The 144,179-nt window shown below is 42.0% G+C and overlaps 1 protein-coding gene across 1 annotated transcript; it reads right to left on the bottom strand.

The window, feature by feature from the left end:
• Positions 1-23,632: 23,632 nt before the first annotated feature.
• sdc2 (syndecan 2) lies at positions 23,633-139,878 on the bottom strand. The gene is made up of 6 exons (XM_078540820.1): positions 139,786-139,878; positions 139,385-139,683; positions 40,363-40,498; positions 34,459-34,610; positions 33,994-34,138; positions 23,633-24,844 (listed from the first exon to the last, which is right to left on the bottom strand). The coding sequence occupies exons 2-6, from the start codon at positions 139,442-139,444 to the stop codon at positions 24,681-24,683; spliced, it is 657 nt and encodes a 218-aa protein (XP_078396946.1). The 5' UTR covers positions 139,445-139,683; positions 139,786-139,878; the 3' UTR covers positions 23,633-24,680.
• Between the last annotated feature and the right edge of the window lie 4,301 nt (positions 139,879-144,179).

Below are 144,179 nucleotides of genomic sequence, written 5' to 3'. Positions count from 1 at the left end.
AATAAAACTTCCAGGAAACCTCATCCCGCCCGTGGATGAGGTTTCCTGAAAAACGCGAAAGCCGCTTGGGCTCTTCGCTTGCCCGCCAACCTTAAGGTTGGACGGGCAGTGTGTTGATAACAACTTTCATTGTATTTTTAACAGCCTTAATAGGCCGTTGACAGTCCAGCAGGCGCACAGCTGCCTCCGGCGCACGCCCGCCGAATGTAATAACTAAATGATGTGTGCTGACGTCGGGATGCATGCCCAACGTCATCATGGGTCATTTTACACATCGGCATGCCAGGCCCACCCCCGCATGCCGATGTCAACATTCAGGCCATAAGATTCTGAGGAGGCTTGACATGCTAAGTAGATGCTAAGGGTGTGTTTTCCCCCTCTCATGGGGGAATCTAGAACTAGGGGGCACAGTTACAAATAATGGGTCTCCCAATTAAGATGGAGATGAGGAACTTCTTCCCTCAGAGGGTTGTTGGTGTTTGGCATTCTCTTTCCCAATGAGCAATTAACACTGGGTCATTGAATATATTCAAGGCTGAGTTAGATTTTTGATTGGCAAGGGAGTCAAATGTTATGGAGGGCAGGGGGCAGGCAGGAAAGTGCAGTTAAGTCCACCTTGGTCACAACCTGAAACATTAACTCTGTTTCTCTCTCCACAGATGCTGCCAGACCTGCTGAGGATTTCCAGTATTTCCTGTTTTTATAATGCTGGTTCTGGGATATGTTTTGGGGATGGAGGGGAAAGGCATTTCCAGAGTTTAGCTCCTAGACAGCTGAAGGTCCTGCCAAAAGTCATCAGTAAAACATTAAGCATTATAATATCTGCAGGAGAACTGAAATTTGTTACTAGACCCTTTTTAAAAAGATGCCTTTTTTTAAGTTTCTTGAAATGTTAACCCAGTCAATTGTACTTTCATTTTGTTTCATACAGTTTTGAAATTATTGCCAGAATGAAAGGCTAGTATTTAAAACAGATACTCTTATTCCATGTACCCTCTTTTAGGTAATCCATTGCTTTTGAAGCATCAAGCGCACAAAGTGTCCTCACACCTTGGTAGACAATGATCTATTTCCCAAAATGCTTTCACGTGTGACCACAATTACAAATGGCATATCAGTCACAGTCACATCCATTAACATGCCACCCAACATCAAAGATGTTTATCTTAATTGGTTCCTGATGAAAAAAATTTCCTTTCCATCATAGGCTTGCTGTCTGTGTCCTACCATTTTGTACATTGCAAGAGAGCAGCCTCCCTTTACATAGTCCCAGGTCAGGTATAACTCAAAAACACAACCTTATTTTCCACCTGTACATTAAGGAAACTCTACCTTATCAATATGTCCACCTCTCTTGACCCCACTACTGTATCTAAATCATCTGATACATTGACAACCTCAATGTCATCTTTGGCCCTGAGATGAGTTTTCATGCACATAGCTAATCACTAATCACCTTCATAACATCACCTGCCTCAGCTCATCTGCTGCTGAAACCCTCATCCAGGCCTTTGTTGCCTCTGGACTTGACCATTCCAATGGAGTGCTGGCGAGCCTCCCACTTCTTACCCTCTGTAAACTTAAGGTCCAAAGACTATACTGCCCATGTCCCAACATATCAAGTCCATTTACCCATCATTCTTGTGCTTGGTAACCTACATTGAGGCATTTCTTAATCAGGAGCCAATGTTAACATTAGCATCTTTATTTTCAAATACCCCCCAATGGACTCACCCCTCCCTACCTCTGTTAATTCCTCTGAGATATATGTGTTCCTCCAATTCTGGCCTCTTGAGCATTCCCAGTTTTACTCGCTCCACCATTTGCAGCCGTGTTTTCAGTTGTCAAGGCCCTAAGCTCTGGAATTCCCTTCCTAAACCTTGTCACACCACTACCTCGCTCCCTTCCTTTAAGATGTCCCTTAAAAACTACCCCTTTGACTAAGCTTTTGACTGTCTGCCATATTATCTCCTTATGTGTCTTGCTGTCAAATTTTGTTGACTGCTCCTGTGACTAGGTCATGTAAGTACAGTAAAAACAAACTTGCGATGTTTTACTATGTTAAAGATACTATATAAATACAAGTTGTTGTTTACTCTGCCACTGTAACATGTCAGCTGCAACCTCAGAAAACACATCCTGTGGCCTATCTGAATAAGATTATTAATTTTATGCTGAGTTAGAGATAGCTTTGTGTTGTGAACTCACAGTGGCCAGAGACTGGATTAAGGTTACACTTGCTCATTATGTATAGGATTCAATCAGACAATGGATACTCTTATCCCATCACTATGGATTCAACCCCAATTCCCAGAGGTGAGATGTTTGCTCCTAACTTTATTGCTGCACCAGCTCCCCTATTCATGTAGAAGAACATATTTTGGAATTACCAGCTAAACATCCAGATATACTGTTCATATAGCGGATGTGTTTTTCTGAATAATATTATTGCAACAGGGATCAACAGAGGTTTACTCTACTCATAACTGTTCTACGCTTGACCTGAAAATGTTCCAGTCTTCAGCACTAATATTCCTCTGCTTGATAAGTACAAAACTCAGAAAAAAATTACTTTTGCAGAGGCATAAATCTCAATGGGTAATTTTAACTTTACCACTGGGTGAAAAACAGGCCATAGCAAACCGATCACCTGTTTCAGACTCAACCCAATTCTCTTTTTAATATATTTGTTGTCAATACAAATCTCTCAAATCTTCTTAAGCTTTTGCAATTGGGTGAAAGCAAAATACTGTGGATGCTGGAAATCTGAAACAAAAACAGAAAATGCTGGAAAATCTCAGCAGGTCTAACAGCATCTGTGGAGAGAAAAACAGAGTTAATGTTTGATATGGACTCGAAATGTTAACTCTGTTTTTTTCTCCACGATGCTGTTAGACCTGCTGAGCTTTTCCAGCATTTTCTGTTTTCGTTTGTAATTAGGTGCTTTGGAGTGAGCAACCAGTTCTTCTCTGTGGACTACAATTGACAGGACAAATTTATAGAAAATCCTTTAACTAATGGATCTCATAGTACTTTATAGAAATATATACTGTATAAGATTGAAACACCTTTAGAACATGGATCATGCTGAAAGATGCATTGTTCGGACAAAGTCTTGTTCCTTAATCATTCTTATGGTGTCACAGGTATTTTGTAACGTAAACTACTTATTGTAGGATTGCAAACATTCAAAAATACTGGAATTTAAATAATTACAAATTCTAAGGTTGCAGTACTGTATTTCATAATCTAACATAAAGTACAATAAAAACACACTTTGCCAATCCTGTTTGTCAGATCTTTTAAATAGAAATGTTTGTTTTGTCACCCTTATTGCAATGCCTTCTTTTCCTCTTTTTCTCTATTTTCAATCTATTTCTGATTTGGATTGAAAATGCTTAGCATTTTGCTTGTTGGTTCTCCTGGTTCATTTATTGCCAGTCTCTGGGACAGTGCCATGTGACACTTCTGTGAGGCCAGCATTACTTACAGTAAGACTTATATTGTTGGCTGTTCAAGATAACTCAAAGTCTCCTGAAGCTGGCTATTTTGATGAGAATTTTCAGCTCGTACCTTGTGAATAGAAACAAATGCTATTAAAACAACAAATCCCTCCATATCAGGATAGCTTTGTCAATGTAAAATGAATCCAATGTAAACAACCATAACTATTTTTAAGATGCAAATGCTAAAACACATCTGCTCACTCCCCATCTTCAGTTTTACATTTTACAATATAATGTAATATTTTTCTTAAGGTTTTTTAGAAAAAGGAAAATATTTTTTCTCACTGAGCCACTTAAATAACATCTTGAGGATTAATTTCAAATATGTCTAAAATGGATTATCATGTGACACAAAACAGGTGTTACACACATTCAACTGTGCGAAGTGGGACAAAATGATCAATGTTAAGATATGATGCTCACGCATAAATCAACAGATATGGTGCCCACGCATAAATCAACAGATATGGTGTAATTTTGCATTGTAAATTTGGAGATATTTTAACAGCACTACTGGAGTACATGACTTTAGTATTTGGAGTGCGCAGATTGGTTTCAGTTAATTTAATATGACTTCTAATAACTTGGCTCATTTGAGTTTATTGGCCCATCAATGCAACACATATATCATGTTAAAGCTACATCAAATTTGTGAATTGACAAATATGATTCCGAGTAGCCACAATACTGGACTTCCATATTCTGCATCATGTGAGTGTAAAAATTAAGAGTGTGAACATAGGTTCTTCTATGTTTATGTCCTCAATTCTCTGATTGCTTGAAGGCAAGGAAGAACTTGATTTTCACAACTAAAGGACATCCCAAAAAGCTTCACAAACAATGAAATGCTTCTTGAAGCATAGTCACTGTTGTAATGTGGAGAATGTTACGGCCACATCCAATGTTAATTGCTGCACAAACCAAATCCCAGAAGGAAACTTGGCTTACAGGCCACAACCTTTTTTTTTTGTATTCTGAAACCGAGATGTACTGAACTCAGCAGTAAGAGGTCCAGTAACACTTTTGGGATTTTAAAAATTATAAGTAAAAGTTTTATTTTATTAACAAAAATAAAAGAAAACTTAAGCACACAAGATTACAGTTACACAATTAAGGTTAGTCTTTTAAAACATTCCCCCAAAAACTCTCTAATTGGTCAAACCCACAAGTAAACACCTTCCAGGCAATACTTCCTTATGGATGTTAACAATGAAATCCGGTAATATTACACAGGCAAACTGCTGTAGCTTCAATAAAGGTTGTACCACATGACATTTGCCTTCTTCCACTCTGCAATGGAATGTACTTCAGAATAAACCTGCTTGCTGCAGCCCAAGACTTCTCTGGTTTGGCTGGATGGGTGATTCAAACAGCATCCTCCTCCAGCCCAGTGCTCCAGCTCAAACAGCTCCAGCCATCTCTAGGTCAAGAGTTATCCACAGCAACTCCAACTTTTCCCCCTTTCATCTCAGTCTCATTGCTCTCACACCCCTTTGAAACCCAAATCCCTCCAAATATAAATTTTTTCATGTTTCTATCTTGTCTTTATTTTTAGGTCAATAAAATATAATATCCTCACTACTTGTTTACCTATGGAACCCTAGAAAGATGCAAACATTTTCTTGTCAGTTCTGACTCCCCTTCGATATTCAAACAAACTCTCAGCTTATCTAAAAATGCAAATGTTAGATCTAACCTATTTACTTGCACCTCAACTTAACACCTCTATCCGTTTCATGTTTCTAAACCCCCAGACAACCTGACTCCTATCAAACTCTTGGCCAGTTTAATTAAATCACACACACACAGACCCCCAGCCTTCTTTACAGCATAATGCAATATACCTCAAAATATTTTTTAAAAACATCCATTCTCACAGGAAACGCACAGCAAAATCCCACAAGCAGCACTCAGATAACTTGATTTACCAATGTTGGTTGAAATAAATATTGACCAGGACAACAGAGAGATTACCCTGCTTTAAGAATGGTGCAATGGGATATTTTTCATCCACCTAAGCATAAATGGGGCAGCAGATTAACAGCTCTTACATATGAACAAACAAATTAGGGGCAGTAGGCCATTCAGTGCTCAAGCCTGTTGCGCCATTTGATAAAATCATGGCTGATCAGATTGTGGCCTCTATTTTCCTGTCTATGCCCTATACCTTTTCATTTCCTTGTCAGTCAAGAATCTGTCTTACTCAGCCTTAAAAATACTCAGTGACCCTGCCTCCACTGCTCTCTGGGGAAGAGAATTCTACAGGCGAAAGATCCTCAGAGAAAAAAATTCTCCACATCTCCATCTTAAATGGGAGAGCCTTTATTTTTAAACTGTGTCCCCTAGTTCTAGTCTCTCCCATAAGGGGAAGCATCCTTTCAGTATCCACCCTGTCAAGTCCCCTCAGGATCTTATACGCTTCAGTAAGGTCACCTATCATTCTTCTAAACTCCAATGAACACAGGCCCAACCTGTCCAAACTTTCCTCATAAGACAATCCTTTCATCCCAGAAATCAGTCAAGTGAACCTTCTCTGAACTGCTTCTAATGCAATTATGTTCTTTCTTAAATAAGGAGACCAAAACTATACACAGTACTCCAAATATGGTCTCACCAATGCTCTGTACAACTGTAGCAAAACTTCCCTACTTTTGTATTCCATTCCCCTTGCAATAAATGATAATATTCCATTTGCCTTCCTCATCACTTGCTGTACCTGCGTACTAACTTCTTGGGCAGAATTTTGCCCTTGGCATGTGGGATCAGCGGGGGCAGGCGGGAAGCCAACCATGGCCCGCAATCAGCAGCGCACCGCGATTTTGTGTGGGTGGGCCTTGCGTAAGACGCGGCTGCAGAATGAGCGCAAAGGGGCGGGCGGGGGTGGGTGCACAATGTCCACCGGGTCCAATGGTGACCCAGCGGCCGATTCAAATGCAGCCTCGGTAGCCCTTGGAAGGCTGCCACCGAAGGACGCGGAAGTCGTGCTGGAGAGTGTTACAGGTGGACACGGCAGGCAGGAGGGCAGGTCAGCAGGGCATTTCCGATGAGTTCCTCGCTGCCAGCTCCTTCAGGAGAGAAAACCCAGTTCCCAGGGACAGGCGGAGGAGGCCCCACCCCCCCCGCCCCACACCTCACCGAAAAGGCCTGGGAGGAGGTGGCATCCAGGATCAGCAGCCATGACGTGGTAAGGCGCACATGGGTGCAGTGCGATCAGGAAGGGTGAGTACCGTGTTGGCACTGGTCACTTTGCAGAGCAGTTAAGAGCTGCCCATCCCCCGTGGACCTCAGAGTATTAAGAATGTGAGTGGCAAATGTGAATGAGGCAGCATCTGGGCAAGGGGGTGAGCCCTGGCTGCGGCTCCAGGGTCACAAATCGGCTGAGCCCTGTGAGGTGTTCCTCAGGTGGGGTTGGCCAAGCTGCAATGGCAATGCAGGTACAGGGTGGACTAATCAATGCTCCTCTCTCCTTTCCGGAGAAAACATCTCATTACAATGCAGTGAGGTTGTGTACTGGCGGGAGACTGCCACACCTAATAATCCTCATTCATTATGAGCAGGAGGCCCTGGAGCTGGAGAGGCGCCATGCGCCTAGTTCAAGCAGCAGTGGTGAAGTTGGGGTGCCACACGGAGGTAAGAGTGCAGTGCACTGAGGTCAGAATGTCTGTCATTGCAACCATTCCACTGTTGTCTCTATATTGATGTGAGCCTCGAACCTGAAATCTCCATTGATAATGGAAAGACGAGGGCACCCTGATGAATGTCTCTGTCTCATGAGGCTGCCAGGCATAAACAGTAACAATGTGATGACTTCAACTAATGACATGTCCTTGTTGTTCCTTTTAGACTCACCACCAGCTATTCAGGATGAGGAGCCTGAAGCCCACTCCTGACCCCTGAGTACAACACTGATCAGAATGCACTTGCGTCACACCCGCTCTCTCAAGCAGGCACCAGCGCAGATACCATCACCTCGGTGGCCATTAGATCACTGGCTACTATCTCGGTGCACATTGGTGAAGGCACTTCACACTCGTTTGAGGTGCAGGCGGAGGCAGAGAGCGCCCAGGGCGCCGGCAGTCGGAGGACGGCTGGGGACCAGGACAATGCTCAGTCGATGGCTGATGATGTGCCTCTGGAGTCATCCATGAGGCAACAGATGCTGAAAGTCCAGCTGGGTGTGCGGGAGGATCTGGCAGGGATATATGAGGGAATGCATGCCATAGTCTCTGTTGTGGAGGGGTTCTTGCTGAGCATGAGCAATGCGTTGACCCTCATGGCCGAGCGCAATGCCTCCTCCCTGGAGAGAGTGGGGACTCTCAGGGGTTCCTGGGGATGCACTCGGACATGCAAGCCCTCACAGCGGCAATGACCTCAAGTGGTCAGTGTCAGTGTGGGAGATGGATTGGGCACCCAGTATTCCAACTAGGTGCCCGTCCATCGATGATGAGCAGGGAGGTCCAGAGCGACGTTACGTTGGTGCACGATCTGCCTGTCATCTCTGCGGGCTCCTCTCAGGGCATTCCTCCACCCCTCTGCCAATGACCATGGGATCTGATGAGGCTGCAGCAACTGGGGAGATGCCAACCGTGGCACTGGCCGCTCCCTCCCAGGCGGGGTCAGCCCAGGCTCCACGGGCCAGACGATGCCTGCTAAAGTCACCAAAGCCAACAGGACAGCAGAGTGAGCAGGCTGTCTCCAATGCTAGTACCAGCGAGCAGGGAGCACCTAGACGTAGCACCCGCAAGCGAAAGCTCATTTTTGTTTCCCCCATTTTTACATTCAGTGTTTATTGGTGTAATGGAAAACACCCGTCAATCTTAATTTGTAGAATGTTTGCCAGGCACTAGTTAATTAAACGTGCTTTTGTGCAACTGGCTTCTGGATGCTTCATTTGCTCTGCAGGTGCAGGGTAAGCCATGATGTTATGATGGACGTGCTTATCCTTTATTGAAATGGCACATGGCGTATGTTGTTGACCAAGGAACTGGACCTGTCAGGGATCGAGTATGAAGCCTGCAGCCCTGGCATGTGACGGTGGCCCATATTTGGTAGTCTGGCTGAAGGAGCATTGGATCAAAGCATCCAGGGTGTCCCTGACTCCCTAGAGATTGCCCAGGTCAGTGTCAATGTCCTCAGCATTCTCCTTACTGTGCTCATCCTTGGACCCACTACTGGACTCATCATCTGTTGCCTGTGCAGCTGTGTCAAGTTCTTCCTCCATTGCATCCCCCTTTCCAGTGCCAGATTGTGGAGAGTGCAGGATACAACCACTATCAGTGACAAACGATCTGGGGGGTATTGAAGTGCACCCCTGAACGGCCCAGGCATCAGAAGCGCGTCTTGAGAAGACCCATGGTTCTCTCTACCACAGCCATTGTGGAGGTGTGGCTCCTATTGTACCGCTGCTCTGCCTCTGTTCTTGGGTGGCGGAGAGGCATCTTGTGCCACTTTTTGAGGAGATAGCTCTTGTCACCCAGCAGCCAACCATCCAGTCGGGCTAGAGCACTGAAGAGCCTCGGCACCTGGGACTGTCTCAGGATGTAAGCATCATGGGAGCTTCCAGGGTACCTTGTACAGACTTGCAGAATCTGCATCCTGTGGTCACACACTATCTGTTCATGGAATGGAATCCCTTCCTGTTGACAAAGGCACCCGGCTCACCCGCTGGCACCTTGATGGCCATGTGTGTGCAGTCTATAGCACCCTGGATGTAGGGGAACCCACCAGTGCTGCAAAGCCTCTGACTCGCTCAGCCTGGCTGGCCTCAACCTTACGGTAATGAATGAAAGCCTGAACAGATCTTCTGTCACCAGCTTGATGCAACTGTGGACAGCTGATTGGGAGACTCTACACAGATCCCCCAGTGAACCCTGGAAGGAGCTGGAGGCATAGAAGTTGAGAGCCACCTACAGCGCCACTGGCATGGGGTGTCCACCCACACAGTCGGAGCTGATCTCAAGGTTGATCCTTTGACAGATGGAAGTCACTATCTCTTGAGAGACTGAGCCTCCTTTGGCATTGCGCCTCAGACATATTGAGGTAGCTACATCACCGCCTGTAAACTTTGGCAGCAGGATATTGGCGTCTTCTGTGGCCCCTTCCGCCTTGGACTTCCTGTTGGTCCTGTGCCCTTTGTGCCTGCACCTCTCCTCCCACAGGTTGCTCCCCTGGAGGCTGAACAGGAACTCCTGGCCTCCTCTTCTGGCTCCCTCTTCCTCCTCAGAAGAGGTGCCTCCAGCGGAGATCACAATTCCCATTACCAGGGTAAGAGAAGGCTGTCTGATACCTGGAAGACCCCAAGTGGTATGATTCCTCCAGAGCCCTGAACTGAAGTCTCTTATTTCTGTCAATGCAGCTCTGAAGCGAAATGAAGATGTCCTGTTCACATAAGCAATCAGCAGCAAGTTATATCCTAAACTACAAATTACTCGCATTTACAAGCCAACTGACCCCTCTTATTCCCATCCGTGGATGAAGTTTTTGAAATTGTGGCCTGCCCGTTTTGCCTGTCCGACAGCCTGAAAATTGCACGGGCTACGTAAAGTCTGAGACAACTGGTGCTTCAAGTGCCTTAACTGGCCACTTAATTAACGGCGGGAGCACCTCCATCTTCATCGCACGCCCGGCTACTGAAATATCGCGAGAGTGCGCATTGATGTCGGCACACTCTGCTGATGTCAACGCGCTTCATTTCGTGCTCAGGTGTGTCGGGCACGTGCTGAGCTAAAAATTCTGGCCCTTGTGATTCATGTACTAGGACACCCTGACCCCTCTGTACCTGAAAGTTTCCCCATCTCTCTCTGTTTAGATAATAACCTGCTATTCTATGCTTCCTGTTAAAGTTGACATGTTCACATTTTCCCACATTATATTCCACCTGCTAGTTTTTTTGCCCAGTCACTTAACCTATCTAAATCCCTTTGCAGACTCCTTATACCCACAGTACTGCACTTCAGTCCCAGCCTAGATCTTATGCTTAAGCCTCAAATCGTACTGAAGTGTCAGCCTCTTGATGCAGAGGCAGGAGTTCTACCCATTGAACCATATCTGGCAAGTCATCAGCAGTTGTCCCGTACTCACATATTTCAAGAAGTGAAAAATTGGGGAGCTCTGCAGTATTACCTGGAATGCAAATCAATATTAATGAAGTGGCTTGTCCCAGTGACCTGTTCCAGTTGCAACAAACTTACACAGTAGAGGTCACTTGTAAAGAATTCTTAGACCTCTTTGCATCATCCCCAAGATTAATGAATTAGCAAAGAAATTTGTGTTTTGTTCCCAGATTTTACCACCACAGATCTATCCGGTGAAATTTCACCCTTTATTCTTGGTATCAATGCAATATCAACCCTACAAAGAGTCTGTTACTTTCCTTCTCTAATGGGCTTCAAGCTTAATTAGCATACATATAAATAGAACTGGAAAATTGAAACCTTTTTCCCCCATCTGACTGGTTCCAGAATTCAAACACCGAATGGACTAGTAATCCAGAGACCCAGGGTAATGCTCTGGGGACCCGGGTTTGAATCCTGCCACAGCAGTTGGTGGAATTTAAATTCAATAAAAATCTGGAATTTAAAAATATAAATTAAAACGTCTAATGATGACCGTGAAACAATTGCCGATTGTTGTAAAAACCCATCTGGTTCACTAATGTAATTTAGGGAAGGAAATCTGCCATCCTTACCTGGTCTGGCCTACATGTGACTCCAGACCCACAGCAATGCGGTTGACTCTTAAATGCCCTCTGATCAGGGGAATTAGGGATGGGCAATAAATGCTGGCCCAGCCAGTGACGCCCACATCCCATGAACAAATAAAAAAAAATAGTTCACTGCCTATAACACCTCAGTTCTTTTTCTCAACAAATGTCTGTCCAACCTCCTTTTAAAATTACTAATTCTATCAGCCCTGATTGCTTCACTTAACAGTCTATTCAAAAACATTCAATATCGTATGTGTGAAATTAGGCTGGATTTAAAGCTCCCACACTGATGGGTTTGAAGGCTGCAGGGGGCCTACCCACGTCTACCCCTGTCCCCACCAGAATTATACCAGCGCTGGGGGTGACATCGGGCAGCCACCCGCCAATGGGTCATTAATTCCTTCTTAAATGGCTCATACTGTCACTGTTGGGATTTAACTGGCAATGAGAGAGGCCACGCTAAGTGACCAACCCAACAGGTTCCGTGGGCCCATTGGAGGGCCCCCACGGTTTTACGTCTCCTCAGTTTGCCTTCCCCCCACACGGCCTCTCAAAATCCCAGCCCCAGCCCCCACACCAGGCATCAGGTGAACCTCCATACTTCCTCAAATCCTGGCCAACGCCATACATCTCTGTCCTGAAGTGCTGGATATCTGCCAACCTCTGATTGGCCAGCAGCTCTCGGAGGTGGGTCTTCCTGATCCTGAGGGGTGGGAATCACACTTCCAGCCTATTAATGGCTAATTGAAGTCAATGGGAATCAGGCGATAAACTCTCCACTGCTTTGAGTCATCCCAAGCGCAAAGAAAGACGGTTGTGGGAGGTCAGTCATCTGAGTTCTAGGACATCACTGCAAGAGTTCCTCAGGGTAGTGTCCTAGGCCCAAACATCTTCAGCTGCTTCATCAATGACCTTTCCTCCATTATCAGGTCAGAACTGGGGATGTTTACTGAAGAAGCACAGTTTTCAGTACCATTTGCAACTCCTCAGAGTAGTCAGTGTCCATATGCACCAAGATCTGGACAACATTCAGGCTTAGGTTGATAAGTGCCAAGTAACACTCACCACACAAGTGCTGGGCAATAACACCTCCAACAAGAGAAAATTGAACTATCTCCCCTTGACATTCAGTGGCATTACCATTGCTGAATCCCCCACTATCAACATCCTGGGGAGTCACTATTGACCAAAAACTGAACTAGACCAGCCATATAAATACTGTGGCTACAAAAGCAGGTCAGAGACTAGGAATTCTAAGGAGAGTAAGTCACCTCCCGACTCCCCAAAGCCTGTCCACCATCTACAAGGCACAATTCAGGAGTGTGATGGAATACTCTCCATTTGTGCAGCTCTATCAACACTCAAGATGCTCGATACTATCCAATAAAAATCAGCCTGCTTGATCAGCACTCCACCCCGCACCTTCAACATTCATTCCCTCCACCAGGTGCACAGTAGCAGCAGTGTGCATCATCTACAAGATACACTGCAGCAACTCACCATAGCTCCTCCTCCTCTACTACCTAGAAGAACAAGGGCAGATGATGCATGGGAACATCACCACCTGCAAGTTCCCTCCAAGCCACACACCTTCCTGACTTTGAATGATATTGCTGTTCCTTCACCGTAGTGGGATCAAAATCCTGGAACTCCCTTCCTAACAGCACTGTGGACTGCAGCAGTTCAAGAAGACAGCTCCTGACCACTTTTTCAAGGGCAATTAGGGATGAGCAATAAATGTTGGTCTAGCCTGCAACACCAAAAACCCATGAAATAATTTTTTAAAATGGCTGTGGGGCAGTTGGTGTTCCCCTCGGTGAGATCCCGCCACCCTCCTCCTCCCCCCCCCGCTACCCCCGCCACCCACCAACTTTAGTCCATTGTTATATCTGACCTGATTAAAATCACGCTCCCTTTTCCAAGCCTCATCCCAAGAAGCCTTACTCTCATTTTCTGAGCCATGGTAAAAATGCTGTCCAGGCTAATTTTAAGGATTAGAAATTCCTGAATAGGATCCCTTCAGTTTTCTTCCCTACAATGTAAATGAACACAGCATGTGTACTCTACTGTTAGATCAGCTATCAACCGCCAGGTAAGAGATGAGGATCTCAAAATCAGACAGGCTCATTTTTGGTGATGCTGTGATGTGGAATATAATCCCAGTGCCCACATATTGTGGTACAAGCTACTCCCAATAGTGGGCAGAGGGTCTCTTTTTTATGAAGCAGGCAAGCTACAATGAGTGTAATCGTCAGCCCATGTTATTTGAATGTGGAATCGGGCTATGCAAGTAAATATACTTGAAAAACTTATTCTGGTGAAGGCCTGTAGATATGTATTTAATGACAGCTGCTTAAGCAGCCTGTGGTCTGGTTCTGAGGCAAAATAAATAACAAAAAATTTATTTAAAAAGCATCATTAATATTCTGACCTAAGTTGCTTCACAGGGGCATTATAATGCAAAAAATATGGCTTCAGTCTTCCAAATATTTAATTGGAGGAAATTTCTGCTCATCCAGTACTGAATATCAGATATCTGGTCTGATAATTTAGCAACAGTGAAGGAGTCAATAGTGGTGGTGGTAAGGTAGAGCTGGGTGTCATCAGCACACGTGAAAACAATACTGTGCTCATATGATTTTGCCGAATAACAGTATATGGATGAGAAATAGAAGGGGGCCAGGGGTAGATCCTTATTGGACAGCGGAGATAACAGTACAGGAGTGGCCATTGCCAGTGATACTCTGGGTCCGATTAGATAGATAGCAGTCCCACTGGATGACAATGTAGAGAGATTGGAGGAGGATGGCATGGCCAACCATGTCAAAGGCTGCAGGCAGTTCACGAAGGAAAAGGAGGGATGGTTTACCTTTATCAGAGTCACGTAGGGTGTCATGTGACTTTGATAAGAGCACTTTTAGTTCTATGGCAGGGGCAGAAAATGGATTGGAGGGATTCAGACATGGAGTATTGGGAAAGATTGACATGGATTTTGGAGGCAACAATATGTTTAAGGACTGGAGAGGAAAGGGAGGTTAAAGACGCGGTGCTAATTTGCAAGGCTGGTGGGGGTCAAGGGTTGGTTTTTGAAGGAGAGCGGTGATAATGACAGATTTAAAGGAGAGGGACAATACCTGAAGAGACAGAACCTTTAACAGTATTGGCTAACCTGGGAACCAGGAGAAGTTGGGTGGTCAGCAGTTTAGTGGGAATAACTTGAAGGAGCAGGAGATGGGCTCGTGGACAAAATGAGCTAGGAGAGCATGAGGAGAGATAGCAGAGAAACTAGAAAAAGATGCAAGTTCAGGGCTAGGGCAAGGAGGAGCTTTGGAGAAAGTTTGGCTCAGTGGATGGGAGGGATGGGGCAGAGGCGGCTATTTAGATTGTGTTTCCATCTTAGTGACAAAGAAGTCCTTCACATTTGTTGTTGGAGGTGAGGGTGGAGGAGATAGGGGTTTAAGACGACAATATGCTGTACAGCGAAGAAGCCAGGGATCATTTTTGCATTCCACGATTACCATAGAAGATGAGAGCAGGACCTGCTAGTATTTTATGTGGTTCAGCCAGACCTGGCAGTGGATGGCTATCCTTTCAAGCCTTCGTTCTTTGAGCTTAAGGGAGTAGAGATGAAGGCCACAATAGGTTGTAATGACCAGGGTGAGAAAGTTATGGTTTTATTGGGCATTAAAGGTGAAGATGAGTGTGTGGTTGGGCAAGTCAGTAGCTGCAGAAATATTGTGATGGATGACCAAAGGCTAGACAGCTGGGATTTTGAAAGTGCCATTATAAGTGACTTAGGAGATAGATTTTTCGAGGAGCAGAAAAAGGAGATAGGGTTGGAGCATGTAAGGAAGATTTGGGTGCAGAATGACACAGGGAAGTAATCAGAGATGGACTTATGGAAGGATAAGAGGTCAGTGAACCCAAGAGGAAAGAGAGCATGATGAGTTGAGATAAAGGTTGAAATCGCCAAAGATGAGAAGTTGTTCAGCTCAGAGGCTGAGGCAGGAAGCCGTGAAGATATCTCACTGACAAATTTGTTTTTTTAAAAACATATTTAGGAGGGTTGAGAGCACCTCAACAGGTGTTAGGTCCCTTATCTGCATATGCAAAAGATCTATTGCATGATTTAGACACAGCATTACATGCTGATTTTTTGGTCTTAATGAGAGGCGATGCAATTCCAGCTCACAATGCACGTGCACTCCCTGACCACAACATTAGAAGTCTGTTTAGTCCCCAAATAGTGGGTGTTGCATGATCCAATTTCTAGGGCAGGAGTCCTTTGATGCACCTTTTCCAGAACCATTACTTCTTGTACTATATTTATCAGAAATGCATGTAGTGCTCCAGATGGAAGTGAATCAATGCCCTACATTGGCACAAAATCACACCCTGTTATTTGATCTAGTCTATGCACTTACAACTCAAGGTTGCTGCTACCACACATTGAATTAACATCCTCAAAAATCTTTTCCCCTGCTGTTACTTATACATGAACACAATTTGTAGTTTATATGTTTAGCTGTCATCACTAGCCTGATCATTATTTACTTATTGACATTACATTTCATTTGCTGTTTCTCAGCTCAACACCCTATGCCCTGTGGGGTAATGTATTAGCATGGATTGAGGATCGATTAACACACAGAAGACGGAGTGGGTCTTTTCAGGTTGGAAAGACGTAACTAGTGGAGTGCCACAAGGATCAGTCCTAGGGCCTCACTTATTTACTATCTATATTAATGACTTGGAGGAGGGGGCAGAATGTAATGTATCCAAATTTGCTGACAATACAAAAATAGGTGGGAGGGCATGTTGTGATGAGGACATAAGGAATTTGCAAGGGGATATAGGCAGGTTGAGTAAATGGGCGAAAACTTGGCAGATGGAGTTTAACGTAGGAAAGTGTGAGGTTATGCACTTTGGTAGGAAGAATCAAAAGGCAGACTATTATTTAAATGGAGACACTCCAAAAAAGTGCAGCAGAGAGGGATCTGGGTGTTCTTGTGCATGAAACACAAGAAGTTAGCGAGCAGGTGCAGCAAGTAATTAAGAAAGCAAATGGAATTTTGGCCTGTATTGCTAGGGGGTTGGAGTTTAAAAATAGGGTGTTGGTGAGGCTGCACCTGGAGTACTGTGTACAGTTTTGGTCCCCGTATTTAGGAATGGATATACTGGCATTGGAAGTTCAAAAGAGATTCACTAGGCTGATTCCTGGGATGAATGAACTTATCAAGAATGGCTAAACAGGTTAGGCCTTTATTCAATTAGAGTTTAGAAGGGTGAGGGGTGATATTATTGAAACGTACAAGATTCTGAGGGGGCTTGACAGGGTAGACGTTGAGAAGATGTTTCCACTAGTGGAGGAATCTCAAACTAGGGGACATAGTTACAGAATAATGGGACACTTGTTTATAACTGAGATGCAAAGGAATTTCTTCTCTCAGGATAGTGAATGCCTGGAATTCTCTACCCAAGAGAGTTGTGGAGGCTAGATCACAAAGTATTTAAAGAGATAGATAGATTTTTGAAATATCGGGGAGTTGACGGCTGTGAGGAGCTGGCCCAAAAGAGGAGTTGAGGCCTGGGGCAGATCAGCCATGATCTTAGTGAATGGCGGGGCAGGCTTGAGGGACTGAATGGCCTACCCCTGCTCCTATTTCTTATGTCCTATATTCCACAAGGTCTGCTCAACATGCTCTTCCCATCATGGTAGCAAATTTTGACTAAACCACATATACTCAAGTGCTTTGTTCTCGTTCTGTTTGTTTTTCCCCTAAATCACGGATCTACAACACGATGAGCTGAGATCCGAGCACTGATTCTTCTGATAACACGATTAATCACTTTCCTCATTTGATGCAGTTTCACACACCACCTGCTTGTGTCTTTGATGCAGCTGCTTTTGTATCAGATTTCACACTTTTTGCATTCGTTAAGATATCTTAGGTTTTATAGCAAAACAAAATCATGTAGTAATGCTGAAGTGAGCTAATATAAACATCCCATTGCAGCACATCATACTCAACAGATGGAGATAAGGTACAGTATTTGTTTGATTGCACTTGCTTGTTTATTTAGCTCCAGGCAATCTCTACTAAAGAAAACAAATTCCTTTCGAAGCTCTTTCTCAACATTTGCCTAGGCTTGGTAATAAGCAAACTGACCGGTGTTGAAAACTTGCAAAATATTTCAGATCCTAGCAGTACATTGTAGAACCTGGTCATTTCTCAACAGCAAACAAATGTTCTCAATCTGGAATACTGATTGGAAATGCGAGCAATGAGTAACATCACATCCCCACAGCCTATTTATCTTAGTCAATATTTTTATTTATGCTGGAATAATAGACCAGAATACATTGTGAACTCTGAAAACTTGCATCCTCCAAGTAAACTGCAATTCAGAATTGCTATGTAGCCTATCTCAGCAACTTACACTTATATACCATTAACATAAAATGTCCCAAGTTGCTTCACAGGAGCACTATAAAGAAATATCTTACACTGATTCACATAAGGAGATATTAGGAAAGATGGCAGATTTTTAAGGAGTATCAAAGGGAGGTGGAGAATTTAGGGAGTGAATTCCAGAGTTTAGATTCATGGCAGCTGAAGGTGTGGCCATCAATGGTGGAGCAGATAAGCAGGGATGCATAAAGGGCCAGAGTTAGATGAGTGCAGATATCTGAGGGCTGTGGGGCTGGAGGAGATTATAGAGTTGAGAGGAGGACAAGGCTATGGAGGTATTTGAAAACAAGGATGAGAATTTTGAAATCAAGATATAGCTTGGTTGAGAGCCAATGTCAATCATCGAACACCAGGGTGATGGGTGAACAGGACTTGGTGCAGGAACATTCATGTATACAGAGTGCACTATGTGGGAGGCCAACCAGAAGTGCACTGGTATAGACAAGTCTAGAGATAACAATGTTTGTAGATGACCGTTTCAGCAGATGAACAGAGACAGGGTTAGAGTTAGGCAACGTTAGAGGTTGAAATAGGTGAGTCTTAGTGATGGTGCAGATGTGTGGTTGGAAGCTCATCTTGGGATCAAATATGACACAAAGTAGTAAATAGTCTGATTCAACCTCAGTTGCCAGGAAGAGGGGCTGTGTTGGTAGCTAGGGGACAAAGTTTGCAGCAGGGACTGAAGACAAGGGCATCAGTCCTCCCAATATTTAATTGGCAAAAATTTCTGCTCATCCAATACTGGATGTCAGACAAGCAGTCTGATAATTTAGCAACAGTCAAGGAGTCATGAGAAGTGGTGGAGAGGTACAGCTGGGTGTCATTGGCGTACATGTGAAAACTAACACTCCTTTTAGATGGCATTACCATGGGACAACGTGTGAGAAATAGGAGGGGTCAAGGATAAATCCTTGGGACACACGAGGGGTTACTGTGAAAGAATGGGAAGAGAAGCCATTGCCAGCGTACTCCCTTTCTAACACCACATGGACTGCAACGGTTCAAGGAGGTAGCTCACCATCACCTTCTCAGGGCAATTAGGGATGTGCAATAAATGGTGGCCTAGCCAGTGATGCCCACTTCCCGTGATTAGATAGATAAGAACGAAACAAGGTAATTGCAGTCTCAGCCAGCTGGACGACAATGGAGATGCGTTGGAGGGCGACGGTGTGGTTAACTGTACCAAAGAGCAAAGACAAGCCGAGAAGACAAAGTAGTATATAGTTCACTTTCGTCACAGCACATAGGATACTTCTGATTTTGACCAGATTTGTTTTGGTAATGTAGCAGGGGTAGAAAGCTGACTGGAGGAATTCAAACATGGGGCTACGGGAAAGATGGGCATGAATTTGGGAGGCAAAAACAATCAAGGACTTGAGAGGAGCTGGGAGATGGGTGGTACAGTGGAGTCAGGATTTCTGTTTCAGGAGTGGGTGATGATAGCAGAATTGAGAGGCGGACAACTGTTAACAATTTCAGCTAATAAGGGAACCAGGAGGGGGAGTTGAGTGGGCAGCAGTTTAGTGGGAACAGGTTCAAGGGAGAATAAGGTGGGTCTCATGGACAAGATCAGCTCAGAGAGAGCATAAGGGGTGATGGGACAGGAACTACAGAAAGATGCAAGTTCAGGGCTAGGCCAAGAGGCAGGGACGGAAATGACAAAGAGCAAGAGATGAATAACACAGGGGCAGGGGGGTCTCCATCCCCCTCCCCGGAAACAAAGTCAGTGTGGAGCTGACCTGTTGAAGCCAGCCTGCCATCAGATTGGCTGGCAGCTCCATCAATGCAAAGGGCATGTTAGTGGCCTGCATGACTGCAAGGAGGAGGAGGGTGGCCCATGGATCCCCAGAACCAGGTAAGTCTGGGGTCTTAGACAGGGAGAGTTTGGGCAAGCCTGGGGGGGGGGGGGGGGGGAGGGGGGTGGCGGAGATATGAAGGGGAAGGTTTCCAACTTGGGGGGGTGGAGGGCACCCCACGATCCATCTTCTTATCTTTCCCACCCTTGGAAGAATTGATGAAAAAAAATCAGGCTGCCCGCAACAAATGTTTTATGGCATGGGGAGCATATTATCAGGGTCAGTTGGCTTGGTGACAAGCCTAATTGATCCTTGATTACCTATTTAAATATGGTGGGTGAGCTGCCAATTTCAGTGCCCGCTCAGCCTCCCCCCCCACCCCTGTATTATGGGGGTGGCAGTTTGCGGGTGGGTGGGAAGGTGATAGGGTGGGTGTGCACCCTATTTTATGTGCCCCCCCCCTGCCAAAAACACATCCAGTGGGGGCAGGTAAAATGTAGCCTAGGGAGAGTGTAATGGTTTTATTGGCGACTAGTGCAAAGGTGGAGGTAAGGATGCACTTGAGCAGAAATGCTGTGGCAGAGTGCCAAAGACTACACAGCTGAGATTTTGTATTTGCAACTGAAGGCACCAAGTTACAACATATGTTGCATTGAGAGTTGTCAGAGATTTACATTCTTTGTTCAAGTTTGTGTATCAAACCATATGACAAAGATGCAAGTTGAGGATAATGATGCTCTAATTCTTTTCTTCAGAGCCTATACAATTTTAGTACAAACCTTTATATTTTTACATAAAAGATCCTTGGGGCAGGGTTTTTAACCTCATCAGGCAGGCAGGCCCGGGAGCGGTCGCAAAAGCATCCACCGCCTGCGACCAGGCCCCAACTGCAATTTCACGCTGGCTGGCCGTTAATTGGCCAGTAAGCGTGAATCGTGTGCCAAAATGCTCAGCGTTGCCTGGGTGGCCGGGGAAGAGGAGGAGAGCGAGCGCGTACACGTGGGTGCACGCTCTGAAAGCTCCCTGAAGGCAGAGACACCCCTCAGGTGAAGATTTTTAACATGAAAAATAAATAATGGAAACATAAGGAAAACATCCCCTCATGTGACTCTGTCAGATGAGCAGGGACATATTAAAAATGAGTTAAAGTTTTTATTTTCTAAATCACTGGTCGAAATCTCATCCTGCCCCAGGATGAGGTTTTGCAAAAAACGCAAAGGCCGCTTGGCCTGCCCGCCCACTCGCCAACCGTAAAGTTGGACGGGTAGAGAAAAATTCAATTAAATTAACTAATGGGCTTAATAGCCCTCTTGTCAGCGGGCGCACTGCTGACTCACGCGCATGCCAACCGAAATATCTCGAGTGTGCAATGACGTCAGGATGCTCGCCCGACATCACTGTATACTATTTTTCTCCTGTTCATGAGGGAAAAATTCTGCCCTTGGAGTTTTCTTCACTTCGACATGCAGGAGAAAAAACAGAGATTTTGGACACCAGATATACTACATATTGTGCAAAGGATATTAAGCAGCTAAGATGACAACTTCCTACCCAAGAATCTCTACTGACAAACTACAAAAAGCAAAGCCAAAAGAATAAGTTGGGGATGGGAGTACTTTAATTCACTGACCATCATCTCGTGTTAAATTTGTATGCAGGCTGGAGAATTTTTGATTTTAAAAAGAAAGAAAAATAAACACCAGCTGCCATATTTTATGTCTTTTCTACATAGCAAAAGTTGCAAATTGGAATATTGCATGGATTTGGAATGCACAGATTTCAGAAGATCATAAAAACACGGCTGGTCTTTTCTCCCCCACACAAGCTACAAAACAGTAATGAGAAATTTTAATAGTTCCTTTAAACAGCTAATTTAAACCTAAACATAATACAATTTTAAAGCACAGGCAGCTATTTACATCTAACCCGGTGCCAATTCTCAATTATCCACTGACTTTTATTTATTTACTTATTGCCCTTTTACCCATACACTTTTTAATTTTTCTTTTAGAAATATATCTTTGAAAAGCTATTATGAGCTCTGCTTCGTTATTCCAGTCTCATTCATTTTTTTTAAACAATTTGCTACAAATCAAGGCTTACAACTCAAACCACTTAACATAATTATTTTGGAAAAGTCTTTACTTTAAAAGAGTTGTTGCCTGCCTTATAAACTATTAGCTATCCATTCAATGATGAGAATGTGAAACTCAACCACATGGAGTAGCAGAGCCAAGTCGTATGAATGCCTTTAAGGGGAAGCTAGATAAGCATTTGAGGGAGAAGGGAATTGAGGGTTACGGGGATAGATTCAGATATAGAAGGCTGGAGGAGACTCAAGTGGAGAATAAAAACCAGCATTGGCTGGTTGGACCAAAGAACCTTCTTTTGTGATGAATATTCTATACAATTCTATGTAACTCTACAGGTAGGTCACTCTGTACAAAACAGCTAATGCTGCAAGAATAGTATACGATTTAAAGTTTCAAACTAAGTACCTAATAGCTATTTTATGCATGCCGGCAATTCATGTTTAAGATCAACTAGAAAACCCAGAATTTTTTTTATTCATTCATGGGATGTGGGAGTCGCTGACTAGGCCAGCATTTATTGCCCATCCCTAATTGCCCTCGAGAAAGTGGTGATGAGCTGCCTTCTTGAACTGCTGCAGACCATGTGGTGTAGGTACACCCACAGTGCTGTTAGGGAGGAAGTTCCAGGATCTTGACCCAGTGACAGTGAAGAGATGGCAATATATTTCCAAGTCAGGATGGTAGTGGCTTGGAGGGGAAACTTGTCCTTTTAGATGGTAGTGGTCGTGGGTATGGAAGGTGCTGTCCAAAGAGACTTGGTGAGCTCCTGCAGGGCATCTTGTAGATGATACACACTGCTGCCACTGTGCATCAGTGGTGGAGAGAGTGAATGTTTGTGGATGGGGTGCCAATCAAGCGGGCTGCTTTGTCCTAGATGGTGTCAAGCTTCTTGAGTGTTGTTGGAGTTGCACTCATCCAAAAAAATCGGTGTCATTCTAGCTCTTACAGCCCCCATCCATTTAATGTTATCTGCGTAAGTCACTCCAGGCAAGCAACTTACTCCTAGGCCACTCCCCATGTCAACTAGCTGTTAGGATGAAGAAAGTAGAGTCATGGTCAGCTGTATTTTCTGCTTATGATGAGAAGCTCATCACCTTCTGACATCGCATCCTGAGAAAGGAGAACTTACCATATGGGGATCAGGTTCTTCTTGCAAACAAGTGTGATTAGTCATTGGTGTACTGATTTATTGTACGATCTATTGTTCAGCTCACCCCGATTCCCAGCACAAACATAGAGCTTTTCATTTTGATGAAATGCTCAGTTTGTCCTGTGATGATGCTTCAAATATAAAGTCTATATTCCCCAAAATACTTATGCAGGCAATTAAAGTGTTGTGAAAGAATTAACCCCATGATAAGCATCATCTGTTCTAAATGATTTACTCAGAAGTTAGTAAATCATTGTGATTGAGAAAATGAACCGACCACTAAAAATGTCCTAGATAGAGAATAATCAGTATAAGAAGGATCAACAGTAAATAATAGATGAACTGGGATTTAGGTACTTTTTAAAAAAAAAAGTCACTTTGTTCCTTTGGATAATTTGAGGAAATAAATACACTTGCTATAAGATAGCTGCTAATGAGGCCAAAATTTTCATTACCATTTCTAGAAGGAAGATGAGAGAGAGATGATGCCCATGGACACTCATTTAAAAATCCACATACATTGCCTTACTTGTTATACAGGGAAGAGTTACAATAAAAAAGACAAAATTTAGAACTCTAACTATGCAGTAATTGCAGATAGGTTAATTATTCCCTTATCTACAAAAACTTCATTAACTATAAAATAGTGTATAAAAAAGATTTATGAGAGAATGAGGGGTGCTGGGTGTTTTGACAGGCCTAAAATGTGAAAGTGTCAGCTACAATGCAGGTAAACTACAATTTCTATTTTTAATTAAAGGTAAGAATGCCGTAATATACCTCAGTAACAGCTTTATTTGGTCCCTGACAAGACTAAAGGAGTACCCTGAGGCTTATAAATTGTGCATTCATACCAATAGGTTTGTTAACACAGTTTCCTAAAAGACACATGAATGAAGGCGATGGTAATTCATTAGTGGGCCACATAATTTATTCAGTAGTTTATGTTCCCCATCTTCCAAATTAAAACGTGTCTGTTAAACAGTAAAAACTGCAGCACTTAAATTAACTGAGCTTACAAAAGACCATACATTTGCTGATATCAACCTCAAAAAATCTGCATGACAGCAGTAAAGGAACCAGGGAATTGTAGGCACTTAGTAGGCTTATGAAAACCTGTACCTGTTGATTTCAAGAGGTCTGGTCCAAAATCTTCATTTCCTACCAAATTTAAAAAGAAATTAATACAAAAAAAAAGATAAAATTAACATACATCTGTGGCTGTATAAATCTACTTAAGTCACTAGTCTTTGGGTCTGCTCAGGATTATCATTATTTTATATCAGATCTTATGTACAGGAGATCTGTGAATACACATGGGCACAACTTTACAGAATGTAGCCAAAAATAAATTTTGTACTCCGTTTTCAGGTATTCAATTGCTAGATGCTTAAAGAAATAAAGCACAGTGTAAAATAAACATCGTGACACTACCATTCTATACAAAGTAGAGATCATGTTTACATAGCTCCCAAAGCTGAAATTACATTTACACATATTATCTGAATTATTTGAAGACAAATTGCACCATGAAAACTATAGAAAGGCATTTTAACATATCTGAAAAGATAAATTAATGAACAATTTACTTGCAAGATCAATTTTATATGCATTATGACTAAATTATAGAACTCTGATAGAAAATTTAAGAAAACAGAACAAGTATCTATCATACTTTCATTCTGTCTGCAGGTGGAGTTAATATCTTTTCTTCCTCAAATTTGGTAAACAATGGAAACTAAGCCATGTTCACTGTCACAATCTTAAGCATTAAGACTAGATCAAATGGCATGTTTGAGTTTAAAAAAAAATACATGAAAATGTTTTAAATACAACAGGGTTTGTTATAAGAGAGCCTGGATGTCTTTTTCATTAAGAAAAGGTCTTCATTATCTCTATGCAAAAAGCTTTAATTAGTATAGTTCAGTGATCTCGCAAATAGAGATACTTCGAAGGTTTATGCATAAAACTCCTTGGTTGGTGCCTTTTGATAGGCCGCAGTCGATGGTTTGCGTTCACCAAGGTCGTAGCTGCCTTCATCCTTCTTCCTCATGCGGTACACCAACAGTAAGATAAGGAAAATGGCGAACAAAAAGCCAATGACTCCTCCAGCAATAACAGCTGTGAGACAGATATTAGAATAGTGAGATAAACATCAGCAATTACCACATTATCATTCACTTATGATACAGTTAGGCATCTGAAAGATGATTCTGTTATGGAGTGCAGACAATTGAAAACAACCACCTTACAGAGGATTAAACTTTTATTTTGGCATGTTTTCAGTACTTGAGTTGCAATTAATTATTATGTGCAAACCCTAGAAATTTTGGACAAGACGTTGTACTGGGAGTTACCTAGGTTAGTTCGAGATTAATTTTTGGGGTGCTATTTCTCCGACTCCTCACAGTCCTCCATTGTAAGTGACGAGGACTCATAGAATATAACTGTACCAACATAATTACTGTCATTTGTGCCCCAGTACTGGGCACTAGGAATGTCCAGGGTACCCAGGCTTGTTAGAGCAGTGCAAGGGAAATTGCAGGTGCCCAGATGTGCTCCACCCACCTAAATTGCGCAAAATATCTTGATCCTAGAAAAAAGTTATTTGGGGTCGGGGCAAGCCGAGCTCCTGGCTGACACATTAACCCTCTTTTGGGTCAGAACTGTCAAAGAGACACAGGCTATTTTCAATTAGAATCCTGAATAGTGCAAGTGTTTAATGAATTTTCCCACTTAAAACCTGAATCTACTTTGGAACTCAAAGTGGAAGAGGCACCATACCCTGATGGCTTGTGTCCCAGAATGCCGAGGGGAAATAGCATGCCCTGGGCACATTTTTTGAAATGTTTTGGATATGAAAGCTGGGCTAAAGGACTAGCGATTGGCTAATCATCTCTGCTGAGAGAGAGACAGGAATAAGCTAGGTAACCATAGATGAGCAGGTTCAACATTGATTGTGGGTAAGCTTCTATAATATTAATGTTCACATTTAAAATAGTGCAAACCTGATAGGAAAATATGTATCTGGAACTCGATATTAAAAATAAATAAGATTAGGAAAATAATTAATTAGTAATTAAAATGCAGTAAGGATAGCAGGGCAGGTGATGTTCTGCAGCTGTACGTGGGATCTCACGAAAACCAATGTGATCCATGGCAACCACATCCGCAGTAAGTGTCCACTGCTCAAGGAGCTTCGGCTCACAGTCAATGAGCTGGAGGCTGAGCTACAAACACTATGATATATCGGGAGGGAGAAAATTGCCTAGACACTGTCCAGAAAGCAGTCACATCCCTTAGGCTAGGGTCTTCTGATTTGGGTCAATGGTCAGGGACAGGATAGTGTGACTGCGAGTGAGGCAGGTAAGGGGATTTAGAAGGCAGGAGTGCAGGAGCCTCAGCCCTTGCAATTTTCTAACAGGTTTAAGATTCTTGCAGCTTGTATGAATGAGAGCAGGGGCTGTAGGGCGGAGCAGGAAGCTATTCAAGCAGGGGGAATAAATAGGAATGCAGTGGTAGTAGGAGACAGTATAGTCAGGGGGCTAGACCCAGTTCTGTGCAGCCTAGAGTGAGAGGTCAGGTGGCTGTGTTGCCCACATGATGCCAGAGTTTGCTTGGGGCTGGAGAGGAACTTTCAGCAGGAAGGGGAGGATCCAGTTGTTGTGGTCCACGTAAGTATCATAGACAGGACTAGGAAAAAAGTTTTGCATAGGCAGTATGAGCAGCTAGGCACCAAATTAAAAAACAGAACCCCAAAGATAATAATCTCTGGATTATTACCTGAGCCACAAGCAAAGTGGCATAAAGTAAATAAGATTAGGAAGTTGAATGTTTAGTTTAAAGATTGGTGTGGAAGGAATGGCCTTTGATTCATGGAGCATTAGTACCAATGCTGGGGAAAGTGCGAGCTGTACCATTGGGATAGTCTTCACCTGAACCGTGCTGGGACCAGTGTTCTGCTGATTCGTATCACTAGGGTGGTACAGAGAGGGTTTTAAACTAAATGGGGGGGGGGGGGGGGGGGGGGGAAGAGAGAGAGAGAGAGAGAGAGAGAGAGAGAGAGAGAGAGAGAGAGAGAGAGAGAGAGAGAAAGAGAGGAGGGGGAGGAATCACGTGAGGGCAGATACGGTAGATTAAAAAGGTAAAGCCAAGGCAATAAAGCAAGGTAGCAAAATGGTAATGCCAATCAGTGTGGCAGCAAGGGACAGGACATACAAACTTATGAGTGTGACAGTTGGCAAGGACAGAGTTGGCAAAATTAATAAAGTGACAGAACTAAATTCTCTGTATCTGAAAGCATTCATAACAGAATAGATGAATTGACAGCTCAAATAGGAATAAATATATATGATCTGATAGCCATTATACAGGTGTGACTGCAAAGTGACCAAAGCTGAAACTTCAATATTCAAGGTACCTGACATTTAGGAAGTTCAGGGAGCTAGGAAAATGTGGTGGGGTAGCTCTGTTAATCAAGGATAGGATGACATTAGTATAATAGTGAAAAGATGACCAAAGTTCTAAAGATCAAGATATAGAATCAGTTTGGGTAGGGATAAGAAATGGCAACGGTAAGAAGTCATTTGTGGGAGTAAGTTTATAGGTCCCCTAACATCAACTACGCTGTAGGATGGAGCATACAGGAAGAAATGATGGGTCTTGTAAGAAAGGTACTGCAATAATCATGGGTGATTTTAATCTACATATGGACTGGGTGAATCAGATTGGCAAAGGCAGCCTGGAAGATGAGCTCAGAGGGTGTTTTTGGGACCATTTCTTGGAACAGCAGTTCTGGAGCCAACCCAAGAGCAGCTATTCTAGACCTGGTAATGTGCAATGTGACAGGGTTCATTAATGACCTCATAGTAAAGGAGCCTCTATGAAGCAGTGATCATAACATAAGCTGAATGTGAAATTCAATCGAGGGTGAGAAGAGTGAGTCTGGGACTAGCGCTTTAAACTTAAATAAAGGCAATTACAAGTGTATAAATACAGAGTTGGCTAAAGTGAGGTGGGAAATTAAGTTAAAGGGTAGCACAGTGGAGATGCAGTGGCAGACATGTAAGATATTTCATTACACTTAGCAAAGATATACTCCAGGTGAGAAAGAAAGGCTAGGAAAAGGATGCACCATCTATAGCTAACAAAGGAAGTTAAAGATAATATCAAATTGAAAGAAAAGCCTACAATTCTGCAAAGATTAGTGGTAAGTCAGAAGATTAGACAATTAAAAAATCAGCAAAGGAAGACTAAAAAATTAATGACAGTGAAATTAGAGTATGAGAAAAAGCTAGCTAGAAATCTAAAAACAGATAGTAAGAGTTCCTACACTAAAAAGAGTAATTAAAGGGAGCATTAATCCTGCAGAGACCGAGACTGGGGAATCAATAATGGGAAAAAAGGAAATGGTGGGAGTGTTGAACAGATATTTTATGTCTGCCTTGACTGCAGAAGGCACAGATAATATCCCAGAAATACTTGTAAATCAAGAGGTGAAAGGGATAGAGGAACTCAAAACAATTACAATCACCGGGGAAAGGGCACTGAGAAAATTATTAGAACTAAAGTTTGGCAAGTTCCCATTATCTGGTGGCCTGCTTTCTAGGGTCTTAAAGGGTGTGACTGTGGAGATAGTTGTAATTTTTCAAAATTGCTAAATTTGCTGATGACAAAGACAGGTAAGCGAGTAGGTTGTGAAGAGGACATGTGGGTTTAGATTTTCACAGAGAAATGACAGAAGAGGCCAAAAATCAGAAGTCCGGCCCCCAAACACAGCACCTACCATTTGCACAGGGGCAGAAAGGCCCAGGTCAGGATTGGCACATGCACGTTTTGCAGAAGCAGCTGCCCATAAAAAATAGTTGTCTTTGGGTATGGCCCCAGGACACCTTTGGGGGGAGGTCAGGTGCCCCTTGGGATTGTTAAAATCAGGCATGAAAATGTGTAAAAAGAGTATAAACTCATTAACTCCCAAGCTCATGAACTGTCAAGTGTCAAAATGAACTGTCAAAGGCAACTTTCAAGGCATTTAAAACTCCTGCCCTTTAAATCACTGAGATAATATCCAGAATGTTTTAAAAATCATTGCTTGCTATTTCACTCTGTCTGCTGACATAAGCCTGAGGGCTACCATTACAGGATTAGTGCTACTTGACTTGATTTCAGAACCTTCCATTATCATAGTAGGGTGTCCGACAGTTCAGTTTGACTGACAACTCCACTTGGCTCCAGACTCCGACGTGGGACTATGAATTCCAATGCTTACTTTTATAAGGGATTACGCACTTGAATGAAAATGTTCTTAGAAGAGATTATGTAGTTGAAGGAATGCAAATGTAGCAAATGGTTTTTTTTAAACGAATGAGTGTTTTTAAAAAAATAAAGTTAAAGTAAATATAGACACTTAGACCTTTATATTATTTCATCTCATCATGGCTCTTGAGGTTTGTCCATGCTGGATACTGGGCGAGTTGGCATGGTAGGTGTAAAGGCAAAGGGTAGTAGTTTGGGGGGGGGGGGGGGCCATGGGTTGACATGATTTGGCATTCGCTCTGAAGAGTCATATGGACTTGAGACGTTAACTCTACCTCTCTCTCTCTCCACAGATGCTGCCAGACCTGCTGAGTTTTTCTACCATTTTTTGTTTTTATTTCAGATTTCCAGCATCCGCAGTATTTTGCTTTCATGAATTGGCATTAAGTTGGCATAGGGGCTATAAGAGGCAATGGGGTGGGCAGAGGGGCATAGGTTGGTATGGAGGGAATGAGGGGAATAAGGTGGCATAAATGAGGCATGGGGAGTGTATGGAGGGGTAAGGGGGCGTGAGGGGTAAAGCCTAGAGTGTTGTTTTATTGTTTTTTTGTAAACTACAACACAGTGCCAGATACAGACAGGCCTTCCACCCAGCCCGCCTCCGCACTTGTTCTGGGGTTGCCCGACCTGACTCCCAGGGAACCCTGCCATCCCACAATGAAAATCCCAACTAACTTCCGGGGCATTTTCTCATGGGTCAAGTTTGTGACTCTGCACACCCGATCCAGGAGTGGAAATCCAGGCCAAGGAGTCTCAAAAGGGATATAGATAGGTTAAGTGAGTGGGCAAAAATTTTGCAGATGGAGTATAAATGTGGGAAAATGTGAACTTGCCCACTTTGGCAGAAAGGGTAGAAAAGGAGCAGATTATTTAAATGGAGAGAGATTGCAGAACTCTGGTACAGAGGGATCTGGGTGTCCTGGTACATGAATCACGAAAAGTTTGCATGCAGGTGCAGCAGGTGATTAGGAAGGCAAATAGAATGTTGCTGTTTATTGCAAAGGCAATTGAGTTTAAAAGTAGGGAAGTTTTATTACAGTTGTACAAGATGTCGGTGAGACCACATCTGGTTACTGTGACCAGTTTTAGTCTCCTTAAAGGTATAACTGCATTAGAAGCAGTCCAGAGGGTTCACTCAACTGATTCCTGGGATGAATGGGGTTATCTTATGAGGAAAGGGGACAGGTTGGGTCTACATCCATTGGAGTTCAAAAGAATGAAAGGTGAAACATCCTGAAGGGGCTTGACAGGGTGGATGCAGAGAGGATGACAAGGGGAGGTGGTAGCAGCATCGTGGTAATGTCACCAGACTAGTAATCCAAGGACCAGGCTAATGTTCTGGGGACATGGGGAATTTAAATTCAGTTAATTAAACAGCTAGTGACCACAAAACCATTGTCAATTGTCGTAAAAGCCCATCGGGTTCACTCATGCCCTTTAGGGAAGGAATCTACTGTCCTTACCTGGTCTGGCCTACATGTGATTCCAGACCTACAGCAATGTGGTTAACTCTCAAATGCCCTCTGAAAGCATGCCACACAGTTGTATCAAACCACTTCAAAGTCTACAAAAAGAAACGAAGCTAGACAGGTTACCCTGTCATCAACCTAGGCATGAGAAACGACAATTGCAAACCCAGCCCTGTTGACCCTGCAAAGTACTCCTACTAACATCTGAAGGCTTGTGCCAAAATTGGGAGAACTATCCCAATAGCCTGACAATCATACTCTCAGAATCTTGCCCTGCAGACATATGTTCCAGTCACCAACATCACCATCCCTGCCCCACTAACAGGGCAGGTCCACCAGAGGTGGCAGCACAGTGGTATACAGACAGGAGGGAGTTGCCCTGGGAGTCCTCAACATCCACTCCAGACCCATGTAATCTCATGGCATCAGATCAAACTTTGAGAAGAAAACCTTCTGCTGATTATCACCTTACCACCCCCCCCCCCCACCACCACACTTCCCCTCCTCCTTCTGCTGATGAATTAGTACTCCTCCAGTTGGAGGAAGCATTCTGGCAAAGGCACAGAATGGGTTGGGGGGACTTCAATGCTCATCAAGAGTGGCTTGGTAGCACTACTACTGACCGAGCTGGCCAAGTCCAAAAGGACATAGATGCTAGACTGGGTCTGCAGCAGGTGGTAAGGGAACCAGTAAGAGGGAAAAACATACCTGACCTCATCCTTACCAACTTGCCTGTCACCATGACAGTATTGTTAGGAGCGACCACTGCACAGTCCTTGAGGAGACGAAGTCCCATCTTCGCATTGAGGATAACCTCCAACGTGTTGCGTGACACTACCACCGTGCTAAATGGGATAGATTTCAAATAGACGTAGCAACTCAAAACTGGGCATCCATAAGGTGCAGTGGGCCATCAGGAGCTGCAGCAGCAGAATTGTATTCGAGTAATCCATGACCTCTTGCCACAGCATATTCCCCACTACCATCAAGCCAGGAGATCAAACCTGGTTTAATGAAGAGTGCAGGAGGGCCTGCCAGGAGCAGCACCAGGGATACCTAAAAATGAGGTGTCAACCTGGTGAGGCTACAACGCAGGACTACTTGCATGCCAGAGAAAGGAGCAGGCGACAGACAGAGCTAAGTGATTCCACAGCCAACGGATGAGATCTAAGCTCTGCAGTCCTGCCACATCCAGTCGTGAATGGCAGTGGACAATTAAACAACCAACAGGAGGAGGAGGCTCCACAATTATCTCCATCCTCAATGATGGGGAAGCCCAGCACATCAGTGCAAAAGACAATGCTGAAGCATTGCCACAGTCTTCAGGCAGAAATGCCAAGTGGTTAATCCATCTTGGCCTCCTCTAGAGGTTCCCAGCTTCACAGATGCCAGTCTTCAGCCTATTTGATTCAATCCACATGATGTCAAAAAACAGCTGAAGGCACTGGATACAGCAAAGGCTATGGGCCCTAACAAGATTCTGGTGACAGTACTGAAGACTTGTGCTCCAGAATTACCATGCCCCTAACCAAGCTGTTCCAGTACAGCTACAACACTGGCATCTACCCAGTAATGTGGAAAACTGCCCAGGTATGTCCTGACCACAAAAAGCAGGACAAATCTAACCTGGCCAATTACTACCCCATCAGTAAAATGATGGAAGGGATCGTTGACACTGCTATCAAGTGGCACTTACTCAGCAATAACCTTCTCACTAACGCTCAGTTTGGATTCCATCACAGCCACTCAGCTCCTGACCTCATTATAACCTTAGTCCTAACATGGACAAAAAAAAAGCGTTGAACTCCAAAGCTGAGGTGAAATTGACTACTCTGGACCTCAAGGCAGCATTTGACCGAGTGTGGCATCAAGGAGCCCCAACAAAACTGGAGTCAATGGGAATCAGAGGGAAAGCTCTCCGCAGATTTGTGCTAGGTATGACACCAAGGAAGATGGCTGTGGTTGTTGGAGGTCAATCATCTCATTCCCAGGACATCACTGCACGAGTTCCTCAGTGTAGCGTCCTAGGCTCAATAATCTTCAGCTGCTTCATCAATGACCTTCCTTCCATCATAAGGTCAGAAGCGGAGATGTTCATTGATGATTACACAATGTTCAGCACCATTCGCGACTCCTCAGATACTGAAACAGTCCATGCCCAAATGCAGCAAGACCTGGACAATATCCAGGCTTGGGGTGACAAGTGGAAAGTACCATTCGCACCACACAAGCACCAGGCAATGACTATCTTACAAGATAAAATCTAACCATCACCCCATGACATTCAATGGCATTACCATCACTGAATCCCCCAATCAATATCCTGGGGGTAGTTCCCATTAGCCAGAAACAGAACTGGACCAGCCATATACATACTGTTGACTACAAGAGCAGGTCAGAGGCTAGGAATTCTGTGGCGAGTAACTCACCACCCTGACTCCCCAAAGCCTGTCCACCATCTGCAATGCAGAAGTCAGGGGTGTGATGAAACACTCTCCATTTGCCTGGATGAATGCAGCTCCAACAACACAAGAAACTCGACACCAAGGGCAAAGCAGCCGCTTGATTGGCACCCCATCCACCACCTTCAACATCCACCACTGATGGCAGTAGAGTATACCATCTACAAGATGCACTGCAGCAACTCAAAGGATCCTTCAACAGCACCTTCCAAATCCGTGACCTCTACTACCTAGAAGGACAAGTGCAGCAGATGCATGGTAACACCACCATTTGCAAATTCCCCTGAGCTACACACCACCCTAACTTGGAGCTATCTCGCTGTACCTTCACTGTCACTGGGTCAAAATCCTGGAACTCCCTCCTTAACAGCACTGTGGGTGTACCTACTCCACATGGACTGCAGCAGTTCAAGATGGCACACCTCCCCCTTCTCAAGGGCAATTATGGATGGGCAATAAATGCTGGCCTAGCCTGTGGCGTCCATATCCTGTGAAATAATTTTTAAAAAGGACATTTCCCCTTGTGGGAGATACCAGAACTATGGACATAGGTTAAAAATAAGGGGTGTCTCATTTAAGATGGAGGGGAGAAATTTTTTTTCTGAGAGTCATTAGTATGTGGAATTCTCTTCACCAGACAGCAGTGGAAGCAGGGTCATTGAATATTTTTAAGGTCGAGTTAGATGGATTCTTGATTAACATGGTAGCTGAAGGGGGTGGATGGAAATTAGAGTTGAGGCCACAAATCAAATCAGCCATGGCTTTAACAAATGCTGGAGCAGGCTTGTGGAGCCAAATGGCTTACTCTTGCTCCTAATTCTATGCGTCTATGTAAAAATAACATGTCACTGTTCCACCAAGCCAACTGGTTTACAATCAATAAAAATGGCCTCTAAAATAATTTTGTTTTAAATTCAAAATTTATAACCCATAAGTATCCTTCAATATAATTCTGTAAGTATGTTTATGGCGTTCTATGATTCTGTTATGGAAGCATGAAAAAAACCACAAAGCTGCTATTTACCTGCAAGCACTTCTGTTCTCTGGAAAAGGCTTTCCGAATGTTTTTCTGCAGACACATCTTTATCATCAGTATTGATTGTTGGCTTTTCAATAACAAAGTCATCTATTACCTTTGGTTCCTCTTTAACTGGGGTGTCTACGGTTGCCTGCATGGGAAAAGCAATGCAAGGAGCCATGTAAATTCCAAAAGAGTGTAAAAAAGATACAATTCACTTGCTCAAAAGTACTCATTTGCCATAGTTAATCCACAATGCGCTGTGGGGTACTGTAATATAGTATGGAAAAAGGGTGGGATAGCGAGAAAAAAGAGCTAGGAACTTTCATTATAAATACATTTTACTGCAGTGCATGACCACATATACTGACAATAAAGAAAACTGACAGCTCTCGCAAAAAAGATACTGATCTTTACAAAGTACATTACAAATCTGAAAAGATTCCGTTAAACCAAGTTGTGTTTACTTGCCTCTGTTCGGGTAGGCTTCCTGCCCATTTTTTTCTGTGTAGTTGGTTCTATTCCCATAGTTACTGATTTTGGTGCACCACCAGTTGGTTTGACATCTGGGTTCACTTGTGCAGGATTATAGGTGACCATTTGTACCTTAGTTTCAAAATTCCCTGTGGAAGAGAAATGTCATCTCAACATATATTCAAAAAATGTCTACCATAACAGTTAAATTTGAAACTGGGACTGTTTTTATTTAAGGAATGTTCCTACTTGCACTTAAGTGACAAACTTGGCAGACCTGTCACCGAGCCCATGATCAGAAATGATTGCAAATTAAGACTGAACATCTGATTCTTACAGAATCGGGACAAGCACCTCCCCTTCACAGCTGTCCATTCCTATAATGGCTGTTGGCTCATATATCCTACACACCACACTGTATGACTAATCCTACACTGTTTATTTCCCAAACACATCACGACCTATTTTTTTCACCTCAGCCACTAAACCACGAACCAAAACACAATTAAATTATATGATTTGGCACACAAAGCTGTGAATTTAAAAATGGTTATTAAAATTTTTCAGTTAGTTTTTCAAAACTCCTTGGGAGCAACTTTCTGTGGGGGTAAGTTAGAAGTAACAATGTGAAAAATCCACACAAAAATTCCTACTCATGTTATTAAGAAGGAGCTAACTGGGGGAAAAAAAGTCATATGGAAAATTCATTTTGTAAAACCCAGCACGAGCACAAGAAATGCTTTGGTTATAAATTGAACTTGGTGTTTTTGGTCCTTGCATGCCAGCTCAAAGGACACATTCATTGGGAACTTCTGGCATGCCATGCAGATTTAAAGGTTAGAACTCATACATCATCAACATCATCATCCTGCTCATTTCTGTAATGAAGTTATTGTTTGATGGGAAAAATCAACAAGCTTTTCAGTCAGAAGTCACAACTCAATTCATCATAGAATCATGCAGTATAGGAGGCCATCTGGCCATCATTCCAATTCCGACTCCCCAACTATCTCACTCTCCTGCTCTTTCCCCATAGCCCTGCAAATTTCTCATTTGGAAGTATATTTCCAATCCCTTTTCGGAAGTTACTGTTGTATCTGCTTCCACCTTTTCGAACAGTGCATTTCAAATCATAACTCTAGGTGCAAAACAAAATTCTCATTTCGCCTGAGTATTTTGGCAATTATCTCAAATCTGTATCCTCTAGTTACCGACTTTCATTTTGAACATTTTTATGCAGTCTCCCCTAACTTTAATACAAAATGCTGCAGATGCTGGAATTCTGAAAGAGAGAGAATGTTGGGAATACTTTCTGCTTGAAGGAGAACAATCCAGCTTCTCTACTTTCTCCACATAATTGAAGTCCTGAATCCCTGGTACCATTCTAGTAAATATCTTCGACACCCTACATCCTTCCTGAAATGTGGTGCCCAGAATTAGACACTAGCTGAGGCCTATTTAGTGTTTTATAAAGGTTCAAGGTACCTTCCTTGCTTTTGTACTCTCTGCTTCTTTAAAGCCCAGAATCCCATAAGCTTTAAAATAAAACAAAGAGCTTTATGAACTTGTCTTGCCTCTAAAATTATATTTAATTAATATTCCCTATCCTGATAGGAATATAAACATGCCAATATTGAAAGAAAATGAAACAAGTGCTTTAGCAGCTCTCAAGAAAACCATATATATGTTAAGTCACTAAGGTAACACTTTCTTGCAGAATGTTAACAAGCATACAAACTTGCCAACTCGCACAGATTTCCCCATCGAGCCTCATAGACCTGATGTCCACCTCAGAGTCTTACTTGCGCTTTAATCTGATGCAAAATATCAGTCCTCAGCACAGCAAAGCAGTACAGAGTCTTCAGCCCACTTACATTGAGGAGCAATCAGAGATCCAACAGTTAAACCACTTCTCCCAACTCTAGCCAATGCTCCTCTGCGCACACCAAGATCAACTTCCCTGGACGACTGTCATCCAATTCTCTGCCAAAAGACAGGCTGTGGTGGGACCAGCAACGGGATTGTAGAACCAGGCTAGTGTGAGCCTCAGGTTGGGAGAGGAGCCTTGAGCTTCAATTCATATTGAATTAATATGCCCTCTCACTTTAGCGGCAGAATTTTGCCTTCGGCGAGCAGGGGGCGACACGTAAAATTACGCGGGATGACGCCGGGCGGAACCCCTGACGCCATCCTGGTCCATTTAAATTTTCAGGAAGGCGGGCCCGCAGCAAAATCAGCTGTGGGCCTGCCGACCTGTCAATGGCCAATTGAGGCCATTGACAGGATCAATTATACAATTAAAGGACCTGCCCGTCCAACCTCAAGATTGGTGGGCAGGCCAGGAGCCCCGGCGGCTAATAGCTAAAACATGAAACCTCATCCACCAGTGGGATGAGGTTTCATGTCGGGTTTTAAAAAGTTTAAGAAAGTTATGATGTAAATTATGAACATGTCCCATCTCATGTGACATTGTCACATGAGGGGGACATGATAGGGAATTTTTTTCTTCTATTTTTCATATTTTTCAAAGTGTAAGTGATCTCCCTGAAGCTGGACTTTGCCCCCACATCCCATGAATGAATAGAAAAAATTCAAGCCTAATTCAGCAGGTGGAAGGTTTGGGGAAGAGGGTGATCAAGTCTACTGCATTTCGTAATTTCACAGCGAAGTTTGGAGTTGGAAATTTTCTCTAGTGTCAGATTAATCAACAAATGCAAACATCACATCTTCAAATTATCTAGCATTATGCAATTATATATGATCACTGCTTAACAAGATTTAATAATCCTATAAAATGTTGTTTCAGAGGTAAAGGTTGCACAATAAAAATGTAACAGGCTGAAAATACATACATTTTTAAATTTTGCACAAAGATAAATTGGTGCATTTGCAAAGATTCAAAAGGAAAGATGGGCTTAAGTGACACTTATTATCCTCTTTATTTTGGGTTGAAAGAATTTCGTCTGTTGAAAAATACTCAAGATAGCTTTGGCAAGTCAAATATTTCTGAGTCAAAGCAACTCTGCCATCATTTGATGAATTGTGAATGCTGAACTATTGGTTCATCATACAAAATGAACAGTTTTCACACTATTGAGCCTAGTTATATGACATGGATCAGAAACAAGTGCCTTGATATTAACTACCCCCTCCATGATTGTCCTGAAGAGATCATGGGTGAGCCCAAAATGGCTTGCAAACATTTCTATTAATGTGTTTAAATCAGGCTGACAGTGCAATTGGCAGCCTGATTTAAATCTAACTGGTAGTTGACCAGGTTTACCCAGGCCCTTCCAACAAGCCTTAGTCCACCCTTCTGCTAATTGTGGTCTCTCTCCAACCCTTGCCGCGATCAGCGACCTCCACCCCCACCAGACCAAGCCCTGACATGCAGTCTCCGTGATCAAAGCCAACAACCACCCTCATTCCAGGTCTGTAACCTGTTCCCCTCAAAATGGCCAGGGATCATCCTAAGGGTTTGTGGCCGCAGCCTCTGACCTGACCTGGTTTTCCCACCTGTCAATTTAGCTTGCTGCCACACAGGAAACAGAAACGGAAGATATCTTGAGGAGTTGGTTTTGAGTAATAATTTAATATTTGAATTAAAACCCACACAGACAAATTCAGGCTTGTGGTTCATGCATCATCGTTTCCCACTGAAGCCTTTCCACAAACTCATTTCTTCACAGAAAAAAAAAACCTCTGCAAAATTGTTGAAATCAGTACTGAAAACAACTTAATTTTGTAGTCATTTTCTGGGACATAAAATAGTTATAAAATCAGAATCTAAGCTTGCATATCAGAGAAGTCAATTTTCATCCTTCTTAATTTACTGATGGTTAGATTTCAACATCAGAAAGAGGAGAGAATTTATTGGCTAATGTGAGATTTTCTTGAATTGCCACTGAATTAAGGTAAGAATCAGAAGCAGGAGGAAGCTATTCAGCCTCTGGAGCTTGCTTGGCTATCCAATTGTGGCCTTAACTCCATTTTCCTGCCAGCCCCCTTATAACCCTAGGCTCCCTTGTACTTCAAAAATCTGTATAACTAGCTCTTGAATGTATTCAATGACCCAGCCTCCACTGCTCTCTGGGGTAGAGAATTTCAAAGATCAACAACCCTCAGAAGAAATTCCTCCTCATTTCAGTCTTTAGCAACCCCTTATTTTGAAACTGTGCCCCCAGTTCTAGATTTCCCCACAAAGGGAAACATCCTCACAGCATCTGCCCTGTCAAGTCCCCTCAGGGTCTTATATGTTTCAATAAGATCACCTCTCATTCCACTAAACTCCAATAAGTATAGGCACAACCTCCTTAGCCTTTCTTCATCCCAGGAATCAACCTACTGGACCTTCTCTGAACTGCCTCCAATCCAAGTATATCCCTGCTAAAATAACAAGATCAAGATCAACACAGTATGCAACATGGTAGACACTCTAGATGCCCAACATCCTGTACAGTTGTAGCAGAACTTCCCTACTTTTAAACTCCACCCCCCTTACAAAAAAGGCCAACATTCCATTTGCCTTCTGAATTACTTGCTGTACCTGTATGCTAACTTTTTGCAATTCACAAACAGGACAATGCTGCATTCTGCAGTCTCTTTCCATTTAAACAATATTCTGCTTTTCTGTTCTTGCCAAAGTGGACAACCTCACATTTGCCAACAGCCAAATTTTTGCTCACTCATTTAACCTATCTAAATCCCTTTGCAGACCCTCTCCTCACAATTTGCTTTCCTATTTTTCTGTCATCAGCAAATTTGACTAATACACTTTGTCCCTTCATCCAAACCATTAACATAGAAAGTAAATATTTGAGGCCCCAGCAATGACCCCAGTAGACCCCACCAGTTACAGTTTGCCAATTTGAAAATGACCCTTTTAACCAGAATGTTTCCTGCTAGTTAGCCAATCCTCTATCCATATTACCCCCAGCATCATGAGCTCTTATCTTGTGTATATTCTTTTACGTGGCACCTTATCAAATGTTCTTTGGAAATCCACATACATTACATAGGGGAGATGTGGCGTAGTGGTAATGTCACTGGACTAGTGATCCAGAGGGCCAGGCTAATATTCTGGGAACATGGGTTCAAATCCACAGCAGCTGGTGGAATTTAAATTCAATGAATAAATCTGGAATATAAAGCTAGTCTCAGTAAGCGATTGTTGTAAAAACTCATCTGTTTCATTAATGTCTTTTAGGGAAGGAAATCTGCCTTCCTTACCTGGTCTTGGCTACAAGTAACTTCAGACCCACAGTAACGCGGTCGACTCTTAACTGCCCTCTAAAAGGACTTAGCTCAGGTCAGTTCAAGGGCATTTAGGGATGGCCTTGCCAGCGACACCCACATCCCATGAAAGAATAAAGAACTACATCTCCTGGCTCTCCTTTATTCACCCTGTTTGTTACATTCTCAAATAATAAATTAGTCAAACATGATTCTCCTTTCATAGGACCATTTGACTCTGCTCATTATGATTATTATTAATTATTTAATAGTGGATTTCATCATTTTCCCAATGACAAATGTTAGGCTAACTGGTCTATAGTTCCTTGCTTTCTGCCCCCTCCCTTTCTTGAATGGAGGCCTTTACACATTTGTGATTTTCCAATCTGGAATTTTGGAAGATTACAACCAATGCATTCACCATCTCTGCTGCCACTTCTTTTAAGGCTCCACGGTTAGGTCACCAAGTCCAGGGGGCTTGCCAGCCTTTATTCCCATTTGTTCTTCAGTTTTAAATTCCTCCCTTCCTATTGCCTTTTGATTTTTCACCATTAATCGGGATGCCCCTAGTCTCTTCCACCATGAAAACGGATATCAAAAACTTTAACATCTCGGCTTTTTGTTTTAACCTTGCCAAAAAAAGGAAATGATGTACTGCTATCCGCTTACCTGAGCCTGATCCAGAATTATCATAATCATCGTCGTCAACTGGCCAATTTCCAGATTCAATGGGCTCATTCTCAAAAGACTGTTCAAGATAGAATTCCTCAGGCCATGGCATTTTTGTCGCTGAGACTGACTGCCTCTATAATACAAAAAAATAGATGGATTTTTAAAAAATTCAAAACCCAACAGCATTGGGTATTATTTGTACATAAGACAAATTAAGTTTCTATTGTCACACATCAAGAAGCTTGCTAGTCAATTATGAAAGTGGCAATGGAGAATAAAATAAATTAAATGCATGTTTCCTATATTCCTACGAAATGTTACTTAAGAAAGAGGCACAACTTTCCAGGTTCTCTCTAGTTGCATCGATTGTAGCCTTTTGGTATGGTCTTTGTAAAAAAAACGGCCAACACTACTTTTCAAAACCAGTAGTTTTTTGACATGCTGCAAGGGATTACAGGCTAAAAATCTGTTTCCTCCTGTTTTGGGCATGGGGAGAGAGTGTCTTGCGATCTGCCTGCGTCCAGTCCTGTTGGAGCATGACCTTTGCTGATGGATGGCTGAATGCTCCACAGGGGCCCTAGTAAATGTTCCAGCTAACCTGCATCTCAAAGGCGCATGTGCCTTCATAAAAGGAAGATGCTGCTGACTGCCTGTAGCACTTATGGAAGAAGCTGAACAAATGGAACACCAGGGAACAGAGAAGACTGAAGTTCATGGATGAGGCACTTGAGGTCTTTCTTAAATAGAGTTTGCCAGGAGCAGCCATGTTTCTGCCAGGGGCCAGGAGACCCTTCAGGAACACCCTCCAAAAAGGGAGGGAGAGTAGGGAGCTAGGGAGGTCAATTCATGGAGTCTAGGCCAGAGGGCCTGGCAGCAGTGCTGCAAGTTCAGTTGCCTCATGCAGGTAGCCAAGGTCAGTGATCACCACATGACATCACCAACCCCTCACTACTCAATGCACCACACCAGCATCACTCCACCAGCAACAGTCCCTAGCATTCAGGCCCATCATTCAGTTGCTTCACCTCAGCTTCACATACCTTCAATGATACCAGCCTCAGACCCATCTCTTGCACCCTCCACATACCTCTAGCGATTTAATGTAGCAGGCATTTCACCCAAACAGTGCAACACAATGACCAAAACAAGGATGCACACAACTGCAGAAACCAGAGCAGATCTGATTGGGGGGGATGCCAGGCAGACCTGCATTTCCTGAGCCTTAGGGAAGGGGTAGTCTTCCGCATTGTGGGGCCGGCTGCAAACAAGCCTGTCGCATCTCGCACTGCCAAGAACATGGAGGATGATGATTTCCCACCTTACGGCCCTTCTTAGCTCCAACCTCACCCTCATCCTGCTATCTGGCATGAAATGCCAGCTGCTGATGGTATTAGCAGTCCATGCAGTGAAAGCATTGCTTTAGAACACTGGTGAACTGATCCACGATGTTTCTGGTGGCAGCATGGTTCTCACTGTCTATCCATTATCTTCAAGATCTGGTGGCAATGGGCAGGGTATCAGCTGTATGTAAAATAGATGCTCCTTGTTCCCAGACAGACAGACACTCTGATGCTTTGTATTGGCCCAAAGATGATGGGAATCACTGACTGCATCAGGATGAAGGCATCGTGCCTGCTGCCAAGGTAGCAGTCATTCAGAGGAGTCATGTACAGCACAGGAGGCAGCTATTCAGCCCATTGGATTACTATGCAGGGAGCCAGCATGGATCAATCAGTCCCACTCCCCTTCTTGATCTCCGCAGCCCTGCAGGTTTATTTCCTTTATGTGTCGATCCAATTTCCTTTCGAAATCATCAATTGTTTTTCTTCCACTATTGTCTTGGGCAGCGAGTTCCAGGTCATTACCATTTGCTGCACAAAACAGGTCCACCTCACATTCCCCTGCATCTCTTGACCAAAACCTTAAATTTGGGTCCCCTAGTCCTTTTACTATAGCAGTTGGGAACAGATTTTCCAAACCCATCAGTCTTGTACACCTCTATCAAATCTTCCCTCAATCCCCTTTGCTCCAAGGAGAGCAACCCCAGCTTTCTAAACTAACCTTGTAATTAAAATCCCTTATCCCTGGAGCCATTCTGGTCAATATCCTCTGCACATTATCAAGGACCTCACATCCTTTCTAAATTGTCATGACCAGAACTGGATGCAATGCTTTTTTCACCGGTTTGTGCATTGCTCCCTGTTGACATGTGACATTCAAAATTACATGTGTGCAAATAGATGGATCCTTGTACCTTTGGGAATCCCATTATTTTATCAAAGCCTCACATCCTCTAATCCTGCTTGCATCTGCTTTTGAGACAATACAATGAAATCTTCTCACTTTGCATATAGGGACTCCATCTCCCTAATGCAGTTGTGGCCACCAGGATATGTTTGCTATGTCAACAGCTCCCATCTGGAAGGATCCAGTCGTGTCAAAGTTTACAGCGACGGTGACCTTGATGGGCACTGGCAGCACCATCCTTGTCCTGGTGAGGCTGCAGGTCTTGTTGAGCAAGGCAGCACAGTTCTGTAGTCACGTTCTTAGTCAGTCAATCTCCGGCACCTTGGACATTGCTTCGGGTGGATATGGAGATGGGAGAAGTACTTAAAAATCTATGGCGGGTAAGGCATTCTGTGTAGAGCCTCCTCCCTGTCTGTAGATCCTCCCTTCTCTGCAGCTCCATTTGCCTGTTACGTTGCAGACCCAGAAGCAAAACTACAATCCCCATACCTGTTGTAGCCGGAATGTAGACAGATCACCAAATCCTGTTTCTCCTTGTATGGATGCCTCAGCATTCCCTGTTAAATCCAGCAACTCACCACAACACCTTGTAAAACTGTACTTCCCCAAACTCTGCAATAGCTGAAGTTAAAAGCACCTAAAATCTGCAAGTCAGATGGCTGTTTCTTTAAATAGCGCTAGTTGGGCGAATCCTTGCACAGCTGAGCAGCAATTGGACTGCACTGAATGTCTGTGCTAAGTTTCGAAGACGTGCATGAAATCAGTTGCAACGCCTGCCAGGTGTCAGAACCTGCCCACAAAGGCTTCCAGCACATGCGCCAGCAATGGGACCCCTATTTATTTTTTAGCATATTAACATTTATGAGTCACATTAACATTTATGGCCTAAATTTTCACCAAGTCGGGAGCCATTAAAAGTGACGGGTGGATCCCGATTCCGGGATTCCCAACTCTATTCCCGGACTGTCTGATTTTCAGGGGCACCTTTAAAAGGTATGGGCTGGTTCCTGTCAAAAGCCAGTACCTGGCGCCCCTGACCTGTCCAGCTCCATTGCAGAGCTAGGCATATCCTACTCCTCTAATTTTCTTGGGCCCGGGCTAGGTTTTTTTTATATAAAAAAAAAGAGTTGTGGTTCAGGGCCCCTCAGAGGAGTTGTGAACCATAGTCTGCATGGTGGAACCTTTTAAAAGGCAAGTTCAAAAGGTTCTCCTCATGCCTCTGAGGCCAAGTTAAGGCCCCACACACCCACCACATCATGGCCTCTCCGAACCCCCATGCCAAGCCCTTCACCCTCCCCTAAATACAATAATCCCGATTATTGTCTCAGGATCATTCTGAACAGCTGTGAGACATGGAAACAAATAAGGATGAAAATTCAAAGCTTGAAGCAGTACAAAAATTCATGAAATCTCTGAAGAGATTACCTGAAACACTATACCAAATCCAGCTAAACTGCACTTTTCTCTGCTAATTGGAAAATTGAAAGGCACTTCAATGCTTTCATGATGTTGCTGCTCTGCTGGTGAACCACAGGAGTAAAGGTGATGTGGATGGTTAGTACTCATTGAGAATTGACTGCAATTCAAGATGTTTTGATGTACAAATGCTGGATGATGTTCTTTGACTGAAGCTTGACATTGGAAGGCAGAAAAGACACCTTAGATATTGAGGAGAGTGGGTCTCTGCTTCAGAGTTAATATTTGTCTGTTTCCAGAGGTAGCTGTTCAGGATTGCAGTTTTCGGTTTTTAATTTCTAAAAATTATACCTATTCTTAGTGTGTCTTAGATTAAGACAAAACATACGTAGATATTAACTAGAAGTAATTTTCTTTTATTCATGAGATGTGGGCATTGTTGGCAAGGCCAGCATTTATTGCCCTCAAGAATGTGGCAATGAGCCACCTTCAACTATTACAGTTCAGCTATTGGAGATACATTCACAGTGCTTTTAGGCAGGGAATTCCAGGGTTTTGACTCAGTGATGAAGGAATGGAGATATATTTCTAAGTTGTTATGGTGTACAATTTGTAGGGGAACTTGGAGGTGGTGCTGTTTTCCATGTGCTTTCTGCCCTCGTCCTTCTAGGTGGTAGAAATCACGGGTTTTTGAAATGCCTTGGCAAGTTGCTGCAGTGCATCTTGCTGCAACAGTGCACTGGTGGTGGAAGGAGTGCTAATCAAGTGGGCGGTTTTGTCTTGGGTAGTGTTGAGCTTCTTGAGTGCTGCTGGAGCTTCACGCACATCCAGGCAAGTGGCAGGTATTCTATCACACTGGTGGATTCTGCCTTGTACATGGAGGACAGGTTTTGGCCAGAATACCCCACCTTTACCCTGCTCTTGTAGCCACAATTTTTATGCAACTGGTGCAGTAAAGTTTCTGGTCAATGGTGATCACCCCTAGGATGGTGATGGTGGGGAATTCAATGATGATAATGCAGGTGAATGTCAACTGTAGGTGGTTTGAGCCTCTTGGAGATGATCAGTGTCTAGAAGTTGTGTGCCAGTAATACCCATGGCATGCCCCAGCCTAAGCCTCAAATTTGTCCAGGTCTTGCTCCATGCAAGTAAGAATTGCTTCAGTATCAGTGGAGTTGGAAATAGTATGGCACACTGTGCACTCATCAACAAACTTCTCCACTTCTGTCGTTACGTTGACAGAAATTTCAGGCTAGCACTCTGACTTGGGAACCTCCTCACGTGATGAACTGGGGCTGAGATGATTATCTATTACAGTCTACTGTGCCGAATATGAACTTTTCCCATCGTACTATTTGCAGAACAGTGACGCTTTCTGGTGACCAACATTTATCCTTCAACCAATACCATGAAAAACAGGCTCTCCCCATTACTGTTTATAGAATCTCGCTGTATGGAAATTTCCCTACAGTACAACAATGATTACACTTCAAAAGAGGTTTGGAATAGTTTGAGGTCATGAAAAGTGTTCTACATATGCAAGTCTTCTGTTCGTGGAGTCAGTAATTTGAATTAGCCTGAGGTGCAAATTAGCCATGTTTGATGCGGTTTCAGTGAAGCAGTACACTGTTAAGGTGCAGGAGCACTTAGGAAAATGTCACAAAACACCAATTTTCTAAAATGCATGTACCGTACAAGCTGCACAAAGCAAAGTACAGTTATTTCACCAAATAACCAGTAATTGTCGTTTGCTTCTTGCTGACAGCACATCTGTCTTCAAAGTTTCGACACTATTTGGTGCAGAAAAAGTTCCATCGGGACCCATGATCGAGTTGCCAGCAGTCGCACTCAATTCAATGTCATGGCTATCGTGAGAGCTGGCTCCTCTACCACCATTTGCTTGCTGGTTTCACTCAAATTGTCCTCATTCTCTCACAATGCTTCTGCACAGCAAAAACAATTTCCATATTGCTAAGTAATTTGGACATCAGAACATATCAGCATCAATAATGGACACAAACCCTGAACTGCCAGTAGTCTCAACTGGATTTCTCATGTAGTCAGAGATTTGTGCTTCAGGCTTGGCATCAGTATCCATGTGATGTGACGAATGAATGTTCTCACCCTCAAGAGTTTGGGTCCCAATTAAATAATTCCAGCAGCAAGCTTTTGAGAATTTAAAATAAAGGTTATTTATTCTCTCACCCACACCACGCCCCACCCATACACAAAAATGTATTGTTACAGCCTGCAATTTCTTGGATGGTTTCGATGCTTTAAAGTTGAAGTATGGGTCTTGTAAAGCGAAGGACTCTCAGCGGACTGTGAGGCCTTGTAGTGAAATGGCTTTTTTAAAAAAACTGAATGGAAAGTAATGAATTACTTTTTTTAAAACGTACTTTTTTTAAAAAAAAAACTTAGCATCACTATAGGATTTATCTGTTCTATATAATGTATAGTGGGTTATGGGACATGGAAGTGCCAAAGCTTAGCTTAGGGGACATGAGGAACCATGGGGACTGGGTCAGGGACACAACTTGTGTTATGAAAAATGTATAATTTTTAAGTTGACTGTGTTGTGTGTGTTAAGGTAAAAATGGTTTGAGTTTCATTTAGGTTGCTTGTGAGCCTTGGTGCCTGGGAGTCTGGATAAACTCCTGACTGAAAAGTCAGGTCTACATTACATACTTCCTTGGAAGAATTGCTCATCTCAGAGGGCTGTGAATCTTTGGAATTCTCTACCTCAGAGAGCAGTGGAGACTGGGTCATAGAACATATTCAAGGCTGAGTTAGACAGATTTTTGATCCTCAAGGGGTTTGAGGATTATGGGGGCTGCCAGGAAAATGGACTTAAAGCCACAATCAGATCAACCATGAATGGCAGAGTAGGCTCAAGGGGCCAAATGGTCTACTTCTGCTCCTATTTAAGTTATGTCCCTTGCTTTTGGACTCTATGCCTCTACTTTAAAAAAAAAGCATGCACAATCCTTGGCTTTATAAAGCCTTCTCAACTTGTTTTGCTGCCTTCAAATATCTGTATGCACACTTCCCATTGGGGTCCTTAAAACAAAGAGAAAAGCCATAAGTTATAGTACAAGCTTTTGTACCCTTTTCACAGGTTGATAGAGATAGCAATACTTCCAGTCTAGGTAGACTAAACCGAACAGTAAACTTCACTAATTAACTAAAGGTTCCACAATTGTTTGCTATATATTTAATGATCAATAAATCCATAAATATGGCAAGCACATGATAAAGCTTTTCTAAAATCAAAGCTTATTCAAAATATACAAGAGTGGTGTAAAGCTGTAAATATTGAATAGAAACAAAATTTACTGCATCATTACAGTCCAGCTACTTTAAAAAAAAGACCCTTCCATCCTGTTTTGACGAATCCAGATGAATGATTAAAGCTACCTGGGCTACCCTCTTGGAATTCAAATCAATAACTCGGCCGCTAATAGGGTTTTCACTGCCTCAATGCCCTTCTCTTCTGGCATTTATTGCTGCTGCTCCACGTGGTCACATTTCATGGCAAAATCCCTGGAAACCTATTTGGAACTGCTGAAGCTTGCCCCTGTAGATGTTTTTAATACCAATTGTATTCTTCAGCCTCATCAAAAGTAGCTGCAATCAATCATGTAGGGCTATGCAAGTGATGCCACATTCAGTGGTCTAGTGCAAGTTGATTGCATATAATTCACCCAAACTATTGACAAGAACTACTCAAAAAAACCTGTCCTTTATTGGCACCTTTCAATCTCAATATTCACCAAAGCTCTATTTATTGTCACAATAGAAGTACAGTAAGCACCATCCATTAAAAATACAAATGTTTGAACAGATACGCTTTGACCTAAACTACCATGTTCTTTTTTTTACACTTGCCATTTTTGTCCCAACTTGAATGCTGCTGAGAAAGGGTCTATTTGGGCTTACATACAAGGTGCTGTTTCCTTCTCTACATTAAACAATATTCAAGGGCAACTCTCAGCCTACTAAATCTCCCTGTACTGTAATCAGGCATTTTTGTTTACCTTCTTTGAAGCATCTTGGGATGTTTAATTATGTTAAAGGCGCCATACAAATACAAGTTGTAGTTGTTTACTAAAAGCATTGAGCTACCTTTGTCTGGACAATTCAATAAAGCAAAGAAATGAATCCTGGTAGAAGGAACAGTACTGTTTCAGCTGTTGTCTCAAAGCAAAAAGACTCCTTCAGCAGAGACAGAAATATCGCTTCGAGCTTGGTGGCAGTATTGTGAAGTCTATACTCTATTCTTCCAGTTAATACAAGATGGCCAAATTACATAATTTACTACTGCATCAAACCTAAGAAACTGGAAAGATGCACTTTGTAGGCCTGATTACATTGAACATTCCTCAATGCTCAGTTAAAACATGACAGCAAGGAAGCCTGATATAATTCCTCGAGGGCCAAAACCCAAGCAACATAATTAGATTCTACTCAAAAGAGAATTCATCATGGAAATTTCAACAGGTTCTTTCTTACCTACTGATAAATTGAAAATGCAGTAGCTGAGATGAGACGATTTTAATCCTCGAGACACTACTTCCGTTCATGTCAACAAGAAGAAACAGGATGAGCAGGGAATAAAAAAAGCACCTGGTGTTTTGTGAATCCTCCCATCTCTGATCTTGTCTAAATTTTCAAGTTTGTTCTTTTTGCCTTTTGAGGGTAAAGCAGCACAAGGTGTCAATTAATTACCTCCAGTGACTGGGATGGCATTCCTACAGCTTACAGTGATATTGAATCAAGACTTGGGAGTTAGATCAAGGCCCGGTGCAGGAATTGAAAATATCATTGTGCCTAAGGCCCCAATCAAAAAATGGCAGATGTGACGCCACCTTTCTTTTGTGAAAGTGCAATGTCTAGCAGTAGATTAAAACAGGTGTTGCTGAAGAGATGTTCAAAAAATAAATTCAGTTTTCAGGCCATTGACACGATGTCTTACGATGGATGGACAGAAGCATGATGTTGCTAACAGCCAAAACATGAATTTCAAACCTGGAGCCACTGTTAAGGCTATGTATTGTTGACTTGGATGGCTCATTTATCCTTTTATATAATTTTTTCCAAGGGCCCAAGGTATTGTATTAGATTTCATTAGTGCTATAAGCAAGTAATAAGCCAAGCATACAAACAAAATATCCTGCATCAGAAAACTGAATAGAAATCGTACTATTGCCTTCAATTTTCAGTTTTACCACTAGTACCATTAAAGCCAGCCAAGTGGTATAAAGCATAAAGAAGAAATTGGCTCATCTGCAGCAGTGCCTCTGTGCTCTGAATAAGGTATTTTCTTACAGTGACAGAAGAGAAATCTTGAAAGTTTAACTTCAACTTTGAACACTTTACAGATAAATCTTTTTGTAAAGCTTGAGATTTTAACTAAACAGTGGAAAGAGGCTCATTTTGATGTGTCTAAAAGTATTAATAAGCAGTTAATATCAAGAACACAAGCAGTCATGACACACTCAATTGCACCACCTTTTTTAAAAGACGCTTACATTAAAATTAACATTACGGAGCAGTAAAGGGTTGGAGGCAATGTTCCCTCTAATTTTTTCAATAACGTGCAAAATGAATTTTGTTATGTGCACCAATATCAAGCTAATGTGCCACAAAGTTGCCATAAATATGAAAGTAGAAAGAATATTAAAATAAGGGATAATTAACAAGGATGAAGTCAAATAAAAAGAAAATTAACTGCCAACTTTTCATTAACTTTTTACAATCTTGTATATCTATTCAATGCATTCTTCATGCTTGAAGGATTATATCCCTCTTGGCCACTAATCACTGTCACTGGAATGATGAGCCTGAGGTAGCAGTTGGCAGGCTAGATGGTGGTGCAGATACTGGTCTCTGATCTCAGGAATTCCCATTTTGTTGGTCGATTTTTTTTTTTTGCTTTTGTTTAGACATGGCTGTTAAAAGGGCATGCTGTAAGTAACCCTCACAGAACCACTTAAACCAACAAAGGCACAAACATTCTGGTCTCCAGGTCATTGGCAAGTTTCAACTCACTAGTGAGATGCAGCAAGTGCAGGAGGAAAACAGCCCATGATTGGTGGAGCAGCAGGAAAGTGACTGATGGCACATTAGCATGAGCACCAGAGGATCTGTGAACTGTGCACCCATAATAAAATGTGCAGTACTCCATAATCTATTGCTTGGCTGCGCAGGTGCACAGCTTAGACGAAACACAGGATGGAGGGGGGTGGGGTGCAAAGGTGAAGGACAGGGATGAAAGGAATTGGAACAGCAAGTGGGTAAATACAGAGCCCAGACAGTAACAACAAAATTGCTACTTGGTTCTTCATCCCCACAACAAGCAAAGTGGAGAATTAATTTTTAAAAAGTGGCAACAGTGGGGTACCAGGGGTACGGGCAGAATGAGGGGCAAACAAGCAAAGAGACAAGAAAAAAAGGCAGAAACATGCAGAGGCAAGAGAAACATCACATCCTCAGGTTTAGCATTTGCAATGCTGAAAGGAAATCCACAAGTGTGTAGATAACTACACAGATGCACACACGCCTATTAAACTATGACCTGCTCAATGCTTACAGAGTCTAATAATCATATGGCCTGCAGCGGCTCAAGAAGGCAGATCACCACCACCTTCTCAAGGGCAATTAGCAATGGGCAACAAATGCTGGCCTTGCCAGCGATGCTTAGATCAAACGAAAGAATTTTTAAAAAGCCATAAGTCAAGTCATTATGCAACCTCTCCACTCTTGGAAAGGAGATGGGGGTGGGGGGAGGGCAGACCCAGTGAGAATTTAAAAAGGGCACGAAGAGAGTGAGAGCATGTGGCAGAGCCAGAGTGTGTAAAAAGAACCAGGCCAGTCTGTGGCTCCAGAGCAGCCTGGCCCCATTCTGAGAAAAATCAGAAAAGTGAGACATTACAAGGGGACAGTTAAATGATTGGTGAGTATTTTTCTTGTTCATCTTTCAATGGTAATTTATTACTAAGTGTAAGGTTTTATTAGTAGTAAGGTTTACTAACAGTAGTAAAGATCATTAGTAGTAGGATTTATTAATATTAAATTAAGAAAAATAAATTAATTAATAAAAATTATTAATAAATAAATAAAGATGGCAGGTCAGGTTGTGTGTTGTGGCTGCAGTATGTGGGAGCTGATGGACGCCACATCTGCAGAAGTGTCTGTGACTCGAGTAGCTTACTCAGTCAGTCAATGAGCTGGAGGCCGAGCAACAAACACTGCGATGCATCAGGGATAGTATCACCTGATTTGGTTAATGGTCTGGGACAGGAGGGTTTTACTGAGTGAGGCAGGTAAAGACATGGAGAAGGTACATATGGATGGGCCTCAGCCCTTGTAATTCTCCAAGAGATTCGAGGTTCTTTCAGCTTGTATGAATGAGAGCCAGGGGCTGCAAGGTGGATAAGCGAACTGACCATGGCACCATGCTACCGGAAGCTACTCAAGCAGGGGGAGTAAATAAGAATGTTGTGATAGTAGGGGACAGGGGGTATACGCTGCAGCCAAGAGCTCAAGTCCAGAAGGCTATGTTGCCTGCCTGGTGCCAGGATTTGGGACATTTGCTCTGGAGAGGAATGTGCAGGAGGGGGGGGGGGGGGCGGGGGCGCGGGATCCAGTGGTCATGACGCACGTAGATACTAATGACAGATAGGAGTAGGAAAGAGGTTCTGCTTGGGGATTATGAGCAGCTCAGGGCTAAATTAAAAGGTAGAACCTCAAAAAGGTAATAATCTCTGGATTATTACCTGAGCCACGAGTAAATTGGCACAAGGTAAATAAGATTAGGGAGATAAATGCATGGCTCAGAGATTGGTATGGGAGAAATGGGTTTCAATTTCACGGAGGATTGGCAGCAGTACCGGGGAAAGTCAAGAGTGTACCACTGGAACGGTCTTCACCTGAACCGTGCTCCGACCAATGTTCGAGCAAGTCGTACAACTAAGGCAGTAGAGACGGATTTAAACTAGAGAACTTCCCAAAGATACTCGAAAATCAAGAGGTGAAAGAGAAGGAGAAACTTAGAACAATCACCATCACCAGGGAAAAGGTACTGAGAAAACTATTAGACCCAAAGGCTGACAAGTCCCCAGGACCTTTTGACCTGCATTCTAGGGTTTTAAAAGAAGTGGATGCAGAGATATAATAGAGGCATTGGTTAGAATCATCCAAAAATTCCTTAGATTCTGGAAGGGTCGCAACAAATTGGAAAATAGCTAAGGGAAGGCAATGGTGTAGTGGTATTGTCGCTGGACTAGTAATCCAGAGAGCCAGGTAATGCTCTGGGGACTCCTGGTTTGAATCCCGTCATGGCAGATGGTGGAATCTGAATTCAATAAAAATCTGGGCCATGAAGCCATTGTCGATTGTTGCAAAAACCCATTTGGTTCACTAATGTCCTTTAGGGAAGGAAATCTGCTGTCCTTACTTTGTCTGGCCTATAGGTGACTCCAGGCCAACAGCAATGTGGTTGACTCTGAATACTGTGGGCAATAAATGCTGGCCTAGCCAGTGACACCCACATCCCGTAAATGAATTTTTAAAAAAAACCTTTATCCAAGAAAGGAGAAAGGCAGAAATCAGGAAACTACAGGCCAGTTAGCCTAACATCCGTCACAGGGAAATTGCTAGAATCCATTAAATCAAAATATAATGGGATCAGGCAGAATCAACATAGTTTTGTGAAAGGGAGATCATGTTTAACTAATTTATTAGAGTTATTTGATGAATTAACAAGCAAGGGTGATAAAGGGGAACCTTATGATATGGTACATTTAGATTTCCAAAAGGCATTTGATAAAGTGCATCATCAAAGGTTACTACACAAAATAAAAGAGCTCATTGGTGCAGGGGGTAACATATTAACATGGATAAAGGATTGGTTAGCCAACAGGAAGCAGAGTAGGGATAAATGGGTCTTTTTGGATCTTATTGGTGTGCCAGTGCTGGGGCCTTAACTATCTATAATCTATATCAATGCCTTGAATTAAGGGATCGAATGTACAATAGCTAAATTTGTTGGCAACATTAAGATAGACAGGAAAGTAAGCCGAGCAAAAATGTAGCAGATGGAGTATGATGTGGGAAATCATGAACTTGCCCACTTTGGCAGGAAGAATAGAAAAGCAGTATACTACTTAAATGGAGAGAGATTGCAGAACTTTGTGGTAGAGGGGGATCTGGGTGTCCTGGTACATTAATCCCATAAATTATGTAGTATGCAGGTACAGCAAGTGATTAGGAGGGTAGGTGGAATGCTAGCCTTGGTGGCCCTGTACTGTATACAGCTTTGGTATCCTTATTTGAAAAAAATATATAATTGTGTTAGCAGTTCAAAGAAAGTTGGGTTTACCTTATGAAGAAAAGTTCAACAGGGTTGGGCCTAAAACCACTGGAGTTTAGAAGGATGAGGGGTGACCTTACTGAAACATATATGATCCAGAGGAGACTTGATAGGGTGGATACAGGGAGATTGTTTCCTCTTGCGGGGGAGATTAGAACTAGGGGACAAAGTTTAAAAATAAGGGGTCTCCTTTTTAAGACAGAGATGAGGAGAATTTCTTTTTCTCTGAGGATCATTGGTCTGTGGAATTCTCTTCCCGAGGAAGCAGTGGAGGCTGGGTCATAGAATTTATTCAAGGCAGAGTTAGATAGATTTTTGTTAGACAAAAGGAGGCAAGGGTTATGAGGGACAGACAGGAAAGTAGTGTCGAGACCACAGCCAGATCAGCCATGATCTTATCAAATGGCAGAGCAGACTTGGAAGGGCCAAATGGCCTACTCCTGCTCCTAAGTCCTATTTTCCTATGCGTGTTCCTAATATACATGTAGCAAAGTTTTTTGTTAATTTTCTTTTACGATTAATATATAGATATGTCTATCCTGGTTGGCTATTTTATTGGAATTCTGCATTCTATAAATATTTAAAGCATTTACTTTAATAAAAAATAATTGGCGTAAAATTTTCCCTTGATGGCTATTTAGAACACAGAAAAGCCTTGAGAAATAGTAGCGAGCTGCCAATAAGCACATAGATTCTACATTGTTTAATGCATGCTCCAGCAACTCCGAATCAGCAAATGGTGATTAACTCTGCATTTGTACTGAGGTGTACAAAGGAAAAGAGATCAGACTCCAAATGACAATACTGTTCAGAATAGAATCACAGAGGATTAAACAGCATTTAAAACCTTGGTACTTGTACTCAACATAGACTTTGTGGATCAATGCACAGGCAAGGCTATGGAGCATGCAGAGTTCAGGCAAATTAAGAGTATTTCAGCAGTCTTCCAAAAGAGGTGGTGAAATACATACTACATTTACATTTTGCTTCCTATTTATAAAAGACAAATTCTTGTATTAGGCAGTTCTAATTTTTGCAAACTCAAATGTAGCTTTTTTTTTGCTCGGAGATTGAACTTTCCATCAAACTGCTATGTTATCGCTGAACAAAGCACAGATCAAGCACTGGATGCTGGAGGAACAATCAGCAAACAACTACTGCACAACTTGCAGAGGCTGGTAATCATTAAGGCATGTCATTTCCTGGAAAGAGGCAAAAATTTTTTTTTTTAAAGAAAGCCCAGCTCTAAGCTTATCATAATAAATAAAGGTTTTTAAGCTAGGGGCCATTCTAGTAGACCTCCTTTGATCCTTTTCTATATAATCCACCATTAAGGAGACCACAAATGAACAGAATGTGACCAGGAGTTTAGTACTTAAGCAAAATCTCCAAGTTTCTGTCCAGAACACCAAAGTTGTGACAACTACGACCAAGCATTCTGTAGCAACCCAAAGGCCCTCACACCAGTGCCAGACCATCACAACCATTGCATGTGGAGCTTTCATCTAAGCATGCAACAGTTCAAACTCAGTTAAGTCAGCTGTTAACCCTTTAGCCTACAGGAAATGTTTGCCATGCATGATGCTAGCAAAATAAAATCTGCAAGCCATTCTCTGCTCACACCAAGGTCAGATTTCAGAGACATTAGGCAGTGGTGGCTCAGTGATAAAAGTAACACTCTCACCTCAAAAGGTGTTGAAGCTTGTGGGTTCAAGCCCTCTCCAGGGACTAGAGTACACAATCTGGATTAGTACTTCAGTTCAGCAATGTAGGTGGCTGCAGCTTTCAGATGAGATATTAAGCCTAGTCTGCCCTCTTCGCTGGATATAAAAAGGAGTGCTCCTGGTTTCCTGACCAACATTTATCCAGCACCACCCAAAAAAAAGACTATTTCTCTCATTGCTGCATGTAGAGTCATGATAACATACAAACTTACTGCTGCATCCATTTGTGCTTCACAAGTAAAATAAATGAAAATTCTTCCTGCACCCTCAGTACTGCAATGGGGTCTTGGCATAGGTTTTTGTGCTCAAGCCCTGGAGTGGGACTTGAACCTAGAAATTTGTATCCAGCTTTACTTGTCCCCCCCGCCCCCCCCAACCACCCCCCAACCCCTAAACCAGCTCATATTTCACCTCTCTTCTATTTTTACTTAGTTCTGTTGAAGGGTCATTCGGACTCAAAACGTTAACTGTGCTCCTTTCCGCAGATGCTGCCAGACCTGCAGAGTTTTTCCAGGTATTTTTGTTTTTGTTTTGGATTTCCAGCATCCGCAGTTTTTTGCTTTTATCTAGAAATTTGTAACTCAGGTGAAAGTGCGACCAACTGAACCATAACTGACAGTGAGATAAGAGGAAGTCTAAGACCTGAAAAACACAAATAGTAACAGCTCTAAAGGTTGGCACACTGGTGGAGAGAACCCAGCTGCACAGGAATATTCTTGGTTTGTACACACAAAACACAAGCCTACATTATGATTGGCAGAATCTAGGGCAAAGAGCAGAGGTTAGATCTCTCATTCTCAAACCCACTAATCTTTAGATGCCTCATACAAAACATGGAACTTTAAAATAATTGATAGTTTATTTTATTCTGCTTATCATAATCATAGTTTTCGCGGTTTAGTTATTTTGGAAAGATGATAAAAGTGTCTTTAGTACTCAGAGCTGGAATACTTTGTTGTTAGTGCTAATTGATCATTCCCCTTTCCCTATGATGTAAACAAGTGCTGCAAGTTATAAATCAATTTAAAAGACACAGTTTGTTCTTTGCCCTTTACCAGAAACCACACATTACGTTTCATACATATTCAAAAGTCTGCATTGCATTCAATTTTTCACACCAGCAGCTTTACTCTGCAATAGAATTAGATGCACATATATTTAAACATTGTTTTACTCACATTAAATGAGTGCAGCTGTTCCAAGAAACTAGACGTCCAAAATAGCTGACGTAAAAAAAAACATTCAATGGCCTCCTGCTCCCACCTCGAGCTACACACATTAGCCTCTGTACAACTATAAATAGAGTGGTCTAGATTTGTTTTTAGCCAGTCCACTCTGATAGAATAAGTAAGCTTACCCAGTATTGTGTTCATTACCAGTCTTTTAAAGGAATGGGAAGAATGGGTTTTGTTTTCTCCCTCCCTCCCCGACACACGTCCACACACAATAGTGCATCTGTAGCAGAGTACTTATAGATAATGCACAATGACTAACCAATTATTGGCAAGTCAAAAAGAGGAAACTACAAATATGTCCCAAAGATTCAGTGGGAGATGCAAAATCACCCCTTTCACTGCATGTAATGACACTGACAAGCCTTCAGACTAAGGGGCAGGAAGAGACTAAACAAAATACAGTACTCAAGAATGTTCCGTGAATTAATCACCTTGGGTTTACTCGGGTTTCTGTGGCCTTGCTGTCAAAATTATTTCCCGATTTTTAAAATTTGATCTGTCAGGGTCTATTTTATATTTGTACCTCATGGTCTGGGCTCACCCATAAGGTAGAAACAGTTTACCTACCTCCAGCCTTACAACGCTTACATAATTTTAAAGACCTCTATCAGCTCCCATCTTAATATTCTCTTTTCCAGAGAAAGCCCCAGGCTGTTCAATCTTTTCATGCTAGCAACATCCTCGTAACTTATCTCCCTGCTTTCATATTCTAATCCTCTAGAACTTGTACTTTTCATCACCTCACCAACTCGTCTTATTTTTATAGCTGTTTGCATGTCTGTATTCAGAGATTTCCTTGCTTCTCTACCCTTTTTAGTTTCTGACCTTCCATGGAATAAATAGCCTCCTTATTCCTGCTACGAAAATGAACCACGTCGCATTCTGCTATGTTGAATTTTATTTGTCATTTATCCACCCATTTCACAAATTTGTTATTACCTGCAAATTTCCATACAAATTCTGGAGTCCAAATGATTTATATATGCGGCCAATGGTCCCAGCACAGATCCCTACAGAACACCACTTCCCAAAAGTCAGAAAAATCCCTCAACTCCTATCTTTTTGAAAATTTTTGAGGCTAAAGTTCAATCAATCATTCTGTTACCTGGCCTGACTCCATGGATGATAAATTCAGGAGTGCCAATGTTTGAGCACGTCATTCACACATTGTTAACAGCCCAAGCTCAAAAGGCGAGGTTCCAGGAGCCCCAGATGTTGAGCCTTGGGCCTTAGCATGATGTCGATGACACTGGAACAGGAGACTGCACAGGTTAATGCTCCAATTTCCAGGTAAGTGAACAGCAAGTCCACGTTCGGAGTTTGATGGGGATCAGCTAGGAAGGTAGCAGGCCTCAGGAGAAAGGTGGCTATAGAGTGCTGTCCAGGGATCAGGTGGGAAGGTTGCAGGCATTGGGAGTACTGTTGGAGTGTTCGGAATGCTATCGGTGGATAAGGGTCAGCGGGTGTTAGGAGGCTGGAGATCACAAGACTGGGAACAGCAGTGATTAAGTATTTACTTTGGGTGATGTTTAGAGGTCGTTTTCCCTATGGCAACAGTATTGGCTTCCTCAGGATAAACCAAAATTGTAGCAGGAATCAGAAGCAGCTATTAGGCTCCTTTAACTAGTCTGAATGCCTGCTTTGGAAATGAGTAAAAGAACAATGCCTGTTTGATCTTTACCAACATGGCTTCCTCCATACTTCCCATCAGAAGTGACAACATCTCAGACCCCATTTTTCGATCCTCATGTGGCCATGTAGCGCCTGGAAAAATGAGCACTCCACGGCTCATTGTAGCACCCCAACATGTCCTGACCTTTGTCAGGAGTTCCTTGTCAAAAGCCAATATCCATACCACTTCCACTGATCTGCCTCTGACAAAATAACAGCAAGAGTAGGCAAAGAATGCAATTAGACTGGTTAAACATGACCTCTCTTTTGGAAATCAGAGCTTATTTTAAATTATTATATTCTCCATCTCCAGACGTTGTCATCTTTTGACAAAGGTTCTAGTATCTTTCCTACCACTGATGTTAAGCCAACTGACACATAGGTCTCTGGATTAGTTATATCCCCTTTCTGAAGTTAGGAATTATATTTGTTCTTTGTCAATCCTCTGGCACTATTACTTTATCTATTGATTTTTTTGTTTACATATAGATACTGGTGCCTCTGCCAACTCTCCTTAATTTAGAGTATCCGTTGGTGCTATCCATTGGACCCTTAGTTTTGTCCCCTTTAAGTTTGGTTAGCATGCCTTGCTTTCCATTTCATAAGTTGTAATATTCTTCCAAACTTTTACTGTTGTCATTTCCTCTTTGGTAACCTTTTCAGTGAAAACTGAGGCAAAATATAGAAACTGATGCTGAATGGATGAGTTTATCTTACTCATTCTGTGTTTTAACTCTTTTGTTACATGTGTCTATAGAATACTATTTCTTTTAATGTGCACTGATATTTCTATTTCACATTTCTTCATTATCTTCCTAATTGTCATTAACTTTTTTTCTAACTGATAATAAATGAAAAAATGAAATAGTATGTACTTTATATGTGCCTTTTCCTTTAAGATCATCTCTTCAGTTATCCATGGTATCTTATTCTCGGCCAGTTTGTTTAATTTTTAGCGGAATACATTTTTCCCGAACTCCACTTGCAATAACATTCACCGTTGTCATACTACTTTACCTGTTAACATTTTACTTAACTCCACTGTCATTTCCAAATAGTTGTCATTTCTTTGCTTATCTATTACTGTAACCTCCAAATCTAGTGGCAAGAAAGACAGTCCAACAGCAGCATCCTTGCCCAAGCCAACATGCCCAGCATCAAGGTACTAATCACTTCTCAACCAGCTCCTCTGAGCAGGGCATATAGTTCGTATGCCCGACAGCAGACTTCTAAAGCAATTGTTCTACTCAGAACTCAGTTGCGGCAAGAGTCTCCCAGGAGGACAACAGAAAACACTCAGGGATGTCCTCAAAGCATCCTTGAGATCATCAAATGTTCCCGCCAACTCATTGGAGTCCCTGGACTTGTGACTGACCAAAATAGGTGTTTATTCAGGGAGGCACCAAACACATCAAGAGACATCGCCGGGAGCATGCAGGGGCAAAGTTGAGGCATCAAAGAGAACGTATAAACCTCCAAACACCTCATCTATTTAACTCTTCAAGTACCATCTGCCCCGCATGCGGCAGTCTGCAGATCACGCACAGGACTTATCAGCCATCTCAGAACCCATCAAACTGGAATGGAAGCAAATCACCCTCAATCCCGAGGGACTGTCCAGGAATTATCTACATCTCTTAAGTTATCTTAATAGTTTATGATCACTGCTCCCTAAAATGTGGCCAGACTTCTCTTACCTACTCCACTCCATTTCCAAATAGTAAATGGAGTGCTTCTGCTATTGTTGGGTGCCTCATAGATACAAATCTTCACCCAATAACATAAAATAGACAACAATTGGTAGGATACAAACCCTCAGCTAACTAAGAGATGGACTTTGATTTAGAGAATACTTTAGATATTGCACTCAAGAAAAGGCAGTAGCACAAAGCAAGCAACCATGAAATCAGTAATACTTAACACTCTGCCATTGAAGCTCTATGTTACCAAAGACTCAATTCATTTTCACTCAACATTGCAAAACTTCAGGATACAAACAGCATGCAATGGTCAATCAACATGAATTTCCAATTCACAGGGCTGTAACCGCGTTACTATTTGTCAACTATATGAATTAGGAGCAGGAACAGGCCACTCAACCCCTTGAGCCTACTTCACCATTCAATAAGATCATGGCTTTTAACCCCTTTGCCTGTCAAGAATACCAGGCATCTACATGTAACATTGAAAATATTACAAAAAAATTGGATGCCCCAATGCTTAAAAATTGCCAGTTGTATTAGCTATTTCAGACACAATACATATCTGAAAAGGCAAGATGCAAATCAACTATCATTTTTACACTAAAACGCAATCATATGCTCATATGTATGTTCGTATGAACTACTATTCACTTCCCATAGGGTATCTGCTACTGGTGACACAAATACCCAAACATTTGGTCTAAGTAATGTCCAAACCTTCAAAGCTCCTCCCCCTGCTAAATCAGGTTGCAATTATATGCAAACATTATATGCTGTATCACTGCTTTCCTTTTTCACAATAACATCTGACTGTGACTTTATTCAGTAACTTGCATTCTACATTATTCTCCAGTCAAAAAAATTAACAGATGTTAAAGGCAGTAATTCATTACATTTGCAGGAATACAAGTTAATAAAATATTGGAATAGTTTGCTTGTAATTAGACTCATACATCTACTGAAACAAAAAAAGAGCAATAGTTAAAAGTCATGACTTCAAACTGCTATGGCTGAGCCATTAAAATACAGGAATGCAAATCTGTCCAATCTAAACTTATGTTTAATTGGAAGTATATGGTACCGCTTGGCAAAGTATTCTCAAGGCAGCATGGCACATTTCATAACAAGGGTATTGCTACTATTAGGAGTGCAGTTTGTGGTCTTATCTAGAACTCATGTTTTAAAAATCTGAGCAAAGGATTTTAGACCATATGATTAACTAAACTTTCCGGATTGTTGCCAGAGTCAGAAATTAGAGTTGAATTCCAAACTGAACACCTGCACCACTATGTGAAAAGCAGCACATACAGCTCATTAAGTTGGTGGGCAGCCGACCAATTAGAGGCCTGGGAAATCCCAGTTGGTACTGAGTCAGCAGACCTCAGTCCAGGATGAAAATAAGCGGGTGAATTTCATGTCTTTATTACAAATGAATAGGGGTAAAACTGCTTTACTCTTCTACTCCAACTGTAAAGGGCCTTGACAAGATCACATCTGAAGTACTGCTTACAGTTTTATCCTCCTCACCCAAAGGAGGATATACTTGCCCTAGAGGGAATGCAACAAACGTTCATCTGGGCTAATTCCTGGGACGAGGAGATTTGCCCACAAGGACAGATTTTGTAGAGCAAGGCTATATTCCCTAGAATTTAAAAGAATGAGAGATGATCTCATTGAAACATAAATAGCTTAAGGGGCTTGACACGGTAGATGCTGGGAAGATATTTCCCTGGTTGGGGAATCTAGAACAAATCAGTCTCAGAATAAGAGACTGACCATTTGAGGACAGAGAGGAAGAGAAATTTCTTCTCTCAAAAGGGTTGTAAATCTTTGGTTCTCTACCCAGAGAGCTGTGGATGCTCAGTAGTTGATTCAAGACAGGGGAATTTTGAATATTTTATTTTTTTTAAATGTATTCTTTCACAGGATTTGAGCTTCCCTGGCTAGACCAGCATTTGTTGCCCATCTCTAAATGCCCCTGAGAAGGTGGTGGCAAGCCACCTTCTTGAACTGCTGCAGGCCATGTGGTATAGGTACACCCACAGTGTTGTTAGAGAGGGAATTTCAGGATTTTGACCCAGTGACAGTGAAAGAACAGCGATCTAGTTCCAAGTCAGGATGGTGTGTGGCTTGGAGGGGAGCTTGCAGGTGATGTTCCCAAGCATCTGCTGTCCTTGTCTATATGGTAGAGGTCATGGGAAGATGTTGTCGAAAGAGAGTTGACGAATTGCTGCATGCACCTTGTAAATGGTGCACACTGCAGCCATTGTGCATCGGTGGTGGAGGGAGCAAATGTTTAAGATGGTGGATGTGGTGCCAATTAAGCAGACTGCTTTGTCCAAGATGGTGTCTAACTTAAGAGTATTATTGAAACTGCACTCATCTAGGCAAACGGACAGTAGTCCATCACACTCCTGACTTGTGCCTTGTAAGCAGTGGGCAGGCTTTGGGGAGTCAGGTGAGTCACTCACTGCAGAATTTCCATCTTGTAGTCACAGTATTTATATGGCTGCTCCACTTCAGTTTCCAATCAATGGTGACTCCCAGGATGTTGATTCTTTTTTATTCTCTCGGGATGTGGGCATCGCTGGCTAGGCCAGCATCGATTGCCCATCCCTAAATGCCCAGAGAGCTGTGAACGCTCAGTCATTTGAGTATAAATCAAGGCAGAGGGCTTTTTGGATACTTCATGATAGTGGGGGAATTCAACGATGGTAATGCCATTGAATGTCCAGGGAACATGGTTAGATTCTCCTGTTGAAGATGGTTATTGCCTCGCACTTGTGTGGTGTGAATGTTACTTGCCACTTATCAGCCCAAGCCGGAATGTTGTCCAGGTCTTCCTGCATTTGGAAACAAGAGTTGTGAATGGTACTGAACATTGGTCAATCAGTGGATGTGGAGATAGTGCAGGAAGGTGTAGTGGGAGAAGGTCAGCCCTGATCTTATCAAATGGCAGAGCAGGCTCAAGGAGCCAAATGGTCTACTCCTATTTACGTTTTGATGTCTCCTGATAGATAGGCTGCCATAGCCTTGACTGAGGTCCTATGTGCATAAAGCAGCACTTCTGTTGAGCCTTCAACAGTGGAGTGGAGAGACCAGAAGGAAATTCATTCCCTAGTACATTGGTCTCAATAACCCTGGAAACAGGAAAAGAATTGCTATCCTGTGACTCCTGCTACAAAACGAGATCAGGTTCAAGTTCAACTGTGGTGTTTCTCCACCCCACGTGCCAAAATCCCAGCTGCACTCATGGGCAAGGTTCACAATAAAGTAATGTCACCTTGAGAGATACACTGTGGAATATTACCCAACAACAGCCAGTAACTCCAGGGGGAACAGGATAAGAAACAGTACATCTCTAATAAATGCAAAAATATATATAGTGCTATATGCCATCAAGTTAAATGATTCAGAGCAACAAACATGCTGTGCAGCCAAAACAACAATCCAAGACCAACCACAAATGTCAAAAGGACATTTAACTAATATGAAGCACTAGAGGTGGCAAAATTGGGCCCATCCCTAATTGCTCTCGAGGTAGTGGTGGGAAGCTGCCTTCTTGAACCGCTGCAGTCCATGTGGTGTAGGTACACCTACAGTGCTATTAGGAAGGGAATTCCAGGATTTTGATCCAGTGACAGTGAAGGAATGGCAATATAGTTCAAAGTCTTGGAGAAGAACTTGCTATTGTTGTCAGTCGATAACTCTCGTCACCCAAACTTTTGGTTTGCTACAATGGTCAAATGTAACAGATCAACGACATTTTGCCTATTGCCAGGATACACGACATTGACCTACAGGGAGAAATAATGGCTTAGTGGCAATGTCACTAGACTAGCAATCCAGGGGCCCAGGTTCTGGGGACATGGGTTGAAAACCCACCATGGCAATTGGTGGAATTTAAATCAAATTAATAAATCTGGAATGTAAAGCTTGTCTCAGTAATGGTGTTTGTAGATTGTTGTAAAAAAAAAAACTGGTTCTCTAGTATCCTTTAGGGAAGGAAATCTGCCATCCTTACCTGGTCTCAACTATATTTAACTCCAGACCCTCAGTAACGTGGTGATTCTTAACTGTCCTCTGAAATGGCCTAGCAAGCAACTCAGTTCAAGGACAATTAGGGATGGGCAACAAATGCCGGCCTTGCTAATGACACCCACATCCCATGAATCACAATAAAGATTTGCTACCCAGTGTCACACACCAGCTGTATGTTGAGGAAATGAAATCCTTTCAATTCCAGTATAGGTCAAAGTTGAAATGTGATGCCCGCAAGTAATGTGTGCACAGTAAATGGTACTATGGACTATGTGGAAACCTGCATTCCAAAAGAAGCCATGTGCTTGGTCCACCTGCTTGTAATTGGCAGATGAGATATTAGTTAGTTCTCTTTGCATAGAGCTTCAGTGACCTCTTATGCAACACTGGATAGATAGAAAACAAATGTTCCAAACCTTCTCCAATACTAGCCCAGAAGGAGTCAGCCAAATAAAAGTTAATCACCAAGTTGACCTTTATAGCTCACTGGCAGTGCGGTCCTTGCTCTGCTTGGAGGTTGCACCCAAGGCTAGGCAGATGGCAGATTTCGCTGGAGGACATTCTTGCTCCTTGCTAGTATTTAAGTAGGAGAATTGAGCAATAAAACACCCTGAATGAATATGTTCCCCAACTGACACCTCTTTACTCTTCCCTCTTCCAGAAGCTTGTAGTGTTCTACATGGCCTTTGTTCATTCTTCCATGCTGTATTTCAGGGAGAATGTCTACTAGTGCACCAACACCTGGGAGCAACTGGGTTTGGGAAGAAGACTTGAAGTCAGCAAAAAAAAAACGTCCTTCCACTCCCCGTGGACTTCTGCAACTTGGAAACAAGTATAGAAAGCACCAAACACTTGTTGAATCATAGCAACAGATAGAGGAAAACCAACAAGCAATTAACCTGTAAGTAGCTGATAATCCATTTAATAGCACCGGTGGGAGGTCCTTCCTGCTGCAGGACACGTTCAACTATGTGAGGACTGGAGTGTTGAGCTCAAAATTGGCACCGCTGATGTCAAATTAGCAACGCACGCTGATTTACATCATGATCTACCTGCTCTGCATTCTTCCATTGGCTTTCACTCTTCGTACATGCTAACACCTGCAAAAACATGGCATCCCATCCACAAGTGTGCATCCCTGCGCAGATGCCATTTTAGCATCGAAGGGTACTCCTACTGGGGGCTAACAAGCCTAATTTCACGCACTATAACTTTTTGACTAAACTCTGACTGTAGAATTTCAACTTCAGCAGAATACAATTTGCTTTGAAGTACTTGTTACATGCATTTGTACTCAGCATTTAACTTCAACTAGTTTTGAAAGAGTTCGAAGAGAATGTAGACTTACAGAGGATCAGTGGATAAATGCAGCACCAAGCATTTGAGTCATGGGAGCGATGAGAGCCCAGTTAGTGGATTTCTGCTTTGCCAACGGCAGTGCAAACCAATTTAAATGCGGTATCAAGTCGATAGTGCAATACCATTAATACATAAAATTACATTTTGTGATGTAGTTTCAAATAAATAATAAAGCAAACTTACAATTTGTGATTATAAGGATAACATTTTCTCTGATAAAATAGGTTTCAGGCAAAACAGACTTTCAATAACCCATTAGCCAGGGAACAGTGAGCCACAGAAAAAAGGACAGGCACAGAGGCATGTAAATGTTATTTTAAACTAATGCATTATAAAAAGCTCAGTTTTCAATCTAAAAATTTTAACATTGAAACATTTTTTGTTCGAGTATGCCTGCAGGGTATTAGTTGGTATGTTAATGCAGGATGTGGAAAAGGGAGGAAAAAGCCCTCAACTGGTTTCAAAACAAACTGTACAGAGCAACATTTTCTAGTCAGGCGCCACATTCCAAGCCCTGCAGCTTCACAACAGGTCACTTGTACTCATATTTCACGTGGTCCATTCAGGACAGGACACGATTAAACTGGACAGGAAATGTCTCCTCTGTTTCTTCCTGCTTTAGATCCCAAACATCAAAACAAAGTTGGTCCCAAGATTCTTCAACTATGCATTAATTAAACTAAAATATATGGAGCTATGTGCTAGTATTTAATCATACAGAAAGTTTGAGGCATAAAAATGATCCTACTCAGGGGCATGGAACAGAATTCTCCTTCCTCCCCCCCCCCCCCCCCCCCCCCCCCCAATATATATTACATTTCTCTTCAGTGTCTCTTGCTCCACAGGGTCTTTTCCACAACATGATAAATTCCCTTTGGACTGGTGGGAAACGGAGCAGGTTTGCAACAATTTAAACTTGCACAGCCCCAAATATTTTTAATAGCTTCAACCAAATGGTTCCCAGAAAAAGGCAAAATTATTTCTCCAATTTAAACATTTCTCCTCTGCCTAATCAATTGCAGTGACAGTGATGCCTTGGTCAGTTTGTTCTGCAGCCATCTCGCTGACACTGGTAATACACTATCCGTACCAGATCCCAAATGAACTGATCCCCTGGTTCAGTGACCATAACTTTACACACTCCGAATACATATAGTGTAAGACTGTCTTAATTTTTCATCACCAGATCCTGCTTGGCCACCATACCTACAGTTAGTCCCTCTCTGGAACCAAATCCCATTACATATTGAACAGAGAGCTCAAATTTACAAAAGGGCGAGCTTGATTTTTATATCACCTCTCAAGGTTCGTATCACAAGAGGAGCAATAATGTTATGGGTCTTCCGCTTCTCGTGGTGCTCAATGGAGCATGTGGCCACAAGGTGTGTCCAAGATTATTTTGAGCCAGAGGTTCTGTCTGCGAAAACCAACAGTGGCACAAGGAGCCAGGGTCTTGACATTCAGAGGAAAAAAAAAGCGATTGAAGTTTCAGCACTAAACTGAATTACCTGCATTCAAAACACACTTTGCACTGTAACAATATTTCCGTGCATCTGTCCCTCCCTTGACTCTCAGGCTTCTACTCACTCAGACTGCGCTAGGCCTCAAGCCTCCTCTCCTCCTGCAAACCAGGCCAAGCTTCAGCCTCACTACAACACCCCTGCCTTATAACCCCTCTCACACATCCCCCCACCCTCTAACTCTTCTTTTAACCCCCTTGCTACATCCCCTCCCACCCCCATCCTCCATAACCCCTCTCTTACCTCATAACCCTTCCTATCCCCAACCTTTCAACCCTCTCCCCATAATCCTTCTAAAATTCCCCTTAACCACTCTTACCTCCCACTTTTCTGGATCCCCTCATCTCATAAGACTCTCTTAATCCCTCTCCATAAACCCACACTCACCCAGTCCCCCCTCTTAATCTCCTCTTCCCCCCCCCCATACCTTCATAAACCCCTCTTAACTTGTCCTCAATTCCTCTTACCCTCGCCCCTCCCTATAACCCACGCTTACCCTCCATTTTCACCATGGGCCCTCTTGCCCAGCCTCCCATTAGCCCTTCTTACTCTCCCCCGACTCTGTACCCCGCTAACCACCGTCTCCTCTTCCTATAACCCCTCTCCCACTTCCCACACCACCCTTAGCCTTCTTACCCTCTAACCTCCCATAACCTCTCTCTCACCACCATCCCACAGTTCCTCTCTCACTCCCCAAGCTCTTTTCTCCACAGCCCCATTCCCACTCTATACCCCCCACCCCTCCTCTCCCTGTAGCCCCTCTCTCACACCACACATCTCCCTCCCGTAGCCCCTCTGAACCCATATACTCCACCCTCTCCCTTTAGCTCCTATGTCAACAACCCCCTTTCCTGCCCCCATAGCCCCTCTCTCACTAGCCTAGGTCCATAGCAGTTACATGAAACAAATAGCCAGTCTTCCCCAGTTCTCTTTCTAGGTAGTTCGGTCTAACACTTAATACCAAACTGGTTTTGAAGTGTAGTCACTGTTGTCTAGGCCAACAAGGGAGTCTATTTGTGAACATTAATGTCTCATAAAAAGCAATGAGATAAGTGATGTTATAACATGATTTGGTGCTGTTGACTGAGGGATCAATACTGTCCAGAAAACCATAAGAACTCCCCTGCTCTTTTAATATTGCCATTTGATCATTTACAGCCACTCAAACAAGGAATGTTAAAATCAGCACCTCTGACAGTGCAGTATTACTGTCAAGACTGTGTGCTCAAGTCTTGCAATGGGGTCTTGGACCCACAATCTTCTAAATCAGAGGGAAGAGTAGGAGGACCAATTGACTATTATTACTAACACCATCTCCAACCTATCCTTACTCTTAGAGATCCTTCAAAGCAATTTTTTCCCAAAAATATACAAATTTTATGAATAACTACATTGCAAAACATTTCAACTTGAAAATTACAGGAAGTGCAATAAAATTCACCTCGTTGCCATACAGCACTTTCTGCTCTTAGGTGCCTCAATATAATTGCCATACTCTTGATATTTACAATATACATTTAATGTCAGGCATGCAGCCTGAGGGCAAAACATTTGAAATTGAAAATTACAGGAAGTGCAATAGAATTCAACTTCTCTATCCAACAAGTACCACTCTGGGAGGTGCCTCAACAGTTTCAATATTCTTGATATTCACAATGTACATTCCTTGTCAGGCATACAGCCCATGGGGTTGGACAGATTTTCCAGCCCCTCAGTGTACAATGGCTGAAAGACCTTAGACAGTGACCTTTCCCAATTGCACCCTTGTGGCGTCTCCCTCAAGCTTTAGTGCATCCTTCAGCACATAGTCCTAAACCTTGGAATGTGCCAGTCTGCAACACTCGGCTGTGGACAACTCTTTGCACTGGAAGACCAGCAAGTTTCAGGCAGACCAAAGAACATGTTTCACCGAGTTGAAGATCCTCTAGCTGCAGTTGATATTTATCTCAGTGTGTGTCACTGGGAACAGCCCGTAGAGCACAGAGTCCTGCGTCATGGAGCAGCTCAGGATGAACTTTGATGAAAACCACTGCACCTTTCTCCAACCTTCTTTGCAAAGGCACATCCAGAAGGAGGTGCACAACAGTCTCTTCTCAACCACAGCCACCTAGAAGGCAACGTGTGGAAGGATGACACTCCGAGCATGTAGGAATGATCTGATAAGCAGGGCTATAAATCTTGTTGCCTGTTTGAAAGTTCTGGCGATGAGGCATGCTGCCAAATGACTTTGACAGTCTGCTCAGGGAACCATCTGACAGGGTCTACCATTTCCTTTTCCCACAGGGCCTATTGGACATTACGTGGAGACCACTACCTGATGGAGTTGCGGTCAAAGATGTTTTTCTGGATAAACTTTTCCATGAGAGGTACGGCATGGTCCAACTGCTTGGAGCATTCTGCAGCAGCGTGGCCAGACCCATCCTTCACAACATCAGGGACAGGCAAGAACCTTGGCACATAGTGATACTTGATGTTTGCTTACCAAGGATCTATGCACAGCTTGATCCTTCAAAGCATTGTTGACGCCAGTGTTTTTATCTCTTTCATCATCCTACTGAACTCTATCCTGAGCACTTTCTGATTAAGCCACATCAAGATCACGCTGGTCAAAGTCATTAGCAGCCATTGTGGCTATAATCATGAGTTCCCTCTCTTCACTACCTTCATCAGGCCAATCGTCTTGCAATATCTTGTCCTCAGATAATCTTACACTCATTCAGAGATTAATCATTGAGTGGACATGCCCATAATATCTGGAAATCTAGTCCAGAAATTAATTCCTCATTATTCTTTTTTTTTTGAGAGAAACATAAGTGACAGGTTTAATTTCTCAATGTCAGCTATATAAGCATGGGGATGGGGCTCCAAGAAGATAATCAGCTTCAGAGCAACTGTCATAGACGGCCAGAGCAACAAGGAAAAGAAAAGATAAAAGCAAAAAACTGCGGATGCTGGAAATCCAAAACAAAAATAAAAATACCTGGAAAAACTCAGCAGGTCTGGCAGCATCTGCTGAGAGGAACACAGTTAACGTTTCGAGTCCGTATGACTTTTCAACAGAACTAAGCAAAAATAGAAAAGAGGTGAAATATAAGCTGGTTTAACAGTGGGGGGGGGGGGGACAGGTAGAGCTGGATAGAGGGCCAGTGATAGGTGGAGATTGCCAAAAGATGTCATAGAGAAAAGGACAAAGAGGTGTTGAAGGTGGTGATATTGTCTAAGGAATGTGCTAATTAAGGGTAGAAAGCAGGGCAAGCAAGGTATAGACAGCCCTAGTGGGAGTGGGGTGGGGTGAAGGAATCGAAATAGGCTAAAAGGTAGAGATAAAACAATGGATGGAAATACATTTAAAAATAATGGAAATAGATGGGAACAGAAAAATCGATATAAATTATTGGAAAAAAAAGGTGGGTGGGGGGGGGAATTGTAAAGGGGGTGGGGATGGAGGAGCGAGTTCATGATCTAAAATTGTTGAACTCGATATTCAGTCTGGAAGGCAGTAAAGTGCCTAGTCGGAAGATGAGGTGCTGTTCCTCCAGTTTGCGTTGAGCTTCACTGGAACAATGCAGCAGGCCAAGGACAGACATGTGGGCATGAGAGCAGGGTGGAGTGTCAAAATGGCAAGCGACAGGGAGGTCTGGGTAATGCTTGCGGACAGACCGAAGGTGTTCTGCAAAGCGGTCACCCAGTCTGCGTTTGGTGTCTCCAATGTAGAGGAAACAGCATTGGGAGCAACGAATGCAGTAGACTAAATTGAGGGAAGTGCAAGTGAAATGCTGCTTCACTTGAAAGGAGTGTTTGGGCCCTTAGACAGTGAGGAGAGGGAAGTAAGGGGCAGGTGTTGCACCTTCTGCGGTTGCATGGGAAGGTGCTGTGGGAGGGGGTTGAGGTGTAGGGGGTGATGGAGGAGTGGACCAGGGTGTCCCGGAGGGAACGATCCCTGCAGAATGCCGCCGGGGGGGTGAAGGGAAGGTGTGTTTGGTGGTGGCATCATGCTGGAGTTGGCGGAAATGGCAGAGGATGATCCTTTGAATGCGGAGGCTGGTGGAGTGATAAGTGAGGACAAGGGGGACCCTATCATGTTTCTGGAGGGAGAGGAAGGTGTGAGGGCGGATGCGCGGGAGATGGGCCGGACACAGTTGAGGGCCCTGTCAACCACCGTGGGTGGAAAACCTCGGTTAAGGAAGACATGTCAGAGGAATTGTTTTTGAAAGTGGCATCATCAGAACAGATGCGACGGAGGCGAAGGAACTGAGAGAATGGGATGGAGTCCTTACAGGAAGCAGGGTGTGAGGAGCTGTAGTCGAGATAGCTGTGGGAGTCAGTAGGCTTGTAATGAATATTGGTGGACAGTCTATCACCAGAAATTGAGACAGAGAGGTCAAGGAAGGGAAGGGAAGTGTCAGAGATGGACCATGTGAAAATGATGGAGGGGTGGAAATTGGAAGCAAAATTGATAAATTTTTCCAGGTCCAGATGAGAGCACGAAGCAGCACCGAAGCAATCATCGACGTACTGGAGAAAGAATTGCGGGAGGGGGCCGGAGTAGGACTGGAACAAGGAATGTTCCACATACCCCATAAAGAGACAGGCATAACTGGGGCCCATGCGGGTACCCATAGCCACACCTTTTATTTGGAGGAAGTGAGACGAGTTAAAGGAGAAATTGTTCCGTGTGAGAACAAGTTCAGCCAGACGGAGGAGAGTAGTGGTGGATGGGGATTGTTCGGGCCTCTGTTCGAGGAAGAAGCGGAGAGCCATCAGACCATCCCAGTGGGAGATGGAGGAGTAGAGGGATTGGACGTCCATGGTGAAGAGGAGGCGGTTGGGGCCAGGGAACTGGAAATTGTTGATATGATGTAGGGTGTTAGAGGAATCACGGATGTAAGTGGGAAGGGACTGGACAAGGGGAGAGAGAATGGAGTCAAGATAGCAAGAAATGAGTTCCGTGGGGCAGGAACAGGTTAACACGATCGGTCTGCCAGGACAGTCCTGTTTGTGGATTTTGGGTAGGAGGTAGAAGCGGGCCGTCCGAGGTTGGGAGACCATGAGGTTGGAAGCTGTGGAAGGAAGATCTCCAGAGGAGATGAGGTCAGTAACAGTCCTGGAAACAATGGCTTGATGTTCAGTGGTGGGGTCATGGTCCAGGGAGAGGTAGGAGGAAGTGTCTGCGAGTTGACACTCAGCCTCTGCGAGGTAGAGGTCATTGCGCCAGACAGCAACAGCACCACCCTTGTCAGCAGGTTTGATGACAATGTCAGGGTTGGACCTGAGAGAACGGAGTGCAGCAAGTTCAGAGAGAGACAGGTTAAAGTGGGTGAGAGGAGCAGAGAAATTGAGATGACTCATGTCACACCGACAGTTCTCAATGAAAAGATCAAGAGAAGGTAAGGATCCAGAGGGAGGGGTCCAGGTGGAGGGAGAATATTAGAGGCGGGTAAAAGAATCCGTTGAATGGGGAGAGGACTCCTGCCCAAAGAAGTGAGCATGGAGACGAAGGCGGCGGAAGAAGAGTTCAGCATCGTGCCGAGCCCAAAATTCATTGAGATGAGGGCATAAGGGTATGAAACTGAGTCCTTTGCTGAGCACTGAACGTTCAGCGTCGGAGAGGGGAAGGTCAGGGGGTATGGAGAATACACAGCCGGGGCTGGGGTTGGACGATGGGATGGGGACAGAGGGACAGGCAAGGGTGGAGGGTCCTGGATGGGTGTTGGTGTCGATGAGTTGTTGGAGCAAAAGAAAAGTGGGGGGCGGGGGGAGGAGGAGGAGGGTTATCATAAAATAAACATTCGGCTGTTCCCACGTTTTCATATTTACAAAGCACAAGTCATCTTTATTCAATCCCACTGCTCCATGACTCTTCTTCAAATATATGATATGATTCAATCTCACAGCTGTACGCATTCCTCAGCCAGTAGATCATCCTTTTCCATCCTTCACACAGACATGCAAGCTTATACAAAACTATTCCAGACAATTTATAAACCCAGAAAGACAAACCCCTCAGCTTATCTCAAGACTGTAATTCAGCATCTGCAAAACACAAAAACGTTTTGCATCAGCAGACTGCTACACAAAAAATTCACAGTCAATTCTGCACGGCTCATTAACTATCCCCCTGTGATACTTAGTGATCGTTAACTTCCGATTTCTAACAGTACTTCCTCAAAAAGGAAGTAAAAAAGGTTCTTGGACTCCAAAAATAGCAACTGAAAAAGAAATCAGAACAAGTTTTAAGACCAACTGTTCAGAGCTCTCCTTAGTGACTGATCCCTGGAAAAAAAACTTTCGCTCTTCAGCTTTATTGACAAACCTCAGCTTGGTTTCACTATCTTGTTCTTTTTAACGATCAACTGTTGCTTTTCACACTTCTCCCCACCCCCAACTTTGGCACATCACATGCATAAATCATCCAAAACTCCACTGCTTGCAGACACAGCTTTACCAACAGACACCAAGTCTGACCTGGTGAAATGCAAAACAAATGTCGGACATTTCACAGCCTTACACCAACCTCCTTTAGTTTATTGTTGCTGTAGAGGTGTTACTGGGGCAATGCCCTCCCTCTTCACAGTAGAGGGAATAGATTATGCAAATTCCAGAGAGAGAGAGAGGGTCAGTGAGGGAAGCATTTGCAGATTAGGTTGCAGGTTACTCAAAGGAAACAGTTCACATATTAAAAATTGATCTGCAAGTAGTTGCAACAAGTATAAATATCTTTTGTGGTATAAGGTCAATTTGCTCTTCTAAATCTAAGCATTTAAAAATGACAGTTGGGGAGTATTAATGCAAGTAGAAGATAACTACAGGATTATCTCCCTTGGTAGAGGTACTTCTGGGTCCAATCTTGTAACAAACAGCCCAAGGTCATTTTCAGTCAGAGACAAACATAAAAAGAGATTTCACATTTGTCCTTGGGTCTGTCAGTTCTTTGGTCTGGCTGCGAAAAAGATATGGTCAGTACAGACATCTTGTCCCATACGTCAAGGGATGTCCCAGACAGAATGGCAAAAAGGCATAGAAATGACTTCAACAAAAACAAAAATACCTGGAAAAACTCAGCAGGCCTGGCAGCATCTGCTGAGAGGAACACAGTTAACGTTTTGAGTCCGTATGACTCTTCAACAGGACTTGCTTTTATCATAGAAGTGACTTATCTGTGCATTTGTGAGACTGCATCTATGTTTGGAGGAACTGCAGGATTCTGCTGCAGCCAAATCCGTCCAGGGTGATGGAGGTGCAACTGAACCCAGCACGCACTGCTGGACTGCTTCAGTTTGATTAATATCCGAGAAAAAGGTTACTGTGAACAGTAACTTCTCCACTCAAGGAATCATAGCAAGCTTTACCCCCCCCTGCTGATCCAGGACCATCAAGCTGACTTTGAGAGCTATTGGCATAGTCAAAGTTCAGGATTCAGCACACAATTTACTATGGCTTAATGTCAGCTTTTGTTCTGGTTACCACTCATAGTCTAATCTAATATCAAACTATTTAGTTACCGTTGCTCTTCCTGGACCGAGATTTTAAATTTTTTTGCTCAAGAGAGTAAACAACCTTTTAAAAATGTTAGATTTGTTTACTGCAGCAAGGCTGAGTGGGTTTAAAAAACATAGTCCATTTCAAAAATGAGGTTTTCCCCATAAACCAAAACAACAGTAATAGGAGATTTCTGGTTACTTAAAATATGTTGTACAGCAACTAGAACAGACATTTTGCACCAAGTCTGACCATCAACAATAGCCACCACAGTAATTTCAAAATGCATCTGAATAAGGACCCCCACACCCTCACCTTAAACCAGTTCATATTTCTCCCTTCTCCTAACTATGCTTCAGTTCTGCCGAAGGGCCATGAAGGCTTGAAACGTTAACTGATTTCTTCTCCGCCGATGCTGCCAGACCTGCTGAGTTTTTCCAGGTAATTCTGTTTTTGTTTTGGATTTCCAGCATCCGCAGTAGCTTTTAGCTTTTTGTTTTTATCTCTGAATAAGGAGTGTTTGGAGGCAAAATATTTAATCAGGTAATGTTTGAATATTAGAAATTTTTTTTTTATTGTTAGCTTAGTCCCATTCACTATTACTAGTTCTTTTGGTTCTCAACATCAACCAGCTATTGTGGGTGATGTAGATCCTAAAACTGAACCCTTGCTAACTTTTGAAAGCAATTATTTTGCTAATGTGATTTATATGAAACCCCCATTCTCAAAGATTGCAACACAAACAGTTTTATTGCAAGTTTATTCCAACCCACAGTGAATCCCGGCTTGGTCTGACCTTCACATTGCTTCAGTTGTTAGCTTCTCTCCCAACTCTTCAAAAAAGAGGTACAGCCAAAATTTAAAAAGCTCCCTCAGGACTCTAAACATTCTTAGAAGATAAAAACAAAAAATTGCGGATGCTGGAAATCCAAAACAAAAACAGAAATACCTGGAAAAACTCAGCGGGTCTGGCAGCATCGGCGGAGAAGAGCAAAGTTGACGTTTCGAGTCCTAAAATTAGTTCTGTTGAAGGGTCATGAGGACTCGAAACGTCAACTTTGCTCTTCTCCGCAGATGCTGCCAGACCCGCTGAGTTTTTCCAGGTATTTTCATTCTTAGAATATAGTTATAGGTGGGAGAAAGTTCAGAAATATTATTGCTGATGGAAAGTCAGTCATGTGCTTTGACAAAATGCTCTCAAGGGCCAAGGAAAATCCTTCACAACAGACTAACCATACTTAGGGCTAGTATGATACTCAAAAGAGAACTCACTTACAGGAGTGAGCAAACAAAATATCCAACATCCAAAAAAATTAAATCATAAATCAACATGAGAACAGAGAATATTCGGGGATTCTGAAGTGTTGGTTACATTCCACACGCACTTTCAAATGACACACATGCATAAACAAAGCTACACTAAAATATTATATAATAGATTATATATGTCGTTTGATTTCAGAACCCAAGTACTGTGGGAAAATAAAGACATATGCTGTTGAAACTTTTCATCTTGCACTCATTAGGACAGAAGAAGGATGCCAATATTCAAAGGGAACAACAATTTATATTCCATGAGGATAGGATGCTGGTTGGTTGAGGCACTGCCTTGGAAAATGCACCAGGAACTATTGTCTCCCATCTTTATAATTCAAAAAAGGTGCAATGCCCAGACATGTTCTCGCCATTTATATAGAGGACAGGTCCCTGCGGAAGAACATATGCACCTTCTAGCAAGAGTAAGTGAACCACATTGCTAGTCCAACTGATAATCTTAAATTAGGTGTTAGTGTAATTCTCAGCACACGTGGGATTTTCCACAAGTGCTGTCCAGTCATGCATTACGTTCTAAGTTTTGTGTTTCCCCAAAGCTAGCCACTTCACACGGCTACTATGCAGCAGCAACACGAGCAGTATTTTCCACTAACAGGACACTGCCATCAAGTCAAAAAGACACTCTGCCCATCACACAAATGAGAAATGTGGTATATGAATTTTAGTGCTTGTGCGATGCCAGGTATGTAGGCCCTACGTTGCAATGACTGGTAAATCATATCAAACAGCATGTCACTTTGGCTGTTTGCAGTAGGCAGAGTTCAGACTGTACCTAACCATTCTTGCATAATTCAAACCTAAAAACCTGAGCAAAGCGTCATTTCCCATATTATAATATCAGTTGGAGGCGTGTAGTTTCGACACAAGTTGCTTGCTTCGCTACAACCCAATCGCACTAGGCACTGATCTCCAGATACATGGGCATGAGTTCTTATGTCCAGCCTTCTGCAGCAGAGTTTCCTAGTCAACCTTTTGATGAACACCTGGGAAATTCACAAAAGGACACCTTGAACCATGCAAGTCACCTTGATGTTCAAGACATCCAAATCTAGTCTGCATATTAGTCTTATTTATTACCAACTGCTTAATACAAGTCTGCACATGAAAAACTGGGCCAAGAGGTACACCTTCAGTGAATCCACCTCCAAGGTGGGGGCAGACCAGCAACCTCTCTTGACAGTTGCTTCTCTTGTGCCACAAACCTCTCAGCTCCGGCTTAGATCTCAAAACACGCAAAAACATTTGGACCCATATTCTTAACTCCACAAATTCAGCCTTTTTTGACTGCAGTCATTTTTAAAAAATGAAGTGCCCACAGTCCTAAAATGATTCAAGGTTAAATTTGATTCCTCCAGGTAAAATTTGAATTCTCCAGGAAGACTCCTCAAGACCTGCTGGGTGCCAAATTCAAAACTAGAAACAGCTCTACACAAGTTTTTGGACTTGCTCTTCTCCATAAAAATATTCGCAGTTCAGGCTCAGGACAATCTCACCAAAATTCAAAGCTAACTTTGTCACATGGTTTCCAGCATTCTTAGTCCTTATGTTCAGTAGTCTGAGGGAATAAGACTGACCACACAATGCCACAGAGGGCTCCCTTGTATTTCTTCCAAGTAATTCCATGGGACCGTGGCTTTGATCCAACTTTCCATCAATGGACTTCACTACAATGTGGCATTCCTGTAGTATTACAATGGGATGGCATTTGAGCTTTTTGCCCAAATACAAGGTGAGGCTTAAATAGAGCCAAGAACATTACCAAAGTTAAGCTGAAAATAAATTCTCATTCAGGGACCATTCACATTTCAGAAGTTCGACTTCATTTGGGATCATTTTTTTTACAGGAGTAGGGTTATGCAGATTATGTTGCAAGAAAAAGATTACAAATATTGTCACTTTGCCCACAGCAAGACCCCACAAACTGCAACAAGATCACACAAAGATGAATAGCAAGTCAGCTAGTAACGATTGAGAGAAGAATATTGACCAGGCAAAATGCAGAATTCTTCGCTTTTCTCGAAATGGTGCAGATTGATGGATTGGCCCTTCATTTAACACCTCAGCTGAAGGAAGCCACCTCTGATCATGCAGCATTCCCCCATCAATGCATTGAAGTGTCAGTCTAGCTTATGCGCTCAAAAGTGGGGCTGGAATCCACAACTTTCCCACGAGGAGACAACATTACCAACTGAATTAAGCTTCTGACATAAGGGACTGCTGTACGGTGTCAAATGAATAAACGAAAAGCAAGCACATGCAGTGATGTCCTAACACTGTCAATGCACTACTTGTGTCAAGATAGAGGGAAATAAATGTTAGAGGGTGGGGCTTCTTACTGATTTCACACGCAGGCCAACCCAGTTATATATCAGAGACAGACCCAGCAGCAGTTTGATCTACTTCTGAGGGAACGGAGAGGTGAAACATCTTTTCTTTACACAAAAGATAGTGGGCAACATGACAATTACCCTGGGCTCCAATAATATTTTAGGTAAAAGATCTTCAACCTGAAACATTAACTCTCTTTCTCTCTCTCTCTCCATAGATACTGACAAACCTGCTGAGTGTTTCCAACATTTTCAGTTTTGATTTTAGATTTCCAGCAACTGCAGTATTTTGCTTTAACGCTTTGATGAAGAAAAATGCCGCAACATCTGGCAGCTCTCACAAGAGCTTGAAATGAAACACTGGCTGGGAAATTCGTCTTGTGCAAAAAACTAGCACAGCCAAAATTCACTGTAAATTGAGCCTTGGAGCTCATCTACATAATACTGGTGAGCAAAAGGATGCTGATGCACCTTCAGCCAAGATCTAGACTGAGAGGTGACTAGAAGAGAGAGCAAGCACAGGATCTTAAAACATGTATGTTAGGAGCCTAATGAGCATATTCAAGAGGCTGACTATCGAAAGCACTCCCAGGCCCCTTTGTAGAAAGTCCTTTTGATATACAAATTGACTACCATATTTGTGTACAAAAGGAAAACTTCAGAGTTTCAAAAATGGTTTAAAAAATTGCAAATTCATTTACAAGATGTGGGCTTCGCTAGCTGGGCCAGCATTTGTTGCCCACCCCTAATTGCCCTTGAGAAGGTGGTGGTAGTACACCCACAGTGCTGTTAGGAAGGGAGTTCTGCAACAGTGGAGGAACAGCGGTATATTTCCAAGTCAGGATGGCAAGTGACTTGGAGGGGAACTTCCAGGTGGTGGGGTTCCCATGTATCTGCTGCCCTTGTCCTTCTAGATGGTAGCGGTTGTGGGTTTGGAAGGTGCTGCCAAAAGGAGCATTGGTGAGTTTCTGCAGTGCATCCTGTAGATGATACACGCTGTTGCCACTGTGCGTCAGTGGTGGAGGAAGTGAATGTTTGTGGAAGGGGTGCCAATCAAGCAGGCTGCTTTGTCTCAGAAGGTGTCAAGCTTCTTGAGTGTTGTAGGAGTTGCACTCATCCAGACAAGTGGAGGGTATTCCATCACACTCCTGACTTGAGCCTAGCTGGTGGACAGGCTTTGGGGAGTCAGCGGGCGAGTTCTCACCGCAGGATTCCTAGTCTCTGACCTGCTCTTGTAGCCACAGTATTCATATGGCTAGTCCAGTTCAGTTTCTGGTCAATGGTAACCCCCAGGATGTTGATAGTGGGGGATTCAGTGATGGTAATGCCATTGAACATCAAGGGACAATGGTTAGATTCTATTATTTGGAGATGTCATTACCAGGCACTTGTGTGGCGCAAATGTTACTTGCCACTTGTCAACCCAAGCCTGGATATTTTCCAGGTCTTGCTGCATTTAGGCATGGACTGCTTCAGTATCTGAGAAGTCACGAATGGTGCTGAATATTGTGCAATCAGCTTCTGACCTTATGATGGAAGGTCACTGATGAAGCAGCTGAAGATGATAGGGCTGACGACACTACCCTGAGGAACTCCTGCAGCGATGTCTTGATTGACCTCCAACAACCACAACCATCTTCCTTTGCGTTAGATATGACTCCACCCAGCGGAGAGTTTTACCCGATCCCCATTGACTCCAATTTTGCTAGAGCTCCTTGTTGCCATATTTGGTCAAATGCTGCCTTGATGTCAAGGGCAGTCACTCTCACTTCACCTGGAGTTCAGCTTTTGCGTCCATGTTTGAACCAAGGCTGTAATCAGGTCAGAAACAGTGACCCTGGCGGAACCCGAACTGAGCGTCAATGAGCAGGTTATTGCTAAGCGAGTGCCATTTGATAGCACTGTTGATGACCCCTTCCATCACTTTACCGATTATCGAGTGCAGGCTGATGGGGCTGTAATTGACTGGGTTGGATTTGTCCTGCTTAGTGTACAGGATATACCTGGGCAATTTTCCACATTGCCAGGTAGATGCCAGTATTGTAGATGTACTGGAACAGCTTGATGGGGTGGGGGGGGGGGGGGGGGGGGGGGGGGGGCAGGTTCTGGAGCACAAGTCTTCAGTACTATAGCCAGAATATTGTCAGGGCCATAGCCTTTGCAACATCCAGTGTCTTCAGCCATTTCTTGGTATCACGTGGAGTCAAACGAATTGGCTGAAGACTGGCATCTGTGATGCTGGGGACCTCCAGAGGAGGCTGAGCTGGATCATCCACTCAGCACTTTTGGCTGAAGATTGTTGCAAAAGATAAGGTTGAAGCATTCGCATGATGTTATGGGCTCCTCCATCATTGAGGATGGGGATATTTGTGGAGCCACTTCCTCCAGTGACTTAATTGTCTATCACCATTCACAACTGGATATGGCAGGACTGCAGAGCTTAGATCTGATCCATTGGTTGTGGAATCGCTTAGCTCTATTGCTTGCTGCTTGTGCTGTTTGGCACGCAAGTAGTCCTGTGTTATAGCTTCACCGGGTTGACACCTGATTTTTAGGTATGCCTGATGCTGCTCCTGGCATGCTCTCCTGCACTCTTCCTTGAACCAGGGTTGCTCCCCTGGCTTGATGGTAATGGTAAGAGTGGTGGATATTCCAGGCCATGAGGTTACAGATTATGTTAGAGTACAATTCTGCTGCTGCTGATGGCCTACAGCGCTTCATGGATGCCCAGTGTTGAGTTGCTAGATCTGTTCGAAATCTATCCCATTTAGCTCAGTGGTAATGCTACACAACACGCTGGAGGGTATTCTCAATGTAAAGATGGGACTTCGTATCCACAAGGACTGTGCGGTGGTCACTCCTACCAATACGATCATGGGCAGATGCATCTGCGGTAGGCAGGCTGGTGAGGATGAGGTCAAGTATGTTTTTCCCCTGCTCACCACCTGCCGCAGACCTAGTATAGCAACCATGTCCCTTAGGACTCAGCCAGCTTGGTTAATAGTGGTGCTTCCAAGCCATTCTTGGTAATGGACATTGAAGTCCCCCACCCAGAGTACATTCTGTGCCCTTACCACCCTTGGTGCTTCCTCCAAGTGGCATTCAACATGATGGGGTTATGATGGCACTTCAGGACATGCTGAGGAGAACAGGCACTATTTAAATATAAATTTCTTCTTTCCTTCAAATTACTAACTGTAATTATTTGTCCTAGTTGTAATACTGCAGACACAGCATCATTGATGACACCACATATACAATGCTGAATATTGCACAGAAATGCCCAGCTCAGCAGATTAATTCCTTGGAACTGAAACAAAAGATAAAGCAGTAGATTGGTGGTGGGGGTGTGTGTGCGCGCACACGCGCGCAGTACAGGGCGAGGAACACAACTCCTAATCATTTACTGGGAATAAGGGGCTTGTGCTCAGGAGGCTGCAAATGGTCTCATTTCAACAATCTTCAGGAAGGACGTGTCCACTTGCTTCAACAGAAAAATATTGACAAAGATTTGGGGAGAACTGTATAACCAAAATATTTAAATTAATTCTTTCGCAATCTTGTAGGCACCCCCTAAGATTGTTGCATACCTTCTACTGAGAGGGTAACACATCTGTCTTGGTGCATCAAATCACTGTACTGTTGCATTGTGGTCGTTTAATTTCAACTGCAATTATCGGGGCACGATCTGTTTGAGGCTGCTGTGGAAACTTAATGGGGTCATGGTACTTTGGATAGTGCGAGCAGTAGTGAATGGTGATGTGTAGCAACCCAAAACAGGCTCGACCATGATTCAAATATGAGGTTGAAGTGCCTGTGAAATCAAATAGTTTCGTAATTACGGATAATATCCCCTGCACCCTACCCCACCCCACCCCCACAAATCTAAATGATAATACTCATGAAAGTTTTGCATGTCAAGAGTCATCACAACACAGGAGGGTTGCATTCGACCCAAACTCATGCAATAGAGTGTTTTATTAAAACCAGTATTTTACAGATATCAGCAAGATGGGTGTACCTGCTTCTCACTGCAGAGCCTATGTATGGTGTGGTATTTAACAATTACGCTCATAAATGATTAACTCCTACTTTACCCAATCAACACTCCAATGACTGGGATCTCACCATCCAGGAAAGGAGCAGGATCAGGATCAGTTGATGGGGCTTTAAAATTTTTTGACAGTTTGTAGATTAAATGCACTCCAGACTTGGTCCATTGGTAAAACACAAGCCTAGTTTTTAAAAAATTACTATTCTATCCATTCCTCGCCACAAACTGGGGATTAGCATGTCTGACTGTTGTGTTGACAAACCAATAAATGGTTAATGCCTCTGTTCCTGTCTAGAGGTTTCCAACCAGTACACAGAGGTGGTGCTTAGGTGTTAGTAAGCAGGCCAGCAAGGTTATGATTAGTGTTAACATTTAATTTTTATTGAAGGAGTTTCTTTTAGTAAACTTTCCATTTCAATAACCCCGTGTTCCTGGGAACGTGAACAGATCATTTGCGGATTGTAATTAGTGACGGCTGATTAAAGTAATGACAAATTGATATATGGAGATTTGCTTGGAGGTGAAGGAGAAATGTCACATACAAGGTCTGCTAAAAATGTGGGTTTGATTGGCCAAATGGCTTTCCTCCACTACACATTTTATTCTATTTGTGCATTCTTAGTAATAAAAGCTAATTGTAAAAATATTCCTTTACAAAAAAAATGTAATAAGTTATTCATTACAGTTAGAGAAAACGTCTTTGTTGAATTGAAATCTTTTAATTCTGTTTTCCTGAGATTTGATTAGCATAATACTGTAAGCATTTTACAATTTTGTGGTCAAGAAGGAAAAAATAACTTTCATAACTTCCATCTACTGCCTTATCTCATCTCTTGGGAGTGTCTGTTTGGCTCAGCCATAACACCCTCATCAAACTCCACTCCAGGACTTGAACATAAACTAGGCTAAGATGATAAATCAAAGCCCTCAGGGAATTCTCTGTGCCCTGGCCAAATTCAGCATCAAGCAACACCACCACCAAAAGCAGATTAATTGGCTATTAACTTTATTTCTTGTATGAGACACTGTTTTTTGCAGAATGGTACCACTTTTGCTTACAAAAATGTGACTAAGTTGGAGGAGATTGAGGTGTAGTGGTAATGTCACTGGACTAATAATGCAGAGGACCAGGCTAATGCACTGGGGACACGGCAACAAGTGGAATTTAAATTCGATTCATAAAAAAAAAATCTGAAATTGAAAGCTGGTTTCAGTAATGGTGACAATGAAACGATCATCGATTGTCGTAAAAATTCATCTGGTTCGCTAATAGTATACAGGGAAGGGAATTTGCCATCCTTACCAGACTCAACATTTTCCATTCAACTTTGCTAGGTTAACAATATGACAAGTGTGCTTCAAGTTCAAAATGGATTTTTTTTTTTTGCGATGTGGTTGACTCTTAATTGCTCTTTGAAAGCACCTAGCAAGCCACTCAGTTCAAGGGCAATTAAAGATGGGCAATAAATGCTGACCTTGCCCGTGATGCACGTGTCTCCTGGAGGAATAAATAAAACATTGGAGCACTTTGCGATGTCCTGAGGAAGTTATTTCTTGCTGTCTGGATACCTCAATGTGCTTGATAATTAGCTGCTTTGACAGGCAGTTACTGTTGTTACATAGCACAAACTAGAAACTTAATGGCTAGAAAAATTCTGTTTTTTTTGGTGATGGTCGAGGGAGGAACATTGGCCAGGACACTAGGCCAACTTCCTACTCTTCCAGTTAGTTCCATGGTATTAACTTTCACACAAACCACTGATTAATCAGATGGGTCTTGTTTTAACACATCAACCCAAAGGTTACCACATCTGACAGGTAAGTACTTTCGACCAAGTCTAGGCCTGGAGCAGGTTTTAAACCTACAAACTTTTGACTGCAATGCAAGATCGTCAAGTTTTTACAAACGCAGTATAAGGGCATTTAAGTATCTTACATTTAGCACATACCAATGAGATGTGGCAGCTTTTATTTTGATATTTACAGACTTGAATTGTGGAAAGTTTTTCTAACATTATACTATATGAAACGGTCCATGCGTCTGGGATTTAGTTTGTAAATTCCCTCCTCCAGGCTTTGTACCACAGAGTCTTCCAGTTGGCAGTAAGATTGGTTACATCATACATTTAAGGGTTCAAAACATATGTTGCTTAAAGGGTAAAGCCTGGTTTGGTGAAAGATGATGTGGTAGGAAATTTAGTATTACTGTACAAGCTTTATAATCTATGACTAGATCAAGACTTGATCGGAGGCTAAACAGTTTCCTGTCTGAATGAGAAAATTAATCAAAGTTATTGACAACATTCTAACAGTGAAGCTTAACTTTAATAGAAAGGACTAGGAAGTTATGCGCACTTAAGCATACATTATTTCACATTTGGTTTACAGAGACAGATAGATTCTGTGGCAGACTTAGCCAAAATGGCAGCTTGGAGCTTCACTGCCCTCAATGTGCCAACTCTGTTAAACTGAAAGCTCATTTTTGAAGATTATTGAGTTCCATTCGGACAGATTTTCTTTTCGCATCCAAGTGCCTAAAGATCACCAGTGATTAAGATTTGAAATTCAACATATTGAGAGGTATAATAAAAACAAAACTTAAAAAATTTATGTTCTCAGGATATGAATGTTGTAAAAGCCATGTTTATTGCATATTAGAAAAGGAAAAGCTCAGTTGATAACCAGCTTTTAAAATGCATACCAGAACCAAAGTTGTCAGGATAACATCTTTTGCACATTCCTTTAAATATTCATACAAAAATCAAATCCAAGAGAAAGCTGGATCATTTTTTAAAATTACAACTTTGACATCAATCCTGTACCAAAACGTCAGACACTGTTGATCATCTCAGCGTCAACTATTCAGTTTCCTTGCTGAAGAGAAGGAAGGGTGATACACATGAAATCACCACAGCTTAAGCGGTGCAGCAGCTTGATCAAAGAGTGGTGAGAACAGGCTGTCAGTCAGACGCCTCTTAACTAGTTCCAAGCAACAGAGTGTGCCTAGCTTAATTGCTCATCTGTTTCGTAGCACATGCTGTATGATGGAGACCACAGGGAAAAAGAAACAAAATCACAAACGCACAACTATGTAAAATGGATGAAAAAACAGCTAGTTAAGAATTAAAATTGTTGATAGTTATACTATAATTCATTTTATTTTTGCCTATTAAGAGGCAAGATGAATTGTGCAATAATGTTTCAACTTAGTAAACTGTTCACCATGTTTACCACCTTTCAACAACATCCTGCTGTTAGCATGATCAAAAATCCATAAAATTGATCATTATTGAAAACAGACTAACCTTATTGTAAAAAACAACATAGAACTTAGATAATCTAAGGCTTTGAAACTTCCAGGTTTCCCACAACTCTTCCAATATGCTGATTTTGAGTGTTAAAGTATCAGAAACAACAATAATTGTATACATTTTGCTTGCATTTATTTTAACGACTTGTTACGAAGTAAAATAAACCACAGAAAGTACAACTTGGAGGATGCAAGTTATCCCTGTAAAACAAAAAAAGGAGCACCTAAGACAACAATGGGTATGCCTTAAAATACCCAAGCAGAGCAATATAGCAGACTAGAAGATAGGCTGTGACATCAACATTTTCCATTCAATTTTGCTAGGTTAACAATATGGTGAGTGTGCTTCAAGTTCAAAATGGATTTTTTTTTTGTAAGGAGCAACCAACATTAACTGATCCTATACACAAAACAGCACTTTCTAATATTACACAAAACTGAGCAACACACTACGCTGTATTCTCTAGACTTTTCAAACGAATTTAGAACTTCAAACAGCATATTACACTTAGATTCCAAAATCCTTCGCCGAAAATCAAAAAAATGTATTCTGTACAACACCACATTGGACAAATAAATACTATATTATTCTCACTAATCAGCATATCATATCAGCAACACATGCAATCCACCCCTTCAACCAACCAGTGAACAATAGTGAGTATAACCTTTGCAGACAGCAAAGCCACCAATGTTTCATGAATTCAGGGATGCACTCATGCATGCTGTGCAATTAACTTCCTTCCACTTGAGGATTATGAGTCCCAGCTGTACATGCCCCAGTTGGCCTGTGTGTGCAAATTCCAATGAGATGAAACAATCCCAAATTGTGTTTATGGTCACCAGTCTGGCCATGCTCTGGGGAGATGGAATTTGTGGAGCAGGGAAATAGGCCAAAGTAGTTAACCTTCAACTCATGGAACTGAGACTAGATACCGTAGATATCAGCATTTAAGTTGACTTTAGGAGCCTCCAAAAATCATTCCAAACACGGGAGGTCAATTTATACAGCGAGTATAAAATGCAAACTGACAGTTGTTGATGGACGCCATTTTAAAATACAAAAAACTATTGGTAATTCATATTAAATTAATGTGGAATGGTTTAGTGAATAAATTAATTGTACAAAGACACCTTTAACTGGAATGAAAGGGTTTTAAAACCCATCAAATTCATTGCCCTTGGCATCGGATGCAACGAGTTCCGTGAATTCATTGAGTCACTTTGGCTTTGGCATCATCGTAAACATCCCACAATGGATCAGATGTGGCGCTTTTGGTTTCAGGATCATCCCTCCACATCCGTGGAATTGGATATTGCACATTTTTTAAAAGATCTGATGACCATTTGTGCACTAATAGCATCCCACGATTTAATGAAGCAGCATCAAGTGGAACAGTGCGCATATTTGCACTTTAAGGTTTTTTCTCCTTCAATCATCCATTCCATTTGGTGTGGATATGATCCTTGAATGGCTTGATGAGGCACACATCCAAAGGCTGAGCTACGGACCCCCTTGTATAACTACAATGTGGGCGTTATTTCTTCGCAGGCACCTATTGATCTCATCGGTTATATGGAATCTGAACATACTCCACATTAGTAAGCTTAATTCTTTATGTAGACCACCAGGATGCTTATTTCACACATTACTGATCCATAACTTCACTCCATCCTCATCCATCTAACCCTGGTCATGGACATGCACAAAAACTCCTGCAGGAAACCTGATTTTCAGAAATAAAAACAAGGTTCTGGAAAAACTCAGCAGGTTTGGCAGCATCTTAAGAGAGAAACATAGTTAACGTTGAGTCCAATATGACATCTTCAAAATTAATTTTCAGCAAGGTTTTACAGTTTAAAACTACCACTGGGTTTAATTTTGTTCCAGCTATGGAGGCTAGTACCACGGTGAATCTTGTCCTCTCAAGTCCTGTGGTTTTCACAATTGTTTCAAAACCTTTTCATTCCAGTTCGGTTGCAGGGCATACTGAAATTCATGGGCATTTCATCCATGTTGACGATGTGGCATCATGGGTACTAGGGATTTTTCCGCTGTCTGATGAATTGCTAGAAACTGCTAATTTTGGCAGAAGTCTGCTGAATACTAGACATTTTTGTCCCACGAAGCAGCTGCACAAACCAGCTATTGCTGATTGCAGGACCCAAGGTTTGATTTGGCCCACTTAAGTGCACATATGTCACAACAGTGGATTACAGCCTCAAGTTCAACATGCCCGTAAATAACTTAAGGTAGACATGTGATTTTTAAGCAAAGACACTGAGCAAAGGACGGCTGAGAATGTAAAGTAGCCACTTTCTGGAAAATTCCAATGTGGATTATACTTGACTGACTCGTCCTGAGAACACATGGAACTTCACACCAAAAAAGGTGACACTTGAAGACAGACACTTGAAAAGGAAGAGATGAAATTCAAAAAACTGAACCTTAATCTGTGTTTGCGGGGCAATGGAGACTGATTTCCACATCTCAGCAGGTATCCGAAACCATCTCCTGTGGAGTTATATCTCAAAGTGTGGGAATGATCAGAGTTGAACGAAAATGGACTCTGAGCAAAAGACATGGTTTGTTTTTTCCCTTCCAGGAATACCCAAGGAAATGGGTTAAAAAGCTAGCTGCCAATCTGATGCGTGTTCTAGTGTGCATTGAGAGAGTGAGATCAGAAGATGATCAACTAGACATCCCTGCAGCTTGCAGGCAAAAGGCTTTCTCTCTCTCTCTGTTGCTGGAGGCAAGTCAGCAAAGCCACAATCAAAAAGGAAATAAACAAGACAGCTTCTTCAGTCAACCTGCCGAGCCAGGTGTCTCCAAACCCACTGCAAAACTGCCAAAGTCAGCTCTGCCGGAATCTCACAACTTATCGGCCACAACATTTCGCCATCTACTCCTCATAGACAAGCCAAAGGCTGATTCGTATATTTTAAAAACAACTTTATTTGGACTCAACTTCATTTCTGGTGTGTGCGTGCGTTTTTATTTATTTTTTTTCCCCCTTGGGTTTTTCTTTGACTCAAGAAAGCCTGGTTAAATTGGCTCCTTCTAAAACAAATACATTTGGACTGGGAAAAGGCATCCACAGGGGAATGGATCCCTTTTAAATTAACCTTGGTGCGACCAACTGAGAGGGTTGAATAAAGGGGAGCCAGCTCATTCCTCCTCACCCGGAAGCATGAAATTAGGGATTTAACAAATTGGGGGGCCTCGCCCAGGGACCGGTCGTAACAATATGCATTGCATTTCTGGTGACAATGAAACCACTCTGATGATTTTTGAGTGCCTACTCCGATATATGCTTAAGTTCAGGGTACTGGCTGGTCCCTGTTCTCATGGCACATTTGGTCTTAGGCATCTTCTTCAGGGCAGGTTCCTCCTCCTCCCATTTTCACACCAGTTTTTCACTAACATCAAATTCCCTCACTGTAGCACAGCTATTTGACAAGCTAGTAAACGTCATGACTTTTAGCTTGAAACCAGTGGCTACTTCATTTTGTTTGAAGACTCATTTCTCTTTGTCATTTGCCGCATGGGGTCTGCTCTTTGTGGGCGTCTGAAACTCCCACACATCATCACAATACAGCCCCCATAGTCTGCTCAACCCCTCGTGCTCAATTATAAAGTAAAATGTGCATTTGTGGAGCAAAATAAAATTGCATACTCGCATTAGTAGTCGGGCTCAATGGTTGTGGCTGAAAAGAGGCGTCAGGGGTTGACTTATACACCATGTATATGCATAAATATGATTTTTGGGAGCCGGAAAAATTGAGTTGTCTTATATGCCAGGTCAACGTATTACCACAATCTACAATAGATTCCACATTTGACCCATCCTATAAAATGCCATTACCAACATAAGAAATATTATACAGTAATAGAATTAACTGATGAATATATTGCTGATTATAAACCAGATTAATCTTTTGACAGCAACAATATTTGTAAACTATATGGCCGTTAAAAACTTGGTGCTGTTTTCTGTATCAATAGAGTTGAAGTTTCTAACTAAAACCTTCCCTCGTCAATGAAATATAGTGAAGTTAAGATAGTTAATTTGAATAACTATGGCTTATTCTGGAGGTTGAGGGATTATGTTCTACCTAGGGAAATATTCCTTAATGATCACATGCACTGTTACAAGGTCAGCAATGAAATGCTGGACATCATTCAGGTTAAATCTTATTCGTTGACAACAGATCCCAAGTCACTGCTCAATGTGTATTAAAACAAAGGTCCTAGAAATAGCTCAATGCCCATCAATCATATAACTAAACATTAAAATACAGCAAAATAAAAAAGGGAAAAAAAGGACAAATTCTGGAGATTAAAAACGAAGATTATGTGGGAAATATATAAGATTAACTAATATCTGTAAAAAGACAAGCTTTTTTCATTTTGGCTGTGCACCTTTATGTGGGCTAGACACAAAACATCAAAAGGATCAGGACAGGGACTACTTTCATAATTTCTACATTTTCTGATGGTACCAAATTGGGAGGGACTGTCAACACAGAAGAACTGCTAAATATTACAAGACAACATTAATAAACTTACCTAATGGTCATAGCATAACAGTTAAGACTGATAATTTGGTAAGAAAAATCAGGAGATCACAGATTGTTACTTTACAGGCAATATAAATTAGGGTAGAGAAGCAAAGGGTTGTACAAATGCTGAAGTTGGTAAAAGTTGCGACAGATCAGTAAGTTCCAAAAGTAGAGAAGTTACACTAAACTTGTATCAAATATTGTTTAGATCATCCTTGGAGCTATGTTCAGTTCTAGTGATGTACATGGACTGCAGAAAGTGCAAAAACAATTTGCAAAAGATGCTACCAGAATTGAGATTACTTCTATCTGGATGAACAGCCTTTTGAAAAGAAAAGGCTGAGGGATGTCCTAATAGGAGGTCTTTAAAATTTTGAAAGTACACTTTCATTTGATAGAGGGGGGTTTTCACTTGCACAGGAAAGCAAAACAAGAGGCCATCAATGAGACAATCACTAGGAAATCGCAGGGAATTCAAAAGAAGCTTTACCAAGAGAATGATGAGAATGTAGAGGTCATTACCAAAGTGATTATGAAGGCAATTAGTATGGATGCAATTATGGGGAAACTGGAGAAGCAAATGAGGGAGAAAGGAATTAGAGAAGAAAGGATGGGAGGTGGTTCAAGAGACGTGGATATAAATGCTGGCATGGACTAGCTGGACCGAATGGTCTGTTTCTGTGCATGTGTTCTATGTAATCATAATCCCTTTTTTCTCTTTGCAGATACTAACTAACCAGTTAACCAGCATCTGTCTTTTTTTTTAAATTTTAAAATCTGGAAACACAAGGCAATTCTGAATAGGATTTAAGTACAACGCAAGATATTACCAACCTACTGGTGAATTAATAAATCTCTATTTCATAGACTAAGAAAGAAATAAATAAGAATGTTACAATCCCCACAGAGAAAGATAACTCTTTAAGGAATCCCCATGACAACAACAGAAAGGAACCAATGGATAAGATTTCACTTTAAGGCTTTTACTGTAAAAAAAAACTAAAATCAACCCAGATCAAACATTAAACAGGCAACTAATACTTGCCTTTAGTTTGATGCGGGTTTTTTAAAAAAAATTCGTCCATCGGATGTGTGTCACTTGCTAGGTCAACATTTATTGCCCATCTCTAATTGCCCTTGAAGGGGGGTTGCAGTGAGCTGCCTTCCTGAACCGCTGCAGTCCATGTAGTGCAGGTACACCCACAGTGCTGTTAGGGAGGGAGTTCCAGGATTTTGACCCAGCAACAGTGAAGGGACGGCAATGTATTTCCAAGTCAGGATGGTGAGTGACTTGGAGGGGAACTTCTCTACATCTGCCTGCTGCCCTTTCACATTAGCTACTAATAGAACAGAAATATGTCTTACAGAATGCTTTTAGTTTATGCCATGCTCCTGGTAGCCTTAAAGTAGGGGTTCCAAAACTGTGGGGCATGACCCCCAGTGGAGTTGCGAGCTTCCTCTCCTCTGTGGCAACAATGGCAACTGAGGAGCAGAGACTCAAACAGGAGTTCTGGGATCGGTTCCATCGGCCCTTGATAAGTGCACACACAAATTTTTCCTTGTCCTGCTCCAATGGGTGTGGCCTAATGGAATCAGCTCAAGGCTTGAACTGCCTGCCACAGAGCCTGCAAAACGAGAGTTGAAGAAAACACTGCTGTTCTCCAAGTCTCCACTGCTCTCAGCTGTACCTCCTCACCCCGTTCTCTCCTGCCTCTAAATTTTACCCTGACACCCCAGGTGACAGCTCCAATCCATCGCTCTCGCAACTCGAGCCTCCCTCCCTGCTCTCAACGCTTCACCCCACCCTCTTGCTCCCCCCCACCACTCACTCTGGAGTCACAGCAATTTTCAAGCTTCAAAATGGGCTCAGTGGGGAAAATTTTCAGGAAGCAATGCCTTAATAAGAACAGTCTCAAGTCACTCCTAGCTCTTCAGCAGAGTTTCCTCTCTCCATGCTTCGTCAGGTCCACCCAGGTTTTCTCAATCCAATCAGCACCAGCATGGCACGCCTTGACAATTCCCCATTCCTTCCATCTTCAAGAGCTCATCTGTCTGATCCTTTTCTTCTGAACAGAAAAAGAGATCCCTTAAAAGCAACTAGCTTGGTCTTTAACACAAAGTTTTCCCTGCTTTTCCACAGCAGCAGCCTTTGTCCTTCTCTTCTGTAACTCGTTGCAAAAGGTGCTGAAACTGCTACTTGACACCTCAAATGAATTTCTATTTGAGTTTCTCGCCCCAAGGCAACCTGAGATTTTTTTTTTTTTTTTTTTTGTAAAAATATACTTTATTCATAAAATATCTTCAATCACATTCCAAACCATTTCAAAAACAACATTACAAGGGTACAATCCAGGTTAAACTTTTACAAAATGTATCACCAGGTGCATCAGTACAAACAATATTACAATCATTTACAGCCTTTCATTTTGATCTGTACAGCCCGAGGGGCTCTAAACAGTTCCCAGTCTCTCGGTGCGCTGTGGTAGAAAGGTCTTAGACAGCGACCCTTCCCCATTGCGCCTTTGAAGCAGCTGCCCCAAGCTTTAGTGCGTCCCTCAGCACGTAGTCCTGGACTTTGGATTGTGCCAGTCCGCAACAATCGGTCGGGGACAACTCTTTGTGCTGGAAGACCAACAAGTTTCGGGCAGACCAAAGCGCGTCTTTCACCGAGTTGATGATCCTCCAGCTGCAGTTGATGTTTGTCTCGGTGTGTGTCCCTGGGAACAGCCCGTAGAGCACAGAGTCCTGTGTCACAGAACTGCTCGGGATGAACCTCGACAGCAACCACTGCATCTCTCTCCAGACTTTCTTTGCAAAGGCACAATCCACAAGGAGGTGAACAACGGTCTCTTCCCCACCACAGCCACCTCGAGGGCAACGTGCAGAGGGGGTGAGCCTCCTGGCGTGTAGGAAGGATCTGACGGGGAGGGCCTTTCTCACCACCAGCCAAGCTACGTCTTGGTGCTTGTTGGAAAGTTCTGGCGATGAGGCATTCTGCCAAATGACTTTGACAGTCTGCTCGGGGAACCATCCCACAGGGTCCACCCTCTCCTTTTCCCTCAGGGCCTCTAGGACGTTACGTGCTGACCACTGCCTGATGGACTTGTGGTCAAAGGTGTTTTTCTGCATAAATTTTTCCACCAGGGACAGGTGGTACGGCACGGTCCAACTACTTGGAGCGTTCCGCGGCAGCGTGGCCAGACCCATCCTTCGCAACACCGGGGACAGGTAGAACCTCAGCACGTAGTGACACTTGGTGTTTGCGTACTGAGGGTCTACGCACCGCTTGATGCAGCCGCACACAAAGGTGGCCATCAGTATGAGGGCGATGTTGGGCACGTTTTCTCCCCCTTTATCTAGAGGCTTGTACATCGCGTCCCTGCGGACACGATCCATTTTCGACCTCCAGATAAAGCGGAAGATGGCTCGAGTGATCGCCATCGCGCAGGAGTCTGGAATGGGCCAGACCTGCGCCACGTACAGCAACAGCGAGAGTACCTCACACCTGATGACCAGGTTCTTTCCCGCAATGGAGAGGGAGCGTCGCTCCCACATGCCCAGTTTCCTTTTCACCATAGCCACTCGCTCCTTCCAGTTTCTAACGCATGCCCCGGTCCCTCCGAACCATATCCCCAGCACCTTCAGGCCGTCAGCCCTGACAGTGAAGGGGACAAAGGATCGGTCAGCCCAGTTCCCAAAGAACATGGCCTCGCTCTTCCCACGATTTACCTTGGCTCCCGAGGCCAGTTCGAACTGGTCGCAGATGTGCATCAGTCTGCGCACCGACAGCGGATCCGAGCAGAAGACGGCGACGTCGTCCATGTACAGGGAGGCTTTTACCTGAGTGCCTCCACTGCCTGGGATCGTCACTCCTCTTATGCCCGGATCCTTCCTGATGGACTCGGCAAAGGGTTCTATGCAACACACGAAAAGGACAGGCGAGAGAGGACAGCCCTGCCTGACTCCAGATTTCATCGGAAAGCTATCTGTTTCCCACCCATTGATTGAGACTGCGCTACTGATGTTAGTGTAGAGCAGTTGGATCCAATTTCGAATTCCCTCCCCAAACCCCATTTTGGAGAGCACATCCCCCATGTAGGTGTGCGATATTCTGTCAAAGGCCTTCTCCTGATCCAAGCTGATGAGGCAGGTATCCACACCCCTGTCCTGTACATAGGCAATCGTATCCCTGAGCAGCGCCAGGCTGTCAGAGATCTTCCTGCCTGGCACAGAGCAGGTCTGGTCAGGGTGAATCACCAATTCCAGAGCGGATTTGACCCGATTGGCGATGACCTTGGACAGAATCTTATAGTCCACATTCAACAGTGAAATGGGTCGCCAATTTCTAATTTCCTCCCTTTCCCCCTTGTGCTTGTAGATGAGGGTGATGATGCCTTTCCTCATGGATTCTGACATACTACCGGCCAGGAGCATACTCTCGTACACCCCTAGCAGGTCTGGGCCGATCAAGTCCCACAGAGCCGAATACAACTCCGCCGGCAAGCCGTCGCTTCCGGGAGTTTTACTCTTCTCGAAGGACTCAAGGGCCTTAGTCAGTTCATCAGGAGTTAGCGGTTTGTCCAGGCTCTCCCGCGTACTGTCGTCTAAGACCTCCGTGATAGAGGACAGGAAGGACTGGGAGGCCGTGCTGTCCGTGGGCTTCACGTCATACAATCCGGCATAAAAGGATTTGCTGATCCTCAGCATGTCGGACCGTGATGACTTTACTGAGCCGTCTTCTTCCTTCAGGCTGCTGATCACAGAGCGCTCTCTGTGTACCTTTTGGAAGAAGAAACGTGAGCACGTCTCATCCTGCTCCACGTAGCGGACTCTGGAACGGAAGATGATCTTGGAGGCCTCCGAGGCAAAGTGCGAGGCTTGCTGGCCCTTCACCTCTTGGAGCTCCTCCTTGACATCGACCCCCATCGACTGCAGCCGGAGCAGATTCTGCATCTTTTTCTGGAGTCGGGACATTTCCCTCTGTTCCTTTCTAGCTTTCTGGGTGCCTTTGAGGATGAAAAACCTCTTGATGCTTCCCTTGATCGCTTCCCACCAGTGTGTCAGGGACTCAAAGAGGGGTTTCACGGTTCTCCAACCTTTGTAATCCCTCTTGAGCTCCTCAATGTTCTCTGGGGTCAGCAGTTGCACATTTAGCTTCCATGCCCCCCTGCCCACCCTCAGGTCCTTCTCCAAGTGGCAGTCCGCCAGAAGGAGGCAGTGGTCAGAGAAGAACACCGGCTTGACCTCGGTGGATCTGACTGTGAATGCACGGGACACAAACAGGAAGTCTATCCTGGAACGAATGGACCCGTCTGGCCGCGACCAGGTGTATCTACGCTGCGCTCCGTCTGCAGGGTTGCTGAAGACGTCGTGCAGCTTGGCATCCTTAACTGTTTCCATCAGGGATCTGGACGTAGCGTCCAATCTGCTGCCGGCCCTGCCGGATCGTCCAGCCGCATCGATGATGCAGTTGAAGTCCCCGCCCAGAATGACCGGCCTGGAGGTCGCCAGCAGCAGTGGGAGCTGCTGAAAAACCTCCAGCCGCTCAGCCCCTTGTGCCGGGCCATACACGTTAATTAACCGGAGTGGAGCGTTCTTGTACATTACGTCTGCTACGAGGAGTCGCCCGCCCACCACCTCCTTGACCTCGGAGACGGTGAAGTTGCCTCCCCGCAGCAGAATACCCAGGCCGGAGGAACGAGAGTCGTTTCCGCCCGACCAGATCGATGGCCCATGGGACCACCATCGTGACCATTGCCTGTAGGAGCTGAGGTGCGGTATCGCACACTCCTGCAGAAACAACAGGTCAGCTTTGACCTTGGCTAGGTGGTCCAAGGTCGCAACACATCGCGTAGTAGATTTAATGCTACGCACATTTATGGATACAATCTTTAAACCCATTTTAAAGCATTTATTCTCCTACCAAACCCACTGTCTCTGAGAGTCCCAGACCTGGCAACCTGAGATCACACAGGCACTTCTCCAAACTGAGGAGTTTACAAGGAATTCACCATCCTTGTTTCACCCCTTTTTCAGAGCTGTTTTACTTTTAAGTCAAAGGGACATTTTAAAACATCAATTTAAAAACTGTTAAGTTATGTGTTCATGACAAATTAAACAATTCAGATAGAGTAATGCCCTAATTTTGAAAATCTACTTATAATCAATAAGAAAAAATGAATAATTCGTTAAGTTACCTTTCAAAATATGCAGATGCCAGCATAGATATTCAAAGAATTTTCCTGAACATTTAGCAGAAAAACATTTCAGCTTCAGTTTTGTAACAAATACTAAAACTGGTGGAGTGAAAACTGGTGTTGCAATATAATCCAAATACACACAAACAAGAGCCACAAAACCAAATCATATCATCTACAGTTAGATCAAATCAGCCATAGGGTTAGAATTCATCAAGAGCAGTTTTGCAACAACTGCAAATCGAAGAGCTTTTTCAAAACTTTTGTGCGTAGTTCACTGCTGGTACACAATAAACCTGGTAGTTGCTCTGCCATGGACGCATTTAAAACAGAAATGTCCAAAAAACCTGCAGTAAAATTCCAAAGAAGATATTCATAATAGAGAGAGATTTCTAATACCAGGATTAGATGTTCATTTATTTATTCATTCATGGGACGTGGGTGCAGCTGGCTGGGCCAGTATTTATTGCTCATCCTTAATTGCCCTTGAGATGGTGGCGAGTTGGCTTCTTGAACCGCTGCATTCCATATGGTATAGGTACACCCACAGTGCTGTTAGGGAGTTCCAGGATTTTGACCCAGTTGCAGTGAAGGCATGGTGATATTTTTCCAAGTCAGTTGGAAATCATTTGGATTCACACTGAAGTTGTCAGCATTACAAAAATATTTGGAACTGGATTTGAACAGTTTGGAGGGAAAAAGTATTGAGTAACTAAAAGAATTCTGCTGTTTTCCTAGTCTAAGGCTTTCTGAATTTCCTTGCCATTTAGCCATCGGTTTTAGTGCAGCTTTATTAATGGCAGGGAGGAATTGCTATGCTTCTAACAAAATTGCAAAAGCAAAGTATTTTCAGCTGCTAAGTAGGTTGAGGGACCGAATGAACATCCTGCTTTGGGCGAACCTTTCCAAACTAAGCAGATGGACACCAGGTAAACAACATGTCAGGTCCCTTTTTTGGGGAACACTTCACTTTTACTAGTGCTGCAAAATAGAAGTTCTGTATGCCAAAGCAAAATCGAGCCTTGCAGCCTATTTCTGAACAAAGCAGACTCTCAGCCCACCCACTGTAAAATGTACTGAATGCAGCTGTGTTTTGTACTGGTTGGTGCATTGTTATGCTTGCCCACTCATTGACAGTATCAAAATTCTAGTAAGTAACAGAAATAAAATTACAGTGAGCTGTACAAATTTTTATCTGGGACTTGGAGGGAAATAAAGCAGCGAGGGACATCTTCTTAAATCATCTCATGCCAAGTTATAGTTTCACATTCCACCCTAGTAAACCTTGATGTGACCATTCTTCATTTGTTAACTTCGATGATGAGTCAATAGGCTGTGTTCAACTAGGATGTAGGCTGAGACTAGGAAAACCGTCAGAGCAATGCTTCATGCATGCACCTGTTTCTTGTAGCATGGAACACCGAACAGCACAGGAGCTAGAATCATAGATCCCCATTTCTCTTTATCAAGAGGTACTGAGGCCAAGTGTAGCATTGTCAACTTTGTCAGAGCCAAGGCTAGCTAATTCAGCACAGGTATAACAAAATGTTCCAGATCAAGCACATGTGCTGTTAAAACCCATCTTAACACTGGCCATTCAAAAGTACAATAATGAAGTTGGAATGCCTATAAAATGCATTCCAAGTCTCCTTTTCATGGCAAGTAGTAATGGAATGCACAAAACACTGTCTTAAGACTAGGTTTCACATCATCAAACCCTCAGGTGAAACTAATTACCACTTCCAATGCACAGCTCAAGAACACCAATCGCTAAAAGATGAATTTATATTGTTTCATTTAATCTTCATTGCCATGCCTAATGCATAGCTGCACTACAATGTAGATCACTATCAAATTTCACTCTTCAGTGGAGACCCAGTCAATTGTGGCAGATAATGGAGGCTCCACAGTTAGATAAATGCAGGTTTCTGGCAAAAAGAGAAAGGAGGCAGCAAAAGTGAAGCACATTCTTGTTTGGGTGTGATGAGGTCACACTGTTTAAAAATCTCATTGCTTTCTCAGTTATAGAGATAATTTTAAGTTAAAACATACAGTTGCAACCAGCATTGGGCGTGAAGATACAGCTCCCATCATACTAGCTTGTGAAAAAGAACAGCTTGTTGAGAGATAAAGCCATTTAGATTAAACCAGAGTAAAAGCTTTTTAAAAAAAGGTACTGACGAGAATAGCACTTTTTTGCCTCCCTTCCCCCTGTAAAAGTAGGACTCAGAAAGAATCAATTGGAGCATTAACATCAAGAACATAAAAATCCTAAATTAATTTGCAGGCAGGGAAGAGATGAGGCAGGACTCATTTTCTGATTCATTCCCATTCCCTAGGGATTGTCAAATGGGGTACATTATTTAATTGAAATTCTTCCTAACAATGAGAGAAACAAAACTCACTGCTTAGTTATTGAAGTGCAGTACTCAAATAGGGGGACTGAAAAAACACCATAAATCATCTTGCAATTAACACGAATACGAGCATTTAAAAAAGGAGATTCTCAAATATTGCAACGCAAGTATGCTTAATTCCCGAATGATTCTGAATTGCTCCTGAGACTGGATCTCAAATCAAAAGATCCAAGGTTCACACTTGTCAGTTTTCTAAATCCAATGTCTGAATCTGCATACATTAGCAGTCTACCAGGTTAGGCTTTTCATCCATTCACAGTTGATCTAGTATTTTAGAATTGGCTATGGCTGGGTTGTTTTTGTACAGTTTTATCGAGAGAGGAAACTATCAGGAAATAACTTGTTCTTTAATAAGGCATATTGCCTCTTTGTATTTGGCAATGAAATCAAGAGATACAAGGTCACATAAGCCAGTGCTCTTTAATACTTGCGGTTGTGCCAATATTGAAAACCCAGATCTGAATCAAAAAAAACTTCTATATAAAAACAGTAGATGTGGCCAATTCCAAAAATAAAAAAATTATTCTATCCAACAGGAAAAAAAACTTGTGTAATCCCTACAAATAAAATGTTCTGCATTAAGCATTCTGAACAACTAAATTTGTGAAAGATTAAAAACTTACATCTAAAACAGAAGCCAAGTAAATGAACAAATTTGGTCAAACTCAAAATGATATTTACTGGGCAAAGTGCTGCTGCCAGGACAATGTTTTAACTATTTAATAAGATACATCCCTCCCCAGCCCCAGATACCTCCTTGGAAGTGGGGCACAAAATTCAATTTTCCAAATGCCATGCCATCTCTTAATTAGAAGGCAATTGTCAGGCTAGGATCAGTAGGAAGTAGGGGCTGTCTGGCACTAAATTCAAGAATAATATCCTGAAAAATCAATGGCAGACTGAATCCAGAACCAAACAGGGAGGATAAAAGAGACACTTGGGAGTTGGGTTCACAAGAAACAAAAAGAAAAAACACCCAAATTTACACAAATTTTAACCACAATATAGAATATACCAAACATTTATCTTAATATTGACATGGCACTGAACACAGGAAGTTGAGCACTGCATTATGTTGCAACGTTGCACTGCAGTTTTTCTAAAAAAAAATCACTGCTCAAAACTATTAACACTGCACAAAAGTAGTAGTAATAACAGGTAAAGAGCAAAGCTATTATTACTGAATGTATAACCTTATACAAAATCAGTACAAGTTAAACCAGTAAATATAGCATCAACTACGCAAGCTACTGGTGAACATTTCACTACAGCACAGCCACATAAGCGAAAGCGCCAGTCTTACTTGCCCCGATGATCACATTAACATATACTATTGGAAACCATAAAATAATGTTCAGACAATTTTAATTACAATGAGAGAACCATAATAAAAATAAGTATTTAAAATGTCCCAGTTGGCAGCAATACTCTCAAATTACAATAAATAACCACTGTCCCTGGTGGAAATGCACACTAAACCACAGGAGGAATAAAAAATGCTGAAATCAAAAGAAAACAGAAGCCTCCCTATCACTGCTAATGCATATACAAGGTGGTCAAAATTGCATAGGTAGCCAATATTAAAACACTTATTGCTAGCAGCTGCACCATGGATAGAATAGCATGTTGTCATAATTCAAGCAATTGCTAGCTGCTTTGCACATGCCCACATTGGTGAAAATTAAACAGTTATATGGATGGCACCCTTGCACGCACAGAAAGACTGGAAATCAGCATATGCACACAAAGGAGCTTTTCTTTTCTAACTCCTTAAGAAGAATAAACTTGACGAGCATTCTTTCCACCCCACCCCCCCCTTCAAGCACAAAAAGTTGAGTGCAAGGACATGGATAGAATTAATTTCATGCGTGATTCTGGCAACAGGCCAAAAATAAATTATTTACTTTTTCATCTTAAGAATCCTGAAAATATATACTATTAGCATATTGAAAAGTTCCTCAGATGGGGAGCACCTAAACAGATTTCCTTGCAGAACAATTTACCAGTGATATTGTGAAAGGTTTAAACTAATGTGGCATGGGTGTTGGAACCAGGAGGTAATACGAGAGTAGCAGCAAGGTGCAGAGAATGCTACAAGAGACAGCACTAGTGTTGGCAATAGTGTGGTATTAGGTGGGTTCAGTGTAAAGGGGGAAGGCAATAAAGTCTAAATTAGGATTACTGTGTATGTATGTGAATGTGCGGAGTGCAGTAAATAAGATTGGTGAGTTACTGGCACAGATAGCCACATGGAAATATGATGTGTGGTGATAACAGAGGCCTGGGTCATAGGGCAGGATTGGATATTAAATATTCCTTGATACAAGGTGTTCAGGAAAGAAGAGGGAAACGGGTGGCAATAATGATTAACAACTTCACAGCGTTGAATAGAAAATGTCCCAGAGGGACTAAGGACAGAATCTATTTGGGTAGAGCTAAGGAACAAAAAAGGTGCAATTACATTGCTTAGTCTAGTCTATACACCAGCCAAGAAAGATGTGGAAGGACAAATTTGCAAGGAAATTAGTGGTGCAAAAATTATAACAGGGGCTTAATTATCCAATAAAGACTGGAATGGTATTAGTGCAAATGGCAGAGAGGGGCAAGTGTGTTCAAGAAATTTTCCTACAGCAATAGGCTTCAGTCCAACAAGAAAGGAGACATTGATAGAGCTGGTTGTAGGCGATCAAGTGGATCAATTGACAGTTGGGGAATATTTAGGGACATTGATCATTGTATCTGAAGGATTTAGGCTGGCTATAGAGCAGGACATGAAACAATCCAGAGTAAGAATAACTGGGGGAAGTCAACTTCAAAAGGGGTAAGAATGGATCTGACCCGTATAAGCTGGAATCAAAGCTTGGAAGGCAAAACTGTATCTGAAGAATGAGCTGCCTTCAGAGAAGAGTGGGTTTGGGCACAGTCAAATGTATATTCCCACGAAGGGGATAGGTGGGGCAAACAAATCCTGAGCTCGCTGGGTGACAAAAAAAAAAAGTCAAAAAGGAATAAAGCCACAGGGGCACCTGGCATCGACTTAGGCACTGGAAATGACAATGGCAAACCCAGCCTTGTCACCCCTACAAAGTCCTCCATACTAATATCTGGGGGCTTGTACCAAAATTGAGAGATCTGTCTCACAGACTAGTCAAACAACAGCCTGACAGTCATACTCAAGGAATCATACCTTGCAGCCAATATCCCAAACACCACCATCACTGGTTATGTCCTGTCCAAACGGTAGGCCTGACCCAGTAGGGTCAGCAGCACGGTGGTACACAGGAGGGAAGATCCCAGGTATCATATCAAACATGGGCAAGGAAACCTCCTGCTGATTACCTCCCTTAGATGATAAATCAGTACTCCATGTTGAACACAACTTGGAGGAGGTACTGAGGGTGGCAAACATGCAGAATGTACTCTGGGATGGGGGCTTCAATGTCCATCACCCAAGAGTGGCTTGGTAGCACTACTACTGACCGAGCCAACAGAGTCCTGAAGGACATAGTTGCCAGGCTGGTTTGGCTTCAATTGCATGGCATCCAGGTCTGGGTACCACATTTTGGGAAAGATGTGAAGTAATTAGAGATGGTGCAGAAAAGGTTCATGAGAATGGTTCCAGGGATGAGGAACTTCAGTTATGTAGATAGATTGGAGAAACTGGGACTGCTTTCCTTGGAGAAGGTTGAGGGGAGATTTGATAGAGGAATTCAAAATAATGAGGGGTCTGGCAGAGTAGATAGGGAGGAACTGCTCCCATTGGAGGAAGGATCAAGAAAGAGAGCACAGATTTAAAAGGTAATTGGCAAAAGTAGTAATTGAGACAAGAGGAAAAACTTTCATGCAGCAAGTGGTTAGTATCTAGAATGCAGTGCCTCAGTGCGTTGGAGGCAGATTCAATCGAGGCATTCAGGAGGTAATTGAATTAGTATCTGAAAGGGGAGATTGTGCAGGGCTACAGGGAGAAGGCAGGGGTGTGGCAGTAGGTGAACTGTTGCTTCAGAGCCAGCACAGACAAAATGGGCCGAATGGCTTCCTTCTGTGCTCTAACTGTTCAGTGGTGTTGCAATAAGTGCTGGATGCTGACAGAGGGAATTGCATCCATAAGTTCTCTGCATTAACAATTGTGTTCTTCCTCAGTTCCCAATTGGTCATATTGCCATTAGTCTTCATCACACCAGCTCTTGCTCAATTAAGGGTATAACCAATGCATTTGCTGAGGTCAGTGCCTGGAAGGAGTTGTTCTGAGGGAATTAAGTTCTCAGAGATCATTGGCAGAAACTTTATTACTCTTCTACAAATTGGTATTTTGGAATGTGGGCTTTTCAGAGGCAAAGCTCTTGCTGGACTTTTTCTCTTGGATGGTGGAATGCGACCATGCACAGTGTGGTGTCTAGGAACCCTACTTTTTAAGAACTGATGATAACCTACCTCACTGATGATAGTGCAATCCTTAAAAGGCAGTGTAACACGTGTGAGTGTTGCTTTCAAAGCGACTGACTTCATATCAATTTAGTGTGCATGGCTGCAATGTGACCATATTGGAGGCAGAGAATTCTGTCAATGGATAACAGGACAAGAGTGGGTGCTGAAAGTGTTTCGGTCAGCTCCCGATTTTGCATTGGCCAGAGCACACAGCACCTGGAGTTTACTTTTCCCTCAGTTTCTTGATGTGCTCTTTGAATGGCAACATTGGGTTTAATCTGACTCAAAGGTATTGAATATGCAAAGCTAGAGGACTGTACCATCATACATTATTTGGAGGGATTTTTCACCCCTTGCTGTACAATGTTGAAAGCGTAAAGCACACAATTGTATCTGGTAAGAGTTGGCATTCATGTTCAACACACAATATTATTTTCCAGACAATGGTTAACATATTTCTGCGTTAACCGAATGCAATTGTTAACCTCTTCAGTAACCTGAGCAGTTAAAATACAGCAGAGAAATGCATTGTGGGCATAATTTCTGTAGCAGTATTTAATTAGTGATCTCTCTAAAAGGGTCCTCTCAGTAATCCATTACAGTCAAATTAGTATTTTTTCCCCTATTTATTTTATTAGGCAGGAAAATCAGGGCTGGTGAGTGCACAATGGAAATAATGGCCAGAAAGATTCAGTCACACTGCTACTGGAACACCAGAATGGAGTGCGTCTTCTTGCTCAAGTTACTACAGCAGAAATACTATTGTGTACTCCTAGGCTGCTACAAACGAGCTATCCTCCACCCCATACCTTATAAAAGCCATTAAAACAAACTGAAACGTTGTGTTAGGAAGGGATGTTTTCTTTTATTCATTCACAAGATGTGGGCTTCACTGGCTGGGTCAGCATTTATTGTCCATCCATAGTTGCCCTTGAGAAGTGGGCTAGCAAAATAAAACGTGCGCTTTATTGAGCACCAGGTGATTTAAATCAATAATTCTGTCAGTCATTTGCAGCACAGGAGGCCGCCATTTGGCCATTCAGTCCATACCAACTCTCTACAGAGCAATCCAGTCAGATTGCCTTAAATCTGCGTCCACTAGCCTTTGTACTATCAGCTAGTGGGAATAGTCTTGTCCCTTAACAACCTTATCCAAGCCAGTCATAATCTTGTAAACTTCACTTTTACAATTTTGAACATGCACACTGAGCTTCCATGCATGTCAAACAGGCCAAAGTATATCTATAATTTCATTTAAAAATCTCTACATTGAAATCTATAGTAGACCTAGCAAACTTCTACAAGGAGAGCCAAAGAAATCTGGAATATAAAATGCCAAAACTTTCAACATTGGAGGACACTGTGCTATTAATGTCTAATACGCTCCATTTAATTTGAAGAAATGCCTCGTTTAGATCTCATTCATCTATTCAGTTACCACAGGATGATGAAAAATAGCCCTTTACTCAGTAAGAACGTGTGCTATTTGTATTGTACTTTTATAAACATAGGTGTTAATATATTTGGACTCAGCAGAATCTTGGCATTTAAAAATATTACTGAATAAGGGGAGGGGGACTGGGGAAGCACTACATTAAATGTCATTTTTAAAATTCTGCAGAAATTCAGGTTTGTCAAATGCCAGAGAGACTTCTTAACAAATCTTCGGACAGGCACTAGATTAATCATATACATTGTATAACAGTCTCAATTATTTCACCAGATTTGTGCCAGTGAATGACAATGGTTAAGAGAATCCATTATTGTGGCTAAGCTTAAAAAAATTAGATTCAGAACAGGTTGCAATAATCAAGCCCATGATGTATAAATGAAAAAATTCCTTATGTGCAAGTATCAGAACTAATAAAAGGAGCCTGGAGATAGTAAGTCACTATCCTTAAAAAGGAATATAAACAGACCAGTAACCTCTATCAAAAGAATTTGCTATGAATTTAATATACAGCTCTGGATTTGTGTATCAATCCCAGTGACATATAAAACAAGAAGTAGTATTAAAGGATAATAAACGAAAAAGGTTCATGCCAAGCAATTCTTTTCAACAGTATGATCCTATGTAACAGAGTGCAAGCCATAAAAGGTAGGAATTATTGTACATGTATCACCAGATCTCAACACATACATGCTTCAATTTATCATGGCCAGTTCTTAACATTCCCTCTCTTTTCCCATTTGGACTCAATTTTTGTTGCCACTTTTTAAAGACATGATGCTGGAAAAACTTCCCACAATGTTCTACAATTTTTCCAACTAGCCAGAGTATCTGGAAGTGTTCCACTCAATTACACTAAAACAAATAGCATATGTTATCACAAGTGGTGTCGAAAGTTCCCAGACTAAATGTCTTTTTCATAGTGCAATGCTTCAAAAGGCAACATTTTTGGAGTCACCACTAAAGAATCTGAAAAAACCACCCAAAGAGATCTAATTATATTTGGCAATATCTGCTTGGGTTGGGGGGGCAGGGTGGGAACTTAACACTCAGGTTTTGTATTGCCTTCAAGTTACAAAATTTTTGAAGAAAAAAGGTACTTCCTGCTTGACTAGTTTGCCTGCAGGTTATGTCCAGATCATAGTGAGGGAGGTAGGGGGAGGTTTGAAACCAACACAGAAGACAATGTAGCTGTGTCAGGAGATCTTTTTCTTCAAATTAAGCTGGATTTTAATCAAAAGCTTCAGATGTGTAGGGACAATGAAATATCAGTGCCCTTAATTTGAAAATCTAACTAAAAACAGAAAGAATGCTACAGATGTTGAAGATCTGAAACCCAAAAAAAGCCAAATTTGTTTGCAATTTTGCAGAGAATTCAGGACTTCAGCTAAAAAATTGGATGGCACCTATTTGCAGGTGTGGGGACTGATTTGTGACTTGCCCTCACCCATCCTCATTGAGGCAGGCAGCATACAAACCCCAAGCTGCTCTGCATGTTCAACAGTGAACCCAAGACGTGTTCAGTTAGCATATGTTCCAACCTAAGGCATGTCGGGTTAGCAAATCATATGTTCCAACCAGCCTCCAGCTTAATGCATTTTGTTCCTCGAAGCGAAGCTGCACTGAATCAAGTAGACTGCTGCTGACTATCAGTGACTAAACAAAAAAGGAAATGGAACACCAGGGCAGATTAAAGGCTTGGCAGTTCCAGGATGTGGCACTGAGCCCTGGACAGGAGGAGAGGTGCCATAAAGGAACACCCACCAAAGGGAATGGGAGCAGATGGCCAGGGAAGTTAACATAAGCAGTCTGCCACCACACCACCCACCCCCACCCGAGACCTAGCAGTAGTGCTGGAAGAAATTTAACAACCTCGAGGGTGGTAAAGGTCAGTGGTGTATTTTCACATGACCTCTCCCACCCTCTCATGCTGCTCAATTCTCCATATCCAAATCATTCAGTCAGCAGCAGTCCCTTGCGGTCAGGGCTCACCCCTAACATTCAGGTACTCCACATCACCCAGCTCTCATTGTCTCCACGTTACTCCAGATATTCAGCTATGGCAGGCACATCATCTAAACACCGATTGCTCCCACCACTGCCACTCTGCCAGTGCCTTTGCTTCTTAGCCAGCCAATCACTTTTTTTTTTAATTCATTCATGGGATGAGTGTGTTGCTGGCTAGGCCAGCACTTGTTGCCCATCCCTAGAGGTGCCCTTGAGGTGGTAGTGGTAAGCTGCTTTCTTGAACCGCTGCAGTCCATGCGCTGTAGGTACACCCACAGTGCTGTTAGGGAAGGAGTTCCAGGATTTCGACCCAGCGACAGTGAAGGAACAGTGATATAATCCCAAGTCAGGATGGTGTGCGGCCTGGAGGGGAACTTATACATGGTGGTGTTCCCATGCAACTGCTGCCCTCATCCTTCACGATAGTAGCGGCCATGGGTTTCGAGGGTGCTGTCTGAGGAGCCTTGGTGAGCTGCCAAGGTGGTACAGTCTGAAGCAGGGCCCTCAAGGCCCAGAACTGTTTGAGATCATCCTGCAAAGCTGTCTGCAGCCTCTCCGTGAAAGTCAACAGCCTTCCACAAGCCATGCTGCAACCACTGGGGCAACACTGCATATGAGCGCTAGGTCAGGTAAAGGCATCTGCAAGAGAGGCACCAAGAAAATGCACAAGAGTGAATGGCTCATTTCTGTTTGTATAATTTGAAGTGTTGTTGGATAAAGAGGTTAATGAAAAGATGATAGGGCCCCTCAAACAAATGTAGGGGTTAAGAGAAGTAGCTTTATAGAAACCAAAGTGTCCAGGAGCACTGCAGAGGCCAATTTCATTGCAGTTACATGTGTGCCCAGCTTTTCAACAAATGCACTAGTAGATTTTAATTCATTTACTTATTATAAAAACTACAACACTGGAGGAGGCCATTCACCCCTTTGAAAGTTGCACTTAGTTCCACATCCCTGTTTTTGGTCCCTAACCTTCCAAGTTCCTCATCCCCAACTCTATCTACTTTTTAAAACTAGTTTTCCACCAACTTGTCAGGTGGAGCTTTCCAGATCGCAGCAACTCTTGAATGAAAAAGTTCCTCCTTATCTCCCTTCTGGATCTTTTGTCACTGATTTTGAATCTATGACCTTTAATCACCGATTCACTGGCTACAGGGAATAACTTTTCTCTGTCATCCTGTAAACTTCTATGAAAACCCCTTAAGCTTTTCTGTTCCAAGGAGAACTGTCCTAATGTGACTGTCATGCTAAAGCTTATAACTATCTTCATCACTATCTACTACTTGTCCAACCTTCTTATATTCTGCAAACTTTATAAATGTTGCTGCCTACACCAGACTGAAGAGTTTTTTTTCCCCAATTTTGATAAACAGTAATGCTCACAAAAAAGTGATGCTTGGGGAACACTACTGCAAACCACATCCTAGAGTGAAAAAGAGGCACATCTTCTGCTTCCCGTCACTGAGCCAATCTTTTATTCATACCATAAGATGTAGGAGCAGAAGTAGGCCATTCGGTCCATCAAGTCTGCTCTGCCATTCAATGAGATCATGGCTGATCTGATAATCCTCAACTCCACCTTCCTGATTAAAAATCTGTATCTCAGCCTTAAATATACTTAACAACCCAACCTCTACAGCCCTCTGCGGTAAAGAATTCCACAGGTTCACTACCCTCAGAGAAGAAATTCCTCCTCATCTCTGCTTTAAGTTGGCAACCCCTTACTTAGATTATGCCCTCTGATCTTAGGCTCTTCCACAGGGGGAAAACCTCTCGGCAAGTATCCTGTCAAGCCCGCTAAGAATCTTATATGTTTCAACAAGGTCGCCTCTCATTCTTCTAAACTCCAATGAGTACAGGCCCAACCTACTCAACCTCTGCTCGTAAGAAAATCCCTCCATACCCAGGATCAACCTAGTGAACCTTCTCTGGACTGCCTCCAATGCCAGCATATCTTTCCTTAGATAAGGGGACCAAAATTGTTCACAATATTCTAGGTGTGGTCTAACTATTGCCTTGTATAGTTTTAGCAAGACTTCCCTATTTTTATACTCCATTCCCTTTGAAATAAAGGCCAACATTGCATTTGCCTTCTCTATTATCTCCTGAACTTGTATGCTTGCTTTTTTTTGTGATTCATGTGCGAGGGCCCCTAAATCCCTATGTTGCAGCTTTCTGCAGTCTTTCTCCATTTAAATAATACTCAGCTCCTCTATTCTTCCTGCCAAAGTGCTTAACCTCACACTTTCCCACATTCCATCTGCCAGGTTTTTGCCCACTCACTTAACCTGTCTATATCCCTCTGTAGACTCCTTGTATCATCCTCACCACTTGCCTTCCCACCTTTTTTTAAAATTATTCATTCATGGGATGCAGGCTCTGCTGGCTGGGCCAGCATTTATTGCCCATCCCTAGTTGCCCTTGAGAAGGTGGTGGTTGAGCTTCCTTCTTGAACTGCTGCAGTCCACGTGGTGTAGATATGCCCAATGCCGTTAAGAAGGGAGTTCAAGGATTTTGACCTAGCGACAGCGAAGGAATGACGATATGTTTCCAAGTCAGGATGGTGAGTGAGCACCTTGGTGAATTCATGCAGTGCATCTTGTAGATGGTACACGCTGCTACTGTGTGACGATGGTGGAAGGAGTGAATGTTTGTGGATGTGATGCCAATCAAGCAGGCTGCTTTGTCCTGGACGGTGTCAAGCTTCTTGAGTGTTATAGAAGCTGCACTCATCCAGGAAGTGGGGAGTATTCCATCACACTCCTGGCCTGTGCCTTGTAGATGGTGCACAGACTTTAGGGAGTCAGGAGGTGGGTTACTTGTCACACAATTCCTAGCCTCTAACCTGCTCTTGTAGTCACAGTATTTATATGGCTAGTCCAGTTCAGTTTCTGGTCACTGGTGACCCAAGATGTTGATAGTGGGGGATTCAGTGATGGTAATGCCATTGAACATCAAGGGTCGATGGTTGGATTCTCTCTTGTTGGAGATGGTCATTGCCTGACACTTGTGTGGCGCGAACGTTACTTTCCATTTGTCAGCCCAAGCCTGGATATTGTCCAGGTCATGCTGCATTTGGACATGGACTGTTTCAGTATCTGAGGGGTTACGAATGGTGAACATCATGCAATCAGCGAACATCCTCATTTCTGACCTTATGATGGAAGGAAAGTCATTGATGAAGCAGCTGAAGATGGTTGGGCCAAGGACACTACCCTGAGGAACCCCTGCAGTGATGTCCTGGAGCTGAAATGACTGATCTCCAACAACCACAACAATCTTCCTTTGAGTCAGGTATGACTTCAACCAGTGGAAAAGGAGGTTTCCTTGTCCATGTTTGCCTTGATGCCATGAAACTTCATGGGGTCCGAAGTTAATGTTCAGGAGTCTGAGGGCAACTCCCTCCTGACCATATACCACTGTGCCGCCACCTCTGCTGGGCGTGTCCTGTCGGTGGGACAGGACATACCCAGGGATGGTGATGGTGGTGTCTGGGACATTATCTGTAATGTGAGGATGACTATGTCAGGCTGTTGCTTGACTAGTCTGAAACAGCTCTACTAATTTTGGCACTAGCCCCCAGATGTTAGTAAGGAGGACTTTGCAGTGTCGACAGGGCCAAGATTGCCATTGTTGTTTCCGGTGTCTAGGTCAATGCCAAGTGGTCCGTCAGGTTTCATTCCTTTTTTGTGACTTTGTAGTGGTTTGTTACAACTGAGTGGCTTGCTAGGCCATTTCAGCGGGCATTTAAGAGTCAACCACATTGCTGTGGGTCTGGACTCACGTGTCGGCCAGACCAGGTAAGGGTAACAGGTTTCCTTCCCTAAAGGACATTAGTCATCTGCAAATTTGGCAAAAGTACATTCACTTCCCTCATCCAAGCCATTAATATATATAGTCAATAATCGTGGCCACCACTTTCCCCTCAGCCCATTGACTTCCATCTTCTTAACAAGCCTCCTATGTGGCATTTTGTCAAATGCCATCTGGAAGCCCATATGGATATCTGCTGCATTACCTTGAACAACCTTGTCTGATGCTCAAAGAATTCAAATCAAGTTGGTCAAGTCTTCCTTTAAAAAATCCATGCTGGCTCTCTTTGATAAACCGTCATTTGGAAAGGATGAGTTAATTTTTTATCCCCAGTAATGGTTTCTCATAACTTCACCACCACTGATGGCAGCCTAACTGACCTGCAGCCACCTAGTTTATTCCTCTCTCCTTTCTGAAGTACTGAAACACTAATCCTCCGGCACTACTCCTGTTTCGATGAGGATTGAAAGATTGCGACCAATTCCACTGTTTCTGCATTTGCATTCCACCTGGACCAGGTGACATGCCAACTTTTAGTAATGTTAATCTAATTACCTTTTCTCTATCTATTGCTATTATCCATGACTTTCCTCTCCTCTATGTAACCTCCCAGCATCCACTTCCTTTGTGAACACAGATGCAAAACACTGATTTAATACTTGAATTGTGTCCTCTGCCTCTACAGGAAGATTTCTCTTTGGGCTCCACAAGTCCAGCTTTTTCTCTGGCTAACTTTATAGGTTCATAAAATATTTCAGGGTTCAATTGAACATTGCCTGCTAAAATTTTCTTTAAAGCTCTTTGCCTCTCACACATTTAAGTTTTTCAATTCCCTCCTCTACTTGACATAATCCTCCTGGTTATCAACTAAATATTGCTCCTGACAGGTAATAAGCCTCATTTTTCTGTTATATTTTAATTTTCGATCATACAAGCCACATTAGCTTTGGATGATCTACTTTTTTCCTTCAAAGGAACATCCCTGGCTTCTATCCAAACAATCTCTTCCCTGAATTCTCTGCTCCAATTCTGAATAGAGATTATAGGGCCTGAACTCTGCTCTTTGTTTCTTACCTGGAAATCCAGCTGCTCCTTTCTTGCCCGACCTTCCAACTCAGCCTGGGAGAGAACTGTGTGGTGCCACATACTCTGGAGGCCTTCTGTCAAGGGCTGGAGAGTCAAAGGTAAGGAAGCCACACCACTTTTTTTTTTTAAAAAACAGCACTAGCTTCATAACGCAGGTAAAAGGTCCAGCCACTTTCAGAAGCCAGGGAGAAGTATGTTTTTAAGGTAAGTGGGTAGCATTGGGAGTTGGCGGGGGGGGGAAATGGTTTTAATTCTAACTTTTCCTGGGTAGCTATTACTATAAGACAGTCAGAATCATTTGAAGTGTGCGATTTAAATCGTAGTTTCAGATGGTTCCGATTGCAGGTCACTATCAGAAGTTTGAACTTCCTGGGCAATTCCTACCTGGGATCTTCCGGAGTGGGGATGGTGTCCTCAGCATATCTTTGGGGTACCCACAGTTACAACACCCGGGAGCTACGGGCCATTAATAAACAGAAAATACAGGAAATGTTCAGCAGATCAGGCAATACCCATGGAGATGTAAAGAGAGTTAATGTTTCAAATCTATGACCTTTCTACAGAACTGGACAAAATTAGATGCATCAGTTTGTACAAGTAGAGAGGCAGGGAATTGGAGAGGGGAAGGAAAGAACAAGAGGGACAGTCTGTGATTGGTTGGAAGGCAGGAGAGAAGTGATTAAATGACATTGGGAGAATGTTGCAAGGCAAGATGGGGCTGTCATGGGACAAGTAAATGAAACAAAAGATGAGTTTAGAGGTCAGAGCAGCAAATGGCAACAGAAGGACTATAACCAGCACCTGCTGTCGGAAAAAAGAGAGCAATGATCATGATCTGAAATTTTCCTGGGTAACTATGAGTCCAGAAGGTTGTAATTTAGAGCCTTCCAAAAACTGCCATAGGATTTAAATGGATAATGTACAACTACCTCAAGAGTATATTTTCTCTCCCACATCCCGGATGCTGAATTTTACAAAAAAGTTACTTGGACTGGAAAAGGCTAAAATTTTCACCACAAATTTCAGCATTGTTCAGAAAAAGTTCCAGCAGTGTGGCTGGATAAGGCATAACTAAATCTACACAAGAATTTGTTCAAGTCCCAAAAAGGCTTTAAAAAAAATAAAATCCATCTTCTAGAGTTATGATATATCCACATTGAAAGCACTATATAGGGCACAGGCACAAGGCAAATTAGCCCATTGGTCTAACAACTGCTCCGTCTTACCAACAGCATAAAGCAACTGAACCCTGATCCCTTGAAGGTTTATTCTGAAGAAGCCAATGATCTGAATCTCGTGTTTTTAAGACCAGAGATAGCCACACTAATCTAAACTGAAAGTGACAGCATGAAAAACAGACACCCAGCTTCAGGCAGTAGCAACAGGTGAGGATGGGTGGGTGAGGGAAAGGAGACAGTCTCACATTACAAAATTAGTTTTGGGTGTAAAAGATTTCATGTTATTGCCTGAAGCTCAAAACATTCCACAAATAGGGATTCCCTTACTTAAAAGGATATTAAACAAAAACTCTTTTGGTGCTTTGACAATAGAATTAAAAAGGGAAAAAAAAATTACCAACTTATTCCTGCATTTGCTGACTGTTCCAAGCGTTCATCCCAAAAACTTTCACCGAGTTAATTAAAAATACACATTTCACATCCACATATGGGTTACCGACTGTTCACTTCATATGTTTCAACTCGATGGACAGAATTGTAATCAAAAAAGATGGACCAAAACGGTTATCCCAAGCTAAGCAAGAGAGTTTGCCTCCATTACAAATGGCTTCAAAAGAAAAGCTTTACTGTAAATCCCGAGTCTAAACTCTTTTAGGTCTGCCACACGGTGATCAATCAATAAACCTTAAAAGATCTGGCTTGCAGGAAGCCATTTTCATTCCCATACCACATTTTACTGCTGTTCTAAGATGTCTTATTGACATCCTTTGGAAAGCTTCACAGATTCTTACACACAGGTCAGATTTATTTTTAAACAATCTAACAGCTGGAAAAATAAACAGTACATTTTCAAGCATTCCACACAAAACATATCAAGCAACAAGTTATGACTCTAGAGTCCATAAGAAAACTAACTTTGCTAACATTTGATTTTTAGATCTATTTTAATATTTCAATAAATGGCCTTTTTAAAACCATAAAACCATAATATTCAAATTAACCAGTGACAGAAAATGATGGATAAAAATCTCTTCAGGATCACACGATAGAAAGACTGTGGCAGTGCTTACTCAAAGGCTACTGTGTAACGAGGATATTGATGACTCTAAAATGTAGGGGTTCTGCTGTTAAGGTATTGTAACTCTGCTGCTTTGGAGAATTTCCAAAAGGTTTGCAACAAGCAAAGTCTCGGCACAGTTTTTAAGAGGGCAAATGTCGTGGGGTGGGAATGGAGCAAAAGTTCCACAAAACCTTAGGAGACCCGACTTCTCTGATTAATTTGGGACATGAAATATGTATCGCTGGAGGCCAGAATGCTAAGTGAGTTTAAGCATACGGACTTCCAGATGGACAAAAGACTCCACTGATTACGTCAAGACTACGGAACTGACCTGGCCCCACACCTGAGTCAACCCCACCTAGAGTTGACAACTGAGACTAAGTGTATTCCTGGGGGTTTCATCACATGACTTGCCCCCACACTCTTGCTATTACTCAGCCAACACGTCTATCCTTGTGACGTGCTGCCTTCCTGCACCAACTGGAAAGCAAAAAGACTCATTCCCCAATTGGATGATGCTTGACTGTCAGCCAAACAGCCTTTTTCTCTACTTTCAATATTTTTAATATCTGGAAAAGCTAAAATTTTCAACGATAATGACAAGAGAAAAACAATATTTTAATGTCACGATCTCCAGGGTTGCGCAAAGCACTGTTCTGGAGATTGATCTTCAATTACTGGAGATTCCAAACCAATCTTGACGGGTTGGTAACCTTAACCCCGTCCAATGTGAAGATGGAGGGCAATTTTTTTTTTTATTATACACAGGAGATTTAAGGGGACACAGCAGAGCTAGGGTCAATCTCTGCATTTACTGGTCACAGGATTTTCCAGCCACATTAGGCAAGTGGACACAGACAATGCACCCATAGTGACACTTACACCTGTCTGCAAACTGTAGCTGTGTCTGTGCTGAAGGGCACAATCTCAGACATTTGGGATCATGTTGGGAGAAGTTTTAGGGCTAATATATTTTACAGCTCTAATTCAAAGGTGCTTCTCAAAACAATTGCCAACCACGTTGCTTTCATGCTGACTACACCCGATTTATAATATCGTAGTATATATTCAAGGAGTCACCCCTTTGCCCTCAGCTGCTGCTCTATCTGCAGGGGAGCAAGCAGTTAACCAAAACACAGCAGCACGAGTGACTTGAGCCTGACCAAGCTTTAAGGCATCACTTCTAATACCGCTTTCTTTGGCTTAAGTGTAAATTTTCATCTGACTGCACTTTTGTGAAGCGCCTTGGGCAAGGTTTTCCTACGAATAAAGCACTACATAAATGCAAGTTGTTGTTGAGTGCTCCATTCTATCAGTAGTGATACAACACTTAACAGCACAGCACCATTTGTTCACAAATGTAAACTGTGGGGGAGAAAGGAGAACGGAGACTTTAATTTGAAGTTATATTCCTTTCTCTTCTCTATTGCCAATCATGCAAACTTCTCAGTAATACAAGCTGTTTCAGTCCTGGTCTATTAATGTAGATTTTGGAAGCCAAGCATTTGTCAGCCATATTTACAGTTATTTTTCCATAGCTTAATGTTCAGCTCTTTACTAGAGTTTTTACTAGAGTCCAGCACTGGACTACGGACGCCTGGCTGACCCACAGTCAGGGATCAAGTAAAACTGTCATACTACCTGGTGGAGCACTGAGCCATACAGGCTAGAGGGTGCCAGGTTCAATTCCTAACCAATACTGTGTTAGTTTAACTCAACTGAATCAGCATCAATTTGCATCTATGAAGCAAAACATCCCAAGAAAATTCACGGATTATCAAATAACGGTTGACACAGCCACAAGAAGAGATATTAGACCAAGTTTTTGGTCACCTGTCCTAATAGGCAAGATGATAACACAGCTGGCCGTAATGTGGTAGACATTGGGGTTGGGAGTGAGGGATAGAGAGGAGAAAGCATTTGGAATGGACTGCAGGAGGGGGGTCATCATTTCCATTTGGATCACCACTGGCTGACCCCTGTTGGAAAACGTAGATGCCAGAAAATGACAGGGTTTGGCAGGGAGAGTCAGACCTGACTGCAATGTTCACCATGGCTTAAGAACCTAGACACACATGAACTTAAGGAATCAGAGTGCGGCTGGTGACCATTAACTGTATCACAATAGGAAACAGTGGCTTCAGGGGCAGCAGATAGAAGGGCTGAAAAAAAAGAGAAACAGGAGTAATCTGATCAGTAAATGTTTACTTTTCAGTCTTACCACTATTTACAGTGGTGAGGGGGCAAAGTACTTCCTCCTCTCTCTAGGTTTTAATCAGACTTTCCAGATTGGGGGTGGTGGGGGTGAAAGAGAAAGAGAAGGAAGGACACAAACCATTGTACAGCAAATGGGAGTTGCTTCATTTGACTTCTGTTTGTTGTTATATGATGTCAAATGGTCAAACTTTAAAGTTCTGCATAGTTATACATCAACCACACAATAATTAGATTAACAAAATTATAGTACGAGGGAAAAAAGACAAATAAGCTTTTTCTAAGATTAGACCATCAAAAATTCTTGTGGAAATAAACTTACTCTGTTCTTCAATACCACTTTCCAAACAAAAACTAACTTCAGCTGATCAGTCAGTATTGGGACTGAAACAAAATTATCCCAGCTGTATTAATTTCAAAGGTTTGTGAAGTAATTTAATATTCTTACTTTTGAAATACTGTAGGATATCTGGTATTCAACTTGCTTCTGGAACCAGCTAACAGGAGACAGATGACAACAGAATGGTTTGCCACCAACTCTGCCCTTCCCCAGGGAACCATTGCTTCTACGGTCACTTTTCAGTCTTTGTAAAATTACTTATTTGGGAAGGGAGATTAAAAAAACAGAAGAGGAAGTAGAGAGAAAAAGAAAGAAAAAAAGGTGGACGTCACTTCACACACCTATCTCTCTGATGCACTCAGGACATAAACACAGGATTAAATTTTAGCTAAAATAGCCTACAATGAAATTAGAAGAACTTGTTTTGGACATAGAAAGCTCAATTTAACTTTTCTTTTTGGAGATCATTATTGCCCTTTATACAAAAATATTGTGAATAGGTCCTTGACTTAAATCAACACTAGACCACCACCCCCGCCTCTCGTGACCCCATGCCCCTCCCCACCTCTCTGCAAGGAATGTGGCTATGTGCGGCTTGAGTTAAACAATGTTTAGCACCTACTGGCAGAACCTCTGGCAGTTACTCATTTCTTTTTGTCCATTTTCTCTCTCAATCTCTGGAAACTGAAGACCCATCAGCTCTGTGGCTGGCTTGAAAGTCTGGCTGTAAAACCAAGATTCGAGGAACATTCATAAATTGTTTGAGCTTGGTCTTTGCACAGACCATTTATATCCATTCAGCTCCAACTCTATGAACTCCCTTTCCATTATTTTAGTCACCCCATCAGATTTTGCTACATTTGGATAAATTTTTATTTTCCTGAAATTTTCTTTACTCCCACCCTGCCCAATGTAAGAGTTCAGAAGCACCATGTGGCTGTTTCCTAGGCCTTTGTGCTGTAGCAGCCAATGAGAAACATGCTAAATATCACCGAGCATAATCTCTCCCCTTAGAATTAGGTGTAATTTCATGACCACTGTGTTAGAATTTATACGCACAGCATAGTTCCTGAGGTTAAAGAGTTTTCAACTTATTGGGATTCAATACTGACGCAAGTGGGTAGTTGATTTTTGAGGTGAATAGCCACCATCAGATAGATTGTAAATAGTATGCGCATTACCACACAGACTTGCTTGACACTGGTCCAGATCTTGAAGGCATCTGATTCAGGTATCCCACGCAAGACAGTTGCAGTCATATCATGAAGCAGTTTCAGGATTGTGAAGAAGTTTCTTAGAAATCCAAGTCTCTGGCACAATCCACAGCACCTCACAATTTACTGAGTCAAATGCTTTGGTCAGGTTGATCAATGCAATGAAGAGTTCCTAGTGGTGTTCTCAACATTTTTCTTGGACTTGTCTAGCAACAAAGACAGGCACCGCAAATCAACGCAAGTCCTAGTGTACAGAGTAGCTGTTGTCATCTAATTCCTGTACTTTAGTGAGACCTGGACTGTGCATCAGCAGCAAAGAGTGGAGAAATTCCAGCAGCAATGCCTCTGCCACATCCTCCGGATTCAACAGGAGAACCGTCAAACAAATGCTAATGTACTTCTTGAAGCCAGCTCCACAAGCATTCAGGCAAAACTTCTGCAAAATTAACTGTGCTGGACTGGACACTTGTGTCCGGATGGCTGAAAAGGGTTTCCCATGCCAGGTCCTGTTTTCTCAACACTCAAATGTTCCATGGGGTGACAAAGAAAATGGTTCAAAGAAAATTCTGAAGCTCTCCCTGAAGTGTGGCAGCATTGACATTAATGACTGGGTGGAGCTTGCTACCAACCATTCAAAATGGCAATAACCTGGCTATCAAGCAGCACCAAGCTTTGAGTCTTAATGATGAGGCAGTGGCAGCAGAGAAGAAAAGGAAGCAAATCCTGCACTCCAAGTCCCACTACCTCCTGGGACATCCTGCACCATGTGCTCAAAGATCTGTGCTGAAAATCTGTCTGTTCAGTTACATGAAGACCCATGGCAGAAACTCAGGACCCCGAGTAGGTATCATCCCCAAATTGAGGGACAGCGATTTCCTTCCTATTGATACCAATCAATATGTAAACACATATTTCAAAAACTGTGTCCCTTTTTGTGAAAGCATGATTTCTGGTGTCACAAACAACTGCAGAAAGGGATAATATGGTAAGCTCACCCAGGAATCCTTATTTTGTGCCAAGAATGCAAGTTCAGTGAAAAAAGGGTATATATATTTAAACAAAAACTTTTTTCTGCAACAAGTAACCTAGAATTTTTACTCTTCCCAATTCCTGTTAGCAGCCTTAGCCCTATTTTCTGGAGCTCTCCCTTAATGCTTCTGCCTCATTGTGTTTTCAAATCATTTCCTGAAAACCTACCTATTTGATCATGATTTTGGTCACCGCTCCCAAGTCCCTCTCTTCTGCCTTAGAATATAATATAATGCCAAGCAAAAGCAAGTCTAAAGTTTTATAGGTCAAGAAGTGTCTGTATGCACTTTTGTGATGTGATATGAACAGGTGACATTCAACCTAACCTGCCCTCTAACCCATTAACTAGGGTTGCCAACCCTCCAGGATTGGCCAAGAGTCTCCACGAATTGAAGATCAATCTTTAGGGCACAGCAGTGTGCAACCCTGGAGAAAAATAATTGGAACATTAAAGATTGATTTTTTGTCATTTTCTTTGAACATTTTGATCTACTAGATATAAAAATATTGAAAATTTGGGAGGGGGGGGGGGGTGCGGAGGGCAAGGGGGAGGTTGTTTGGATGACAGTTCAGCATCACCCAATTAGGTAACGGAATCTTTCCGCTTTCCAATTGGCATAGGGAGGCAACACGTCACAAGGATCCATGTGTTCGCCAACTAATGGCTGGAACACAGGGGCAAGTCATGTGACGAAACCTCCAGGAAAAGATTTAATCACAGTTGGTAACCCTAACCTCAACTCTAGGCTATCCTTTCCTGTTCCAAACTGCTGGTTTTCAAAACCCAAGATTGGTCTCACGTGACCACTACTTCATTAATTAGGTCATCTTCAGCCTCAGTGGTGTTTGGCACTGTGGGCCTTGATATCTCAACTTAGAAGAAACCCAAATCTTGAATATTAAAAGAAGGACACAGCAAGGAAGCATAGGAGATCAGTAACTCTGCTACAACACAACAGCACACCTAATTTTAAAAAGTACTTTATGCCTATAAGCTGCTTTGGGAGCTTCTAGGATCGTTAAAGGTGTTAGATAAATGTAAGCTCTTTATTTCTCAAGTTGAATAAATCCAACAGCAGGCATCTCTTTTCCCAAATGCTTCCCAAGCTTCCAAACTAGGCTGGAGTTTGAGACAGTGCAGTCACTCCATTTGCAGTCTACATGATTCAGCCAATACAGTCATATCTCAAGACAATAAAGCTCTCCACTTCATGAGAAAACCAGCAGGCTCTGTCTATTTCAGCAAAAATGGGCTTCCTGTTTGTTTTGGCACTAGTGCTCCTTGAGAGAAGCCCCTTGTGAACCTTCGACATCCAAATAGTCTTATTATTCAATGCACTTTTTGTAGCACAACGGAAAGCTGAAAAAGAAAGTAAGGCAAACTAATGCAAGGTCACTTGCACATCTGCAACCTATTTTCTGCAGCCACTGATCAACACTGACTAAGAATTGTGTGACTACATCAGTGCAATTTTCCCACAATTATAGTAGGCCACTTAAGACCAATTTTTAACAAAATTTTCCAATCCCAAAGATGTCACTAATTGAGTACAGTTGAGGACTAAAAACATTTAAGGATTTCCAAGCATTTCCTTCTGTTGGATTGGGTGGGGGGGCATGGCAATGGACAAAGATTTACTTCAGTTAGGCAAGAGACTTCAGAGAATACATGTCACAGTTCAGCTGTGCCCTTTCCTCCATCCAAATACTTAAAAATCACCCAGCTAAATTAGTTTTCATAAGCAGAATTCTCTCTTATGAGCCGAAACCTGAAATCTGAGTTATACAAGAACTGACAAGCATAGATTATGTAGACGTTAGCTGCATTTACACTGCACCCAGTTCCAAATCCAGCCAGGTACTAAGTACTGTTTTTACTCTGCTCAGCTCTTGCCTGACGGAAATCTCCTTATCCTTTCTAGTAGACAACCTTGTTTACATATGAATGCATGAACATACGAGCTTTCTCATAAATGGTGAAAGATGTAAACGCTTAGAAAGTATGCAGGAATTCCTGTGCTCTACGTTAAAATCAGGCAACTCCAACACCATGCTAGATACTTCATATCAAAATAGGTTTGACATCTTGCAGAATTCCAAAGTCAAAGTGATCTGATCTGTAATTCCTTCCTCTAATAAGTCTCATTCCACATCTGGTCAGAATCAGTTTGAATCAGATTCAGGATTTACACTGAAAATTTACTGCTGTTACAATCAAAATTAATTCAAAAGAAACTGAACTTAGGGTATACATGATCACTTAGACACATCATCTAATTTGGATTGTGAACACAACTGGAAGGTGCAAGAACAATACCAACAAAAACTCAACCATGAGTGGCGTTCAGAAGATATTCCTTCTTTCCCTAAAAAAATAGTGGCGGACTTCTAGAATAGTTTTTACAGAAAAGTAGCAAATGGTACTTATTCACGCCTTTGGGGAAATAAACTCTCCTAAATTTGGGTAACTCAAGTTAAATTTCAAAAAATGAATCACGTACATAACGATGATGAAATATTCATGGAATATATAATTAAAATACTCATTTCCAATTAAATGGACCAAAAAACTGTAGGGAAGGAAATTTGCCCAAATTGCCAAAATGCATTCCCAGCATGTGAAGCTAAGCACTGGAGATAAAAATCATTCCCATTATGATTACTGAACTACTGAGGCTAATAGAATATTATAGATGGGAAACCATGGTCAAGGCCAATCAGATTATTTTGGGATTACACATCCGTTGACATCAAGGAACAATTATACACATTTTTCTCCTCAGGACAATAAATTGGTCGGATTATGATCTGCAGTAGGTCAGATACTTCGTTAGAATCATCGAATCATATTCAACTCAAAACATTCTCTCCACAGACACTGCCAGGCCTGCTGCGCTTTTCCAGCACTTGGTTTTTATTATTAGTTCAGGTGATAATTGGTCTGTGGAAAAGACAGGGATTGATGAGCCTTGCATCCTTTACTTTCAATATACCAGTCATCTTTACACCCCAAAACACATGACAATTTATTTAATTCCACAAACTGATAAATAATTGAAGAACTACAATTAATCAACTTATTTAGTAAGACCCAAACTGAACTGCAGATTCAGTCAAGATTTCCAGCAGCAAAAATATTTGAGGTTTACATGCATAATAAATAGTTCCGTGAGATAAAATGCTACACAAATTCATTAGTTGTGAATGGAGTTATCTTAAACCAAAATTAAGTTTAAGTTCAGGTGAGTGAGAAGCTATTCGAAGTAATTAAAAGCATGAGGCAGGTCAAAGATGGGTTGTTACAACCTGCATTCTTTAACATTTTCTTTGAAATACCAATTGTAGTGGTTACATTGCTGAACTAGAAATCCAGAGGGCTGGATAATAATGCAGAGAACATGCTCAAATTGCAACAGAGCAGTTGGAGAATTTTAACTCAGTTTAAAGAACACAATATAAAAAAGTCAGTAAAAGTGAATATGAAACTGAGATTGTCATAAAAATCCATCTAGTTCACTAATGTCCTTAGAAACATAAAAACTAAGAGGAATAGGCCTTTCAGCCCTTCAAACCTGCTCCACCTTTCAATATCATGGTTGATCCTTTATCTCAATGTCACATTCCTGCTTTCTCTCCATACCCCTTGACGCCCCTAATGTCCAAAAATTTATCAATTTCTTTCTTGAATATGTTCAGTGACCCGGCCTCCACAGCTTTCTGTGGTAGAGGATTCCACAGGTTGACCACCCTCAGTGAAGAAATCCTTCCTTATCTCAGTCCTAAATGGCCTGCCCCATATCCTGAGACTGTGGCCCCTGGTTCTAGACTTCCCCAACCACAGGAAACATCCTCCCTGGATCCATGCTGTCTAGCCCTGCTAGAATTTTATACATTTCAATCAGATACCCTCTCACTCTTCTAAACTCTATGAATACAGGCCCAGTCGAACCAATCTCCTCATATGACAGTCCTGCCCTCCCCAGTATCAGCTAAGTGAACCTTCGCTGCATTCTCTATGGAAAGTATATCCTTTCTTAGATAAGGAGACCAAAACTGCACACAATACTCCAGGTGTGGAATCACCAAGGTCCTGTATAACTGCAGTAAAACATCCTTGCTTCTGAACTCAAATCCTCTTGCAATGAAGGCTAACATACCACTTGCCTTCCTAATTGCTTGCTGCACCTGTATGTATACTTTCATTGACTGGTGTACAGGGACAGCCAGATCCCTCTGTACATCCACATTTCCCAATATATCACCATTTAAATAATACTCTACCTTTGTTTTTCACACCGCAGTTTATAACTTTCACATTTATCCACATTATACTGCATCTGCCATGTGTTTGCCCACACAACTTGTCTAAATCACCCTGAAGCCTCCTTGCATCCTCCCCACAGCCCCGCCCAGTTTTGTGTTGTCAGCAAACTTGGAAATATTGCATTTGGTTCCCTCATCCAAGTCATTTATATATATCATGAATAGCTATGGTCCAAGCACTGATCCCTGCGTTACACCACTAGTCACCGCCTGCCACCCAGAAAAAGGCATTTATTCCCACTCTCCGTTTCCTGACTGTCAACCAATTCTCAATCCATACTAGTATATTACGCCCAATCCCATGTGCTTTAATTTTGTCCACTAGCCTCTTATGTGGGACCTTATCAAAAGCCTTCTTGAAATCCAAATACACCACATCCACTGGTTCTCCCTTTTCTATTCTACTAGTTACATCCACAAAAAACTCCAGTAGATTAGTTAAGCATGATTTCCATTTCATAAACCCATGCTGACTTTGTCTAATCGCGTTAATGCTTTCCAAGTGTTCTGTTACCACATCTTTTGTAATAGGCTCTAGCATTTTCCCCACTACTGATGTTAGGTTAACTGGTCTGTAATTCTGTTTTTTTGCTCCCTCCTTTTTTAAATAATGGGGTTACATTTGCCACCCTCCAATCTGTAGGAACTGGTGCAGGGTCTATAGAAGTTTGGAAGATGACCACCAATGCATCTGATATTTCCAGGGCCACTTCCTGTAGTGCTTTGGAATGTAGATTATCAGGCCCTGGGGATTTTTCAGCCTTTAACCCCAATACTTTCTCTGGCACTTATTTAAAAAAAAGTGATACTGATTTTCTTCAATTCCTCCCTCTCACTAAACCCTTGGTTCCCTAACATTTCTGGGAAAATATTTGTGTCCTTTTTCATGAAGACAGAACCAAAAATTCTTCTGCCATTTCTTTGTTCCCCATTATAATTTTCCCCCATTTCTGGCTGTAAGGGACCTACATTTGTCTTCACTAATCTTTTTCTCTTCACATATTTATAGAAGCTTTTACAGTCAGTTTTTAATGTTCCTTGCAAGTTTACTTGCATACTTAATTTTTCCCCTCTTGATCAATCTTTTTGCTGAATTCCAAACTGCTCCCAATCCTCAGGCTTGCTGCTTTTCTGGAGGGGAGGAAACCTGCTGTTTTTACCTGGTCCGGCCAGTCTCACACCAAGCTGTTGATGAAGTGGCCTAGTGAGCCACTCAGTTGTAACAACTATTGCAGCGATTCAAGAAAAGTTACAGGTGCCAACGAAAGGCAATAAATGAATGCCTTGCCAGCAACATATACACCCAGAGAATAACACAACATAACTGAAGTTCATTTTAGCTGTGCTGTATTTATTAAAAACAATAAAATCATCTGGATTAATTACCCACTATCCTTTTATCGTTAGAAAAAATTTCTGCCTCACTTGATCTGGTTGCTGAGACAAAAAAAAAATAATGGATTCCTATAATATATTTTTAATATGACTTTCGATCGGCAGGGTAAGTGCTACTTTAAAAACTGGTTTCAGCAGTCGCACCTGTAAAGAAAGCTCATTACCTCTACTCTAAGGATGACCACTGCAGAAGATGTCAGACAATCTCAGTTAGAATTGCTGGTCTTCAATAGATACCATTTGTAATGAAGACCTCCAGAAACAAGTCAAAATTTGTTTTGAAGAAGAGCCATATGGACTCAAAACATTAACTATTTCTCTCTCCACAGATGCTGTAAGACCTGAGTTTTTCCAGCATTTTCTGTTTTTATTTCAAAATTTGTTTAATGTCTACTATGAAAAATTGATATGTTTGGATTAAGAGAGCAGAGAGATCATCAAATTCAATTACTTTGATAGCTGAACCATTAAAAGGAGATGTTGGCCCACAGGCAGTAATGCCTTTCCCCACAACATGCAATACCAGTTGTGCTCACAGATTGTGTGCAAATTTCATAGGTGTAGTTTTTAAATTCAAAAAAGGTGCCTTTTGCACAAAACTCTGAATCAGAATTCACATCATGCACATGCGTATTATGATAGCCAATGAAAAATTTCCATCCAAGAACCTGGTCACCTATCAAGCAATTCACAAAAAAGGCACATGAATCATTTAGTCTTATGGTATAAAACTCTATTATTGGTGTATCTTGCCACATATTAATTCCATCCGCAAATAAATTTACCAGATCTAACACAATGATGTTTTCAAACTTTCACAGGGAGGAAGAAGAATGTGGTGAGCACATTCCATGGTTTCCAGGAGCTGATGTTCTAATAAAAAGGATCATTGTTAGTCCTCAGCATACCATCTCAGACATATATTTACTGATGGAAGTTTTGGTTCATACAAGGCTCGGTCTGCTCACAGAAACTGCCTTCATAAGAGAGGCTGGGTAAAGACAAGTTTCCTTCCCTCAAGTATTAGGAGAAAGCCTGAACGGTAACAATCTCTGCATCTAAAGCGTAGTAACCTTATATGTACAGAAACGGGTTCAGATGGTTCAAAAACATCAAGTAAATACTTCAGGCCCCCCGAAGACTTGCTCAGAAGACCACACAAGGACACTTGCCATAAGTACAATAAATACAAATGCTTGCAAAAAAACAGAACCAAAAGCAAATTAATTTACTTCACAGTTAGTACTGGCACTCTAGCAATGCTGCTGTTGGGATTGCAATTTAGCTTCAGTGTCTACTTTAACCTAATTAGGACTTCTGCTACCCAAACTTCATCTCCTCTCTCCAAGGGTCCACCTTACTAGAATCTTACTTTGATCTTATGTCAAGGTTAGATCATAATCTCTTTTGATTGTTTTTGTGATTCATCCTAGTTTTGAGTAAAAAAGTTGTCCAGCTCTCTTTTGATAGCTCTCCAAACAAATATGGTATTCCTTTAACATCTTAACTTACAAACTCCATTCTTAGGTATATCGCTCTGGACAGAACGGTAATCAAAATGGGAAGTCTAATTCATGTCATTATTATTTTCTCGGGAGTGGAACATAAAGCCCAAACTTTACTAGTCAATTTTCTATTTGAGCTCCAACTCTGAAGTCACAGATGGAGCAAAAAACAAACCCTGAATTTAATGATATGCAGGGTCATCGAAAATGAAAATAGGAACCATTATTATGATCCTCAGCTGAGGTTACCATTGAACAAGCCTTACCCCAGGGTCGAACCCAGTTTGATAGATCCTAACCTTTATTTGTTTGTTTAGATTCATGGAGAAGGGCTACTAAACAGTCAGCTAATGAACTTCTAACAAAAGCATAAAACATTTAATAAACAAGAACTGTATTACAATACTCCACCCATAACTATGCCTTTACAGATAGACAGATTTGTGAGGATAGCTTTTGTAACTTATGTTACACTTTATTGTTCACAGTAAGTGCAGTTCATGTAAGTCAATTGACAACCTGTGGTCAGACACACCAAACTCTGAAACCAAGTGACAGATCCCACCCCAGACAAATGCTATGGCTCTCCCCTCAACTCTTCCCCCAGGCTCGACATACCATGAGCCAATCAGTCTCACTGAATTCCGTCTTTCACACAAGGTTTCCAATCTCCACTTTCCAAGAACTCGCTTTGCAATCTTCTCCCAAACCAACGCTTTCCAGCAAAGAGTTTTGAACACTCCTTCTGATGTTCCTCTCCCTGGGTCACCACATGCATTCAAGCTTCCTTCCATGCACTCACTCTCACCGATTCAGCTGTCAACAGTACACCACTGCTTCACTTGCCCATAGCAAAGAGTTACAGACCTCAAGTTGCCTCTGAACTTTCTGACTTCTCACAAGCTTTTATATTACTTTGACTCTGCTTCCTGCAGCTTGGAGTCTTTCTCTGCTCCTCACACTTCACTTAACAGAACCTTTTCCAGGTTCCTGTCCTTCCTTTAACTGAAAGGTCTGCTTGGGACTTTCTCCAGTTCCACTTCCCTGGATTTTTGGGGACTTTCTTCCTTAGCTTGGGACTGGCTATCTGCCCCTTTTAGGTTGCTTCTGCCTGGCAGCTGTCTTCAAAACTGAATTCAAAAACTGCTGTTTCTAATTTCGTGTGTGTGTCTGTGGGAGGGACCTGCCTCTCTGAACCCCTGTTGCTAGGGAACAACCCAGTTCTTCTACTCGTGTTTTTGCTTAACTTCTTACACAGTCTTAAAACTCTCATTAGAAGTGCAGGCACCTTTTAAAGTGAAACTAAAACTCAACTTGACCAACACACAGATACAGAAATACAAATCAAACTTAAACATTAAAGCTAAAACTCATTCCTAACATCCACATATACCAATATAACTTAAGCTATTTCCTAACACCATTAAAAGCAGCCAAGGTTTAGAAGAAGTCAAATCTCTTAACTGCAATAAAAAAGAGAATGTCAGCTAAATAGAGCGATTCACTCACAAGCTAAAGTTGAAGATAACAGAACTTGCCAAGTAAAATCTTCATTACAGCAGAAATTAGAAGTCAGAAGTGATATTAGACCAGACAAGCACAGGAAAGGAAGAGGTTAAGTAGCAGCCAAACATGCATTTTATCCTTGATGTATATGGAAGAGCAAAGTCCCAAATATACAACTGGCAGGAATGGATTGAAAATAATTTAGCTTTGGTCAGGCAAAAACAATAAAGCCCACTCATTAAGCTCAAAAAACCTCAAGAACAACTCCCCCCATTGTGAACAGAATAACCAAAAAATGGTAGCTACGCTCGCCTGACAAGCAGTACCTCGTCACCCCATTCTCACTTAAGTGCATTGACACCATCAACTCTATCGCTGCTTGCTCACCTCTTCATCCTACTACTTTCTGTGCAACATCACAGGAGATCAAGTAGTGTTAATAAAAACCTTTATTAATCTTTGCTCATGAGGTCAAAAGTTTAAAATCTTCGTATGATCAATGCTGATCTTTCCTGAATTCTCTGATGTATGAATATTTTTATTTGAGGGTGGGACATCCAAATCAGTTCAATACATTCCACTTATAGTTTACTGAATCTAACCACATAAACCCAAACCAAAATGTACAAAACACTGATCCATGTGACCAAATTAACTAAATGGTCAGATCCTGGAGTAGTATTTATTGCATGGTAATTTACTACTTCAAACACAGCACAATGGGAGGATCCACATGAACTTCTATAACCTTGCTGCTTAATAGGTAATCAAAGAACTCCAGTTTTTCTTCATAAATATATCTTCCACAAAAAGTAATAAGGCTGTCCCATATTTCGTGACCGACTTAATTAGATTCAGGTCTCTTTCTACATCAACTCTTACTACTCATCTAATCCTAGATATTAAGTGGAGATATAGCTTAATGGAAGACACCTGACCAAAATATTTTGATTTCCAAAGCCTCTATTCGATCAGAGTCATATTTATACAAGCTTATGTTTAGCAATACAGTCTTGGAAACTCAACGAAATGGCTGCTACTCTTACTGAATGGTATCTGTCAGAGCACAATTTTTGTTTAGTTTCATATCCCATGCAACTTTCCCAGTGGAGTTGGGGGGGCAAAGAAGAAAATAGCAATGCTCAGGTGGGGCACAGATGATGATGCAAATGAAATCAAAGTTGATGCTCTTCTGGCTTTCCCTCCAAGAATAAGCATTTCCAAACTCACTGGTGCCTTCCCAGAGGGTTCCCAATTAAATCAGGAAGACATGCGAATGAGGAGCAGGAGTCAGTCACTCAGCCACTCAAGCCTGCTCTGCCATTCAATAAGATCATGGCTGATCTGATCCACATTCCCACCTACAACCTTTCAACTCCCTTGCTGACCAAGAATCTAACTCTGCCTTAAAAATATTCAAAGGCCCTGGTTCCACTGCCTTTTGAGGAGGAGAATTCCAAAGGCTCACAACCCTCAGGAAAAAATTTTGCCTCATCCCTGTCTTAAACCCTTATTTTTAAAAAGTTACCCTTAGTTCTACATTTGCCCAATTCTGGATTCTTCCACATTGACCCTGTCAAGGCCCCTCAGGATCTTGTATGTTTCAATCAAGTTGCCTCTTACTCTTCTAAAGTCCAGCAGATACAAGCCTAGCCTGTCCAACCTTTCCTCATAAGAACTAATACCATTCTAGGTATTAGTTTAGTAAACTTTCTCTGAACTGCTTCCAATGCATTTACATCCTTCCATAAATGAGACCAATACTGTACATAGTACTCCAGATGTGGTCTCACCAGTGCCCTGTACAACTGAAGCATAAACTCTTTACTTTTGTATTCAATTTCCCTTGTAATAAACAACATTATTAGCTTTCCTAATTACTTGCTGTACATGCATACTAGCCTTTTGCAATTCATGCACTGGAACACCCAGATTGCTCTGCATCCCAGAGCTCAGTAATCTCATTTAGATAATACGCTTTTCTATTGCTCCTGTCAAGATGGGCAATTTCACATTTTCCAACATCATACTTCATTTGCCAGATTTTTGCCCACTCACTTAACCTATTGATATCCCTTTGTAGCCTCATGTCCTCTTCACAACTTACTTTCTTACCCATCTTTGTCGTCAGCAAATTTAGCAATCGTATCTTTGATCCCTTCATCCAAGTCATTTATGTGAATTATAAAATGTTGAGGGCCCAGCGTCAATCCCTACGGCACACCACTCGTTATATCTTGCCAACCAGAAAATGACCCATTTATGCTTGTTTCCTGTTAGCTAGCCAATCTTCTATCCATGCCAATACGTTACCCCCTACACCATTTCTTGAATGTTACTCATACCCTGTATAGTGAAGACCAATGCAAGATACTTGTTCAGTTCATCTGCCATCTCCTTATTTTCCATTATTAATTCCCAGACTCACTTTCTTTTGGACTAATGCTCACATCGTTAACTCTTTTCTTTCTAAATTTCTATAGAAACTCTTACAATGCCTTTATATTTTCAGCTAGCTTTCTCTCGTACTCTAATTTTTCCCTCCTTATTAATCTTTGTCGTTCTTTGCTTTATTTAATATTCTGTCCAATCTTCTGATCTGCCACCCATCCTTGCGCAATTATATGTTTTTAAGTTTGATACCATCCTTAACTTTTTTAGTTAACCACAGATAGTGGATACTCTCCTTTGATTCCACTCCCCACCCCCTCCCCCCATGCTGGAACATATCTATTCTGTATATTCTGAAATGTCCCCTTAATTGTCTGCCACTGCTTCTCTAGTGACCTATCCCTTAACCTAATTTGCCAGTTCACTTTAGCTAGTTCGAATTTCATGCCCCCACTATTGCCATTATTTAAATTCAAAATACTAGTCTTGGACTCACTCCTCTCTCCCTCAAACTGAATGCAAAATTCAATCATATTATGATCACTGCTACCTAGGGATACCTTCACTATGGAGGTCATTAATTAATCCTATCTCATTGCACAACATCAGGTCTAGTGTAGCCTGCTCTCTGGTTGGCGCCAGAACATGCTGCCATAAGAAACTCTCTCTCAAAAACATTCTATGAATTCTTCATTGAGGCTACCTTTGCTCATCTGATTTCTCCAGTCATTATGTAGATTAATCATGGGGGATTTTATCACCGAATCTTTCTGACAAGCTCCATTATTTTTCTTTCTACCTCGTCCTATGTGGTTACTGTTAGGGGGGCCTGTACACCACTCCCACAAGTGACTTCTTGCCTCTTTAATTTCTCATCTCTACCCAAACCGCTTCTACATCCTTGTTTCCTGAACTTGGTTCATCCCTCTCTATTGTGCTAATACCGTATTAATTAACAGAGCCACCCCTCCACCTTTTCCTTGCTTCCTGTCCTAAATGTAATGTATCCTTCAATGTTCAAGTCCCAATCAAGGCCATGTTCAAACTGAAGTTCTGCTATAACTGGACAAAGACTTTAAAAGAGGCTGAAGCTATGTCTGCCTGTGACCCTGAACAAAAAGGAATTTTCTGGCAATATCTGAGAAGATGACACCTCGTTATCAATGAGGAGACACTAATGACCCTTGTGGCTGCAGAGATCAAATTCAAAGGGAATTATCCAAAGGCCATGTACATTTCCTAAACCAGGCCTGGCCAATGGAGACTACCAGCATGCTAGATTAAAAGGACTCTGCAACCTTTGAAATTACAAATGACTGAGACACTAACAATCTCAAGAGTCCAGATAAAGGAATATACAACCTTTGTCAAAGCCAAAGTGGACAGGTGTGAGTCATCATGTGGCCATCCTCCCATTAACCCTCCCCACCCCCCGCCCCCCAAAAAGCTGGGAGAACCAGTTACGCTGTCTTGCTGTACTGCCAATCAATCTATCATTTTCCATCTAGCAAGCAGTTCAGAAAAAGGGCTCTCCCCAGGTTTGAATATCTGTGCTTTTAAATTAAATTAAACGCCCCCCCCTGTCCATATCAGGTTCAATACTTTATACACACCCATAAATAAAAAAAGTTAGATTTACCAATTATTAATTGATCATTTATCCATGTATAAAAATGTTAGTTGGAATTAGTTGCTCAGTCAAGTGAGTAATAGTTTAAATATGGAGAGCCAATTGAAAACAAGTATTTTAGCTCCAGGTAAGCACTGCAGGAATTGTTCCTGGAAGCATGATCAGCCCAGCATTTTCCCTCAGCCCAACATTTTCCCTCAAGCCATAAGGTGAGTTGAGTTGATGATGCCAGTATTAGTTCTATCCAGAATGGCTCTGTTAATGAAGGAGGCAGTGCCAAAGCACGGAGGAACTGAACAATAGCAAGGCTTGGACTGACAGGTGAGAGGTAACATTTGCAACACAATTGCCAGGAATGATCAGGTTGCACAAGGAATAGCCAGCCAGCAGTCTACACTCAACACCACCCCCCTCCCTGACTTTTAACAGCATGATTATCAATATCTTGCATGTAACTGATTGGAACTTAAAACTGAATTATTCATAACAGCATGGTTACGTGAAGAGGGCATGGACGGGGTACACTGCTACTACAAATGGCCCACATTCTGTCCCCTCAAAGCTCCTTTACCATCTACAAAGTTGTGGTTGCACCCATTTACCAGGTTGGGTGCAACCACAACAACATGCAAGTAGCTCAGTATCACTTAGGAAGAAACAGTTTGCTTGAATGGCACAGTACATGAACAGGGTCAATACTCACCCCTTCCATTACTGTGGCCACAGGGTACAAAGTGCATTTTCAGCAACTCAAGTTATTTTGACAGCACTGTTCAACTGTCACCACTCTCACCAAGGTGCAGCAACGTCATTAGAACAGCATCCCCTTCAGTCTTGGACGCATGTTGCCATTCCTTCAGTTGCTGGGCCAACACCCTGGAATTTCCTAACAAATGTTTTTAGGATAAAGGTTGCAGTGGTTTAAGGAAAAAGCCCACCAGCATTTTCTCAGAATGACTACAAATGGGAAATAAATGCAACCTTGCCTACATCCTAAAAACAAAATAAAGTTTTCTCCGCCTCCGACTTCCTATGTTTTACTTGCAGATCTTCCTGCACTTAAATTCAAAATTAATTTAAGTTGGCAATCTGAATCTGCAGCAAAATTAGTTTCCACTCGAGTTACCTAACTTCTGTAAGAAAAAAGTCAATTGTGTCTGTAACACTTATGTATTGTTATTTCACATTGGTGAAACATGTTGCAAATTACAGCAAAGATTTCAAATTTCTCAAATCCTAAAAGGCATAGAAGCAAAACTAGTTAAATAAAAAAACACAGCACTGGGAAATTAACATAATTGCATGTAAATTTATCCACTGAAAAACAAGCAGTCCAGCGGTCTGTCATTTCATATGTCACAGATGCTCTGGGTCAGTTGCTTCATTTATTAAATTATATATTTTGTCATCAAGGTATTCCAGAAAATTCAAATTCTTCCTTTCATATTGTCTCAGATCTACAGATAGGCTTTGTTCCACTTGTTGCAAATATCTAGGTTATGGTTAACGTGTTTTAAGAATATAACTTTTAGCTTTAGGAATTAAAGTTTAACTGAAGGGAACTGGCATCTGCAATCCTTGAAGTAAGGGCAGTCCAGAGAGATGTTTTTGTTTTGGGAGTTCACGCTAAATTAGTTTAAAAGCATTATGTAAACATTAAAGGGTTGTAATATACATTTTTCTTCAGATCAAAGAAGGAATTTTAAATGAGGTATATTTAACCTAAAGATCTCTTCAAGATCATCCCAGAACATGCCATGCCATCATGGAGATGGGTGGAGTTTAGAGAGGTTTTCCGAGTGCTTGCTGAGAGCGTAATTAGTTGTAGCTTGGATTGTGTGCGGTACAGTTCACTGAGAGAAGACAGCCAAAGTCAATGACAGTTAGTTAGGCCTGCACTGTAAGCAGAGAAAAAGCTAACCTCATCATTCACCTCATGAATTGCAGGTCGCGTTTAACCTCATGAATTGCAGGTCGAGTTTAACCTCAGTTTGGATTTCATGAGGGAAATTAAGCTGGAAGATTGCCCAGTTTGAAGCTAGTAGAAAAATATGTAGTTATCTTCACAAACTTTTGTGGCAAAAGAAAGTAACTAGCAGATTAACTTAGAAGGCAACCAGAACAAGGGACTGAGGCATCCACAGGCAAGAGGCAGTAAACAGAGTCTCACTTCAGAATAGCTGGATCAGAGGAGAATTGAAGTAAATTCCAGAAGGCTATGGCATAGTTTGGTTGATCTCAACAGAAGTAGATAACTCAAAAGAATTCTTGTGGAAGGTGGTAAAACTGAGTGCATAACATACACAGTTAAAAAGCACACTGTCTAATAATGCTTGCTTTGTTTAAATCTTATATACAATAAAGTTATTGTTTAAAAACATGAAATCTTGTGTAGTTCTGTTAGAGAAATCTGAGCACCTCATTTTAACTAAGTGTCAACGATCTCCAATAGGATCATAACACACCATTGAGTGCTTAAAGCTGGGTGAAAAATTATTGGTCAATAGAACTTACTTAAACTTAACCAGAGATTGACATCCAAGGATATTAGAAGCATCTAAGGAAGAGAGTGGTGGCTGAGACTGTACCCGTTTAACATTCCATGAGACAGAAATTTGTTTGAGAGTCAAAGGGTGGAAAATTTGACACAAAAAAAAAGTAACCTTAAAGTTATACACAAGTTGGTCTTACTTCAATAGTTACTAAACTACCAGATGACACAGCTAAGCAATTGGAGAACCACAGGTTATTGTGAGCTGGTCAACCTGACCAACTTTACATAACATTTTTAAATAACACAGAGGATACCAGTAAGTGGTGTTCCAAAGAGTATATGTTAAGGCCACTCTTTTACACACACACTGAATGAACTGTACTGACATTTACTAAGGTAAATTATGATGGGGGCAAGAGTGTAAAAGCCTGCAGGACAGGCAGATGTGTGGCATGGGGAGTTTAAAAAAGGACAGACATAAAGTAATACATTTTTGGAAGCAAGAATTATGTAATGTTTGTTTCTTGAAAAAAAATTTAAACTGTAGGTATAGCAAGTAGAGAAGTCCCAAAAAAAAAAGCAAAGAGAATGCTAGTGTCCAATGACATACAATAGAATATCAAAAAGATAATGTTGAACTTACACGGAACCTTAGTTGGGCTGCAGCTGGGAACATTATGTATCGCCTTGAGCACAATATGTAACAGCTGCAGGCCATTCAGCCCCTTGAGCCTTTTGTGCCATTCAATTAGATTACGGCTGATCTGTACCTCAATGATATTGTTCCTTATCCCTGGACACCCGTACCCAACTGAAAAGACTATTGATTTCAGTCTTAAAATTCAATTGATCCAGCATCCACAGCCCTTCAATGAAGCAAGATCTAAATTTCCATCAACCAGTGTGTGAAAATGTGCTTCTTAATTTCATTCATAAATGACCCAACTCTAATTTCAAAATTATGCCCTCGTTTTGGATTTCCCTACGAAAGGAAACCATTTCTCTATTATATACCCTATCAAACCCCTTCATAATTTTAAACGCTTTGATCATAATCATTCTTTCTAAACTTAAGCCAAGGTTATATAGCCTGTCCTCATAATTTAACCCTTTAAACCATGGTATGCACTCTACACCTTCCAAAGCCAATATATGATTCCTTAGGTTTGGTGCTCAAAACTGAACACAGTATTCCAATGGGGTCTGACCAAGACTCTGCTCAATTGAAGCAGCACTCTTATCACCTCAGAATTCCAACCCCTTTGAGATAAAGGCCAGCATTCCATTAGCCTTCTTGATTACTTTATGTGCCTGTGCAATACCTTCATAGTAAAAGCAATGGAAAAGGGTTGTTTATTTATTCACTGCAATGTTATCCAGTATTAATTAGAAAACAGATTCACTGGAATTGCTATAGTTGAGGGGTAAAACCAAGAGGTCTCATTTCTGGACAAGATGATAATGAGCATGTATAAATGTAAGATCCTTACTAAAAGAGCTAGAAAGGATAGAAAGCCCCTTTACAAAGCAAGGGTCAGAATGTGAAATGCTCTGCTACAATCTCCTGAAGCAGAGTTCATAAAAAAAATATAAAAAGTGAATTAGACAAGTTGTAGACAGAACATGTATTTCCATTGGCATGAAAAATCGATAAATTAGCATAAATTTACGAGAATGAAGGGAGAAGTTAGGAGAGTTTAATTATGTAGAAGTTTGTTAGAACAGAAACAGAATATATAAAGTTTTTTTTTAAAAAAGGGTCTAAATGGATAGACTTTTCCAAAAAACCAAGACATGAAAGTCTAAATGATTTCCTCGTGTTATAAAATTTAATGATTCTGGTTGCTTGAAAAGAGGGGAAGGATTGGCTGACATCCAGGTAGATGCAGACTGGATGAGTTCTATACTGTAACATGCCACAATTCCTGTTCGTTCATCAACACTGCTGGTGTCCTGCATGAAAGTCAGCCGTGGCTCAGTTGGTAACACCCTCACCCAAGTCACATGGTTCTGGGTTCAAGTTTGTTGAGCACAAAAAACAAGGCTGCCAATCCAGTGCAAGTGCCAAGGGATTACTGCACTCTGAGGTGCCATTTTTCACCTGCCTGTTTGTGGGAATGTAAAAGAAACTACAAAACTATTTTGAAGAAGAGCAGGGGAGTTATCAGTGATGTCCTGGCCAATATTTATCCCTCATTCAACATCACAGGTTGTCTGATTATCACATTGCTATCTGTGGGAGCTTGCTATGCTTGTACTGGTTGCACGTTTCCTATATTACAACAGAGACCACACTTCAAAAGTACTTCATGGGCTGTAAAGCACTGAGATCTCCAGTGATGGTGAAAATCATTATATAAATACTAGTCTATTTTCCCTTTTATTATGGATCCTCATCCCCTTAGTTTTATTGAAAAAGTAAAATTAAGATATGGGCAGGTCATGTGGGGAAGAAAAACACCAAAAATAAAGCAGAAAAATGGCAGGGAAGGAAAGAAATAGGAAAATAGAAGTTTTAAAAGCTACATGTACAATAGCAATACTCCAAACAAGCATGAACACAGCAGATTTAATCTAACTGTTTAAAAAGAATGCACATTCCTTAATCTTCACCCCTTGGGTAAATTTATGAAATCCTCCAATAAGTTAATTAAAACAAGTGTGTCTTGTGAGAATTCACTTCATTAGCTTCAAACATTTGCCATCAAGATACTTCTAATTTACACTTTTTGCCACCACCCCCAAAGTAAACAAATGATCATCATTCAAACCAAAAAACTTGCAGCATTTGTTGTAAGCAGACAGGCATCTGACAGACAAACCAACACCACGTTGAAAGACTCTTCAAATCAAGCTGTTGATGAATCGAGACCCACTGTAAAGTTTCTACATGCCTAAGGCCAAGTGCATGCATTCTCCCTTGAGAGACATCCCTCAAACCCAAGTCTGGAAAGTCTAAATGCAGATTGGCAAGTTAAGCCTTTGGGATATAGTACTGCTGAGTTAATCATCTAAAACTGCTCAACTTGGCTCGATGATTTGTACCATTTTTCCTTTTAAGCTTGGGACATCCAAGTAGGAAAATCCTGCTCCCTAGATTCCAGTGAATCAAACTGGTTGATCAGTGCCTTTGGTTAGAGAGGAGCTGCTTACTACAAGACTATGGAGTCTGCCACAAAGAGTTGACTTGACTCGATCAGCTATGCCACCTTGAAGCTGCCTAGGCCCCAAGGTGCTCACTTACCAACAGACACTAGTTGGCCAGACAACCAGCAAGTGTAGATTTGAGCCTTCAACATGTAGACATGAAGAGCTCTTAACAAGTGGCACATGTATCTGGGTTGCTCATGTGTCCACTGGCACTGTTCTCCTGATCCCACACACCACATCCGATCAAATGGTAGTTCCACAGTTCTCAATGCAGAGCTTCAACAACAATTGTTTGTCTTTTTGTAACCCAATGATAGTTGGCATAAAGACCTGGATATATGCCTGCTATTTTGATATCTGGTTTCCAGATAACGTATTCCAGCAGTTATCATCTCAAATCTCAGAATTTCCAAATCAACTATAGGTTGGACAGCTGTTTTCACCTTGATAGTCTAGATGGTCAACTCCAATGGCTGATACCAAGCTTACTCATCAACAGCTTAGTGTAGGTCTTCAAGGTAAGGGGTCTTGAATAAAGGGGCATGCCTGCTATGAGACAGCCTTTCCCCTTCCATGATGTAATTAAACAAATTGTGTTTCTCCTCCAGAAACTAAGTTGAATTATTGACTCAGCTGAAGTAATAACACCATATGTAAAATGTCCACCAAAGCCGTCACAGTAATAAAAACACACACAGGGCATGATGCAGGAAACTAGCCCCGACCAGCCTGTATAGCAGCAAGACATTTTATGCAATTCTATTAAAGATTCTGCCAAAAGATGCAGCAAAAACAGTGTTATATTAGAATTATGTAAGATAGGAGTGCTAACAGTACTCAATACATATTCTATCTGACGTGTAATTTGACACTGTCACTGGTTACTTACATTAATTAGAATTTCATTTACAGTTGTTTTTTGCTGTTTTATATCAAATCTACTGCAGTGCTCCACTGGGAATTATATTTACAAGTCAGAACATAGATATATTTACTTCATTTGAAGCAAAGAAGGCAAGCAAGTACAGCTTTAAACTATTTTTGTACTTCTACCTTGAGAATATTTATCTCAAAAATACCATGAAATGAGACAGTAAATTTCCTGGGGGTGGAAAGTTTAATTTAAATTTCTTGCTAAAGTAAAGAAATTAAGACAAATAGATGTTAAAGAAAATAGCTATTTGCAAACATGGGTTAGATTTCATACTGTACTCCATTAATTTCTAGAATATTTTACAGGAATTTTGTTGCAAGTAAAAGTCATAAGTTTTAAAAATCCGTCATGTAGCTTTGAGATGAAAAATTACTAGGGATACAAACATTTTAGTTACAGGGAGTGGCAAAATAGCTCATGGGTCCAAATAGCCTACTCTTGCTCATATTTCTTAAGTTTTATAAAAGATTTTTAAAGAAATACTCCATATTTTCTCTAGTAGGTTATATAAAACTGGATGGATAATAATGCTGCAATAGATAGGCACAGTTATTATTCTTAGGTTACAGATAAAAAAAATTAATGGAAGTCAATTGTGTGTAATGAGCAAATTGGGATGATTTATATAAAAAGGTGCAATGAGTTTATTTCAAGATAATTTTGGAATTAAGTAGTTCCTGGAGCAGCCAGCTGCACAAATTACATGTAAGAGCCTGCAGACTGGCCGTTAGTTCACACGGTTTATTTTTTAGTAAACTACGAATAGTTTTCTTAATCACAGGGATCAAAAAAAAATTGTGCATGTACACAAACATCATTGAAAATATTTTATCTTCCCAGTGTAGCTGATACTCCTTCCAGAACAGAAATACTTTCAGGGCTTAAATTTCGATCTGCATTAATTGTATTTATTCCATTTACCTAACAGGCATTTTGGGGAATTCCTGTAATGTCAATTTTCCTTAAGTTCCTTATTTTACAAAAATAAAGCCAAACGCATAACTGCACAAATCCTACATCACGCAAAAAAAAAATTGACGCAACAACTAGATTGCAGTAAGTTAACATTTGTGGTGTTGTACATTCCAGTGATCCTGCATGTTATATAAAACTAGCCGCTAGAAAATCTCACACGCCATCTAAAGGGATTTGCATGTTATTCCAACAAAATATCCCACCTGCACTTTCACACGCACAGGAACTTTAATGCCTAACTTGTCCTTTTCCAGCTCTCCTTGCTTCCGGAGCTTATTATACGGCTCGTTCCTCTCAACAGGTTGGCTTGTGCCTTGATCCTTTCACACGGCAACGAGGGGGATTAATTTACTGCAATCTCCTTTCCACAGCCTCAGGCCAAACTACTTTTTGCCCTCCACTCTACCGGGGGGATTAAAGAATGTAACATTCCCGCATGAGTGAAGTGCATTTTTCCAGGGCGCTTTCTAAGACACGCCACAGTTATTAATCCCGATCCCTGTGTTTGGTTTCAATTCACCCAGCCTTGCTACAACCAATCGGAAACTCAGGGAGAAAGATTTACTAATCAATCCCTATACAATCTGAGAATAAAGTAGAAGTAAAGCACAACCCAGGCGCAGAAACTATATGGTTTAGCTGATGTTCAATTCGATAAATGTTTTTTTTTTACATACTAGATGAAGGTTTATTCTCTGCAAGTGACCACTCAAAACTTTTAAACCCAAGAATCGAAACACCTGAAAAGAAAAATCAAAAAAACAAGGCAAAATGCGTGGAAGCATCACAAGTTAGATGTGCTTCTGAACGAGGGAAAGCGTATCACAGGTTAGACTGATCGGATCCTGTAAATCTCCCACGCTTCACACTTGGGGGTTTACCTTGGAGCAAATGAGACTTAAACGGCTTTTAACACTGCACCGACTTACCAGCTCTCCGTTTGCCAGTGTGCAGAATGTTAGAGTCAGGAGGAGCCAGGAGTTCTCCATTCTCCCCCTGCTCCTGTTGCTGCTGTGCGGCTGGCGGGGCTGGCAGCCCGGGGGGCTCGCGCCTCTCGCTGGAATGTCCCGGGGATCACGCCGCGTTCTTTCGGCAAAGCCCGGCTTCCCGTGTCCGAGTCAGCAGCTTCCCACTCAGCAAAACTCCCCGCAAGCAAGCACTCTCCACCTCCAAAGAATATTCTTCCGCGGACTTTATCCTCACGCGCTTCTCTTCAAATTCTCTCTCCCTAATTGAATGCAATGCAGATTTCGAGCATATCATTAAAATAAAAACGCTTCAATGAATGCAAAAAAGAGCTCCCGTCTCAAGAGATTGTGGCGCTCCTTACCTAAACCTCCTGAAATAACCTCTACATTCGTCAGCTGCGCGATTAAAGTGGGGGAAAAAAAAACTCATTGAGTCAAGCAGACGCGTGCGCAGCTCTGCTTTGAGGGGGCAGCTTGATTTTGCTTCACATAGCCAATCGGGATAAAGCATTGCAGCGCCGCCCAGATAGCGGAGCATGGAGGTGAAAGCAGGTTTAAAGGGTTATCTAGTACATTGCACAAGATATGTGCAAAGTAGAGAGAGACATAAGATGATAGAATAAAATAGTGGGACATACTTCATCTAGGTAGGAGTGAAGCTGGTTTCGTTCAGGAGAGGCAAGAGCTTTTTGCTGAAGTTTCCCATCTTTCTGTTGTAAAGTCAATACTTTACCTGACTATTCGTTAATGAATGTTGTCTTATTAAATAGCCGCGTGCGCAATATGCTTTTTCTTCAGCGAAACTTCAGGTGAAGATCCCTTGCCTACAAAGAGAAACAAATCCAAATGTGTCATAACCCAGTGCAAAACCAAAGAAAACCCTGGGTTTGTGGATCTGGCAATCCAACTGCACTAAAACCAGTGAGGTGTTTCTTTCTACACATGATATCCATGAACAAGTCCCTATCACTGTCACTGTCCCTATTAGAAAAGCGGAGGCAATTTAAGTTTTGCTTATCCTTGAAAAAAATCGGGCACAGACTAATATTTTGATTTCTTGAAAGACTGCACTTCATGTTTGTACAGATTTTGAAATGTTTTCAAAGGACGCACGTCAAAAATAAACTTGACTTTGCAAAATAGTTATGTTTGGCCAACTGACTGCAACAAGTAGTGTGTACGCTGCCCTAAAGGTTTATTTTTAAAGTTTTCACATTTAGTCAAATTGCTTCTCGACTATAAATATTGTTCCTTTCCTCTTGCTAAGAATTGAATTTAAATTCAACAATAACAACTTCATAGAGCGCTGTCAAGGTAGCAAAACATCCCAAGGGGCTTCACAAGGAGTTACCAAACAAAATTTGACACTGAGCCAGATAAGGAGATATTAGGGCAGATGACTAAAAACTTGGTCAAAGAGGTCGCTTTTAAGTAGCACCATGAAGGAGGGAAGGGAGTCAGAGAGGTTTAGGAAGGCAATTGCAGAGTTTAAAGCCTCGGCAGCCAATGATTTCTTGAAAGACTGCACTTCATGTTTGTACAGATTTATTTTATTTTTAAAGTTTTCACATTTAGTCAAATTGCTTCTCGACTATAAATATTGTTCCTTTCCTCTTGCTAAGAATTGAATTTAAATTCAACAATAACAACTTCATAGAGCGCTGTCAAGGTAGCAAAACATCCCAAGGGGCTTCACAAGGAGTTACCAAACAAAATTTGACACTGAGCCAGATAAGGAGATATTAGGGCAGATGACTAAAAACTTGGTCAAAGAGGTCGCTTTTAAGTAGCACCATGAAGGAGGGAAGGGAGTCAGAGAGGTTTAGGAAGGCAATTGCAGAGTTTAAAGCCTCGGCAGCCAATGATTTCTTGAAAGACTGCACTTCATGTTTGTACAGATTTTGAAATGTCTGCAAAAGACGCACGTCAAAAATAAGCTTAACGTTTTTAAATTGGGGATGCACAAGAGTCTATATTCATAAACTGAGGCTATAAGAATAGAAGTAGCATTTTTGCTACTATCAGTTCTGATGAAAAGTCATCAGTCTGAAACATTAACTCTGTTTCCCTCTCCACAGACGCTGCCAGACCTGAGTATTTCCAGCATTTTATGTTTTTCTTTCAGATTCCCAGCATCCACAGTATTGTGTTCTTGCGGTGAAGAATCATTTTTGTTAGTTTTATTAAAATCCTAACTGAAATCACTTTAGACCTCTGGGAATGTGCTGAAGGTCATAATATAACGTGTACCAGTTTATGTACTAGTTTTTATATCATGCACACATCACACAATTCAGCAACATTGTGTAAATCAAAATTGCATCTCTTAATGCAGTGGCATTGCTTAATTAGTGTTCTAGCCATGGTAGTAATGCGCAACACTGGCCCAAAGCACATGTTCTTCTAGGGGATCTCTCTTCAAATACTAATTAGCGCTCCTTAGCTTAGAAAATCAGATAAGGGAAAAGTTGGGGTCAGTTATAGTAAAATGGTTTACTTTGGAATCTGGCTAATCCTGACAGTGAACAAGGAAACAAATGGAAAATATTGCACTCTCCAACATTGATATGCCTCACCTTTCTAAACAAAAAAGACCTAAAATGTAAGTGAAAAAATCCAGACAAGAAAAATATGAGTAAACTGCTTTAATACATCATTTGCAGTTTTCTTAATAACTGTCATTCACTTTTGAAATAATAACTTAACACTCAGCAATGAAGCAGATTCAGCTTGTCAGATGGCAAACAGCATTAATGAAAAAAATTGGATCATGAACTGCCAAAGACCAAGCAATATAGATTATTTTCTGTATTTTCTTTTAAACAAACACTGTAACTATGATGGTGTATTCTGTGGTAGAATTGCTAATGTCCATCTACAATAAACTTTAAATTAAAATTGTGCAAAACGTCTGTTGCTTAGAGAAAGTAACAATGGAAATGATTGCAACTGCTCCTGGATTTTGACAGAGCTGCTGTGTTGGAGCTTTACTAACTGAGTTTGCACATTTCCAGCAGCCTTGACCACTTCTCTTGTGATGCATGGATGTGAATAGATGTGATGGTGTAACAGCTGAGGTCCTGATTTAAATATTAGTAAAGAGTACACTTTCCTAAACATTTTAAATTAAAACCATAAAATAAAGTTAGCAATTGACATCTTCTGTGGGAATGAAGGTAAGTTTCATGTGCCTTAAGTTGGTTACTCGGTTATCAGTGTGAACATTGACCTCATGAAATTCATTTGCAGAGTCAGACTCTGAAGAAATTGGATAAAGTGCTTCAATTGTGATGGAAAGGCTATGAGGCACCTGAACCCAAAAATGTAACCAGAATTAGGAAGTTGGCTAGGTTTTCTCACCTGCTCTTTAGCTGGCATGCTTAGTTAAAATTTTAATGTGACATGATCTATTTTAATTTATTCTGATTATGAAACTATGTGTACATTTAAACTTAATGGGCCTGATTTTGGTATCCCATAAAAGTCAGGAATATGTGCAGGAGTTGGCAAAATTGAGGCTGTGGGACCATAAATTCAAATTTTCCCCCAAAAGGAGCCCCACACACACTTGCCATAAGCGGGAAAAGGTTTGGGTTACGATTCCGCATTCACCGCCTGTAACATTGGGGTCATCATTGACAGGCCTAGGGGAAATTTATATTTACTGTTACATAGTATTTTTGTTGGTTCAGGCGGGTTTTGGAAGCCTTTGGAAAACCCACTAAGTAAGAAAGTTTGGAAACTTTTGGGGAAGCCTGGTGAAGAGTTGGGAACATTCCAACAGATAAGTGTTAAATGACAGAGGTGGGACCATTATGAATGCTTGGCTGAGTATCAAAGACTGTTAATGGTCTGAGCACAGCATGGTATTGTTTATACAGTTGTCCTGGGGGCTGATAGCTTTGATAAGAGGATGTAATAGGATTATCTGTCTTTGATGTGAGTTCTGAATAGATGATTGTTTGTTTCTTTTCACAATTTAATGATCACTTAAGGGGATTTAACTTTTTTTCAATGAGACTGGAGTATTTTTCTGTGTAGTATGAATGGTTATATGTTTTATTGACAGCTTTATTAGATTTTTAGATGGTTTTTTTTTCAAGTCAATTTCATAGGCTTTCTACTGCTATTACATGACTCCTGTGGTCTGTCCATAATGGATGCTGGGTGACCGGCTATCTAAGATACACGGGGCTATGGGGGTGTGAGGGAATGTGGAGGGGGCATGGGGAATATGAGGGGCATGGAAGGAGAATTGGGGCATGAGGGGGCATGGAGGGTAATGGGTGCAAGCTAGGAGGGATGGGGTGGCGAAGGATGAAAGGTTAAGGGGATAAGAACAATGTGGAGAGCTCGGCCGATATCATGAGAACTGAGGCAGGCCTTCTGACCATGAAACTGTACATTACAAGTGTATCTTTAAAGAAATGTAAATATTTTTATCTTGCTCATCCCTGATGACTTTCACTGCTCATTTAATCATAATCTTCATGCACTGAGCAAATATGCTGAGGTTGCATTATGTGGATATTCTGGTTGTCTGGGAAGGAGGAAACAAGACAATAGGGAGGGAAGTAAATAACACAGCTTGAGAATTAATTTGAGCGACTCAAAGGAATTCTGAGGAGACCTGTCTTTGGTGCCTCTACTTCATCAGAGAAGCAGTGAAAGCATTGCCCTGTGGCAAGCTATTTTTTTCATTCATTCACGGGGTGTGGGCTTTGCTGGCTGGGCCAGCATTTATTGCCCATCTTTG

The sequence above is a fragment of the Cetorhinus maximus genome, chromosome 4, assembly GCF_964194155.1.
Source record: "Cetorhinus maximus chromosome 4, sCetMax3.hap1.1, whole genome shotgun sequence".
NCBI lineage: Eukaryota > Metazoa > Chordata > Chondrichthyes > Lamniformes > Cetorhinidae > Cetorhinus > Cetorhinus maximus.
The sequence above is the reverse complement of the archived record's forward strand: the minus strand, read 5'-3'. Positions and strand labels throughout refer to the sequence as shown.

What these genes read in the sequence shown, in the direction of transcription:
- sdc2 (XM_078540820.1), bottom strand. Translation starts at nt 139,444, where the DNA reads ATGGAGAACTCCTGGCTCCTCCTGACTCTAACATTCTGCACACTGGCA. An exon ending in CACTGGCAAACGGAGAGCTG is followed by an intron (nt 40,499 to 139,384) that starts GTAAGTCGGTGC and finishes TTTGTATTATAG; the next exon opens with AGGCAGTCAGTCTCAGCGAC. An exon ending in TAATTCTGGATCAGGCTCAG is followed by an intron (nt 34,611 to 40,362) that starts GTAAGCGGATAG and finishes TCTCTTCCACAG; the next exon opens with GGAATTTTGAAACTAAGGTA.